The sequence below is a fragment of the Ascidiella aspersa genome, chromosome 3, assembly GCF_963924565.1.
Source record: "Ascidiella aspersa chromosome 3, kaAscAspe10.2, whole genome shotgun sequence".
NCBI lineage: Eukaryota > Metazoa > Chordata > Ascidiacea > Phlebobranchia > Ascidiidae > Ascidiella > Ascidiella aspersa.
The window spans coordinates 17334910-17464363 of record NC_139449.1 but is presented as its reverse complement, the minus strand read 5'-3'; the positions used below and the strand labels follow the sequence as shown (position 1 = coordinate 17464363).

Here is a 129454-nt window from a genome sequence, read left to right as displayed (position 1 = left end):
GGTGGGTCAAGTAATATTATGTTTATTATTAATAATAACTTGACCCACCCTCAACCAAACGATAACCCGCACCCTAACCCAAACAATATGTGTTGTGGTATGCGGCATTTAAAAAAAAATTTTTTTTATTAATTTTTAGTACAATAGTGAAAGAGCGCCTTAAATCTAAACTAGGAAAGTAACCAACCTATATACAGCTGGAACAATTTTTTTTTTCGTTAACTGGTGTGGCTAATTTAATTGATAGCTCATTTACCCCCTAAAACGAGGAAATTTACCCCAGGTTAAGAAAGGCTGGGCGCTGGTCTAGAATCCTACCACAGTTCTAAAATCAACGCACAAAATTTGAGTTAGGGTGCGGGTTAGCGTTCGGGTGTGGGTGGGTCAAGTATTATTATATTCTTTGTTTAATAATAATACTTGACCCACCTTAACCCAAACGCTAACCCGCACCCTAACCCAAATGGTGTTTCGTTGTGGTAGGATTCTAGACCAGCGCAGAAAGGCTGCTTTAGATAATATTAGACCAACATCAAGGTGCACCATAGTTGTTAAGCAATAGTTATGCAGTTCTGGCAGCAGTAATGTTTTATACTTTGCAGCAAAATTCATGCTTATTATATAATATTTGTGACCAAGTACTAATTACTAATGTTTACATTATATTTTAACAATTATGTACAAAGTTGGTAAAGAGTTTACAGTGTTGCATAGACTTACCATCTAGTTTGCATTCTATGGCAGGTGCACATTCCAAATTTTGTTAAAGCAATTTGTGTGCACACACACTCCAATTACTAAACAGCACTAAATTACAGAAAAAGGTTACATTTAGTAGGATTCTGAACTCAGCTATACATATAGCCTTAACTGAATACCTAAAATTTGTCTTTGTATATGATAGAGGCTCAACATATGGACAAACTTTTTTTGCACCATTTTTTCAATATGTATGTTTTTGCTTATTTTTTGTGTTATAATTTCTGTTTGAAAGTTTTTGTCAAGTAATTCCTGCTTGATTAAATAAATATCTCTTAATTTTAAACCTAAAAGTTCAAAATGTCTAGGTGTTCTACTTTGAACATCTCTATGTGATGTTTAAAAATTTTGAAAATATTTGTGCAGTTCAGCCTTAATTTGCAATCTTTGAAAGTTACATAATTTATAAAAAAATATTAGGTAGACCATGGTATGTAACTAAAGTTTTACCACAAAACAGATTATGCCCAAAAAACCTGGAAAACATTAGCTTTGCACGTTTTTTATATGGTCGATATTTCTGACAACTGAATTACGCAAAAAATGTTAAATATTATCTTATTGTTAATGGTCTACCTTTGAAACTATTTTTATAACTTATAAGATAAATGTAAGTAAAAAGTTTATTCTTTTTTGACACTGTCTTGTAGCTAATGTATTATGGATACTTTTGCTTTGTCAGCTTACAGATTTCTGAATATGTGCCATAGGGTTTTAAACAGAACATTGCTAAGACAAGCTATAAGCTTGAAGAGTCACACGTCTAAAATCTGTTCGTCAGAATATTCTTCTGTAGATGAAAATGTGGTTTCAAACTCTTCAAATACTATTCCAAAGACCCAAGTTTGTTACAACAGTGTGGAAATGGCACAGTTTTGTAAGTTTGATGAAACACTCAAAAAACAACTTGAGGAAAGACATTATACCAATCTTCCAACAAAATCGGACAGTTTTGCAGATTATGTAAACAATTCAAAAGCACTTCAAACTCTTCTGATGTTTGGTGTTAAGCTGTTTTCAATTGAAAAGACTGACAAAGCGGCATTAAATTTTATGACAAAGCTTGATGTGAACAAAGATATTATTTCTAAGTTACAGTTCCTTAAAAAACACGGTTTAACTGCGAAGGAATTTGGACCAGCTATAACAGAAAATCCTTATATCCTTGATCCTTGCAAAAACCTACAAGATTTGGAAGAAACGTGAGTATTGTGTTTTAATGGGTATAATTGTGAATTGTACACTTACCTAATATACAAACTTTTTTCCAGGGTAACTTACTTAAAGACAAAGAAGTTTAATTCTGAACAAATATCTTCTTTACTTGTTCGATTTCCAATTATTTTTAATATTCCTATTGTTAAACTTGATGGAATTCTTGGTTTTTATCAGAGAATGCCAACAAATTATGACCACATATCTATTGTATTCAGTGGGTCGGAAACAAGAGAAATAGTGATCCGGTAAAAGGTTCTAAAATAGGGCAAATCATTGAAATGCATTGTTTATTTTGATCTTTAAAGTATACTATGGATGAGTTTAATTCGTTTCTATAGATGTCCAAAACTGATGGCAGCAGATTTGGAAGCAATATTTATTCGTGTAAAACTTATGGAATTATCATTTGGATTTTCTGTTCAACAAATTAGAAAAATTATCCAGCAAAGACCTCAAATTTTACTGCAAGGTAAATTTTTGTTCACATACAAACAGTGTGATTCAACAATTTACTAACCGATGTATGTTGTGTTATAATATGTACTAACCAGATTTAAAGAAATTGGAACAGTATTATCATTTTTTTGTTGCGGAATTGAAGTTGAATTATGAACAAATATGCAATAATCCATTTATGTTTGAAGTAAGGTTAAAGGTAAGTTACAAAAAGGAATATCTTCCAGAATTGTTTATTTTAATTGATTAACTTTTTTCAGTTGGCAGAATCAAGACATGCTTACCTTCAGTCTATCGGGAGAGCTCAATATTGTGAAAACGAGCAGGGTTACTTGTCTTTATTTGATGTTTTTACTTCTGCCCATAATGAGTTTTGCAAAATATGTGATGCTGGCTCACTGAAAGAGTATGAACATTTCCTTAAAACGTTATAGTTGTTTTAATAAAAAAATGTGTATTGCCAAAAAATGTTTAGTTAGGGCAGTTGTTCCCAACTTTTTTGTTCACATGACCCCCTTTCCTGTTTCAAAAAACCTATGCAACCACTCAATTTTGGTGTATGACAAAACCAGAGTAAACTAGACAGGATTGTTTATTTGTTATGGGGTATATTTTTTAAGGTGAGTTATGCAGGGGTGGTTTAGCAGTGTAAGTGGGCTGTTATAAACTGGGTTATTTATCAAGTTAAGTTTTTAGTATTTCATATTTGACCTTGGTTTGTTGGTTTACGCTACATATTTTGTGATTTATGTTGCCATGACATTTTTCTGCATGCAAAAACAGATATGGGCAGAAAATTTCATATCTTACCTTTACCTATGACTACATTAATGTAAAGGGCAGATTTGCCAATGAATAAAGTTTCAGTGTCTGCATTTTGGTAAAGACTATGCAAAATTATTTTTTTTTACAAACAAAAAATAAAAAAAAAATAATAATTTCGACGGACGATTAATTATTTCATATCAACAAAAAAACATTTTTGCACCTGCATTATTTAAAAAAAAAAAACCTTGCACCCCCTTAAAAGATAGCTCCTCAAATCGCTGAATAACTTCATTTAAAAAAATATTGTTTTACCCTATCCCAACCATAAAAACTAACTCCAAGTATTCTCCTCCAAAAACAAATAAACACCGGCATTTACAAGTAATGTGCGATGGGCCAAGTGAGAAGGAGCCCACAACATAACGATTTTTTTCACTTTATATAACCACGCAAAATTTAGATGGATTCCGCAAACTATCGCGCTTACCCATGACTTTACTAATGCTAAGGTTTTCGGGCGTTGATGGTCTAAATCAGGGATGAATAACCTTTCAGCAGAATGGCCCGAATTGCCACTTTAAAACTTTCGATGGGCTGCAAAATCCATTATATTTAAGGGGTGACGTCATAAAACAACTTAACTTATAAACACCCGCTCTTGCAGAGTAAACTCGTGCGCAAATATATAAGTTATTTTCCGCCCTATCGTGCGAAGCGCAAAACATTGAGTTTACCCGCCGTCAAGATCAATGTAACTCCATACTATGTATAGGCGTATAATGACCCCATGCACGGTGACAGCATAGACCTGTCTGGTAGATATAGGCTACAACAGGGTGCAATTGGTTAATAATTTTCCAGAAGAAAACTGACATTTAATCGACCAAAGCAGGGGTTCTTAACCATAGGGTACGTGTACCCTTTGGTGGTACGACCAGGGGCGCCCGCAGATTATTTTCCAGTGGGGGAGCAATCAGGAGCGTAACCAGAAAATCAAAAAGGAGGTCCTGAATTTTCAACTTAGGGAATTCCCCTATTTTTCATCTGACGTTAATTAATAACAACGTCATAAAACAGTAACAGTATGACGTCATAGAACGGTGATTGCAAGACATGAAAAACTCAGAAACAGCCAAATACGTCGAGCAAAAGCGAGCACGTGCGTCGTCGATTATCCTGTCAGGCGCCAGCTGCGAAACCACAGTGTGCAATCGTTAACTTCAGGCAAAAAACAAACCAACACCGTAAATTATGTGTGATTAATTGTGGTAGAATCATACATAATTCGACTATCAGCAGCGCAGTTTTCAAGTTCCATGAACGGAACTAGTGCTAAATTACAAGCACGCCGGTTTGAGAACCACTTACCTAAACAAATAACGAGAGAAAAAACTATCCAGCCTTTACGGTCGACCAAACTAAAGATGAAAAACAGCGTTTTGCGCTCGATTTTGGTTTCGCATTAGATTAAGACGCGTGACCCAATTACTTAAAAGCACGCCGCTTCGAACAGTTTGATAAACCATGACAAAAACGAACAAAAAACGATAATATAACTTACAGAAAGAGGGGTAAGAATTCCCGCCAGCCTGGATAAGCCACTGGAGGCAATGGCTAGTGTATAATATTTTTAACCTTCATAAGTAATACATATTACACTTATAAATAATACTAATAATCTCATTTTGGAAATTCCAGGTTGCCCCCCCCCCCCGTGCGGGCGCCCATGGGTACGACACGCAGTGTGAAATTATGCACTATTTAGATTAGGCATATATATATTTGTGAAGAATTCGCAATCTACAAAAAGCAGCAATAAAAAAGCCATTAATAAAGTCACTGATTGTTTTTGTGTGGTAAGTATTGTTGAACTTACAAGACTGTTTTTAATTCATGCATTACACGTAAGTTATAAATACACTGGGTTTAATTCCTATTGTTACAGTTTTATTTTTTCCGTCGGCCATTGGGGACAGGGGGTACGAGAAAATTTCATGGAAGCTCAAAGGGTACGAGGGCAAAAAAGGTTAAGAACCACTGAACTAAAGGCTGGTTCACACTAGACGCATCTAAAGTTAACGGAAAACGTTTTTTTAAAAACGCTTTCGGTTGCGGAAAGTTAAATTATTTCAACTTTGACGCTAGACGTTAGCGTGTATAGTGTGAACCAGCCTTTACAGTAGCAAGGAGATTCGTTTCTATGGCCAGATTAGAAAATTAATTAAGATGATGTATAGAAATAATGCTTTACGGATTGTTAGGTTTAGAGATATCGGTAAGAAGCTTATCAAGGAAACCCGGGGTAGCTAATTGCCTCCTTTATTCTTGCTAATGAAAAAAAACCTTCCGATTGTAAAAACGTCTGACTGTTTAATATGTTTTGCCTATGTCTTCCCAAGTCAAATCGTAGGACAAACTGTGTATATGTCGTTCATGGGCGCCCGCAAGGGGGGCACTTACATTTTATTATAAGTGTAAATATAGTTTTTTATAAGTGTAAAATAGTATTATTTATAAGTGTAATAGGCTATGTATTACTTATGAAGGTTAAAAATATTATACATTATCCATTGCACCCAGTGGGGCGGGAGTTCTCACTCCCTTTTTGTAGGTGGTATTATCGTTTTTTGTTCGTTTTTGTCATGGTTTAACAAACTGTTCGAAGCGGCGTGCGTTTTAAGTAATAGGGTCACGCGTCCTAAACTAATGCGAAACCAAAAAAGCAAAACGCCGTTTTTCGTCTTTTGTTTGGTAGGTTGACTGATTAGCAAGTGTGTATTTGACAATTCTCAAGGCTAAGTCAAACCTTCTTTTTTTTTCTCGCTAAAAAATGAGTTTTACGCAGTATGTTCCTCGCTGTTTGGTCTCTGCGCTAATATCCGATGTTGGTGTGACATCGACATTTGTTTAACTGAAGCAGATTCTTAAAATGAGGTATGGTGACTGTCGTGCGCGTTTTTTCTCCATTTTGAAGTAATGATGGTTAACCCAAAATTATGCTCTTTAAGCATACTACGTGCTAAGTGTGCAATGGACACAACTTATTTCCCCTCAACCGCAGCTGGTAATTTACCTGACACCCTGAAAAAACATCTTCGTTTAGTATTGCAGGTGGTGAAAGACGTGCTTCTAATTTAGCGCTCGTTCCGTTCATGGAGCTTGAAAACTGCGCTGCTGATAGTCGAATTATGTGTGATTCTACCACAATTAATCACACATATTTCACGGTCTTGGTTTGTGTTTTTGCCTGAAGTTAACGATTGCACACCGTGATTTCGCAGCTGGCGCCTGACAGGATCGTCAACGACGCACGTGCTCGCTTTTGCTGGACGTATTTGGCTGTTTCTGATTAGTTTTTTTCATCACGTCTTGCAATCACCATTTTATGATGTCATACTGTCACTGTTTTATAAAGTCATTATTCATTAACGTCAGACGAAAAATAGGGGAATTCACTAAGGGTCGAATTCATAAACTCGGATCAGGATTGATCCATGATCCTGGATCAATTGATCCGAGATTTACAATTCTGAGCTGGGTTCATTTCACAAAGTCGGATCAACTGATCCTGGATCAGTTTCGCGATTCGTGATGCATTTTCGCTACAGCGATGTTTTTTGTAACTTAAATTCCACGGTCGGGTAGTTTCAAAAAGTAGTTGCCGAGGTTATATTGACAGCTAAAAGTCGTCTGCACTCGGCAATACAAAGATAAAGTAATTTAGTAGGCTTTTAAAATGAATAAAAACATACAATTTTGGCAAAAAATGTTTAATCAGCCTAATTAAGCAAGGTGGGTATGTGAATACCATAGAAAATAAAAAGACAGACGCGGTCTCTAGCGTCCGTAAAAACGTGGCATGGTTTCGGTTTGAATTGTCAAAATTATATAATTGCATAACAACACGGTAAAAGCGAGATGCCAAGCATTTGCAGCAGCTGTGGAAGAACCTAAAGGCAAGTGGGGCCTCAACAATCCAACAAGCGGAAATGTTTCTGGGAAGTATTTATTGGAGCTGTGTGATGAAACAACAAAACAGCTGTAAATAATATATTTTTAATTCACAACAAAGACCAATTATTGGTTGACAAAATAAATAACAGAAGACAACAACATAAATGGAAAAAAGGGCAGCACGAGTGGTAAAGACAATAACACGAATGAAAAGACAAAGACATGAAATGAAAATATTACTGATTCGCAAATCCTTATCTGAATACTAGTTATAGCATTTTTTTCTTTTCTACTCTTGCTGTTTTTAAAAAAAAAACGGTTTATGTAAAAGAGTTTTGCACAATCTGCTGGCGATAACGATCTCCAGCAATGTGCCCGCCCTCTCCTTCTCCTTCAACAACGACTGTAATTTCTTCCTCAGTGGATGGTGGACGTGGTGGTAATTCCTCTTGCATGTCATCTTTAAGATTAAAAGCCAGATTTTGAAGGCATATCCTTGGGATTATAACTGGTAATGAGTTTGCCAGTTGTAGACGCAAAATAATTCGAAGGCAACAAAACCTTCGTTTTAGTACACCGAAACTCCACGCGATTTTGTAGATCGTCTAGTCTCCTTTTAGGTAGTGAATTATTTTTTAGACTTTGTTCACATAATTGTAACACGTTAATTACGGAGATGATCGACATTTGTATTATACTCTTTTCAGCATATACTGTATTTTTACAATGACTCTCAGAACAGCGTTCATCGCAACCGCCAAGGTTAAAGTTATGGTATCCGGCTTTATAATATTATATTTTAATTAAAAAAATCTTACCAAATCGTAACACAAGCCCCGCAGGATGAAAAGTAGATGTATAGCGTGGTATTTATTATAAAATTTATAATTATTATTAAAAAAATTCAACAAAAATGCCTTTTCTAAATGGCTGATCCAAATATTTTCTCGGATCAAAATCATAGATCAAAATGACGCATTCTCGGATCAAGTTTGATCCGACTTTGTGAAATTTAAAAGTTGATCCCGGATCAAGGTAAACTGATCCATGATCCGAGTTTATGAATTCCATCCTAAGTTGAAAATTCAGGACCCCCTTTTTGATATTTTTGTTACGTCCCTGATTTCCCCCCCTGAAAAATTTTCTGCGGGCGCCCCTGATGTCGTATGAACTTTGCTAGTAGGCTACACTCGCTACAGAAGAATAACAGAATCAAGATTTTTGAAATACATTTGGGGAAATACCCATTTAGTTAACTCAAAAATGTAAACTGGTCGAGCAGTTAAATTTATTTAGTCGATTTTCAAGCAAAATGACGACTATATTTCAAGTAAAACTTAACTCACTTTCACGTCAGCTGCTGTTTGCAGTTAAGTTGGTAGACAAAATAACTGTCGTACCGGTACATGCTAAAAGAAATACTTTTTCGACCTCTGCCCCTACGTCAGAATATATTTCCCGCAACAACATTATGCCCCCAAGAAGAGCATTACTGTACGTCCCAGGCCATGATAAGAGAAAACTAGCAAAGGTTTCTTCGATGAAAGTAGATTGTGTAGCACTTGACTGTGAAGATGGGGTTGCAGATAGCAAGTAAGTGTTTTGTAGAAGTAATGATTTAATAGAACTACTACAAAATTCAGTGCTTGCATCTCCAGCTTAACCACACCAAAACTCAAGAGCTTTCTTTTATCCAAAATTAATGGTACAACACCACGAGAGCCTTCTCTTTTATATAAAAATGATTATACCCGATTGAGATAACTTGTTTCTATTACAAAGTTGAACAATTGTTTTCCCCAAAATTTAGGTAGTTTCATAAAGTTTATATTCAAATAACTAGGCTGTACTGCACTGAATAAATCCAGCACCTATTTTGAACTCTAGTAATTATACGGACATAATAATTAAAAAAATATTAATAAACCAAGGCACACTTTCAGATTTTTATTGGAACACTGTAATGTAGGTTAAGCACACTGAACCAAAGTGCTATCTAAATTTTCTGATGACAACACAAACCAATTCTTATCAAAAACATTTTTTTTCTAGATTGTACATGGTGAATTGATGGCTTAGTGACCCCCAAAAATGTTTTGTCATAGACCATGTCAAAGATAAATATTTGTTTACCGTATAACACAAAACTACAAGGGTCATTCTCACTATAACCATAACAAGTTTATGCCAGAGGAAAGACTTTAAAAGTAGCAGCCCGACCAGTAATTTTATAACAAGAGTACAAAAAATTATCCCATAGATCAGGGGCGGGCAACGTGCGGCCTGCGGGCCGCATGGGCCCTTTGCCATTTTTTCTGCAGCCCTTCGCCTTCTTCCAGCTATTTTTCCCTAAATAAGGCTATGAGTGCGCACCAATGTTGGAACTTTTGCCCTTACAGTTTCCTGTTTAAAAGTCCAATGTAAACCATAGCCTACACCGCTACACTAATGCAGTTGTTGAAGTCGAATGGGAAGCATCTATTACAAAACAATCTTTATTCATAAAGTTTTACTTGCGTCACGTTGGTATGATAAAGAATTGTTTTGCAACAATTACACTTGTCTGATACGACTTTTGCCGCGCATATTGACGGAGATGTTTAACAGCTGGTTTTGAATTATTGTTGTTAAATAGTTTGCGTCTATGCACATCTGGCCTGGAACCAAACATTGATAAGTTGGTTCAAAATATCCAGCATCAGTCTTCTCACTAACTTCTATTTGAACATCCACATGTGTGTCTGCTATGATATTTCATATTCGCTTGTACTTGTGTTTTTCTAGTAAAAGCTGAAAATATCAATTAGTGTTTATTTGATGTGCGGCCCGCCTGTAAGCATTAAATTTCCTAACTGGCCCTTGTGTTAAAAAGGTTGCCCGCCCCTGCCATAGATGCATGGTGCAATGTTTTGATTTAATGGGAGCCTACTTGAAGTGGTTTTACACATTGTCAATGTATCTGTAAACATAAATTTGAAGTTGGCCAGCCAATCATTACTATCGACTGAATAATAAAAAATGGCCTGTAATCAAAATCACTAACCAAAACATGGATTTTCACACCTAACATTACCAGTTTTAATATGCAGATTGTACGAATTATTTTAGAAAAGAGGAAGCAAGAAGAACAATTGCTGACGAGTATCAAAAAATCAAACAGAAGTTCTGTGGAGAATTGTGTGTCCGGATTAATTCCCCAAGTAGTTGTTTTATAAAAAAAGACCTTGAAATTATTTCACAAATGTCATGTTTTCCCACAACAATCATTGTACCTAAAATCAATCAAGTTGATGAAATAAAATGGGTATTTCATATTTGTTTGTTTTATATATACCAATTGCTGTGTTTCTATTATATTTAAGGTGTGTGACATCATAAATAGCATTACCACATCCAAAACATTTTGTCATATTATTTTGATGACAGAAAGTGGAATTGGTTTGTTAAACCTCAAGGTACTAAGATTACATTGATGGCATTTACTTCTAATACACACAGTAATAATAATATTAACAGGATATCATTGAAGCGGGAATTGCTGTATGTGCAACAAAAAATCCAAAATGTCATTTAAGTGGTGTTATTTTTGGATCTGATGACTTCTGTGCAGACTTGCAGATTCAAAGGTCAGCTGACGCACATGAACTGGTTTATGCAAGACAAAAAATTGTAGCATCTGCAAAGGCCTTTGGTTTGCAGGCTATTGATATGGTATATATAGACTTTAAAGGTACAGAGATAATGTTTTGACATTCACACTTGTAATATATATTTGGAGCTTTTGATGTTGTGTGTAGATGATGTTGGTTTAGAAAAGCAATCACAGGTTGGTGCAGAATTCGGTTTTACTGGAAAACAAGTGATTCATCCTAACCAAATTCCAATCGTTCAAAAATGTTTTAGTCCAAGTCCAGAACAAGTTGAATGGGCCAACAGTTTAATAGAGGAGTTTAACAAAGCCCAAGTGGTAAGTATTTTATTTCCAGGAAACAAAGTCCAATTTGTTAAAAGCTGTTTTTCTTTACAGGGAGCATTTACATACCGTGGCCAAATGATTGATATGCCAACAGTATTGCAAGCAAAACACATAAAAAAAATGAATGAAAATATTACCAATTAATATCTTCACCTTTTTGTTATTTATTGCCATTACATTGCGCCAAGATTATTTTTTAACATATTTAAAACTTTTTAATGGATCCTCTTGCATTTTCTTGTATTTTGGGTTTGGTTGGCCCAATTTTTTTACCCCGCCGCGTTTATGCTTCTGCCTTGTAACATGAGATGGAGGGTTGCTACGCTTAGCAGATGTTGTTCGTGCTCCAGAATACATGCTTTTTAATGTTTGAGGAACTGTATAAAAGTAATAATTAAGGACATTCATTTTCATTTACAAGTTTACAAATTAAAAAGGATACTTTTTCTTACTTAAATATTCTGGTACGTTCTTCATGTGCTTTTTAACCTTCATTGGATGTGAAATTGCATCATGCCTTAAAACTTGAAGGTCAAGTGGATTTTCTTCAAAGTAAGTTTTAAGTTTTTCTGAATTTAACATTTCTCTACGAACTTCTTTGACCCGTGCCTCACGTATAGCTGTTTTTGTGACAGCACGAATTGCATCCTTTATAAAAAAAATTATGGTAGTTGAACTTAAACGAGTTGCAAAATTATTTTTGAATTTCAGATTTAAATACAACAAATTATAGAAGATGCTGTTCTCAGTCTGCTTATAAAAAGATTACTCCCAATAGGACAGTAATTTTAAGCATAAATTTGTTAAAACATAGACGTAAGAGACATGGACTGATTAGGCGCTATTTTGGCAACAGACTATTTCACCTTACTTATGTATGCCCAATTAAATAGGTTAGGGATGTTCAAAGTAGAATATCAGAATCCTTGGATTCGAATCCAATTCTGACGTTTATTTCGGGTAATTGGAATATAATTTAATGTTTTACCGCCGATTGTCGCGCCTAATTGTACAAACGCGTGTGGTAAGTTGGCCTGTCGCTGCGCCGACCAATTTATAGTGATTGCTTCGTAACCAGGTAGTGCAGTGTCAGCGTTTTTTCGGGCGACCAATTACTTCGCGTGTCGCGATAACGTTCGTCTAATAATTAGGTGTCAATCAAGCGTTATTGGGCGAGCGACTAACGTGTAATTTCAGGTGGGTAGTTCCCAATTTCCCTAAATGCGTTAAGTTGCAAACGTAACATTACGTTGTAAAAGGTGTGGATGTCGACCAAATGCGCTATAGGGTTACTTAAGGTCAACTTTAGGCCAATATTCAGCCAGGTTATACAGTAATGCACAGCGTAATTGTCAAGTATTCGTTATGACAATAGTTATTCTTTGCAGTACATTATTTGACTGCATAACAGATCATTTTAGTCAAAAAAGAAGCACAAAAACCCAACAATGCTTTAAAAACAGGACCGAATTGCTAAACAGTTCTGTGTTCGGTGTTGCATTGTACTCACTATTGGCAAACATATAAGTTTTGGCAGCAACCTGGACAGTGGACATATTACAGTTTACACAACTGCTTCAAATGACAGTTGTTAAGAATGTTAAACATATAGGAGAATATTTTATTATAATGTACACATGTTAGCAAAAAATCCCTTCCCCAAACAAAATCAAGGTTAAATAATTTAATAAAATTATACTAGGATTCAATATTCTGGATTCGTTATTCTAGATTCGAAACCTATTATTCTAGAATACCTTGGTATTCTACTTTGAACATCCCTATATATTGTATATAAAAGCACAAGACAATCCAAGAGAATCATAAAGCACTGGAGAAATATTAATATTCATATCTTTATAATCCGTGGTTTACCCAGTATTCGTTTTTTTTTATTAAAAATACTACTATCTTATATAACTTGAGGAACAAGTAGGGCAGAAGTAAAAAGGCTATGTAATTTACTTTGCAACGGTAGCGAAAACCTTCAATTTCTTCCATTTTAAATTGGTAAGGCTTCAGAGGTTGAGTTGCATTATTGGCTGATAAATGCTTCTGGGCATTATTCAGTAAATCCATCTCCTCTGGGGTGACGAAAGACAGTGCAGTTCCCATCTTGTCCCCTCTGGCTGTTCTTTAAACAAAACAAAAAACAGTTTGATGTTACACAATTTATTTTATAGTATTTAAAAAAATGTTTGTATACCTGCCAACTCTATGTATATAAGCTTGCACTGATGTTGGAAAATCAAAGTTGACAACATTAGAAACATTTTGAAAATCGATTCCTCTTGATACTCCATATTCCTTGGTTTTTATTTTACGTTTTTTTCTGTTATTAGACCAAAACATTAAAACTAACATATCTGTTGCAATAATTAATATAAATTAATTTACTTATGTTTGCCGGATTTTAAAACCTTTTGAACCTCATTCTTTGTAGTGGTGCTTACTTCATGCAGAGAGCTTTCATCTGTTGCTATTAATATATCGTACATACCCTAAAAAAAAATAGTACTCTAAATCCAGGGTCTGCAAATAGTGGTTCAAAACCCAAATAATAACTAATTAATGTACTATCATGTTTATTGTGTGTTGTATTTATATCATTCTAACTACCTGTTACAGTATAAACCATTTTTTCAATTAAAAGTAATGTTTCTTAATTTTTTCAAAAGGTTGAAAATATAGGGGCGGCCATTAATTTCTTAAAATTTTCAAAGGGCGGCACTGTGTAAAAAAGGTGGAAAACCCCTGCGGTAAGAGAACAATATTTAGTCCTTTTCTGTGTGGTCATAATGACATAGCAAATAAAAGTGCAATTTCTGTACAAAATTACAAGTTTAGGCAACAAAAGTTCTTTTTAGTAAATACAATTAAATGTATGTGTAACTAAACTAACCAGAGCATTGTGAGTAAGATTGATCTAATAAATTAAGGCTTTATTTTAAAACCTTTAGCTTTAGGTTGAGTCATAAGTACATTTATTTGAAAACAACTCGTGAATAATTAGGGTTGCACAACCTTAGTTACTACTATTTTTTATATTGCGCCAAAATGTTTTTCCAAACCCCTTCTCTAAATAAACATTTTTTCCAAAGGTTTGTATCTATTTACCTGGTTAAATTGTTCAACAACATGACATCGGGAACTCACTGGAAGTTCGGAATTAAGGACACAGCAAAATATTGAAAATTGCTCCAAAAATAGTTTCAGCCTTAAGAAATTGAAAGGAGTTTACTAAAAATTATGCAAAAAACAGATTATCACAGGACTAATTACCTGTAACTGCGATTAACTGTGTTAACGAAAAGTAAGGATTTTCCTCTAATCAACTTTAATTTTAGAAGTGCATATATTAAAAGGTATTTATCATCTTCATTTTCACTGAAAACATGGTATTGGATTAACTTGTCCACAGCAGGAAGTTGAGACTCGTTAAGATTTAATGTGACAGGATTGTGAAGTATCAATTTCTTTAATGATTCCACTTCCTTAATATTGAAATTTTGGATTTATATTTACAGAAACATAAAACACTAAAGCCAGTGTGCAATTTCATTAAAGGTAAATAGGTAGTAAAATTCTGATTCTCTATGAAACATTTGTCAAATTATCCAGTCATAATATTCTTCACTTTTGGGTCTAGCAATTTCTGTTTTTATATATTTGGTTGATATACCTCTGTAAATGTTGCGGATGTGATAAAAGCCTGATAACTGGTGGGAAAATAGGGGTTTAGTGCTTTTAAATCCTCTTCATACCCAAACGAAAACAACAAGTCAGCCTCATCCAACACAAGCCATTGTAGAGTAGATGAAACATCAAGATTTCCTGCTTTAATCTGAGCTAAGACTCGGCTTGGTGTCCCAATAATAATATCAGGTTTCACAGCCAATAAAGGTCTAAACAATCATATTAATTAGAAAAAATGACCCACAATTTACAAAACTGTCAAGCACTATACCGGAGAAGGTCTGGATTGGCTTCATGGGAAACATCGATACAAGTCACACTTTGAGAACAAAATGCTATTAAATCTGATACCATGTTGTAAGCTTGTTGTGATAGCTCTCTTGAAGGTACTAACACCAGAGCAGCTATTTGTTGTTCTGAAGTGTAAATGCATAAGTGCCATTTTAAATACTTAAACATAGATTTCTGTTTGTTTGATTTAATTTACATGGACAAAATTTGGGCGCTGGTCTAGAACTTTACCACATTTTTTCCCAGGGTTTATATGGCTAACAATATGGGTTAGGGTGCGATTTACTATTAGGTTTGGGAGGGTAAGTATTATTTTTAAATTTACTCTTACATATTCATGCCTTCCTTGAAATTTCAACTTTGACAACTTGTTTCGTTACTGTTAAAATAAATGTGGTAGGATTCTAGACCAGCGCTAAAATTTGACATGTTATAAAAAAATTAAATGGGATTGTTTACCACATTTACACTATTCTGACGGTTAATGCCAATAATTGATATTTACCCGTTTATCTGTGGAGGAATTTTAGTTATGTTATTTATGATTTGCATGAAGTAAAATACTAAGCAATATGTGATAAACAATCCAGAATAGTTGCTTGTGGCAAATTGGTGTTTTTTATTGGTATTCAGTGGTCAAAGTATATTGAAATACCTTCATCAGAACCACGTTTCCTTTTTTTCTGAACTAAAACATGTTGAATAATTGGAATAGAATATGCAGCAGTTTTTCCAGAACCAGTACGCGCTCTTGACAAAACATCTTTTCCTTCAAGGGCCAATGGAATAGCTTTTTCTTGGATAGCACTGGGCTCTGACCAGCCAAGTTTTGCAATTGCCTAAAAAAATGCTCTAATCACAAACCAGTCTGCTTTCTGTGGCAGAGATTCAAAGAACACAACAAACAACAAAAAAATATTTGTTAAAAAAAAAGTAAAAACACGAATATTAACAAACCTTCAGAAGACGATCATCAAGTCCCATTTCATGGAATTGGACGCTTCGTTCTGTATTTTCTTCTTCCATTTTTACGCAAAATATGTTACGTTACTACAATAAAGGGGAATGAATACAAACGCAACAAAGTAAAAAACAGCATGGAATAATTAACTTGTTAATCCGTTACCTCAGAAACACATTAAGTCGCGCTAGATTTAAACAGGTTTTGATTTTTTTAGTAATAATAACCTTTATAAAAATATTTTTATCCCAAATAAATATGCTTTTACTCTGTTTTTATACATTGATATTAAAAATAACTTTGTTTAACATCATAAATTCACTATACTGTCCTATGTATTTGGATAAATTAAAGCAAAATAAAAACCCCGGGGGATTTACATTGAGTACTTTAAACTTGAGTTTAAAATTTGGCGTGATTCGCTTTTACAATAATTTACGAGTACTATCCACACGACAGGCATCGGTCCTTGGGTTACACATCCGTAACCGCAATTACCTAAACCAGTATTTCTTAAGCTGATTTCTTACAAAACCTTCGGAAGAGTTTGATGGAGTTGCGACGCTCCTGTAGTGACTATATGTGTCTATGTAGACCAGTGGTCCTCGACCGCCGGTCCGCCAAATGTCTCAATTGCAAAATGCAAGACGTTGAAGGCTGCTCGTCCATCAAATTTAGAACTTCGCCAGTTCTGTAATTTGCAGCATTGCGACGTAACATAGAGTTAATAGTCTACTTTAAACTTTATCGTACGTCACAATGCTACAAGTGTTGTGCCCAATTGTTTAAAAGAGGGCTACAACTCGTTTGAGTATTAAACTTTAAGACCAGTTGTACGTGAAAAACTTCAATAAAACCACGTATTATATCAAAAAGAAAGCAGCAAATTGCTCATTACATTGAGGTTACGTAATTGCATTTTGGGTTTGAGTTCATTTTTTTTTAATTTTACCGGTCCATAAGCTAAACAGGTTGAGAACCACTAATCTAGACTCTAGCCTAGCGGTAGGCCTACATATATGCCAAACCATATTACTGTTTATATGCCAAACCATATTACACTTTCATGTGCCTGCTTTCAGGGGCGCCCGCAGAAAATTTTCCAGGGGGGAGCAATCAGGGGCATATCCAGAGAATAAAATACTGAATTTTTAACTTAGGGAAGTCCCCTAATTTTCGTCTGACGTTAATGAACAATGACGTCATAAAACAGCGACGGTGTGACGTCATAGAATGGTGATTACAAGACGTCATAAAAAAATTAATCACAAACAGCCAAATAACGTCCAGCAAAAGCGAATTTTAGACGCAAAACGAACACGTACGTCGTGGACAATCCTGCAAGGCGCCAGCTGCCAAACCACAGTGTGCAATCGTTAACTTCAGGCGATAAAAAAAAACCAAGACCGTGAAATATGTGTAAAACATTGTGATAGAATCGAACGCAATTCGACTATCAGCAGAGCAGTTTACTAAATTCCATGAACGGAACTAGCGCTAAAATTACAAGTACGCATTTCGCCACCTGCAATACTAAACAAAGAACGTTTTTCCCGGGTGTTATTATGCCACGATTAGCGCAACATCTGCGCCGAGCTGTGTGCCAAGTCAGTTTAATTACAAGCTGCGGTTGAGGAAAAATAAGTTGTGTCAGTTGCACACTTAACACGTGGTCTTAGTTTGTGCGACTAAGAAACCAAGCTAAAAGCGAAACTGATAGTTAACACTTCTAGGTATCGAAGTATAATCGAAAATAGCGATCACAGTATTGTGTTTGTGACAGTTCGATGTATTTCTAATGACCCCTATAAGTGGATTGCCGAATATTCATCTTATTTTAGTTACGTAAATGGGTGAAATACAGGCTGTAGAGTCGGACCCAGATTAGGGACTCGACAAAATCGCACATTTGGCCGAACTCGTGTTGTTTTACACCGACTCCGCAGTCCTGGTTGCCAGTGCAAAACCAAATATAGAAAAAAAATAATGTTTTGCATGCGAGTTGTTAATATTTGACATTGTTCATAAAATGCCACATTGCATACGAAAGGTTGCCGACCCCTGACCTAAGCGAATAACGAAAACTATCCGGCGTTTACGGTAGAGTTGACCAAACAAAATACGAAAAACGGCGATTTGCGCTCGATTTTGATTTCGCATTAGCTTAAGACGCGTAACCTAATTACTTGTAAAGCACGCCGCTTCTAGCAGTTTGTTTAACCGTGACAAAAACGAACAAAAAACGATAATATCACTAAGAACCCCCACCCCCCTGGATACGCCACTGGGGATAACAAATAATATTTTTAACCTTTATAATTAATACATATTACACTTACAAATAATACTTATATTCGCATTTTGAAATTCCAGGGGGGCAAGTGCCTTATTTGTCTCACGCCAAAGTGAATCAAAGGTGCGAAATGTGATTGTTGAATTATAATCAATTGTCTTAATAATGGGTTTAAATTAATGCACCAGTAAATATTTGTTAGCATTTGATTGCCGCATTTAAGTTTTTATACGAAACGGTATTATTGTGCGACGCCCTTGGAAATTGAAACGACCACCAAAGGCGTCGCCACGTACAGTTTGAGAACCTCTGACCTAAACGCTATATCCTACCTTAGTATCATGACTAGTTGACCACGCATTACCACATAGAGTTTTTGTGCGTTGTACGCTTATAAGTTCAATCCAAGCTAGTTATTTCTTACACAAAATAGAGAAACGTAATTGTTATGTGCATTTTTCTATATTGCTTGCACTTTTTAGGATTTACTAAATCAGAAAACACAACTATTTTTCAGGGAACCTTGAGATTAAATTAAAATCAGAGTTAAAATCACCTATGCGGCCAAATACAACCAACCTCTTAAAAAGCCGAATTTAAACTACGCTCTGTAACCGTAACGATTAAGGGTTCTAGTTAGAGGTAGTAGGAATGATAAAGCCCATATAGAAGTACGTAACATTTTTTTGTTAGTTTTCAATACCTTTTATTTATTTTTAGCAGAACAAAGTTATATTTTTACTACGCTCGTTTCAAATAAAACACAACCTTCGTGCAATTGTAATAAAAGTAGCACTCAACTCTTTGAGAAAACAAGCTCATTTGTATATTGACATTACTTTGTGGAAGTGGTTATGGTGTTCTCGTTCGTCATATACGCAGTGTTGTAAACAAGTCATTTTGAAATGACTTAAGTCCAAGTCAAGTCTTTTCGAATAAATAACAAGTCAAGTCCCAGTTCATGTCATCAGTTGCGCAAGTCAAGTCATAATTAGAGCAAGTCAACTTCAAGTCACGTCCTTGTCATAAAAATAAAGCGTTAAACTATTAGAATTTTTAAACTCGCGTGATTATGAACAATAACTGAACAAAAAACTAACGAAAACGGAACATAGCAAGCAATTTGTTTTTTGTGCAAAAATTTGGACAAATAGCTCAATTTTATAAAAAAATACTTAAAGAAATTCTTTATTTCAACCCAAGTCATTTGTTCAAAAGACTTAAGTCAAGTCAAGTCATTTAAAAACATTGACTTAAGTGCACTTAAGTCAAGTCATTGACTTAAGTCATTACAACACTGCCCATAATATTAACCAGTATTTTGTTATCATATCTATGCGACGATTAATTCAGGGCATATAAAATTAATAAGTTATAATGTCCCAACATAAAACACTCTGCGCATTGTTTCTCACAGCCATATTCGCTGCCAGTCGCTTTTGTCAGTAAAGCATTCTGCAGTTTATATTAGTTACTGACACATATTCTCAAACTAGTGCGGTACGAAAAGTGATTCCTTAGCCAGTCTAATGCCAAGACAAATAATCAAAAAAGCTAGACTGACAACACTATACATGCGATTAAAATTGCTTTGCTTTCGTCAAATGGTTTTTGATAAACTTTATCTGCCAAATCAGATATCCGCATATGCAACGGCAACAACATTTTTTTATTTAATATCGATTAAACAACATCACATATTTTATGATATAAACATAATAAGTTGTTCGATGGCTCTTTTGTTCTACAGGGTTCTATAGTAAAAGAATACATGTTTTGCTAACAAAGTGAATTACTAAAATATTTTTTTGCGATAAGTCAAATAATATTGTGTTTTGTTATTTTTCATCGTTTTGTAGAAAATATTCAACACATTTCTAAACGTATCACATAAAATAATATGTTTTAATATCAATAGTACAACATTTTGATGTTTACGAACAAGTCTTAATAGTAACATGCATGATATAGGAATTTGAATTTGACACAATTGAACGTACACTGTTAAAAAAACTTTAACAACGAAAATTACAAGGTACCGTAAGCTTAACGTTTCCTTATTTGCCGGCGTTTACTGTTTTTTGTTGCTCTGCTGAACACTTAGCGATCGACTGTTAAGTTCTGCTCCCTTAATTTGACACCTTCTTCGTAGAACACCTGTTCAATATAAGAGTTTTGTTCTGAAAATTATTAGGGAGCTATCACAGAATGTTAAACTGCTGCTAAAATAACGCATTTTGACCTTGTTAAGGTAGGAGTAGGCCTAAGTTACAGTTTCATACGTTTCAATAATGTCAGCTATCGCCTATTTAGCAATACGAAAACTGAATAGGAGGTCAAACATAATTGACAAAAACAATACAAGACATTAACTAATTTACCCCTTTGCACCCTGCGATTGCGGTCGGGAACGTTGCTCATCTAAAGAAATGTGAGAAAACATTTATTAACAAAGTACTCTAAAAAATTCTCATTATCCTGTAAAGTTAGGTGAAATATATAACTTAAAACAGGAAAGATAACAAGATATACTTAATTTGCCGCCGGTTAATATGTACCTCTCCAATAACTTCGTCTCTGAGTTCTTCTACAGTTAAGTATTTGTTGTACTTGTTTTCCAAGTCGTAAACGTATTTGTCAAGACGTTTTTGGATGTTTACCATATTTTCATCGTATGGCGTATCAAGGGTATCTGTAAAAGAAAGCAGTTATTCATATAGATATAGTGGTAAACTTAATTAACTCAAAAGAAGAAAACCTCTGCTATTTAATACTTTGGAAAAAAGGACATTTATAAAAAAAAAAAAAAAAAACTTTGGACATTTATAAAAAATAGTGTTTCCAGATTCCCTATTCTTCATAGGTTTCTACAGCCTTATTAACATGATAAAATTAAACCTTAAGTACAGTATGTCCTTCTTACATGGTAGTGGCGGGAGGGGGGCATCTTCACCACTGAACGGAGCTGGTTTGACTTTTTTATCTGTAATAAATATGAAATATGGTATGTGTATTTTGCTCTTGATATATGCAACGTTAATATGTGTAAATATACAAACATATAATCACCACTATAGAAACTATGGTAGGCCTATACCAAAATTGTTTTTGGTGTTTTCGTAATAATTCTGTCAAATTTTTCAGTCTTAAAAGCGAACCTTTTAGTGAAGCGCGACCATACCTTATTGGCTTTTATTCTATAAAAAAAATTTGAATTAACATACATGTCAATAATAAAATACTTAAAAAAAAATATATATTTTTTGGAAACTTTAATTTTATTGTATTTGGTTATTTCGTGCTTTTTTTTCTTAGGGCATTAAGGCCCGTTTACACTACAGCTGCACTGAGCGGAGCTGAGCTGCACTGGGCGTGAAATTATTTTCACTACAGCTGCAGTGAGCTGCGCTGGGCGTAAAAATCGCCCCAAAACGTAACGTGTTTCAATAGCTTCACTGCGGGCTTGAGTTTAGCAAAGCGTGAAAATCGCTCCAAGGCGTAACTTTAAGCTAGCTGCAGCTGCTGCACGGGGCTTGAGTTTAGCAAAGCGTGAAACGCTCGCCACAATATAATTTAAATGCAAATTACGCTTTGCTCAGCTCAGTGCAGCTGTAGTGTAAACGGGCCTTAACTTGCACCTAATTATAGTCTACGTATTGTTGTCGTTTGAGATAAACACTAGTTGAATATATTTTTTAAAATTTCAACAACGTTTGTATGGAACTGCAAGCACGATTCACCGAACCTGTCTTAGATTTGAAAATGGAGAGCCCGGTCCACTTTGCAAATCGCTTAAACATAAAGTCGATAATCTCGTGTTCGTTCTTGCCCCTGTTAACTTCCACCAAAGTGAGGCCGTACGATTCATTGACGATGGCGATAAGTACATTTAGGATGATGAAGGAAGAAGTAAAGCAGAATATGAAGTAGAACGTTGGGCCAAATACCTTATACAGGTTGCGAAGGTCTTTGTATATTGGCCTTCCTGTGTTAAAAGCGTTAAGGAAATAAATGGCCTGTCATCCCAGTAGTGATTTTGTTGAGTGATATGTAACACATATTTGACATGCAAAATAGTCATAGCATATTTAAACTTAGACCTATTCCAAGTATGTTGTTATAAATATGTATGATTTTACCCATCATGGTTGAAAACATCGTTTCCACAGTCGTCATTAAAGTTTTAAAGTCCTCAAGATACGGGCAGAATATAAGGTATCTGTGATAATAAAAAAAACACTTCAAAACAAAAAACAAATACCGAAATAATAGTGTGAAATAACCGAAATAATAGTGTAAATGATAAAACTGTCTATATGTAGTGAAACTATTCATTTTGCTTCAAGCATTTGAACGTCAATGTCACTCAACCAACCCTATGTGTATGAAGGCGATAAAGAAGACAAGTGCTATGACGAAAAATCCTGGCCACTGTTTGGCGCTGTTCTTCATAACTGCCGCCAACATTCCAGTCTTCTTGTTGAAACGTAGGAGCTTGAGGAAGCGTATGATCCCGAAAAAGGCAGAAAGAGCGAGGATGTTAGCAACTATTGAGTCCACCGTCATCACCTGCTGGAAGTTGACGAACTTTCCTATCCGGACATTAAAAAGCGAGATTATAAGGGTTTTCCTGTTATTGGGTTCCATTTGTTATCTTCTCTAGGAAACTTAGTAAAAGGAGCCTTAAAACATAAGAGGTAACAGCACACTATTTAACAATCAGTATTAGTAGAATTATAAGAGTGGTTGATTACCAATAGTTGTACACTACACTAGACCTAAAATTCAGGAGTTTTTTAAATTTACGAAATGTTGACCTACTGCAAACAAAAACTACTCTCTTACGTTTATTTTCATGAAACGCGCTGATCGTGATATTTGTAAGGATCACACGAAATGCGTAGAAGCCTGTCACCGTCCAATCCATGAACATAATCGCAAGGTCGAACCATCCCCAAGGATCGGAAAAGTACGAGCGGCCTTTGCGGATGATGTTTCGCGCATTGTTGTAAGAAAAGCGAAGCAAATGCAACACGAAAATAATCTGTAAAACATCAAATAAGTCACCTTTTTTAAAGCATATGCAACTAATTCTTCATTTAAACATACCTTATCTTTTGCTAACAAAGAACAACAATGATTTCACACCGAAATAAAACTCCTTAAATTGGTTCGCGAATAAATACTAAAATTATTGCCGTTACCCATTCTTCAATAAAAGAGAAAAATAAATTTTTCAGTTCTATGGATTAGCGTTAACAAATTTAAGGGGTGTATCTACAGAAGCAGAGCTATATATGAACTGTTAAAAACTTCGGACTAGTTGCCCTTTGGAAAAAAACGATAAGATTGCCATTGCATTTAATAGTTAATGACCATTGTATTATCCACCAAGAAAATTTTGCGACGTCGTTGCGATTTAAGTCTACCTAATCCGTCAACAATTACCAAGTCCCTATGGTGCTGAATTTCATTATCTTTAATTAAACTTTTATCTTTCAATATATTATTTAATTAAACCTTTATATTTTCAATATATTTTCAATATACCTTCTATCTTTCAATATACGTTAAAATACTTCTCTTACCTGTGCCACCACCATTACAGTGCCGTACGCTCCAATATACTGGTAGAGACGGAAGGACACGATCGAGCTGAACGTGACAACTGCGCCAACTGGCGGAAATTCACTGACAAGTTGAACACATGTGAAGAGGTTCACGTTTGGATTGTAAATAGTAAACTCGGTGAAGACGGCCCGGGTTTGGTGATCGATCCACGCGTCACGGTACAAAGAGTCGGCGATCAGCTTCCCTGACTAAAAAAAGCGTCAGAACTAAAGGAATATTTGTCAGCAAATTTTACTCTCAAAAATCTCGATTCATTTAATTTGCGTCTAAATAAACATGCGCAATTCACAAGTTCATATTAAACCAAGCTTTTTCAACCTTTAATCCAGGATTTATAGTGCAATATTGAGAGACGAACCGAATTAACAGTCTGTAAGATTCAAGCTTACGACAACTGGTACTAAGTTTCCTTAGCGTCGCCGAAGTATGCCAGTGAACTAATTTATTTGTAAAAATGACTTATTCTAAGTTTGCTCACTTCGTAGTTGACGCCCAACTCAGCTGAGTATCCTCCACCTGGGTAAGCGGTAAGTGCTCCGATGAACGGGACGCCCTTGAGCTCCTTCCAGTTCTTGTGCTTCCATGCCAACACAACAGGATCGTCCAGATCCAGCTCCTCTTCCTGTTCCTCTTCACTAACTTCCGTGACGTTCTTCCTCCATCCTGACAAGTAATCGCGCCTCTCCTCATCTTCGAAGGTAAAGTGACCACGGCAGACGGTTTGAGTTGTGCCGACGATTGGGCAACTGCCTATCGAAAAAAAAATCGATTTGTGGGAGTTATGTTTTTGCAAGCATATTTAGCTGATAAACCTGCTTTCGAAATTTGTTTATTACCAAGCGTAAGTATTGTGAATTACAGATTACCGCGATTTGTTTGTCTAAGAGGCCAACGATTACAGTATACTTATAATAATATAGCTCTTCTAAAAAGCCGTCACTTGACCGCCAGTTAGTCGGATGTGGGGTTTTGATATTCGTTAAAAAATGATGATGAACATGCGAAAATTCCGTAGTATCGTTCCTTAAATGCTCATTGAACGACAGAAAAACGTGGTAAATAATCGTTTAATCGACCGTGCTCGAATCCACCTCCTAACAAGAAACATTAAGTTGGGATTAATGAACTATAAGCATTTACCAACATATTTGCTGCTTTAGGGGGATACAAAGTTTGGGGATGTATGTATAATGAGACACCATTTTGCGTTCGATAAAAGGTCCGTGTTAAGATTAACAGTGAGCTTGCTAAACCGCATTTTTATGTAAGTACTTTATGACCTATTTAATTGTGTGATCATTCTATGACTTGCGGTCAAAGGTCACTGAGCACATGGTGCCCTGACATTGTAGTTGTCCTTACGGCAGTTGGTGTTACTACCTTGTCGCGGTAGGAGCTCATTTTGTTAGTTACTTGTAAGTGTTTGGCAATGATGTTTAACTTACTGATTGTGTTTCTGTTTTATTAACATTGTTTTGTATTAATTCTATTTGAATAAGGAATCCACTTGTTTAAGCCTTTTCGTGTTTTAATAAACTCCTGTACGTGTACACTGATAAAGACTTCAGTATCGGATAGGATCCATTAGTTTTCATGGTAGCAGAGGATGGTTACAGGAAACCAGTTGAAAACACGAAAGATGGCAACAAGTGCAAAGAGATCTCCACCAAAATTTAAAGACGACTTGCCTTATTCTGCATGGAAGAACAAGGTAAAAATGTGGCAGCTTGTCACAGGCGTCGTCAAGAAAGAACAAGCAATTATTGTTCTACTGGAGGGCCTAGATGGCAACTCGAAGGCGGAAAAGGCTGTTTCGCAATAAACGCGCGAGGAACTACACGTAGAGAATGGAATGTCCACGTTGATTGGAAAACTCGATGCAGCGTTCAAGACGGAGTCTGTAGATGATGCTTACTTTACATACACCAAGTTTACAAGGTTTGTTATAAGTACTGATATGACGATGATAGACTACATTTTAGAGTTTGAACATTTATCGCATAAGATGACATTTCACGAGATGGAATTGCCAGATGGACAATTGGCTTTGACTTTTGCAAGTGACCTTCGGTTTGAATCGATGAAATCTGCATTAAAACGCATATTTACAGAAAGCCCGATTGTTAAAAACTGTCGCAATATATTGACATTAGAGAAGATTCTTACGTAACCAGTAATTCAAGATATCGTAAAGGCTTCGATAAAAGAAAGTTCAATCCTATCGATAAGTTTGGAAAAATATCTAGATGCGTCATATGCGATTCTAAAATGCATTGGGCGGCGACTTGTCCTCACAAAAGGTATAATACGTCTGTATCTTCTAATGATGTTTGAGATGATGAAGTCAACATTGTGCTATTTTCAAGTGTGACCAACAGTTGCGTAGCTGAAACCTACAAGTCAGCAGTTTAGACACTGCTTGTTCGAAAACTGTCTGTGGTGAACGGTGGCTGCGAAATTATTTATTCAATTTACATTTCAAGTTTAAACGTGACGTTAGAATCACTCCTTCGCGTACGGCTTTTAAGTTTGGTGACGGAAAGAGAGTCATTTCCAAATCCCAAGCCCTAATTCCTGCTTGTGTTGGTGGAAAATTGTGCAGCATTGACGTTTCTGTCGTCAAGAACGACTTGCCTCTGTTACTTAGCAGGTCGTCACTCCAGAAAGCAGGTGCTGTACCTGATCTTGCTCGTGGTCGAGCAATAATGTTCAACAAAGACGTTGAACTGTTTTAGTCGTCGAGTGGTCACTACTGTGTTGGTGTTATCCCGAGAAGACACAACCCTGGTGACAATCACTTCCATGATCGGAAGACCTGGAGAAGCCCTGGAAATTTGGCCAGATCGTCGTGCCCAGTAAGAGCGGCTCCTAAGGTCAGCGAACCTAGTAAAGCGCACACTAAACGAGTTGCGCGTGTAATCAGTAAAATCACAGATGCAGCGCAGTACGAAGACTGTGGTGAATGTCCACATCTCGCCAATGATGAGCGGAATCGATATTACTTCAACGCGTGTAAAGAATGCAAGAAGGTAAAAGGAAGGAAATACATCCAATGGTTGGATCCTTCGCCCAGATGATAAGTACAGTGGTCGTCGAGCGACAGATGAGTTCGTTAACATATCATCAGGTTCTTACTTTTCGTCCGGTCAACTTGAGGTTGATCGGCTGCTGTGATGGTATACGGCCAAAGTTAGGAGCCAAGTTACATTGCTGTACTGACGGCCCTATTGTGCGTGTCACACCAACGCAGTAAATGAGTTGGTGTTGGGACGGACTGTTATGTTTCTATTCTTGCGTTTGCTATACATTGCCGAGTGTTCGTTAATCTTTCTATTCGTTGCGATTCACTTTTTTAAGAAAAAAAATAACAGTGAGTTTGTTAAGATTAACAGTGAGCTTGCTAAACCGCATTTTTATATAAGTACTTTATGACCTATTTAATTGTGTGATCATTCTATGACTTGCGGTCAAAAGTCACTGAGCACATGGTGCCCTGACATTGTAGTTGTCCTTACGGCAGTTGGTGTTACTACCTTGTCGCGGTAGGAGCTCATTTTGTTAGTTACTTGTAAGTGTTTGGCGATGATGTTTAACTTACTGATTCTGTTTCTGTTTTATTAACATTGTTTTGTATTAATTCTATTTGAATAAGGAATCCACTAGTTTAAGCCTTTTCGTGTTTTAATAAATTCCTGTACGTGTACACTGATAAAGACTTCAGTATCGGATAGGATCCATTAGTTTTCAGTCCGCATTCAGTTTCTTATAAGACTACTAAAATCGTTATGTGTGATGTCATCTCTGAAAATTTCCGTGTGCTCCTAAATAAAATCCTGAATTCCTAGCAAATACGAGTAAAATACATACACTCAGAGCTAAATACAAATCGCGAAAAGCAAAACGCTCCTTAACTGTAACTTTCTTTATTTCGAGTGCCATTAGTCAATTCATGAGTGAAGTATTTATCGTAAGCCTTTGGTACTAATCGAATGCATACTTACGAGACGTTATACGCAGTTGTCGAAGACGTGCAGGACCGACCCGATATGATTGCTCATCGGTGAGAAAATTTCTCTCACGCCACGTTTTGCGCTGACCGTTGTACCAGCTTCCAGAGTATAAGTTGGGAAGAACCACTTGATCCACGAAGCGCCAGAAGTAGTCAACCGTTGTAACCTGAATTCACAGCAGTGAATATACCCAGGAAAGATAATGCTTATTAACTACTTTTTGCAGGTCTGACTCGGATTCTATTACTTTCTTTAGAGTCCAGTCATTCTGTATGAAAAGCTGTGATAGTCTCATTGCATTTTTTCTCAAATTTCTTATAGTAAGCTTGTATGACACAGTAAGCTGAGTAAAAATAAGCTCTTCGCTTTACTGGTTTACCACCTCTTTATTAGGTCGAATATATCATACTGAATATATGGATTAATATCACTGGACCATCCAAAATTCGTACATGTGTATGTCTGTTGTGATGTCTTGCCGTCAATAGTCGCAAATTAGACGTGTTTTTTGGTTTGGATGTCGCAGTCAATGCAGAGACAACAAAAACAATTAATGTATATTGACGTTATTCCAGGGCATTTTACCCAGATATAGTCTATGATTTAATTTCATAAATAAAGTGTTATTATCTAAACCAAGTGGTTTTCAAACTTTTTTCCCTAGCAGACATATGTTTCTTGAAACACTCCTTTAATGTTTAAAACAAGAAACTTCAGTAAACATGGTTCAAAAGCCAAATAGGTTTAGTTCCAATAAGGTACTTACTGTAAAACAAACTGCCAAAAGGTTTAATATCAGGTCAAAAGATTTAGTATCATAACTGAGAAGCATATACTCCGACTAACATAGTTTATCAGCCAATAAAATGATATATGTTGTGCGGAACCCTTAAATGTTTACCACGGACACAAGTTTGAGAACCATTGTTCTAAATTGGAATGTACCCAAACATCTATTTTAGCCCAACAATTAGGTGTTCACCTAATATCTATCCAACTGATTCTCATAATCATAAAGACTTTCAACTGACCTTATCCAGTCCGCATGAAGAGGAAATAAAGGTTTTCTTAAGCTGCTCGTTAATCAGTTGTCCAACAGCATCCCTAGTACCATGGCAGAGAAACAACAGTACCATGATGTAGAAGGTGTACGAGATCACCTCCCAGATGATCATCGACATCTTCTTCTCCTTCTCCCGTAATTTTCTCGCTTTCCGCAATTTTCTTTTGCTCGGAGGCTTTGGTGAAGCCAAGGAATGCAGCTCTTTTTCTTGCATCTCCGATTCTGTTATTCAGAAAAAAAGATATTTTTTTTAAATACATTTTATTAAATCGCATCTTTAGAAGATTTAAATATTACACAAGAACGTTCGAACAACCTATGTTGTCGGCGCAGAGATCAACAAATTTCTTTTCCGCCTCTCTGATCTCCTGAGGATCAACGCTGTCAAGTGCGTTATGATCGGGCTTCTTCACAATGGCAGCGACAAACATGGCAAGGAATATAACCTGTCGAGATGGAAACAGTTTGTTAAACGACCAAACTAAAAGCAGTGATGTAGTTTTTGCTTGAATTATTGTCAGAGCAGGAATTTTGATCGTTCATTCTATAGTTTACATTCAAACTGTTACAAATATATCGGGTCGAAGTCAAAAAATAATTTTATCTAAGCTGATAAAGTGTTCTAACTACCTTGATAGGTTGAACGATCAACACAGACTGCCAAAAAGATAACATCATACTTCCTAGCCATTGGTTTGCTTTTTCTCTTCCCCATTCAAAGCTAGAAAAAAATCATGATTTAGAATTAGATCATTTAGTACAGATCTCTGACCCATCAGTGATTTCCAAGCTATTTGAAAGATATTGCGAAAAAAAATTTGCGGCCCCTTGCAATAAAAAAATAATTTAACGGAATAACGTCACTACATCAATATAGATTAATCTTTCACTTTATTTTCTTCATTCCATTTACCTATTTTGAAAGGAATAAAAATTTGCATTCGTGGACACCCAAAAACTGCTTTACGTACCCAAAATTGGTCCGGGGACCCCACTTTAGGAATTACCGCTTTAAACAAAATTCATAAAGCTATTAAAAAGGAAAAAGTGCTATGGGGGGCTTGAAATATTTCCATAGCTCTCGAACCTGTAAAGAATGACGAAAAACCCGGATACGAGAACAGCGATCCAGGTGATGACCCACGCGATGTGTACACACCAGTGAGGCCACTGGGCAACCCTGTTTCTCGCCAATTCACTGGCCACGTTCGGTTGTGCGTTAATAGTACCGTCAGGTTTAATGGTGTACACCGCATCGCAACCGCGTAAGTCTGACGGGTTTGGCAGGGAAGAGGCATTAGTGTGTCGCTTGGCTAAAAGAGAAAGAAGTGATAAAATAAAGGGATTCTTTAACATGATCGCATAAAACACCATAATGTATAACTTCATTAGCTTGTGGCTAGCAAGTTCTATTTAGGGATAATCCCTGTGTTAAGCAATATTTTTGATACATACAATGTTCAATAAAATACGATCGCTAACTTTTTTTGAAGTGAAATTTGCAAATATTTTAAGGAAATTAATCAACCGATATTAATTTTTTATCCATAATCGAAATTTAATTGTTTACATAGTTTAAAGTGGTAAAAGTGTAGTTTGAAAATGTCCAATTTTCAAAACTTAATTTAAAAAAGTATTTATGGTGTAAAGTCGCAAAATCTGGATTTTAAGAGGGTGCGATGAGACGCACCGCGCCTTGGAGCTGATACGAATTTCTCAAAATGGGCCACTATAGAAGGTAATTATGGCTCGCGAGGGTAATGCCAAGGCCGTTTAAGTACTTCGTCTCCTAGTTTTATGTTAGTTCCAATTGCATTTAAAGTAAAATACAGTCGCATTCAAGTAAAGTAAGCGAGGCAGTTTTACCAAAGATGCAACTTTTTAAACGACAATCAATTCTCCATTTTCACGTTGGCCATCGTCCTTTGGTGTTAATAATTAATCAATTTAATGGGAATAACACCTAGTCGATTGTTTTTTGTGTAGTGACCCTACGTTATAACTGTAGTTTTTTGTGAGACCTTTGGGCCATAAATGTTGCATATTGTCATATTGTCAACACTTTCTACAGAAACCCTTATTTGCTTGTGATCACCAATTTTGAACGTGTAAAAAATAAAGTTATTTTACTTTTCTTGTTGAAATTGCGCACAGCTTCCGCGATCTGTTGCTTCTCTTCTTTGTCCATCTTTTCCTGTTCCTTGGTCTTTGCCTTTTTAAACAACGTCATAGTAAGCGTGGTAACTGGTACCACTAGCAAGGTACTGCAGAAACTTGTCCAAACTTGAAGAGGAGATATTCTGCAAATGCGATATTAAAATTGAGGTAAATACAATATAGTGTTGTATTGAGCTGTTTGTGGATGCTCACTGAGTATTTATTTGTCACGTATTATTTACTCCAGTTTCATAGACACACACTTACGCGAATGGACCCACTTTGATCTCTGTGGTGCCTGTCTTATCTGAGCTTGTACCGCTCCCGAAGAACATTGCGTTGGCGATCATGGTCATGAAGAGGAGGCACATGCAGCACGACAAACGTTGCATCCGCGTAAAATTGCTCTTGGTCGGTCGGTAAAACAACTGCACGAAACAAAAAGTGAATAACTATATCATTATATTTACAAACAGAGAACTTGCGTCAATATAATAATATGACCCCTGTAAAACCCAGTATTTAGACCTATTATGGGGAATCCCGAAAGAGTTCATATTCAACCCAAAAACAATGATATCTAACAGGTTGCTTACTGAAATCCAAAGATGGTCTTCTGTAAACTTTTGCGTGGTAGTGGATACGAAGAGTCGGTGAAAAGCCGACATGTTCTCAGCGGTCGCAACAGGTAAAGTCCGGTCAACCTTCCCATCATCGTGGTCTACTGCCAGCCACTGGTCGCAGATGAAGAAGAACCTAAGTGAGAGGTTGCGTTAGATTTTTAATTACATCAATGTTTTTCACGAAACTCAATTTTTTATTCAGATAAAAAAGAGAACATAGTTGCAACATATAGCATTGAACTTCACACTACCTACATTAATTTTACAGAAGTGCAATATACCTAAATTACATTTTTGACTAATTTTATAAATACCAGGTAACATGGGCGTCTGCTAAGGGGGTAAAATATCAAAGTTTATCCAATTATTTTTATGTCCATAAAATAATAGAGCTAAAAATAAGTAAAAAGAAAAAGGCAATAGCCCACGAGAAAAGATTTGACTTCTGGAGAAAAACACATCTGTAACGAAGTATTGCTACCACCTCTTCACATTATGATGGGACTGAAAAAAATCTGAGGTCATTTATGGAATCACAAACCCTTAATTAACCCAAAACACCCAAAAAGCAAAATTGATGCATACTTGTTTAAAATTATGCTTGATTCCCAACAGTTTTAGTAAAGTAGGTAAATTGTCACACTAATTGCGCAAAATCCTTTGTACAATTTATACCTGCGTCCGTATGTGCTTAAATAAACAAACCAATATAATATTTGTGAAATGCTTTTTTACCTATTTCCAAGTCTGACGTTTTGCACAACAATTTGGTCTAGGTACCAGCTTCTGTTCTCGCCTTTGCCTGTGTTATCGTGCCACACGTGAATATGAGTGAGAGGACCAAGGTCCTTGGGTTCACGCAACAGAAAATGCACGACGCTGCTGCGACCGAATGGCATCTTAAAAAACATAAAGCTTATGTTAATTTAGCCATTTCACGTAAAGCGTTATAACCTGGGGTTAAGCGATATGAATATACCTGGTCTTCCTTGATTATAAGACGACGAACTTTGCTTTTACCCTTTTCGCCAAAAATAACACAGGAGACCTTAGAGTGGGTAGCTGCTGTCCGTCCATGACCTGTAAAGACCGTCACCTGATACAGGCATTTGTCCTCCTTGCGGTTATCTATCGTCGACTTCAAGCTCCACTGCATAAAACTTAGTTTAATATTTATTTAAAATATAGAATCAATATTAATCCATATTTTATTGATATGTGTCGCTAATATCTTAATCAATAACCCTGACTTTATTTGAATAATTTCATAAAGTTGAGAACATTTAAAATAGTTCGCCGTGTAACACATTACAATCCTTATGATTTTGGGCCGCTGGCATATTCTTATAGATTAAACTGATAAAACCGATGCCAGGAGTAAATGATGAAGTCATCGGGAGACTTGTTTAAAAACTAATAAATAAAATAATGAATTCATGACTGAGATTCTATTTTTTATACTATATTGAGAATCGTTAGACCCGTGTTTAGACAAACATTTGTAATTCGCAACAATATGCATAGTAATTTAATATATATTCAACATGACAAAAAAATTTGTTTGATTTAACCTTGTGGGCGTCTTTGATGTCCATCCGACTGGCCCAGATTAACATAATAATGTAAATCAACACGAAGCATATAACGGTCGAGAAAACAGCAGGATTATCAGCTATGTCGATTTTGGCCCATACAGTGGCGAAGTTGATAGTGTTGGGAGGCACAAAAAACTCTGCGCTGAATATGGAGGTCGGCGAGAGCTTGGTGCACACGCATTGCGTCACTTCCGGGGTACTACGGTCATCCACCTGGGACAGACACAAACAGGATTCGGTTTTATTCGACGCTTCTTGGCTGAATAATCTAAAATTCATTCGTTTTAATAGTGAATTAGTGTTTAGGTCTAATGCTTTGAATATTTCTTTATCAATTGATGTGCTTACAATAAGGTCGCTCGTGAAATTTTATATTTATCACTACAATTTTATTGTTTTGTAACTGTGCAAAGCTAAATGATTTATCAAAGAAAATCGCTTAATCTAACTTTCGCGGCTTTTTAATGCTGTTTTCGGTAACAAGATTGCAAATAGTGGTAAATCTCGCTTAAACAACAGATGACTGCAGTGCTTTAAGTATATTCAACAACCGATGGTCATTGTGTTGATTAAAATTGTATAACTTCAGTAATAAGCAGCGACTTACTCTACATCCGTCCCCGGTCCACGCCTTTTTCTCCTGATCGAACCTCCTACATCCAGGTGACGCAATAAGAAGGTGATAAGTGGTGGAGTTCTCCATCCCCAGCGATCTCCTTCTGCGCACTTTTCCTTTCGATGTTCCCAGCGGTTGCGTTACATTCACTAAAAGAAATGAGCTTATAAAGAACATGGATGTAAATGATGCTTTTTCAATTTGAATAACAGTGGTTCCTATTCGGTCAAACTTGCATCAGTTTTGTGTCTTTATTAATTTAGAATAATTTCCTTAACGTCACGTTTCACGTTTAATTATATCGTTTTTAAAATCACTAACGAATATCCTTGACTCCGATGAAATAAACGCCAACTTTGTTAACGTCCTTCTCTGGGATGAAGATCTTGTATCGCTCTTCGTCGCCATCCACGTCGAAGATGCTCTTGGGAAGATGAAACTTAAAGTTGAAGTTTTCCTCGGTTGGTTTTGAAGCGTGTTGAATATACACATCAAACTCGGCCCTGACAGTAGAACAATTTGCGAATCTTAAAAAATTTAGCAATTGCAGCAAAACAGATTCTCACCGGATAAGTTTCTATTTTGAAAGTGGGTAATCTATATATACGTTTTCATTGAGGCTTATGTGTAAGAGAGGCGGTGAAACAAAAATTTCGAGTTATATGCTTGCTTTAGTTTTTAAACGATAGATTACCAAAATATTATGTACTCATTCAAGAGATGCAAAAAAGAATTCGGTTTGATACAAAGTAAACGTAACTTGGTAATTTTTTTTTCTGGCTGCCATTTTTAACAACGATCTGTTTTTCTCGCGGATGGCGCATATTTACAGTATGTCAACGCAGGAATGAAGTTCGATTGTCAGATTTACCTTTCGTCTTCTGGTTCAAGCAGTATGAGAATTGCATTTTTGGATGAGGTCACCTCAAATTTACTAATGGAGAGCCCTGTGTCGTTGATGCCTCGCTGTACAGTAACCATGTCCCTGTGTATGTCAAACTTAGTCGGGACCGAAACGCCAACACCAGGGCCTTCACCGTCTGTACAAACGTAATGTACAGCTGTTTGCTGTTCGAAATATTGTTATTGGAAATTGGTAGACTATTAATTGTAGACCATTAAATCGTGTAGTAAAGTAACTACATTCTGCAAAAGAGTAGTATACCAAGCTACGTAACCTAACCCACATTAATCTGTCTATACCTGTATTGTTGGAACCCATTTGTGTGCCATCTGTGGTTCCTATTTTTAACATCGTCACTGGCGCGTCAATGAACGCTGCATCTTCACCGAAACCGAACGGGTTGTCCTTGAATGCCATCACCTGATTATTTTAAAAATACTTTAAAACAAACCTACTAGATCTAAAAACATTTGGTTCAGAATGTTAATCTTACATTTTCAGCAATTTTAAATGCTGCTATCCTTCGACATTATTTATTTTTTTCAATACTTTTGTAAGTGGGTACAGCTTGTTATTGATTTTAAAACATCACCTCAATATCAACAGGTTCGGTTAAGTTGGTTGCGTTATTGCCAAATAAACTTGCTATGTCGGGTAATTTTAGAGATGTCCCTGATCCTGTTGTAAGGTCTCGGTTGGCAAGTTGCGATGGTGAAGTTTTTTCAACCTAACCAAGCAAAAAAATTTAATAAAAAGTGCCTGTAATAAAAGTGATGGTTGATATAACACTTTAAAAAAAAAAATAAAAAAAAATAAAAAAAAAAATAATAAAGTAAAAAAATAACCGTAATTGCCACGGTGTTATGCTGATTAATTTTAGAAAAACGTCAAGGGATTTAAAATTGCTTTTGAAACAAAACATTTTTATTTAAAATTGTTTACTTTCATTTCGAGCTGTTCGGAGTTAACATCCGCTGACGGCTCGCCTTCCATTTGCTTGTTAAGCAGAGCTTTCGCAGTATTTGCAATTGCATTTACAGTGTTGTTGACCACCTCCTGGGACTGAGCAAGGAAAGAAACAACCCGGGCATTAATATTGTAAACAAAGAATTTAAATATTTAATATACCGTCATGAGGGGCTACTTTGAACAGCACTCTAACTTTAAACACTAATTTAAAAAATTCATTGCACCATACATTAAGGTCTGTAAAATACACAATATAAATCGGTTTTCCCTGAAAATTTCATTAAATACACTTTAATACCCGCTCTTTCCGAATATTTTAAAACAATATTTCTATGTTGACAGTAAGGACTGTTCTTTACTAAAACTGCACCACGTGACTTTTATCAACATTTGGTACTTTGTAAGTAGTCTGGAAACTTCTAGTTGGATCTCGGAAAGTAAAAGAGGTTTTGATCTATTTTTTTCAGTAAAATGCTAAGAATTGTACTAGCACACGAAAGATAATTCAAAACTGGGTTTATGTTGAGAATACCGTTCATTATCTATAAATTACTAAAGTGGGTCATCTTTTTATTTTGGTGTGTCTAACTTTGAACAGTGTTCAAAGTAGCCCCACCTACTTTTTTGGCGACATCAATACGTTTTTAGTGCTGTTCAAAGTAGTCTATACGTGTTGTTGCTGCATTAAAGTATCATTGATAAATAATGTCTTACTTTAGAATCGTCATACCTTAGTGGTACTTTCGTTGACCATGCAAATGATATGCATACTAAAGTTAAATTTTTTTTTCAGCATAAAAATACATCCATTAATTCATCATATGCACTGTAAAACATAGTTCGTGCATACAAACGATCACTTGGATCACGAAACTATGCACTATGCAGCCTATTCGAGTCAAACATTGTCAACAGCGATGAGGCCGGTTCAGAAAAAGTCTATGTCTTTAGAGAAAGCAAGCAAAATGCACAACATTCCTTTGGGAACGTTGAGCAACAAACACACTGGTACTATCGGCCATCTAACAGTTTTTAGCGAAGTGGAAGAAGATGCGTTCGTTGAACACATCCAAATCGTTGGAAAATGGGGTTTAGGACATGAGAATTATAGAGGGTCAAATTTCCCTTGAAAGGTGATAGAAATGGAAGGTGCCAAGGTTTCTACCTTAGCAAAGTATGGTAAAGGTTGGCGATGGCCATACTGTGTCGACGAGGTTGACTATGAGTGGGATAAAGAAGCACAACATAGTAGATACCAGCATTACCAAACGAGGATTTTTCGGGCTTCCTAAAATGAGTGGGGCCGTAAATATTGTGTTTGCATAAGCAATTGTTTTAGCTGTTCGTTGTTCTTTTAGATGTATTGTATTGTTATTGAACTTTGGTTAAATAAAAAGATTTCTTTTTCTATGAACGCGGTGTCTTTTTCTGTGTGTGAGGGGGGGATTTGATTTTTTAGAAAGTGCGGCCCTTCTTACTTAAAAGTACCCTTTTTTGGCAATTATTTCACTAAACCTGTTTTAAATACCCAAGTTTTTTTTACTAATAATGCTATGTGAAGTGTTAACTTTGAACAGAACTGGTCAATTAAGCCCTAAAGTGCTCCGGTTCGACCATCGCTATTTCAAAACCGGTTCATAAAGTTCCGGTTCAGATACAATATAATTTGCGTTAAATCTCAAAATGTGGGTCGATAAATGTAGAGAATAATATTTGAATTGTAAGTCATTTAATCTAAGTTACGTGACTGATTAAAAAAACAGCAACTGAATATTGAAATATCTAAAAAATAAAAAATAAACGATTTTTTCATTCAATATTCATATTTTTTTCATAAAATTTCGAGCATGGCGCAACTTGACTCTGTAAAATAGAAGTTGTGACGTCATGCAGGAGTGAACCGCTTTTATTTACAGGTTCGGGTTCGGTTAAGGTTCAGGTACTTTCAAATTACTCGGTTCAGTTCCGGTTCAGCTCCTTATAATCTTATAAAAACCGGTTCAGGTTCGGTTACGGTTCGGAAAAAATTGACCCAAAACCGGTTCATAAAGTTCCGGTTCGGTTCCGGTTCGACTCCCTGTTTTAAACAAGAAAAAACTACTATTTGAAACAGCTATACACAGCCCCAATTTTGACCAAATTTCAGATAATTAGTATAAAAAGAAAAAAAATACAGAAAAATAACTTCAAAAAGTGTTCAAAGTAGCCCCCCTGGTAACACTCTTAAATGCACCAGCAAAATAATTCAAATTTGCTTTATAATGGAAGGCCTTATGGTCATTCAGGTTAAGTCTGAACGCGTTTCGAGATTTATAAGACACTACTGTGTATACGTTTAGCGTACAACAAAACACTTAGGTATCCGACGTGATAAGGTAGAGGTGTCACTTACGTGATGTTAACCAGCAAAGGTTGATAATTACTATTACGGATATCCGACAATATTGGATCGGGGCTATAGCATGTTGTACTGTCGGTACTTGCCCGATACTAGTTTTGTCTCGGAACCCATCCAATTCGTATTAATTTAAGCATTCCACTATTCCAGCCATGGTTTGTGATCTAACAGAGCGATTTCGACGTAAAAGGGTTTATTTTTTGCATATTAACAATAATGGCAATGTCGTACAAGCTTTATAGCAATTTGTTGCACAACAAGTAAAAAGCAACGGGGCATGCTTGCTTGCTGACCATAGATCGAATCGGATCGGCGGTATCGTCTAACTATCGGTATCGGAATGAAATATGAAGGACCGGACAGCCCTACTTACGGTACTATAGAATTTTACTTCAATTATAAACGTTGTTAGTTTCATGTATTTTGTTTTTAGTTTGACTTGAAGAAACACAGCTATGCGTTAAAAGGTATCCAAACGACATTTCCGTTGTTTGTCGTTGGTTAAATTTTACCGATTACAAAAGGACACCATGTGCTAACCCCGAGGGCGCTCCGTCTAACACGACGTTTTTCCTTCTTCAGTTTTCTCTTGTTGTAATACTCGTACTCGTCTGGAGAAAGGTCACGTATATCCAACACCTTGTAGTCGATCTCGCTTCGTTCCATCATCTGGGATTTTAGGTCTCCCATATCCGTCTCGGATGACTGTTTAGCCGCGATAGCATTTAAAAGATATTTATCAAATCAGATAGCTCGTAAGGTAAATTATCTTAGGATGAAACTTGTATTAAATTAGTGAAGGAATTATATTGTGTATATTGCACTATATTGATTGACTATATCGCATTCCAGTTAGCGCCATAGGAATGGGCTTATGTGTTACTAAAAATCGCAGAAATAATGACGCTTGAGTGGAACCGTATTTATGGGACGCAACACATATTTTTCGAGACTTCCCCAAAAGCAGGTGCTACATTGCCAACTACGCAGTGGTTCAACACGTAATGCCATTTTCTGATTTGCTTCTATGATTGTAATATTTTACTATAAACATTATTTCTAAATGGGTTATTTAATATGCTATATCACCTTTGCCACGCTTCCCAAGGATCCTACGATGTCAGACGCTGCGGATGTTACATCTTCCTTACTCGACTCGGTCGAAAACTGGGAGAGCGAACCTGCCATCTTGTTTACAGTGTTCGACGCTTGTTTCTGCCCAAAAGTTGGGTGATGTTATGTTTCAGGCAAATTGACAATAAATTTAGGCAACGACCCTATTTTAAGAACGAACGTTGTTTCGTTAAAATAAATTATCACTGTTAACTTTGCGCATTCCAGTGGAAATGTTTCATGCCTAATTTAGTTGTGTAAGCCAGTGGTCGGCAAACTGTTGGCCGCGTGATAGCCATACGTTATTTTAAAGTAAACGTTTCGCCAACTGAAACCAAATAGACGCAATTATTTTTTTTTTGATGATCTTGGTTTATTGCATAATACCACACCCAATTGTTCGTGAACAACACGTTTTTTAATCACTTGAACTATGACGTTACATGTCAACTGTAATAATTCTTATGTACTTGTTGTTAAAAATTCTTGGGCACTGCAAAAGACTTCAGTATCGAAACGGATCCACTAGTTTTCTATCACCTAAGCCAGGGGTGGACATTTTAAGTGCCAAAACAAAACACAGAAAGGTCTCAGCGGGCACTTAGATTTTTGCTGACAAATATTTTGTTAAAATCTATATTTTTCAAGCAGTCTAATATAACTCTGTTAATCAAGGGCGAGCCTTGTTTTTCTTTTTTAATTGAAAATGGATCCAACTATACATTCAAGAAAAAGGCGAAAGCATTCGGGAGAAGCGCAAAAATATGCGTTTTTCTATACATGAATAAAATTTGCGCGTCGCGTGAAAATAAAATTACCTAGATCAAATTACTTTCTTACAATTTAAAGTTCAATCGATCTTACTTGAGCGCTGCCGTCAACTTCGTCAGTTTTCCGTGTGATAGCGCTCATGGCACTAGTCATCTGTTGCAAGTTATCAATTGAAGTCATTCCACTGGTGGCATCCGAAAGGGCATTCACAATGTCGCCTCGAAGCTGCGGAAGTTCACGAGGCAATAATATCGTAAAAAAATATTTCATTAAGAAACATCAGGTATATGCCTAAACGTCAATATAATGATACACTTTTATTCCCTACACAGCAAATGCTAAGTAATTAAATCATTTCAACCTGAAAAAAGCGAATAGGTTGCCGAAACGTTGATTAACAATTCCAATTACATGATGAGCTGTGCTTGATTATTATTGTTATTATCATTATTATGATTATTGTCATTGGTAGCAACAGTTTACATTATAAACCTATATAGCAGACCTGGGCAGCATACGGCCCGCGGCTTATTTTTCTGAAGATACTGTTACGTGTTTATCAACACTTAAACACCCAAATTAATTAATTGCCATAAGCCAAATCTTAGAGTTCATTAAGTTATTTTACGATGTGATAAATAGGGTTTTAGATTACACGTTTCAGCTTTCGTTTGCCAAATATGTTCTTCAGTTACATATCATATTTGATGATGCAAAGTTTTCCGTATTGTTGTGTGTAAAATTCCTGTGTTTTCCTGCTTCAGTTCGCCTCGTTTCAAACTTGACATGTAACCTTTAATCTCGTAATCTATAACTGTCAGTCTTGCAGGCAGTGTTCTCACGTTCTGCAACACAAGCCACTTGTTTTGCTGGCGTCTGACTCCCGCTGCAAATTGGCCTTAGAATGGCCGCTGTAATGCCTAAGCCATGTTTTAGAGTGCCGGCCAGTCTTATTGGCCAAATATAACGTAACTTTCGTGTACTTTTTTTTCCTACGTATTGGCTATATACATGTCGTTTCTTAGCGGCTTTGAGCTTTTTTCTAGAGAAGTCTTTTGCGAAGTCGCTGCAATAGGCGGTGGCTGCCTGTCTCACATTAACTTGAAAATAACGTTCACTAATGCTATTTAATAACGTTTTAATTCGTTGTAACAATATACTTTTGAATTTTAGTTGGGTTATGACAGGTAGCATATCTGACCAGAAGCCTTTGCAAACAACAAGAACTCACGCGGTTGCGACCCCTTAAACAGATACCCAAGCTAAGCAAAAACAAGTGGGAGTTTTTACATGATTGGGTATATCGTAAACACTTTTTTCAGGGACGGGTTTAGTCATGACCCCACCAGTTTCGATTTTTAACGGTTTTAAATATTAACACAGAAATTGTTAAATCGAATCTCTTCTGTCTTTCGTGTAAGTTCCACGCGATCTTTACAGACAAATAGCGTCCTCTGCAATTATTGTCATCAAACAATGCAACGACCTACGACCAGTCTTCAAAGCGTGCATCCAGTGTTTGTAAATTACTTTTAATATGAGTTTGCGCCAAGTGCAACTCAAATATAATACCACCGACAAGGCACACGGTATCTGTTTTAGGGAACCCTTAAAGTTTCTAAATTCTACACAAATAGCCTACTACCATGTTTTCAAAATGCCTTTCTTAAAGATGCGATAGTTCGCTTATCTGTACAACAACAAAAAATACTTACTTGTTTTTTATCGTTTTTATCGATCCGCGCCGACCCGTTTCTCGACCCATTTCCGAGGTAAGCGACTGTTGTAGGTGTAGCTAATGTCGTGATGGGGGCTGCTGTGGTCGTGAAGGCCAAGGTACTCGTAAAGTTTACAGAGTAGTTGCTCATCACAGCGTCAATCTCATCGTCGTCCACATTAATAATTGAGGCTGGGTAAAGAAAAAAAAACAGCGATAAATAGAAACACTTCAAAACACGGAAACAACACCTCACACCCTAATTTAGTAACATATCAACATCTAAAACATCCTGGTATCATATATAGCAAACGCACAATACTTCTAATAAAGTAAAGTAGAAATAAGGAACACACAACACAAATTAAACACGTTTGTTACAACGGTATTGCTTAGTTAGAGCGGTAAGCCAAAACAGTTATGTATTAGCATTACATATTGACTGCACAAGTTGAGCGGCTGCCTTGCTGTTTCCAGTGTCTGATAGAATAGCAAGCTTGCTTGCGTTTCCACTCGTTATGCCCGACAACGTTGCACCCATGCTGTTGGAGTTGGGCGGCACAACCTTTAGAAATACAAAAACACTCGTAGTTATTAAAAATATTATAAAATTTTAATACGTTCCTTCAGCAGGATAATAGCGTTAACATATTTACCAATTAAACAAATATATTGAAAATCTCAGTAAAGTTCAGTTTTTTTGTCCACCAATTGTGGATTGTTGTTTCAACCATTTTGCTTTTTAGATCCGTTTGGTCATGCTATTGCATTTTTGTTTTATATGGTCTTTTTTATTTACGTTTGTTTGTTTATCGCGATTCCATGCATATTTTAAATTTTACAGAAAATATTGTTGCTACTGTGGCAATATATTAATTTATTTAAATCGGTGTTTTTTATTCTGTGAATAATTAACCCCGAAGGGCAATATCAAAAAATAAATTAAAATTCAGGCAATTTTGACAAAGAAACGGGATACTACAGAGAATAAAGATATATTATACACAATGCAATAAATTGTGTCGGAAAAGGAAAATCCTTTTGTTCCTCTCGGGAAAAGGCTAAAGTGGGTAAAAAACAGACGAATATATCATGCTTTTTATTTGGTTTTTAAAGTTTGAGTTTTATGTGTTTATACAGCACATGAGTCGACAAAACAATGTTTCGCAAGAATAAATTTGACCTTGTACCCTATTTTAAACATAATAAACATACGCTGAAGTTCGTCCGTGTTTTTTTCTGTCTTGCTTGGAAAACAACTTATATCTTTCACAAAGTGATTAAGTAACGTGTATGTATACTTGTATAGCCTACATTTTTGGTACTGAAAGCTGAAAGTCGCTTGCACCGCCCTAAAAAACATTCAACTTAAAATAGAGTAGTCAAAGAGATTATTCCTAGTTTCTGAGATCACCTGCAGGTATATAACGTTAGAATGAGCGCACTCCCCAAACATGTCACAAACTTGAACGATGACCGTGACGGCGTAATCATCGGCGGAATCACCCAAAGCCATCGAGATGCCTGTAAAAAGTAAAAAAAAAATTAACATTAATACGTATGTTAGACAACACGCAAAATGCAAAAGATATGGTTACAAAATGAACGGGTAAATAATATCAGTAATGATCGAGTAGCCACTTTTCGCAACGCCCAACTTGCCAATGGCCTGATGTTAAGACTGAACCAAGTCATTTGCTATTTGGCATGTAGGATTTAGGCACTGCACTTAGGCACAATGCTTCTTTTTTGGATATTTTTTCGCCATAGCAAGTTGTTACACATTACCGACTATTATCAATAGAAAAGCGAACCTGGGGTAGTAAGCACATTTCCAAAATAAAGCAACAAACGCTCAGTTCGATTTGACTGTGGTAGAGTCGTGAATTTGTAAGTGAGAGTGCTTTTCGGCTGGCGCTCGCCTTCTTTCGGGTACGACTTTAGTTTTCCTTCGTCTTTCCAGTTGCGACATTCAAACACGATCTGTTGAAGCAAATACATTCCTAATACTTTGTGGCAATTCATATTTCTCAAGGACGATCTTTAAAGAAAGTTGCAGTAGAGTTTTGCTTTAATGAAAAACAGCAGCTTGTCATTTTACCTCGTCTACAACAGCTCCTCCTCTGTAGAAAAGTCGTTGAAAGTGGTCTACATGAGGCTCATACTTTAGTTCTCGCTTTGCTGACTCCTTGTTTTCATCAAACAGTTCACATTCTGATGTCATACGATTGAAGGATACCGAAAGGCACATGAAGACTCTATAAAGTTATGCCGGATAGTACAACTGCTATTCGAAATTAGTTGGCGTCCCCTGGTAAAAAAATGGTCCACAAAAAAGTCCTAAACCCTCACACCTTGTGCCTTGCTTACCTTCTATGACACGGGTTCTTAACATGAGTTGGGCCACAGTGCATTTGGATAAAGTATTTTGGACAAAAAGTTGGTGAAAATTTTAGTTTTATTCTTTAATTCTTTAGTTCGTTTTACAGTACATTCTCAAGCTTCGCACTAACAGTTGCGTTATATGTGGGTTATTAAAAAATGTTCTTCTTTTTACATTTTTAAGGTACGGTACTCTTGATTTCTTACACATTACATTCAATTTAAGCAGAACTTTAAGAAGTGAGCCACGGAATACTTTCAAAACAAAAGTGGGCCTCGAAAGGTTGTATTTTTAAAAATATTTGATGTTTTAAAGGCAAATTAGTAAAAACTCCAAGCAACGGAAAATCACCTACTTTAACAAGTTATAGATAATCTTTTTAAGCAAGTAACAAAGTAGCCTATACCTAATTAAATTATAATACTTTCTTAAATCCATCTGTAAGGTCGCCGTCAATCGCGCTTGTGACTTTGGTACTACGTTTTTCAGTTACCCGGTCATCTGCAATTTGTTACACGCAGAAATCATAAATGATAAAAAAATAGTTATGCAGGCTATCCTTGACACCTGGTCATTGTCTGATATAACAAGAAAAAAAAATGTAGCCTTAAACATTGTATAAATTAGCTCATTAGGTCATAAACTTCATACTGAAGTTAACCCCTTTTAATACAGGTTCAGGTTCGGTTACATTCATTTGAATTCCGCTTCTACTTATTAACATATTGTGCAATCAACAAACATGATTACTGCAGTAGAAACAGTTATCTTATGTTAAAATTATTTACGTGATGGAACTAATGTTTGCACAATATTGATATTGTGTGTATGTAAATAAGTCAAGTAATAAAAATGCCTATAATTTATTATTGTATTCACAACTATGGCGTAACAATCGAAAAAACAATAGCTGCCAAGCCTCAGCAAAAAAGGAAATGTTTTTGGCAATTCTTTGAATAAAATTAAACGAGAGTTATGGAAGAGTTTAGTTCCAGGCTAAGAGAAGACGCTCAGGCCCTATTTGAAAATCGGCTGCCTGACCTGTGTCGCCGTTTCCACTCTATTCTCAACAGCGATCAGTTCTCGGACGCCAGCATACTCCAAGTAAAGGAGCACTTACGCAAAAGCTGCAGGAGACTCAAGTTGGATGTGGAAAGCAATGAAGACAAAATTGATCTGAGTTCGCTGCCTCAGGTGTCACAACGAACAGCTCAAGAAGAAAACGCCAGTAGCGGCGACGATCACTACTTCACACCTGTTAACTCGGATTCCGAGTTGGAGGTAGGTCTTTCGGGGCTTCCAGTTTGATAAACTTTTAAGTTAGTCTATAGAATATTACCTACCCTTAAAAGACACCCTTAAAAGACAAAAGTCTTACAAAACAATTTATACAGCAAAAAATAAAAAATAATCGAATTCGAATTAAGATATACTGACGATACCTTAGTTGGCGAAATATATATATATCTTTTTAAGATCTGGTTAATGTGTCTGACCTGAATTGCTAGCTTTGCTAGATTATTTTGCTGTTACTCATCAGGAATTAAGGTCGACATTTATCTTGCAAGGGTCAAGGTGATTTCTATTATTCACATATTCAGTGCAACATAAAACAATTTATAGGCATGGTAAATCGTCAAAAGTAAAAAGTCAGTCCAAACACATACTGAATTGTTAAAAATTGTCCTTTTTGGGTTATATATTGTCCTATTTTGGCGTAGGATTTAAGCCGAAAAAAAATTTGGCGTGAATCTTTGGCGGCTACAAATGATGGATTGCAGTCAGGATCCTGGCGTGAAAAACGTTCAAAACAGACTAGCCTACTTGTGTTTGTTATCGGCTTTCCAATACTTGCTTCGCCGTTTGTATACTGCCATCAACGTTAATTTTTTATCAAACGAAAACCTTCACCCTCTGTCTTAAACCTCAGGTCAAAGAACCGAAAAGCAAAAAGCAAAAGCTCGAAAAGCAGCGCCGAAAGCGAAACTTACCAAAAGAGGAGGACAGTGACAAGAGCGACAGTGACGAAGAGTCGACCCCGGAGGCGGTCCTAGAATGCAACCCACTCATCTGTGGTATGATAGAGGTGCTCAAACCGGAGCTGCGCGCTGTTACTGAGTGCTGCAACACAGTGCGTGCCTGGGTCCAGCTGCAGATACCGGCCATGCAGGACGGCAACAATTTCGGCGTAGAGGTGCAGGGAGACATGATCGAGGAAGTGAGACGGGTCGAGGGAGAGAGTTCCGCATTTTTGCAGGTTTCTGAAGATGATTGGTGTAGTACAGTGCAACATGTCGTTATTTGTTAGGATCAAATCCAGGTGTTGTCATAAACCAGTAGATAAAGGCACCCAAATATATTGGTCAAGTGGTAAGCCCCCAATAACTCTTTTGTGTACAATAACTTTCAGTGGTCTGCATTACCACGGCGCATTACATTGTCCAGAATACAAACTCACAAACTTTCCGCCTGATTGGCAGTCATACAGTGCTTACAAATCAACTTTTTGTTTTCGTGGGCTAAGTCAATTTATCATAATATCTTGTTGCAGGCACTTTCGCTTTACTACCTGACCAGGGCTGATCTGGCAAGTAAGTTCGTCAAAAGCCCTGGTGTCGGCGATTTCGTGCGAGCACTCGAGGAACTGGACGGAAAAGAAGTGGTCAGTTTACGCTTGGTAGCCAGGGAGGTGCGCAACTCGTGTGTTGGATTGCTCGATAGTTTGTCGAAGAACATGGACAAGATTGTTTGTCCGCGTTCGTCCAATGATAATATGCTGGTTTGCTGAGCACCAAAAATACCTCGTTTCAAAAGAATGTGTTGTGTTGAATTTATTGTGTGTTAGGTATAGGAGGGATGTACAATAAAACCCTGCTCGATAAAACTATACAGACAGGTGCGTACGACTTTAGGTTTTAATACGAAACATTTGAAACCAGAATCTGTTCTAAATATCTGCATTATAAACAGTGAAAGTGTAATATTATATGCTATACCTAAAACATAAAAATATGTATTTTTAAGTATCTAACCTGGTCAAACAGCAATACTGCGCGCATTTTTCCATTGTAGTGTCATTAAGTCTTTGCTTTGGTCTGATTCCAGCCAGGCGCTGACTTCGGTAAGGAATGAAATCGTGACAGTTTCCTGAAGTGCATGAAAAATAACATTAAAATCTTGGCTAGCATTAAATCATTCGCATAATTTGCGCATATTGAGTTCAACAAGCAAAACCAAAAAAAAGCCAGAAGGATAATATTTTCGTTGGCGACAATCACGCTAATTTAATAACAAGTCTCTCATTCACATGAGATTTAAATCAACTTTATAAGACAATAGGTGCAATGTTCAAAAAAAGTTTTAAAACTGAAATTTCATTATTTAAATTCTAAGCTTGGACCGATGTTTACTGAACGACGGACGTACGTATAGCTTTTGTTTAGCAATGTAAGGTATTTCATCGTTATTTGCCAATAGTTCTCATTTCTTACCTACTGATGCAGCAGTTGTACATTCGCCACCGTATGGCGGAAGGTTGGTGATAAATCGAAACTCAGAGAAGCTGTAAACCCGGTCGTCGAAGCCGTCCATTGAAATGTTGATTCGCATGACGTATTCGCGCCCACCCACGAGCGCGTTCTGATTCAAAACTACAACCGTTTTGTTCGCACCGGTGGTCGAGTTGTTCTCCCAGTCAAACTACGAAAATTGTCAATGTAACGATACTACGACATTTTTTTGTGCTGTCGTGGGTGACACTTTTAATCAGACCGAACAACTTACTATTTCAACGTAAGTGACTTTTCCAGGTCCCCGCTTTCCTGAAGCTGAAAAGTAAAAACACATAAGACCTTATACAAGTCAACAAATTTAAAAAATCTTCGAAAATTTCAACAGTGCTACAAATACTATAAAATAGTGCATTGTATACATGGAAAAAAGAGGTGCATGAACGCACACTTAATAAAATAAATCTGATGGTAAAAATTGTTATTCGCACAATTTCGCATGTTTATTGAGATTTAGAGAAAAATATAGATGTTACAGACATGCCTTTAATTTAGAAGTCAGGTTGGTACAAATGGAGGAATGGTATTTCCACTTGAAACATTAGTAGGCTTATAAATTTTTTACTCAATCACAATCTATACTGAAATAAATATAAAAATGCTACTGAAAACGATTAAATTTCGCATTAACTGCATTTTAGTACACCGAAAGCCATCACGGTGTACTAAAGATACGTAAGCCGTAATCGTTGGTCAAAAAGCAGCTTCAGAAAGGCTAGATCACAGTTGTTGAACACATATGTGTGTGTATCTTTCATTAACTGCATTTTGATACTGGCTTTATGTTTGTTGTATAATGGAAAAGTTTGCTATCACACCAGTGGTAGAGTTGTTACTTGTTCCGTTCTTCTCCTCAGATATAAGTTCAAACAAACTCCACTTATATTCAGGATAACGTCGTGCCTTGCAGTTGTAACACACAGCCTGTAACGCCAGGACCTGGGTCGGGTTCATTTTCTCCTTACAGTTCTCACCGCATCTGATCAAAATGCGAAAATACGGTTTTAAACATTCATAAATTTGTCTATAAAAATAATTCCAAAACCTATTGATTGGATAATGCTGAAATGATGGTACTAATTAAGCTAAAGACGACAGCACTAAGCGCGAAAGAAATCTATGTAACTACATATACGCCTATATGATTAGCAAAACTATAAACACTGTTCTCGCGATTATAATACACCACTTGAAATATCTATACGGTGTCAGTTGGATATACCACCATTAAAATTTCATTCACGATAAACTGTATGTATCTCTTTGGGCTTTGCGTAATTTGTACAACCGATTTAAAACAAACAAAAAGCGTAGTGTACTATTAACAAAAAACTCACTTGATTTGAAAATCTGGAGGATCGCCCTCCTTAACAATGACTTGTTGCTTGAAAGAACTTTTCCTGTCACCTTTTCTGACAACAACCCTGAACTGGTACTCCACATATAATTCCATGAGACTCGTGTTAAGACTAAATACTCCTGGACCAGAGAAAGTTAGTTGACTCATATCCTGATAGCAGCTTCCTGATTCCAGGAGAAAGAATCTGAGAAATAAAAATTACCTAAAGTTAGTGTTTATTGTGAAACCGCCTATAACTCTTACGCCAGTTTATTAATAGGCTACCTGGTTTCTCGTATGTGGTAAATTAGGATGAATATTAATAAGTTAAATGGCTTAAAACAAAGTTTCAAAGGCTTGAAACGAAGTTTTCTTTATAAATATTGTTTCCTAACAAATAGTGCTTGGATTTGAACACTTTTTAAGTTTTACTTAGACAAGCGATTAAATTAATTGTAGATATCCTGACTTGGTGTCCGTGTAGTTCTGGCAGAACCAGTCGAACGTGAGATCTTTCCGTCGATTTCCAACAACGTCAGGGTCGATAGACTCAGACGCTGCGTCCCACGTCACTATACGCTTTGCTCCAACGGTACGCATCGAACCGCCCCTGGAACATAATGCATTCCACGTTAACGTATTATGTTTAAAAAAAGTAGCCCACAACGATGATTTTTACATAAGAAGGGATAGGATCCAAATCCATAAAAATATAATCGGCTCACAATGCCCTCGTCCTCTCCACGGTGGAATACGTTTAAATTCCATTTTCTATTCTAATCTTAATCAATAAAAAACACTATGCAGATAAACTCTAGAAACTATTTGCAAACCGGCAAGGGTTTTTAAAAATCACTGTTTTTTACTTACTTAATTCGAGCAACTAGAGGCGACGCTTCAACCTGCACGTATATGGCATCTACATCGGTAAGGTCCTGCTCGTCATCTAAGACAGTAATTGCCACAGATACTCGGTACAAGCCCAGTGGAAATGTGAGGGCGGGAACCATAATCTCAGAACCAAGGGCAGTCAAAGGAAAGCTACTTGTGGGGGTGATTCCATCCTCTGCAAATCAAATTTAGACCAGGTTTTTGTATTACTAAATTTGTCTTATTCGACTAAAAATCAACCACCCTTTTCTTCGTTTTCAGGTACGTTAACTAAGAATGCAAAATCATGGCGGGCATTTCAGTGCTATAGTAGGGTATAGGTTTTAATAAAGTAATTACAACAATATATACGTTATGTAATTGAAGGACATTTACCCGCAAAACTGACTGCGCCCCAAATGAACTGGACACCTGGGAACTTGTTACACACGATATTCGGAGTGGCCGACATCAGCATCTTGTGAGAGCGAAAGATCCTCTTTGGGTCATTTTTATTCTACAAGCAAGAAACAGCATACAAAACAGCAATTTACCGAAATCACTCGACAATGTTACAATAACATATAATCAAGTTTTTTTTGTTTTTTTCTTATAATTTTACCTTTCCCTCTTCTTCTATAATGATTCCAGGAAATATACAACCTCTTCGGTTGATAGCGACATTAACTGTTGAAACTTCGTAAGAGTCCAAGTAAGTAACATTTACAACCACCTTGAATATCGTTTCCATGTCGTAGTCGTGACTATATGCACGGAAATCAAGAAAAATGCATTTTTGGGGATTAATGAAGCAAATATTTTAAACACTATGGTAAATTAGTTAAATCATAAAAAGTTGAGGTTACTTTAAGTTTAAGTGATACTAAATAGCATATAGTTTATGCGCAAAACTTAATAGTTAAATTCCATTTGGTTAAAACTTATTAATTTAATGTTTGTGTATTATTAGTATTGCAAGTTTATTTTGACTAATTTTATACAAATATCACGCTTCATTTATTATATTAAAACTTCTGCTTAACGATAAATGAGTTTTAATATATGCTTTATGAAAACTAAATCGGAGGTCGTTACCTGATTTTAATTTTATTCTGGTTGTTGTTTGGGTCAGCGTTGATCACTGTACAATTGACATCCGCACTATTTTTGCAAAAATGAGAACAGTTGCTGTCCAGAATAGAATGGTATGCCGTACCGCCGTCACCAAAGTCCCAAGCCACACAACCGCCCTTTCCAAGGTACACAAACTGTAATAATACATAACTTATAGGTCCATGTGGCTAATTTTAAAAGCGTAAGAAATCTTACTGTCAGTGTAAGTTCAACTGTTTCGTTCATCACAGCGACGTTGTTGTGAGTGATCGACCTGATTTGGAATCCTGATACTTCCTGCCAGAACTTTCGCTCGTAGTGGTCATAAGTCTGTACAAAATACATCTCACTATGTTACAACGATAAAAGCAAGATCAAAAGGTGAAAACATTTGGTCCGGGTTTACCATAACAACTACAATGTTTAAATCCATATTTACCCTACTAATGGCGAGTGGTGGAGCTGTGTTGCGATCTTCGGCGAACAAAAGGCAAGCTGAGGTGGTTCGGTGAAGTGACACGGACACACATTCGAAAGAACGTTCATCGCAACAAAGTTGGAGACATTGCTTGGCGGTCGAGTTGAAAATTGTTCTCAGGGGCAGAGTTTGTGAGAGATGAGTGTTGGGAAAGTGGTGATAGTCCTCGGAACATGGGGCTATGTTACAAGTGGAAAACTCATGTTAGACAACGATTAACATCGCGTGCAGTTTGCAGAATTTTACTTACATTTAGTTAGGAAGTCAAGGGTGCCTTTGAAACTGTAAGTATCTTCGTTAAACGCTTGCACAGCGGCTCTGTATGGAGTACTTGGACTTAAACCCTTGACTGTGTGGTAATGGAAGTCATTTACCCTTTGTCGAATCTAGAAATACCCCAGTGTTAAATGGGCATTTCATTAATGGTGATTAACTTTTTAGTGCGTTAATTTAACGTTGCAGACAGTATAACATATACAGACGAATATACAAGCTTTACGAAAGTGACACCTTACCAGAACTGTGAGGTTGTTGGCTGCTGTGAGTTCAGTTGGTCCTTCAACGTCATCATCAGCAAGTTCGGCATCTTCTACCTCTTGTACCTCCGCACTAAGGTTCCGTACTCCGTATATCTAATAGCATTAGGATAAATATATTAAAATATTTTACACCTGTGCCTTCAAAGTAACCTTTTTTAGGGTACTGTTTGGTAACCTTTTTGATTAACAGTTTGAAGAGCAGGGCTTACACAGTATGTACCTCAAGTTTGTAGAACTCAGCCGCCTCGACCGGTCGCCAATCCAGTTCAGCTTCCGTGTCCATGTAGTATTGTGTCAGAAGTGTGACGTTTTGAGGTAGCGGCAGTTCTGTTTAAAAACACACTCTTAGCACGAAATGGGGGTAATACAAGGTTTTAAAGCAATGAGTGAATTCTAACAATTTAGGTAAATATTTTAAGCGTATGGTAGAGCGACATACTTGTGAACTTGTTGAGGAGGACCGTGTAGCTCTCTGTGTCTTTGTTAACCGCCTTTAGCGCCACCAAGTAGTATGATGCAGGGCGAAGATCCCTCACAAACACAGATGTGGTGGATATGCGGAAGTGCTTTTTCTTAATGTGCAGAAATATCCTTGAAAAAATGGTATAATGTTAAATTAGTGTTTAACGGTTTGTTTATAAATACAAAAAACTAAATACAGTTAAATGCAAGACGATTACACAAAAATTAAAAAATCGTTTTACTCGTAATCGTCATCCTCCCTGGTTTCAACCCCCACAATCACGATGTATTCCTTTGCTAAAGGTACCGGATCCCAGGACACTATCAATGAAGTAGCGGTGACGTCATCATCGGAAATTGTAAAGTTCTCCGGAGTTTTTAGTTCTGTAAGTATAGCAGCAATATAAGGCTTCACATTAATAAAAGCGGCGGAGTTTATTTCGGCGTTTATACGTTTTCTGACAAAATAATTTATATTTTGCACCTTATGCAACTACTATTTATAACGAAATTTTATGTTTATTAAACAAATTAGGTTAACGCTCATCATTGCATAAATATCGAGTTGCGGTCGCCCTGCTACCATTGTTTAAAAACGATAAGCTTCACTGAACATTGACTAACATCCTATTTGCAAAAAATAACCCAACTTACTTGTAAAATTTTGTACGGAGACAGGGTCGCTGAAAGTTTTGTGTTTTAAGTTGTGGGCAGTCACAGTTACATTATAAAGTTCACCCGAACTTAGCCCATTTATAACAGCCACAGTTCTGAAAAAAACAAGAGTTCCTAAACTCATGTTATGTAAAACACCAGTTTAAATTGAAGAATGTTCCACTCGGGTAAAAAAGAGACTGTTAAAATAGGGTTGTTGGTGCCTGAATAAGCAGTTGTTAAACAGAAAATATGTTGATAAAACGTATAGTAAGAAAAAACATTGCATTTTAACGTTGTATCCTAGTAGTGCTGCTTTGCATAATGCATATCTTTCATCATGCATAAATAGTACCGGAACTAGCAATACTACAAAGAACTAAGGGCAGCTTTTATTTTAAAGAAGATTTAGAATGACTTTAAGAAAGTGTGTTATACTTTGACATAATTATTTAAGTATAACCCGAGAAACCAGTACAGGGCCAACTTGGTATACTTGTAGTTTGTGCAACGGTCTGTAGGTATAGATTCTACTTGTAAAATGCCTAGGCTAGAAACAGTTGCATTCTTAAAGGCATCCAAGTCCACTTGGCGCTAGCTTATAGTCACAAACAAAGCTTTAAATGCGAAAGTATATGACAATCAGGGCTAACCGATAAACAAGGAACATAAAATAAGACCTATAAGCTAAAATATCTAAATCAAACAGGTAGCGTCGAAAAAAATAACTGCACCTTGAAATAAGCCTGCATAACAGAATAAGGCCTTCATCGGAATAAGCCTAGATGCCTTATAAACCCGTATAGGTAGAGGGTATTGTGACGGGATCAAGTCTTATTCCGATATAGGCTACGCCTTATTCCGTTATGTATGAATTGCCGTGAGGGGCGACTATTAAACAGGTATTAGCCCCACTTTAATCTAATCCCGGAAAGTGTTGTTTTCCAACGATGATGTTATTTTTTGTTCGGTTTGACGGAGTCCAATAAACCAGTGGTTCTTAAACTTATATACATGTCGCCCCTTACAGCAATCTATCATCATCGCCATTACAATTCAAAAATATGAAAAATAACGAAATTTAGTTGTAATACATTCAACTGGTACAATAATGAAGTAAATGTTTTTTCTTCAATGGTGGATAGGCTTGTTAACCTACCGCTATCAACTTAGTATTGCAAGTCATATATAAATTCGTTGCAGATTGTACGCGGGCCACACACAACAAGCAGGGCGAATCCAGATTTTTTTAGGGCATTTTTAAAAATGATTTTTAAATTACTTTATTGAAGATTAGTTACAGACAAAAGTGTACAAATATGTTTTCTAAATATTTTTTTTACATAAGGCCTTAACGTTCCGTTCTTTAAAAAAGGAACGTTCTAAAAGTATCTGTTTTCGCGAAACTACATAAAAAATATCTTGCGCAACACCATGTTGTCCATTTAAAAAAAAAATAAGCTCTACATTGATAAAAAATTAGCTCTACATTGTAACTTACTGTTTTACTCGAATTATCCAAGCGGTTGCATTGGTGCGGTTTCCTATAATAACTTGGTAGTCATCTGCAGTAGGTACACGGAGCCAACGAACATTGAAACTTGATGACGTCACAGAGGCAGGAACAATCGTGACGTTTCTCGGGGGCAAAAGTTCTAAACAAAAATACACCAAGGATAGTTTAGGTTAAAAGGGTCACCAAACTTTTTGGGCCGGATATAACATTTTCTGTTGACTTATTGACTTAACTTACACTAAACATAGAAAACATATGTAAAAATAGATGTCTTTTTTATGTGTCTTTTTGTTTATCCAACAAATGTTACCGATCCGAATAGTTGCGGGCCAGAAGATTATTCTCCATAATTTGGTGACTGCTGGTATGGATAACGGTTTAAATTAAAAAAATACAAGAAGAAATGACTTCGTCATATTCAATAATCTGTTTGAGGTATAACGACAAATAAAATCTTTCACGACCACTTAATTTGGTGTTTTCGGCGTAGATATCGGTTTATATAAAACAAATTCAGCTTGCAAGATAAATAGTGCTGAACCACAGGATTTCTGAACATATTTCATTGGTAGACCATTTTAACTAATGTTATGCGTATCACGATTAATACATGAGTTTAAAAAATAAATAAAATCTATGTATGTCAAAGAAGACGTAGCTAATTAATATATCTACAAACATAATGTACTGCTACATAGAAAAACACTTTCAATAAAAAATTATATTTTAATTGACGTAAAATTCTCATAAATTGATATAGTTTGTATTTTTACTTGTAAACTGATAGATGTCGCGTTGTACACCGGTTGTCCTAACGTTCTCCGCTATTACGGTGACGTGGTATTTAGTACCGAAGTTGAGTTTGGTCAGGGTTACTTCGGTGGCTCCGTTCCTCACCTGGTATTTTTCGCGTTGATCCTTCGTAGGCGGTCTACAAAGAAGTTCGAATAACAAAACAATATTTTCTATTTACGTTCAGTACCACGAACATAATGAATATTAACTGTTCCACTATACGGGGCCATCTCACTAACCACGGCTTAAATACAATCTGCTTCAAATATATTTAACAACGGAGTAAGTTAGCTAAAAAACAATCCGCTGATATTATTATTAACCAGTATAATTTTATTCTATGAAGTGCTGACAACGATACATAATATCACAAATCACCATGTTGTATAATAAAGACCAAAATCCATACGACCGATTTGTGAAACATTTATAAGTTCACAATAAAGTAGGATTTAAACTTAAGGATGCTATACCTTCGGTGCGTATTTACACTTATACCAAATATGGAGCTTTGCTTACGAAATGAGTATGACGTATTTAGTTGCAAAATGCACTCGGCTCCACTTTAAATGGAAGCGATCATGCTTGACGCTGGATTGCACAATGCGCAGATTCTCCACAGGAGACAACTCTGCAACGACAAAGATAAGTGGAAATAAATAGGGTGATTTTTTAAACTGAAAATATCAAATAATATATCGTTTATATGAATTTACTTTTGAGCTTTAAAAGTACACTTAGCTCTTAAGATATCACCATTGGTTGGCCAAAGAAGGTGAACTTTCAACTGTATTCAGATACCGTATTGCGTATAGTATATGATGTTTTAAGATGGTGCCACAATTCAAATGACAACATGCGCTATTAGTCTACAAAAAACAACAAAAATGTTGCTTTCAATGTTCCGTGAAAACTCTTACTGTGTTCCTCTTTAACAAATTATTAAATGTTCGTGACTTTATAACTTTTTTACTAAAGCGCATAACAACGAATTTCTTCCAATCCTGTCATATTTACAATTGTACGTATCACCTAAAAAACATGTCTTTAATGACTTTTCCGGGCTCTAAAAACAAATGAAAAATAAGAAATCCAGGATTTCCCTAAACTGGGTAATGCTATTTCGTTTTTAAAACTTATGCTATAAACCTTTCATTCGGCCTCTATAGCTTATTTTTCTAAGTCAGGCCTGCATAACTCAAAATGGTCTAGGGCCACTACAAGCTTGAAAAATAAATTCACGGGCAACACACTAAGGTTGATATAGCGATTGTAACGTGCATTCCATATCGCCGGGTTAAGAAGAATAGAAAAATACCTGCTCTTGTTGTTTTTTTGTTATCAGTCATTAGGTTTTACAAATCTCGTGGCGAATGAAAATTTTAGGGATGACGCTACAAAGTTACATAAAACAATTAGTCTTACAAACATGTGTTGTTCTCAAGCTAACTGGTATGCAATTTTTTTACATTGGGGGGAGGGGACAAATCCAGATTAGGAGGTGTTGATACAAGTTTTATCGTTCCTTAAATTATACTGTGTAAACCATACTACTAGTTACTGTTTTTGTTTTAATAAGGCACCTGTTAGCGTACCAATATAACTCGCCATTCAAGCATTCTAAATCTGTCCCCAGGTGTGTTGTAACAAGTGATAGGGCGTGGGGCGTTACGAAAATCACTTCAGGCAAGGGGGGCATTAGTACAAAACAGTTTGGGAGACACTGCTCTAAATAATGGCATTTCAATTCTAACTTCACAGAAATTGCACTTTGTATAGTTATTATTCACATAAGAATTAAAAAAAATGCTTTTGTATTTAAATACGAAAGGTTGGCAAGCAATATAGTTTTAGGGTAGCATGACCTCGTGCTCAATCACTGTGGTCCATATGTTGGGCAGGCCTAGCCTATAGACCTTATTACACACATTCTAGACTTGACTAGCTGAGTGATTAGTATTACTTGTTATATGCCAAACTGAAGCCTTCTTGCTGGTTACGTGATCGTTACCCGCCATTACCGATATGGTGTAATTCGTGTTTGGTTGCATTCCACGTACAGACATCTGAAAAAGAAAACAATCATAAGCACCCGGCTCTTAGTAGCATTTTGTAAAGGTTTCGAAAATCTTTATATATTTTCAGCACAATGACGAAAGTAGTGGTTTATTGCACCATGTTATAAATAATAAAGATCAATTTGAAATATTTACAAATTGATACCAATTTTACTATCGGCCTTGATATTTCTTTTACATCTAACAATGATTTCCAGCCATTAAAATAATACAATTGTAAACAGTTAATCTGACAAAAATGCTCACCTCAATTTTGGTCGTGTTACCGATCCCGGAAGGTATGGAGAGTGACGGAAGCCAGCTTTTTGTCTCGGGCATGATGCGAACCTGGTAGTAGGTCGCCTTGGCAACGCTCACCCAACGCACGAGAAACGTGTCATTGGTGACATCCTTTGTGTCCACCGACTGCGGCGTTTCCAAGTCTGTGTGAGTTATCTTGTAATTTTAATAACGACAAAAAGCAGAGCTATGTAGTTCTTCTTGTTTATATACACAGTAGTCGACAAGCAGACAGTTCAATCGCTTTATATTCAATAAAGATACAAAAGATACACCCTGTTATATTATAGTCTACAGCAGTGCTTCCCAACCAGTGGGTCGAAGCTATTTCGGGTGGGTCGCTAAGCATTTCTAAATTTAACAGTTTTCTATTAGATCGGGAAATTTTTGCATTATCATTACGTAACATTTATGCAACATAGTAACAAATACGTAACAATTAGATGTGTTGAGTCGCATTAACTATTTCAGTACGTACGTTAGTTGTAAATGCAGGTATTATGTAAATGTTAATCTTATTTCCTCATTAATTTGTTTTTTATTCGTTTGGTCATTTTATATTGTGGTCATTTTATATTTTTATATATAATAAAACAAAAGTGGGTCTCGGACTATAAAAGGTTGGGAAGCACTGGTCCACAGTAAATATAAGAATTATTAAATATGTTAATGATTATCCAAAAGGTGCATTTATACAAGTATTAAATGATTCTACAACTCACTAGTTCTTACCCGTGAACTTGTGAATGACCACTGACGCGCTGTCCGTATTCTCGTTAATCGCCCGAACGGTTACGCGATAATTTACCGCCGACTCGAGCGCGCTTAAAATGACGTCACCAGAAGTGACGTTGACGTGATACTCATTTTTCATATTCGCGAAGGAGCGCGACTTTTCAACCTCCACGAATCCGGAACTGCTCTTCTTTTTTCTCAAGCTTCTGTAGTCAATGTAGCTGATCGCGTTGCTGTTCGCGATCGGACTTTCTTCACTTCGTTTGACGCGCTTTTTACGGCTGTGTGTTTCTCTATTTAAAGTCGGTTCATTAGAAAATAAACACTAAAGAGGTAATATGCACGATTTTTCTGTCGTTGTATGCAGAAAGGTTTTGTGTTGCTGTTTCTTCATGTTTTAATGTTTTATGAGTAGTAAGATAGATGGATTTACATTTATTTTAGAACAATGGTAAATACATGCAAAAAATTGAATAAAAACAGAAAGGGTCCGTAGCTCCCAGGGGGCGGCGAAAGACTGTTAAGTCATCTAGTCAGCTGCCCGCTGGTTGTGATTCGATTCGAGTTGGGCATATTTACACGAAAACAAAGGTGAAACAAGATGCATAACAAAGAGGTTATATAATATACTAAGTCCCCTATATATATGTATCGTTAAAAATATGAACAAGTTCCGTATTTCGCAATCCTGTACGCACCCAGGTGACGTTTCGCTTCGTTTCTGTCGTGTTTTCGACTTTCCAACTTCAATGACGTCTGTAAGAAGTGAGGCCGGGATCGACTCAGCTGATCCTGGCTGGGATTCGTTGTAAAGTGGAATCACCACAAGGCTGTTATAACATCACACAGTAAAAAACACTTTTACTGAGAATAATGTTAACTATACACATAACTTCAATGAGAATTTTAATGTGAATACTTAGTAAGACCTATAAGTTTTAAATTTTTCATTAACTTTACTTTTTCTTACTTATATAAATCAGCGTCTTCGACCAGTTGCCATCGAATGCGAAGCTTTTTTTCACTGTCCACAACAGACTTGAAGGAAACTTGCTGCGGAGATCTTAATTCTAAAAAATAGGGAAAAAGCAATCGCTAAAAAATTTAAAATATTAGGAAATTTTCTTTCTTTGTATTACACTTACTTGTGTATTGGACTTTCTCCAACACTTTGCTCGTAGTGTGCAAATTAGCGGAACGCAGCCAGATACGGTAGGGAGTGTTGGCTGCAAGGGGACCGAGCGCTTTCTCGGGTTTGTCTGAACTTTCGCGAAAGGTTTCGGGAACCTTTGGATAGCGCACGTAGGCTATGCTGCATAGTTGAAAAATTAAACAGTATTGGAGTTAAATAACAACGTTTTTACTTAGCTGTGTCTACTCACAAACATAAACATGACAACTGTCAGAATGGTCTATTTTTGTACTTAAGCTGTATGAAGTGTTTCAACAAGTCATAAGGTATTTACAATAGCTTATTGTTTCGTCAACGTTTTTAAATACAGTTAAAATTACATTTAAATTTAATTGATATTTAAATATTTTTTCTTAATAAATCTTATTAGTTTATTTAACTTCTTTTTCTCAAATTTCTTCTTGAAAGATTTACAAATAACGTTTACCATATTAACCTCAGTGTTGGAAACAATTCATTTTGAAATGAATTGAGTCCCAGTTAAGTCATTTGTAAAATAGCTTAAGCCCAAGGCAAGTCTTTATAAATAAATAACAAGTCAAGTCCAGTCCCAGTCCAAGTCATCAGTTGCGCAAGTCAAGTCCCAGTCAAGTCATAATTAGAGCAACGCAACATATAGCAAGCAATTTGTTTTATGTGCAAACATTTAAATAATTAGCTCAATTTTATAAAAAAAATTCTTAAAGAAAACACCTCATTTCAACCCAAGTGAGTTGTCCAAATGACTTAAGTCAAGTGTAGTCATTTGTCCGAAATAGAAAGAAATGTTGTTAAACCTACTCGAAAGTTTTTCTTGCTTCCACATCTGACCAAGTGAGGTAAATGAAAGAGTCGGTAACTCGAGCAACTGTAAAGTTTTCGGGGACCGGAAGTTCTGAAACAAATTACACGACTTTACTAATATTACTATAACCGTTTACAGGCAGTGAGCACATGATTGCTTACCTGTGTACTTGGCGAATTTTACCGGAACGCTTCTGGTATATTTGTTCTGTGCAGTGATGTACATCGAGTAAAGCGTGTTAGGAAGCAGGTGGTTGAGGAATATCATTGGTGTCGACACATTTTTTGAATGTGGGTTTTGACCTGCGGTTGTGGTTAAAGGCAATTTAACTGTGGGCGTTTTTACAACCTCTTTATTTTCAATATGAAACGATAGGGGTGGGTAAAGTATGAAGTCACGTGAGTTTCCTTCATTACTTCGGTGTTTATCCTGAGTCACATTTTTTTCGTTGAGGGTCTGGATTCACCGTTCCTTATGTTCACAAATTTAAAAGTAGGATATGTCTACTCTAGATTAAAAAAATACGTTATATATTCCTGTATATGACACATAATAAAAAGTATTAGGCTCTACTCCCATTTGGCTCCAGAGCATATACAACTCACTGCGCAAAAAAGACAAGTCGTATGGTATGCAATTGATTGTCCTTTATTGATACATATACCGTAATGTTCACCTGGATACATTAAAAAAAATTGTGACAGTAACCTAAGTATAATTCAAAGTACGTATAAAGTTGGTACCAGCCTGTGGAGGTTTTAAAATATGGCGTCGAATTGCAAAACTCGTTTAATAGTTAACGAGGTGATGCTCGTAATAGACAATAAATTATTAATGTGCTAATTTTATCAACCCGAATTGCGCGAGTCTGGGAAACACGAGAACGAGCAGAAACGAACTAAATTAAAGCTCGTGTTTATGAACAGCATACAAACTGTGTAATGCCAATGTATATGCAAAAGCTGAAAATGTTACCTTAAGTTCCCAACCCTATACAATAAGGTAAACAACTTACGCTTCCCTCTATTGCTGCCCGCTGTATAGGTGACATTGTAGTACATGGCTTGGTTGACTGACGACCATTGCACCAGGATCGTGTTAGTTGTTACGTTCTCAGCATTAAAAGCAGAAGGTCGAGGCAGAAGGGTGAACGTCGAAGTGCTAGTTGGGAAGCTTTCTGTGTCACTGTTGCACGCTTTTAAATAAAGAATGTTTGCGATTTTCGTAAAAGTAAGATAACCAAACACAACCAAAACTTAATACAATATTTAAGGAACACTGTTCGCCTATTACGTTTGATTTAAAGGAGTTGATTAAGTAAAAATAAATATAAGCAGGAAATATTCTTACCAGTTAACATAAAAGTGTAATTCGTTGAGGGGTTCAGTGGCCCGGCTTTCACAAAAAGACCCGTTACGTTGATGGTATGCACGTACTTTTGTTGGATGGAAGCTGCAGAAAAGTAACGCACACATGTTATTAAACCACTATCGTCTGCCTAACCCAATACCACATTTTGCAGGGGTTCTCAACCTGTGTTCACACACCACTATATTGGTACAGTAATTTAACGATAAAGCAACTAGCAAACCTATAAATACAAACATGCAAGCATTTCACGAGAAATTCCGGTATAACTAAAGTAAATTAAGGATACGCGGTAAGAAAAGGTTGAGAACACATGCTATATTCACTTGGGATAAGGTAACAGGATAATGTAATTTCAATTGCTTTAAATTAAAGCCAAGGCAGGACATACCCATCTTTAACTTCGATGCACGTTCAACAACAGGTGTAGTAAAAATATCCAGGCGATAGTAATTGGCACCTAGAACCTGATTCCAAGTCAGATAGACAGAGAAAGGTTCAATCCGTTTGGGATCGATTGTGTATTTGGCCGGTGTCGTTAGCTCTGCGTCACAAGAAATCGGTTGACTGAGAATTACAATGTGTCCAAAGCAAAACAAACGGGTTGGCAAACATTAAGCACAAGATAATTATTATCAATGGTATCTAGACAGGTGTTAGCTTCGATTTCACTTTAAAAGTCTGAGCACAGCAAGTGTCGCTGCACTTATCTTATCTTTTACAGTGTTAACCGTTAAGTATCAACAAACCCTGTGCTGCTATTTTGTTATACTCCCTTGAAAAAAATAGATCCGTTCCTTCCGTTAGGTAAAAAAACATTGTCAAATGCAAATATAATAGCAACTAAGCCTCTCAAAATTTGGTTTAGAAGTTAGTATTGAAAAATCCCGAATAAATTGTAATTACACGAATAGCTGTAAACGCAAACTTGTGATCTATGTTGAAAAAGGCTTACTGGTGTATTGTAGTATCCGACTAGGGTTGCTTCTGGTCTCGTTTGCTCCAGATACAACAATGATTTCGTACTTAACGCCCGGCCTCATGTTTGTAAGAGTGACAACATTTGACGTCACAAATCCTTGGCCTTTCACTTTACTTGGGAGGTGTGTTGCGCCTGTATTATAATAAGAGGACTACATTCAACAAAGCGTTGTGCAATGTATGGTTTACCTGTTGGCCCATATAGTGGATTTGGATTAGGATCCGTTATTCATACTGCTAATAAAACGCTTATGTAGCATATGAGTTCATTATTGAGACTGTTTCGGAGCAACGTGTTCCCTACACAACAGTTTAGTACTGAGCAACAAAAATAACATGAAACACAATTTACTAAAACTTAATACTTTTCACCTTGTAGCAAGGCGTCTTCAACGCTATCGAAGGCCTGCTCGCACTTTAGGCTCAGAGTTTGTACTTTTGGGTAGGAATACAACCAGTAGTTTCTGTACTTTTGATACTTGTTCGGAAGAACATTCGTGATAATGGGCCTTTTCACTACACCTGTAAAAAAAGACGCGTTATGAGACTGTTCATATCTCTTCTAATCCAAGTAATCATAAGTATGTTTGTTTCGAATAGAAATATGTCTGTTACGAATAGATAAAATATATTCGAAGGGCGAAGTATTTAGTGCTGTAGACGACTCATCGTTCTATAGGCATACAGTATTCTATATTTATTTAACTGTTACGTACAACAGGTATGGAGGTAAAATGGGTTTATCGTCGTTTATATAAAAACGAAATACCATTTGTCATAGTGGTGCGATCCACTCCACTACAGTCGTACACCAGTAACTGGTAGATTTTCGCATGTGGCACAGGTGACCACGTGACTGTCATTGATGAGTGACTGACGTTGTTATAGGAAGCTGTTAGGTTGTGAGGTTTTGACAGTCCTGCCGGGGAACAAAATCAAACATTATATGTTACATTACACAAAAATAAACCCGGTACTTCAAACGCAACTTTTTGGCCTTTTGGTCGATGTTTAAAAGACATTCAGGTATTACATCGGCATAAAAAACGTAAAAACAGTCTATTTTAAGTAACATTGAATTAAGATTGATTCCACCATTACTTGTAAACTGCTCAACGGTTGCCGGCAAACTGGCGGTGTCGAAAATCCTGTGATTCTTTGCCACCGCTGTAATAAGGTACGAAGTTCCAGGGGTCAGGTTCTCGATCCTCGTGTACTGCCGCTTTTCGATATCCCCGATACCCGACACGCCGACGGTATTGGGTTCGATTTGGATCTCGTACCACTCGGCGCCCCCAACAGGGTCCCAGCGAACCACTAGCGACCTATCCTGTACGTACTCTTTGTCGACGTTTAATGCTGTCATCTTCTTCAGTCCTGGAATAAATTTTCGAAAACGACTTTTATACAACCTCATTTGATATGAGAACTAAAACTCAGGGCGCGTATTTCCACTTTATTACGGGAAAACTTGAGTTGAATAAACACATTCTTAAGAGTTCGCAATTAACAACAAATTCGCAGATGATAAATTTAATTTTGAAACATTCAACTCATATTAGTATGAATATATTTAAATATATTACCTAAAGTATCAAAAACAAAACAATAGAGGGGATGGAATAACTGTACGGTAAATATGTACGATAAACGGTATAAGGGGCATGTACGGCAAAGGTAAAGTGTTGGTATCTTTCTTCTTAATTTATACTTTTTTGCATATATATATATAAATTAATGTATATCACAGAAATTGAATAACTTGCTTGTATATACGATCTCCATCCCTGGTAAACTGTCAGTTTCATCGTTTTGCGCGATAATTTCCAATTTGTACTTTGAGGCTGACGACAAATCATCAAGCTTATAACTGGTCTTCACCACCTTATAGTCCTAAAAGGGAGTGTAAGAATTCCACAAGTTACCATTTGAATTTTTTGATTTAGGTGAATGCAAATCAGTGCGAATCAGATATATTGCAATCATACACGGCGACATTTCTCCCCTATGCTTCGTTTTCATAGCCAAATGAAGGATGAAACGAAGCCCACAGACTGGCCATAGCCTGTCGTATATACAAGGGGTCACCAAACATTTCTTCACAGAGAACACCATGTTTTAAAATTCGAAACTGATAATATGTAAACAATTACGTAACAGTATGTGAACCATGGTACATAATTTGGTGACCTCATAGTTTGTGACATTAGTACAAACTGACATGCAAGTAAAAACAGAAAGTTAATAAACTTGCGTCAAAGCAGGTTTATACACGTTAAAAAAAAATGAGTACACACTGACAGGATGAATGGATTCATAAAATCGTATAAACGAATATTAGTCGAATACATTCCAAACGTTTGTTAGTTTATTGAAATGGACGGTATTTCATTTGGTGAAATACACGGGTAAGTGTTAGCGGTACGATGGGGTTGTATACACACCATATACCGCTTTCTTCCATCGGGGCCCTTGGGTAACTGTAATTGTTAGATAAAATCGATGATTGAAAATACAATGTACCAGTAGGCCTACGAAAAACGTAGTAATTATAATTTAAAATTAAATAATTATCGGTTTGCTCAAATCTGAATACTTTTTGTGTAATCAATAGCTTTTGCAAACATTTAAAAAAATCCATTATTTGTTTATTATTACGTTGTACTAAAAACTTAAAACAGAATACTAGAACAAAAGTTACAATAACTAATAAGACCTAAAGTAAAAATCGATTGCAACTTATCATTGACGTCGTTGTATACATCAACTAATTTTGTTTAACAACAAACCTTGACAATTTGGTCATCGTGGTAATTTCGTAAGACAATCCGATACCTAAGAGCGCCCTTCACCGGACTCCATTGCGCGAACACGCTGTGATCAGTTACATTCGAAATACGAATGTTAGCCGTAATGGGGAGTTCTGGGCGATAAAAGTATTTTATTATGATTTAGTAACGAAAAAAGTTTTTTTATTGTAATGGACGATTTATTTTAAGTGATGTTCATTTTAAATCGAAAATGTAGTTGGTGTCGACAAAATGGGCAATATTCATCACAAAACGATTAATGGAAGTGTGAAATACCTAATTATACTGTGAAAGGTCGAGTCTCTATTTATTTCACTGTTTTATATCGTGGTTTAATAATTAATCAACTGGCACGTTTTCAAAAAAACAGGAAAATTCGTTCTACTGACAGTAGGAGATAAAATCTGCTAAAGTTTGTCCTATAGAGTTACTTGAATACAGTGAAGTCTGGAGCATTTTGCTTGACGAAAGTATGTTGTAAGCTTGAAGCTGGATGAGATACTTGGTAGCTGGAAGTAAGTCCAGAAAATACTGCGAGGTAGTCGACGTGTTGAAACTTCCTACTTTCTACAAAGGTAACATATAGAGTATAGATAGGCTGACCGTACCATGTTTTTTTATTTAAAATCGGTACGCTTTCTAATGGTCACCCGATCCAGCATTTTCGTGGTCAATTAAGTATGATATCAGCAAAATTAGTCATAGCGTGAGGTCACAAAACATTCAACTTAAAGCGGCATTTGTTTCCTGTAAAATCTCGCGCGATGGTGCAATTGAAAAAAGGACTAAAGTATGCCGATTGTTTACAACGAAATAAGTAGTCAAATAATTTCCGCGAGAAAGTTTGCCTTCAAAAACTTATATTTAAAAACATTCAAAAACAGTTCGCAAACAGCTAAACAAGGCTTTCTCGTTTATCTTGACTTAATTTCACTGCAAAAAGTACCGCCTTCACTATCAAGACAACTATGGAAACATACATAAGACGCATAAAGTAACCAAATCTACAGCAGAATTATCTTTTGTTTTAAGTAGTATAGAACTATGTTGAACACCTATCGTCAGAGACTATAACAACCTCCTACTAACATACCACTGGGCAAATTATACGCTATAGTGACGTCACAATTACATTCACATTTAACGCAAGGAAATAAACTCGCACTTCAGACCTGACTGCATTCCATAATTTGAAAAATCCGAAAATTTACGCCAAAAGTTTTTTCGGTTGAAATCCTTAGTCAAAGTAAGACGATATATACGCCAAAAATGACAATTCAGGCGACATATAACGCCAAATGATGTCACTGGCGTGATTTTGGGCGAGCATTCAACGCCACACATCTCTGGCGGAAAGGCAGTGGAATGCAATCAGGACTTCAGGTATTACTTTCATCAAGTTGGCAAAACAAACCAATACCAGCAAACTTACATCTGTTAAAGTGTGTAAATGTTGGCTGACTAAAAAGCGTAATATTTTTGTTAACTATATATTCGGTATGTCGGGACAAAGCTTAAAAACCAGGACTGTCTTCCCAAAGCGGGACGTATGGTAATCCTACTTATGGAACTACTTGGAGTCTACCAAATAATATTCAAAATTATACTTCGCTTAGGCCTTAGATTATAAGATTTCACCTAAAGCAGTTTGAGACAACGCGAGTTAACTTACCACGGTATCACTAGACGATTTGAACTCATGTAAGCTAACCACAACGTAAGTTGAATGCTTTGGTTTTTCCCACGACACTCGAAGGTAACTGGAACTAGCATTGCTCACGAGAAAGTCACCAGGAGAAGCTAGTCCTAAAACGAATTTTTTTGAGAAAAATACACACAACAAAGCACGTTTAATGCTGGTTTTTGGTTGAGTAAATACTATATTGTAGGCGTATTTTAAACAATGGCCTCTATTGTCCAGCTCAGTAGGTACAGCGACAGCCCGTGTGGTTTAGCTTATGTTGCGAGTTCGAATTTCATCGCGGACGCTTTAGTTTCGCCTTGCTTTGCTTAAAACATAGGTAGACTTTGTTGCCTCGCTAATATTAGTGTAACAGTCACTTACGAGTAACAAATTGTTTTGATGCAGAGATGCCCATGTTTTGTTTGTTTATTGCGGTCACTGTGACTTGGTATGCACTCCCTGGGTCCAATCCTCGCAAAACAGTCCACTCTTCTTCAATTTCGCCCAGTCCGAAATACATCGCGTTAAAAGGCGTAATTTCAACCTGATAATAGCAAACCATTCACCCTTAGAAGTACTCAGAGATTACTCATAAACGCATCAAACAATTTCTTGCCAATATATTCAAACTATGTGATCGCTACTTATACGTATTAGCAAAACGTTTATATATATATAAAATATATTTTGGTCAGAAAAACTAATTAGTAAAAAATACAAAACATGTCGGTAACTTGAGATGGCAAGGCATTGCTATACCTTATATTGTAGTCCTTTTGGAGATGGGTCCCAGCTTACATATGCCCCAGAAAATGTAATATTGCCATGAGGCACAGTTAGTTTGTGGATCGGTCCCGGAACTGCAACATATGTAAAAAGTTGAACGAAAAACACCAATAATAAATATTGTAGTAATTTATTTTTTAACTGCAATTCTCTATCGGGTCAAACCGACCAAGGAAGATAAACATGCGGACCGAAGTAATTACAGGTGATTGATAAATCTATCAGCATTTTGTCCACTGAAATAGTAGGAAGGACTAAAAATATAATGAGTCAAAAAATGCCTTACCGTCACTGCTTCCTTCACATTTCCATTGACCAAGCCCTGAATATAACACACGACAGTTGCTTAGTAAACGATATGTCACATACTATTCGTATTCTTTAATTTATTAAAAGCATAAAGATGGGTGTAATCAAAACTAAAATGTATCATATTGATTAAGTTTTTGAGCATATTGGTTGGAGGTTTAAATCAGACACACTGCACACTACCAGGATGTTGAAAATGAATAAAGAATTATTAAAAACGTACAAAAATGTTACCTACTTCTATTATGGGTTTTTGATATTCCTATCATACGTTTACATTTTAAAGAATGGGAAATTTTGAAATGGTTTCAAACCTTACTTTAACAACGTAAAGCAAACAAAAACTTTATGCTTCTTGCGAATTTGATTTTGCTTTTTAATGTGTTTTAGAATTAGACAACTTTGGTGGGATTTTTTCAGGCTAAATAGACGTGTTTTATTCTTTGATATACCTTTACTCGGTTTTGGTTTCACATTTGTAAAGCAGTTAGACATGTCACACTACGTGTCTAAATGTTTTACGTTATGACGTAATTTTGTGACGGTATGTCCCCCCTAAAAAGTCCTAGATCCGAACAAGTTACCCACCAGTACGAAATGTGATCTCCTTTGGTTCGCTACATCCGTTGTTCGTTCTGCTTATCACGTTCACCACGTAAAGCGTGTCGACGTCGAGGTCACGCAAGGTTACCTGGGCCTGAGTGACGTTGCCTTCTCCGCGAATACAAGAGGATTTGGGATTTTTTACCTCAACGGTATACCTTCATTGGTAAAACACTCAGTAAAGTTTTAAGTATGCCTTTGGTAAGCATGGAATAGGATATAGGTTGCATAAAAATACGAATGGTTTAAGCTGCTTTCTCTAGTTTTCCAACATAACAAATCATGCAACTTTCGTTTATTTACCATTGTGCATCAGGTGTATCTTTCCACCGCAAGAGGGCGGCCGTTCCGCGGATATTTTTAGCTTTTCCCTCCGTAATTTCCATTAGAGCTAATGCAAATAGTTGTACATTTAATAGCAAAAAATAAATCGACAGCATACAGGCTCCAGTGCAGTGGTTCTGAACGTGGGCTCCGCGATGCGGTTTTATGGGGACCGCGAAGAAACGCAAATTAAATAATACTCTTAATCAAAGATAATTGACGCTTACAAACGCACCATGCGTGAATTGTTCTGTCACATTCGATTATATTTCGGTGTTTAATTCTTAAAAAAGAAATTTTTGATACTTTTCCGATTGTCAGGATTTAAAAAGTGCGAACGTTTGCTAAAACAACAGTTTGGACTCTCAGTTAACGATTGCCTTCAAAAGACAATTTAATTGAAGAACTGTCCTGTACTAAATCTGGGAATAAATTATTGCTTTAAAAATACCCTTTTTGTTCATGAATCAACTAAAAAGTTGTTAACGGGCCGCTTCGCAAAATTTAGAAAAGGTTGAGTACCACTGCTCTAGTGAATTACTTCACCGTACAGTGTAAACCCTAATTTACACTCTACGTATAAATAAACATGCAAAAATCCCGTAGTCCACAGTACACATACACGTACTGGATTTCGTACATTTAAATAAGCAAATTAGATGTAACTGTATTATGAGATTCTGCCGCGTGTCATACTAAATAAATGACAGGTATAGTAGTTTTAAAACGATCTTGTAATGTATGATTGTAAAAAAAGTTTTCTTTTAAAAAAAGGAAAGCTTACGCATCGGACAACTTCCGGGCGCTCTCCTGTTTCTTTTCCCATCATAATCGGTTTCCCACAAATCGTCGTCCAGGAAAGGGTCGTACTCTAAATTAAGTTCGACTGCGTTTGAATCTGTCAGTAAATCACCGCAACAAACGGTTGGCACCAAACAGAGCGACAGTAGCCGCAACGCAAGGCTTGGGTGCATCGCACTCGTAGAATTTATGCAACTGCACCAAACAAGGAACTGCGCAAAAAGCACAAATTGCAATAGCGAACAATCCCAAAGTCAGCTACGCCGGGTTTAGTCAAGGAAAAAAAAACTTGAAAATGACTTTAGTCAAACGTTTTGTTTATTGAATTACGAAAGTTTTAGGCTATCTGTAAAATATTTCACCGAAACAAAATTGTGCAACTTTGAATTAAATACGGATCATGTTTATTGGTTACGGCTACGCAATAATAACTATTTAATTTTATTACGAGAAAACTGACTCGTCTTGCTTGCAATTCACGACAAACTCTCATTCGAATACCGACGGATGCACTGACATTTTTACAAGTGAACAAAAAAATGTTGGTGAAATTAAATTGAAGTGACGCCAAAGCGAACGTGCTTCATTCGGTCGCAATAATAAATTATTAAAATTTTGCAGGAACGATGCGAAATAATTTGGCGATTATTGAGGGGAGAAGGACAGGAATTATTTCCGCGACGTTTTCACACGCGTATTGGCGATTAATTATTAAATGCACGCCAGTCGGACGGGTTTACAACGCGACATACACAACACGCCACGTGTTGTCGATGAAACAAGCTTGTTCAAACAACCAAGCAACACCATACGAATTCTTGAAATTATTTTAACTTTATAAAAGTAAAATAGAAGGAAATTAACTGCGATTCAGAAAATCTTAGCAAACTGCATACACTTTATAAAAAGGTCGTTACAACAAGTTTTTAGTTCACATTTTAAATTATATATCGATGTAATCACCTAAAGGTTGTAGACTTTTTTTAAACGACGTTATGCCAAACAAATTGGTCGGAAAAAAATCGAATAAATAAAGGATTGTTGTTTTTAGCGAGCGGTGTCAAAAATTTAAAGAACAACAATGTTTAATCGTAAATCAGAAAACTAAATAGTCTTAAGGTATTTAAAATATATATTAACGTTTTACATACTTAGGTATCATCTTGAACGTTTCGAATAACTCTTTATTCATTTTCAACATCGATGTTGAAAATGAATAAAGAGTTATTCCAAACGTTCAAGATGATACCAATTTCTGTATGGGCTTTGATATTCTTATTACGTCTTACTACAACCTCCAACCATTATGCTTCAACGTTTTGCATACTGAACCATGTTTTTATTACGAAAGAAAAATGAATGACACCGGAAAAAAACTAAACACAGCAACCAGAAATATTTTTGCGTAACACAAAAGTGCAACTATTGACAACAAAATAAAATTATTTCAAACAAATTTAATTATAAAATAAGAAAAAAAATAATTTTCGTTAAACACATTAGTATCACCAGATTTACAAAGTTAAGTACGTTTTCAAACATATGCGCATGAATAGAACGCTGAAAATGTCAGAAGTTGGTCATATTTTTTGTTGTACTGCTTTTTCGACAAAGTCGTATATGCTGGTTTAACGTACCAAGCTAACAAACAACAAAAATGCTAATCTCATTTGAGTCCATTATTGCTATCAAAAAGCGGGAATAAATCTCTCTGTATATTTTGTCGCGATTTGTTCGCCAGTAGGTCTGCTTGCGTTTCAGAACACTTAACGGGTAAAGGAAAAAACTATAGTAAAAAGCGTCACGCGACCCAAAAAGGAACACTCTTCACTCCACATAGTTAAAGTATGTCACATTTTGGACAGCGGGAAAAAAGGCGCCAAACAAGAAAAAACGTGATGAGGCTTTTCTGTTATAAAAACCGTCAGGGTGAAAATTTGATGTGTTGTCCTTAAACAATGAATGTTCATAGCGAAATTCCCATATCGTGCTGCGTACTACAAAATCGCTGTTAATGGTATGTTAGCTGACCAATGCTTTTACAATACCGTCGGTTTTAATACAATGGTATTATCGAAAATTCCTCAGCAGATATTACTCCTCTATAGGTCTTATTGCTAGTGCGTTCACGTAACAATCTTTTGACGTAATTGAACAATTTTATTTTCAGTCGTGTATGTAGCGAGTGATAAAAGATTTGACTAGAGTGTCAAAAAGCAGAAAAAAGTTTTACTTTCTACATTTCTTTTACCACAATTTCATCTTAATCCAACTTAATACCTTGTGATTTTCTACATAGGCTTCATCGTAGCGGTATCTTTAAAGTACTGAACGACAAATTTGTTTTATGTTGGTTGCGATTGGAAGCTTATGCTTTGGCATTGATCGACCGAGCGTCGCAGCGTGTTTAAGACTTAGGAATTGTTACGTCACACGATGCAGTGTGTAAAATGGAGTTCGGCAACCTTTCTTTAGACTCGTGTCAATGCTAAGCCTAAAACGTCTCGGCGGGCCCATATTAAATTTTAACTGTCAATTTAAAATGGGTCTAATTAAAATAAGAAAAAGCAGTTTAACTCTATTTAGAAGTGCGACTTCGTCAAATTCCAGGGCGTTTTGACGCCCTGCCAGAAATCCAGGGCGTCCAAAAACGCTCTGCACACCCACGTTCGGCGCCTATGATCATACAGTAATGTTAAGGTTGTTTCAGCTTTTCTGAAGTTGAAATTTCACTCAAATTGAAGGAATGATAAATTCGGTTGATTACATTGAAACAATTCGACGAACAGTCACTTGACATGCAAAGGACATTCCCCCAGGGAAAAACATTCCAGCAAGATTTTGCGTCACACTATACGTTCAAGTAAGTGAAAAAATCTTTCCAAAAAGATAAGGTAAATGTTTGGATTGGCTAGGAACCTCGCCAGACCTGAACCCTGTCTAAAAACGTTGGTCAATTTTGAAATCCTGTTCGGAAAAACACAATTTTACTACAAAAACATAATTCGTAGAGGCCATTACTCAAGTTTGGTATTAGTTCAAAAAAATTGTAAAATGTGTGTCTAATCGAAACAGGAAACTTTCGCAGCTTCACATTCAAAATCCCTGTATTCTTATGAGCCTGCAAGAGGTTTCATTATTCAAACCATTGGCTATACCCACGTTGGTTCAGCAACCTTACACAACTATGGTAGATGGTATAATGGGATTAAACATAATGTGTAGCAATGATTTAGAGACCACAGCTTGATGAATTTCTACATTTAGATTACTTACGCAAAACTGGGGTTATTTTTTTTTTACAAATCCGCAGTTATCGCAATGGCTTTACTTTACAACGTCATTAGGCTGAGGAATGACAAGGGAAAACACCGTTAAAAAAAATTATATCACAATTAACAAAAAATATAAATTACATGTCTCCGCGTTACTAACAACATAAGGTGACAGACTTAACACTCATCAGCAAAACTAAAATCTCATTAACATTGAGATATATTGAGATATAAAAGTGGTTGAATCATACCACAAAAAGGCTGCAAAATACAATAGTAAATAAATATAGTGTTATAATGTTTTTACTACTAAAAACAATTTATAAAATCGAAGCCACTTCTGTCTCTAAAGTTGTTCGATGTCACGCACATCGACTTTCAAGAGTAACAACGTCTAATTTAACCCTTAGCAGGTGAGTTAAGATTTAAATTGGAACGTTTTAATTTGTCGAAGTCTGTGTGCTCCCATGTCCAGCCCTGATAATCGTTTGTGACGTCACAGGGAAGTAGAAGTATTTGGTGTTTGTTGTCCATATGATCGACGGTGGCACACAAGCCAGTGATGGCGTGGTATAGCTGCTTCGTGGCTGACTAAAAGCAACAAAACTTTGATTGAGTAATCACGACAATTTAGGTATCTGGGGTTTGATTTCACAATACAAGTGCTAGTCACTGCAATTTTCAACAATCGTTGTCAATCACGGTAAAGCATCACTATGTGTAGCACAGATACTTTAGCTGCATAGCAGCCATATAACACAAATTATCATTCACAAAACAAAATTTATTAACGAGAAAAGGCATATATTTGTATCAACGCAGCTCCATAAAATCCGGATCGTAAATCTACACGTTCTTTAATCTTTATACATGAAAATAGTAGAATTTTCGTTAAGGTATGTGTTAGGAATTTCTGATACTTGACATTTTATTTCGATGCCGATACCCGATATATTGGGCAAACAGTATCGTGATTCGATCCGATACCAAATAAGGTCCTTACTATGCTCAAAGCAACATTGAAAAAATTTAAATGCTCAGTAGTAATTTTTAAAGATTATTAACCCAAAATTTGATTTGCGTTAAGAGGTTTAGTTACCACTACCTATTAAGTTGTGACAAATTTACTTTTAAATGTAAAATCGTTGCTTTTTTATTAAAAAATATGGCTGAAATTCCCATATTAATTTGGTATCGGATCGGCGCCGATACCACCCTAATATCTGACGAGTACCGATACAACCACTTGGCATCGTGTATCGGCTACGATCCGATATTATCGGACATCCCTGGTGTATGTATTACAAATAACCTAACCTTGTACTTCCACAGCTGATTGCCATATTGACCGTGACATTCCCACAGCACCAAAGGTCGATTAAGTCCCTGGCCATCTAAACATATCTTGCGAGCCGAGTCCATATCCCCACCAGGTCGGATGTCTTCCTTCCAAGTCAATATTAGCTCCTGAAAAGGTGACAAAGTAAATATTGTTAAAGACCTACGGCTGGTATAACAAATAGCTATGTCCATGACGTACTTATAACGTTCTGATGCTGGGCGAATGGTGTCACGATATTTTAATTTATTCGTTCCATTTAAATGACAAAAAAATCATATTGTTCTGCCACCAACGACTTGACTTTCGGGCAATGCGTTATAATAGGTAGGGTGATTATTTTTCACCTCAAAAAATTAAAATTTTGACATTAAAAAATTTTTTTGGACAAAAATGTTACCCAATAAAAATACGCTGATTAAAACAACACAATGTTGTATGAAGTATATACTGCTGAAGTGTCTTGGCGTCGTCAGTCACTTGATTTTGATGTTTTACTGACGACCGGTGAAACTAGGGTTGGGCATTTGACCAGTCAAATAAAATCCGGTTAACTGACCGGTCAAATACTATACACACTATCAAAATGCAATTTAGGTTGAAATTAACCATGATTTTAACTTTAAATAAATATATGAACGTTTGGGCTCAAGTACAATGGTTTGAAAACCAAAAACAAGTATTTTTTGACTATCAATAAGAATTTTGGCAAAATCATGCCCATCTTACAACCAATAATATATCAGTTACTGTAGTAATTTTTTCCCTTACTACAACAACCAAGTTAAGCCAACAAGTTTATTAACGAAATATAACAACAAGTAAATGCATCAAAAATAGTTATACTCCTCGTCACAACCTTTGTCACTATCTGAATTTTCTAAATCATCACCAGGGTCCACTGGAGACAAGGGATTTGGTTCTTCTAAATTTCTAAGTAGCCTCATATACGTGCATTTATTCTAAACAAAATAAATCTAATCAATGAAACATGCATACAGAGTGTGTAACAACTGGAGTCTAGCCTTTCTGAAGCTGCTTTTTGACCAACGATTACGGTTTACGTATAATTAGTACACCGAAAGCCATTACAGACTCACCAAATTTGTTGATCTATGATGTAAGCAGGGCAGGCTAGAAAAACAACTAGACTGCAGTAAGGTTCGAACTCACGACGTCCGGTCAAGCCGGGACCGCCACTCTACCAACTGAGCTACCCAGGCTCAGATAGGAGCGAGTCGAGAAACAACCATACGCCAATGCTTGCTCAATCTGTTAGTCCAAGCAACTTCATATTGAAGGGGATCCACAGTATCATATCATTTATTCAATGAAACATGCACACAGAGTGTGTTAACAACTGAGATCTAGCCCTTCTGAAGCTGTAGTTGTTTTTCTAGCCTGCCCTGCTTGCATCATAGATCAACAGATTCGGCGAGTCTGCAATGGCTTTCGGTGTACCAAAATAAATCTACTTCACTTTGTTATTAGCACAGAACATGTGTTTGCATCAGGTAAACCAACCCTACGATTTTATATTTAAATTCTTTAAAAAAGTTACAATCAAGATTATTAAAAAATCCAACCACAAAACAACCCTTAAAAAATTTACAACATTTGAAAAAAAAAGTCCAATATGTCCAATATGAATATTTGACCGGTTAAATAAAGTGCGGTCAATTGACCGTATTTGACCGGTCAATTGACAGGCTTGCCAACCCTAGGTGAAACACAAATCAGTTAGGTTTCGGGTTCAAATCTTTAATTGATTTTTTGGCATATCAAAAGGACAAACCACTAAAAATACCAACGAAAAACAAGACGCGGGATATTTTTGAAAATTGTTGACTAAACACCTTAGTTGAAATACAAAAATAACAAAGAGCTTACATATTATCGAAATAGCAAATCAAAAATCGCAAATCGCCACCGAAACAACACAGCAAATACTGTTCAATACATTTGTCCAAATCTAAGATTCACAACTGTTACACGTATTATTTTATCGTTTGTTTGTGTGTTGTTTTTTTTTCGATATTTTATTGTTTGCACGTCTGTTCTTTTCACTTTTCCTTTCACATACACGTAATTGTATCGCTTTTGCAGTTTTTGGTAATTTTGTAACGATTTTTGGGCAATTTGAAAACGATTTTACCCTGAAATAATTTTGACCTAACGTATAAATTATGACTTTGGTGTAAATTTTGAATACATTTGTTGTATGTTTAATTGTTTATACTCCTAGTAGTTGAGTCAGTTAAAAAATATTTAGATATTTTATTTCCGGTGATAAAAGGTAACACAGGTTTTAAAAAAGTTTTAAATATTATGGAAAAAATACCTGCCTTAATGAGCATTTTTTTATTAGTTTGGCTCCGAGAGCCACATGCGGCTCCTAATCGTCTTTTTACCGGCTCCCGCATTAAGGTTCAAAAAATAAAATGATTTATCCGAAGCATATTTGCGCACGAGTTCGCTCGACAACAGCAAGCGTTTTAGATTAATTGTTTAGTTGCGTAACTTTGTGACGTCATACCTGAAATTTTTTATGCCCCCTAAAAAACAATACTGTATCCACCTCTGCACATAACACAACGCGATGCCAAAACAACTTTCGAAGAAAGCTTACCTTCTTCAGCCAGAAAATAGGACGTTTTTGACTTTGAGTAAAAAGGAAGAGAAACATTTTGCCTTCTTTGACGTAGTTTGTCTAATTAAAATTTATAAATAAACTGCATGATCTTTTTGCAGCTCGATACTCACTGTTCAAATTTGGCTCAGATGCTTACAAAGGTTGAGATCCACTGGGATAGTGTACCACAAAAAAGAACCAATGAAATCGATCAGATAATTATAACAGATAGCAAACTGTAACATTTTAAAGTTGAAGTAGACAACAAATTAAATGAAGTCGGTGCAAACCTGTTCAGCCGAACCCTTCTTCCTGCACTTTTGCACAGAGAGTGGCCCTCCTTGCGGTTTGTACATGGCATCCATGCATAAGTTCATTCCCTTGTTTATCAACTGAAAGAAGTTTCGTGGCGTAACGCAAAGTAGTAGTTGATTTACAAAAAAATACCATTATCTAGCAATTATTTTTTCATAGGCTATTTGAGGTTATTTGTTTATTTTATCGAACAAATTAACAACTTTTAAACTAACTGTTTATGAAAATGAATGGAAAATTTTTACCAAATTTAATAAACCTTAGACCCCTCCTTTACAAAACAAATGGGCCTTAACCCAATTTTTTTAGACTTGTAGTGTATAATCCATACTTATTAATAATTACAATCAAGTAACACATAGTCATCAAATTAGGTGATTATGTCGTTTATTAGCGGTAATCGCATTCGTAAATTAAACCAGGTCGCGATGGATCTATAATATTCTTGTTTTTATTTGTCAAATTAATATAAACGCGTATTTCCGAATATCGTCTAATACAGTGGTCTCCAACCTGTGGGTCGCGACCTTCTGCTGTTTTAGTACGATTTATGTATAATATTTCACTTTATTTATAATAACGTCACAGTAATAAACGTGACTCAGTTGATAGCGGAGACTTGCTTCCTTCTACTTAAAACTGCTGTTTTTAGCTCGGTGCTAAATAATGTAACGTGACATTTCACAAAATTAGACTTCTTTGATTTAGCGCAGCGAAAGTCACATTTTTTAATTAGTCAAAAGGCTTTTTTTTCCACGAAATTGGGTAACGTGGTTTGCATATATAAGGAGTGGGCTTTATATTCTTCATTTAGTCAATAACAGAACAGATTCCTACCTTATGTCACAATTAATCGGTTGTGGTAAAATAATAAAAAATCGTATCTTTGTGATAATGAGGTGCAGCACAGCCACTGGATGTTTGCTGTTTGGTTTACTTAAACTGGGACGTTAGTTAGTAATAAAATATTCAGGCAGCGTTAATAAACCACCTGGGTTCGTTTGTTAAATTCAAATTCATATGTTAAATTAAACTTCCTAAAAGCAATCAATTTGATGCACACGTGTAGCCACAGTTTTTGTAGAATTATGTAATCTGAAAACAAACTGGGGTCGCAATTTAATTTCTGATTCCATTTTATTTAAATTGTGGTCGCGTATAGAAAAGGTTGGAGACCACTGGTCGAATAAACCACGTCGCTTTGGTTCTCTTCTAACTCACCGTTCCCCAAGCGGCCGGCTCGGGCATGACAGGCGGGTAGTGCTTGACGATGTCTGGCGCTACTTCTGTCATAAACCAGTAGAAGGACTTACACTGGAGATCTTCTCGAAGCTTCTTCTGCTTCTCTAGCGACCCGGCGTCGATGCCACGCACATATGGCCGCTTTTTGTAAAAGTACTCCTTGTATTCATCCATCCAAACCTCAGCTACTCGCTTAAAGTTCTGTGGTAGTCAGCATTGTTAGCACTTAAAAAACTGTGTGACACATATTTGTCACATAAAATTGGCTTGGGAGTAAACCTAAAATCAGGTCTCATCGTCAGATATGACTTTGGGACCAATACTACATAAAAACCATTAAGTTTTATTTTTACTACCAAGTTATTATTGGAAGCGTGGCACCACTGATACCGACTTCGCATATAGTGACTTAAGAGTGGTAAGACATATTTTAATACTCAGAGCCAGAGGGTATTTATACAAATGATAGTTGTTATAAATATATGCTGTCAAGTTTAGGTGCTACAAGACGAAATACGTTTAACTTTAAAATAAGCAAAAAAAAGAAAAAAAGAAAATACGTTTATGGTAAGCAGTGCACCACTATGCTTTTAGCATCTGAAGTGGTTTGCTGAAAAAGAACAACGCTGATAAACTATTCCTAACTAAACAATACGGCACTTAATCATGACATATTTTTCATTCAAAGTTTCGTCTGTCCAGGCATAAACACTGAATAATAGGCAATAATCCACTTTCTCACCCGATTGATGTTTGTTCCTTTAGGTAAAGAATAAGGCATGAACTTGCGATAGATATGGCCTACCCTTGAACAAGGAGCATCCAGTATCTTGCCGCCACACATCCAGACCTTAAATAAGGGTTAAAACAGCCAGAAAACTTAGTTAGGTTAACTGCATTTTGGTAGAAACTTTACGAACAATTACCTTAAACGACAGTTCATATTGCTCTCCACCCCATATTTCCAGTCCAGGATCATAAAGGCCAATTTCTTGAAAATAAATCCTGTTTACTGCAAACAAACCCCCTGCCATGATTGGATCTCTGTTTAGAAACAACACTTCAAAGTTAGTTAGTTACTTTTTTCATTTCAAAAAGATTATAAGAGCCTACGTCATACAAATCTTTTTAATATTTAGATTTAGTATTTAAAACCCATATTGACATTGTAACCTTGTAACACTTTTCTGAAATTCAACATATTTAAGTTTCATGACATTCCATTATGACCTTATTTTGGTATGCTAAGTTTAACATTTTCTGTGCCCTATTAAAAATGTTATATGTATGCTTAATATTCAGAAAACACTGTCCTAGGGATGCATACTCAAATGGGTCACTTGGATCTTTAGGTTTCATTTCATCTGGAATAGGAATTCTTTTATAGTAGAGCTCCCAGTCAAAAGCCCCCCTCATAGCATCACCAGGTTGGGTCAGGTAGTGAAAGTCATCCTTGTCTATGATGTCAATCATGGGACAGGTGACCACTTTGCGATCTTTTGCAATAGGATCTAAACAATATAGTCTTTTAGTTTTTGTTTATGTTGGGTTTGACTTATGTTGATGACAAAATAATAATTATTACCCAACAATGGTGGAAGCCAGTTGTGGGTAACCTCTACATGTGAGTCAAGGATTACAACAACTTGTCCACTAGCTTGGTTCACTCCAGCCAACCTCGCTCTGATAAGGCCTTCACGTTTTTCAGTACGAATTAATTTAACCTTTGCATACTTGGCAAGTTCTTTATCCAGTTTTTCTTTTAAGTGTACTGAAAAAAAACAAAAAAACATGAATGAGTAATTTATATCTGTAATACAAACCTAATATGAAAAAAGCATACATAAAAATGACACTGATTGCATGTTTTTATATCTAGATTATTTGAATAAACAATAATTTACTAAAGAGTTTTTTTAAGTTATGAACTATTTTACTCAATGTTTATTGTATGGTATTAATATGCTCTTGGCTTCACAAACCTTCTAAAAACAATTTTAAGAGTATTTCTGGTGAAAGATGATGCATGTCATATCACCAGTAACAATTATGCTTTCAAGTTACTTATGATAGGTTTGCCTCTAAATTAAAAAAAATTATGAGTGTTGACATTCAAAAAAGTTTCCCATTATCAGGAGATAAAGTATATATTTTGACATATATATATAGGATAAAAGTTGTCATGTTTTTTGATATTAATTACAATTCTTCTCTATACTGAACTAAAAAAATTGGAAACTGTGTTTATGTTAAAAAGCCTTTCATTCAAATGCTTTTAGAGGTAATTAACAGTAATATTAACAAAAAGTCACAATAAATGTAAATGCACTTCAATAAAGCATTTAAATGACTCACACATAGAGCTAAAGTCATCCACAAGAATGATTTCATGCAGCAAAGGTGTTGGTGTCCTATTAATAATACTGTGGACAGTCCTGAACAATGTGGACCATCCCTCATTATGGAAAGGAATGATGATAGATGTATTTGGCAACTTTGACAGGTACAACTTGCGTTGACAACTGTTCCAGCATTTATGCAAGATAAAGTTAGGTTAACTTAAAATTTAGTTTTAGGTTTATCTATTGTTGAAGTATCCATTACTGCAAATAAGTTAGTTCTGGTGTTTTCTAGTTAACAAGTTTACTAAAATCAAGCAACTTGTAATACTGTTAAGCCATCAATATGAATAATGTTTATAAACAATAAAATCACAACTTAAATACATTTAATATACATTGCAAAATACAACAACATACTTTGGGTGACGTATATCCGGTAACGATCTGTTTAGAGATATTCTATTGCTTATTAAAATGTTAAATCCATTATCAGCATATGCTCCATGTCCCCTTTCACTTTCTTGTAAATGGACAGCAACACCTTGCTCACCAGGACCTATTTATAAATTATTGTTGCATTCATATGTAACACATAATACTTCATAAAGTATAAATGTACAAAATTAATATGAGTAAAGTTCTGTTAACTACATACCAGTCCTTTTTCGATCTTCTAGTATGAGCTTCCTGTCATGCCAATTGATTATCTCTCGTTGATTTTGACTGTCGGCCACAAAATCATCCTTAAAATAACATCTTAGATATAATAAATTGTAAATATCAAACTAAAACTTTGTAAGCTAAAAGTTCTATTTATAATGCAACATTGGGAATTACTATAGACCACTGAAATGTATGTATAATTATTTTGCAACTCAAATAAATAACTTTCAATACTAAAATTAAAACAACAGTACTTACTGGTTGAAAATTTGGAATGATATTGTTGTGCTCAAAGAGTTGGTTGGAATTAAGATCTTTTTCGACTAATGACGTACTTGATGAGAAGTCCATCAATTTTAATATTAACAGTAAAAAGAGACAACTCAGTAACAACAGAACTACACATTTTCTTAACTTAATTCGCATATCTTAACTTATATTTATGCGCAAACTTCGCTGAACTTTGGTTTAAAATAATTAACAAATTAACCTCATACACAACAACATCAATTTATATGAGATTGAATAAATTGATACAAATGGGGGAATTCACAATCAGACAATGAATTTACAGTAAAATATGTAGAATGCAAAAATTCCCCTAAAACTACCTAAATATCGACATTTAAAATAATTAAATTAAATTTTATTTACAGTATGAAAACAATTAGGGTAAACACCGCACGGTTAATTCCCATTTTAGAAAATCGTAAGAAAATTGCCCACGTTATTGTTTTGCAAGACGTTTGCAACAAAATGAATAGTAGTTTCCCAAAGAGGACGAAAGTTGGATGGGTGGAGGTAGAAGAGCATTATTTTGTTATCACTAAACCAAAAAATAACATTAGTCGCAAGTAAGTAGGTTAATTAATAAACTAAATAGAAGCTGTAACCCAAAATGTGAACCTACACAAACCTCGCTGTATTTCGCTTTGTAAGGACGAGTTAACCATAAGTACTTTACTTAACCTTAAGTACTAAAAAAAATTTGAATCAATTGACTTGAATGCAATGTTACTTTCTACTGTGGCAATAATTAGGTTTGTTGTAAAAAATATTTTAATCAAAGTTCCTGCAAAGCAGCCAGTATTATGTTTACAATGAGTATATCGTTCCAGCTTCACACAACCTAAAATACATCATATACAAAAGTTTAGTGTTCTGGCTTATATGACTCATATATTTCTTTAATTGCTGGAATTGTGAATTCAAGATACTTTACCTGGTTGTTTTCAGAGCCATGCATATCTCTGCAATTTTACACCGCCATATATAGAAATTAGTTACAACTTATGTGGTTGTGTTTTTTGGTTCTGCACGGCCTCTAGACATTAAAATAATAATTTTAGCCTGTAATTCCACACTTCCTGTGAATCAAATAAGTTTGTTATTAAATTATTTTTTGACAAGTTATATTATTTCAGTCCAAGAGCTCATTTTATATTTGGTAATTTATATTTCATAAAACAAACTAATTTATGGAACTTTCTTTTCTTGAAAATAGCTTGATTTGGAGGTCATTGCAACATGGCTTTAATACAACCCTATTTAAAATTGTTTATAAAATCTCAAATCACCCTTAAACAGTTATTACTGCTAACTATATGGATTCACCTATGTGTTTGTTAGTGCTCCTACTGTTCAGCATCGTATAACTTGTTTAAAATAATATAAAGACCAACTTGAAAAATGGATGGTTCTAGTGAACAGTATTTTTGTAGTGGCCATGCCAGCCTTCAATTATTTCTTAGTAAAAGTAGGCATTTTTTACAGTTCTGTGTTTTTTATGTCATTGTAAAATATTTACACTTACTTTTAGTGACAATGGAGACAGCAATGCCAAAGACATCTCTGGTATTACTGATGGCTATCATAGCTTTATACAGGACAAAATTTTCCATGGAGAAATTTGTTTAAAGCAAGATGGTGGTAAGCATGGATGTTTGTCAGTGGAAACACTGTATTTTATAGAAACATGTTTCTTAAGTATTGTTACATGTTTCATAAAACCTACACTATGATGCTATCATTACTACCAATCTTATAAAATTTGTTTGTAAATATATATGTGATGAAACTATAACAAGGACGAGTATATATGTCACTAATTCTTTCATTTATTCTTTATGGCAGATGTTAGGTTAAATGATCATATAAAGGAATCAATTATTGCAATAAATCCACAAACTATGGAAATATGTGGGTTTCAAATAGGTTATCCTGTAATTGTAAGATGTTCTAGCAAATCAAACAGGCTTATATTGAACTCCTATCGATCGTGGCCTTCAAATAAAATACCTTTAGGTACGTATAATGCTTCTAGTTGTTTGCTATTCTACAAGTCTGTACTAAATAATCCAGTTGTACACCAAAAAAAAACTAAATAATCCAGTTGTACACCAAAAAAAAAGTTACTATACAACCTAAATAAGACCAGTAATATCCACAAAACCACATAAAAACTAAAAAAGAACTACAAAAAAAGATAGAATTTTTAGCGCAGCCACAATGGCTCTTTGTGTTGTAAACTATTTAAAAAGGTCACAACTGTTTTTTTTCTATTTTAGTAATGGTATTCTGTGTTTAAACATAATTGTTTTACTTCATTTTTAAGGTAAAGTTGGCATGTCTAAACACCAGCTATCGCTAATTAACATAGAGATGGGGGAATCTATTTGTGTAATGGAAGTAGGCAACAAGCCTATATTTGCCAATCTAGTTCAACTTCGGCCTCTTTGTATACATGAAGAGGTGATATCTTTTCAAGCATCAGCTCATTTCAACAAATATATAGCCACTGTTTTAGGTAAAAATCATAACATGTATTGTATTTTTTTAGTTATTGAATGTTGATAAGGCATTTCTTTCTGCAGAAAACGTATTTGTTATGATAGATCAGCAAGTATCAGTGTTATATTTTGGTAAGCCATTTTTGTTTAAAATTGTTCAAATTGAAACGATAAAACAGCTTGATTCTGAATATTCCACAACAACAAATGGTACATTTGCCATTGAAAAAGACACTTTGCCACAAGTTTCTGATAAATTGGGCTCATTGGATTTATCTTTATCAGAAAATGATTTTGATATTTGTTCTCTAACATCTACACCTTTGCGAAATAACTCAACAAAATCTTGTAATGAAAATGCTTCTTACGGTGACAGAAAGAACTCTTACAGTGACAGAAATAACCTTGTCTATGTTCTTTCTGACAAAACAAAATATGAAATAATTTTTGATCAACAAACTGCAGGACATAAACCTGACAATACCGAGAATCCAAGATATAGTTTTAATTCTGTTGGTGGAATCAGAAATCAAATACAAACAATAAAAGACTTAATTGTGATGCCTTTACAAAATCCACACCTTTTTATTAAAAGTGGTAAGTACTAGTTTTATAACTTTATGTTTGACCCATGAGCAGCCGTAATGTAGCAGTTAATTGTTCCCTCGTAATATTTTTAATGACAGGAATACAACCTATACATGGCATTATATTACATGGTTTACCTGGCACTGGAAAAAGTTTACTTGCTGAAGCTGTTGCAAGTGAAGCAAACACAAGCCTAATTTTGATCCAAGTGTCTGAAATTTTGAGCAGGTTAATATTTTATATTATTTAAATGGTTTAAATAATACAATGGTTCTTAACCTTTGAGTAGTTACGTTTAAAGAAATAAATTTTGTGGGAAAATTTTGACAATGAAATGATAAAAGTAAATGCCTTCCAATTGCTTTAATTACTTTAAAGGCAACCTATTAGAACCGGTGTTGTTTATCATTTTGATAAGGTATAGTTTAATTCCAACAAGTTCTCTTTACACATTTACAACTAATAATGACTAAATCCAAATAAATTTTTCCAAATCTCATTCAACTCTGTTTTTTAAAGCTTTATGTTTCAAACAATTTTTTAAAATAACAACATGCAGGTTTCTTGGTGAAAGTGAAAAACAGCTCAATAAGCTATTCTGCAAAGCAAAACAAAAGTCACCATGCATTGTCATAATGGATGAGATTGATGCTTTATGTCCAAAGCGTGAAAATTCTCGAACTGATGCTGAACGGAGATTGGTAGCTTCGCTGGTCAACATACTTGATAGTAAGTTTATTGTTACTAAAATAATATGTATATATATTTTACAAAGATATATATACTCAATAATTACAGCTGACCTTAAGTCATATGCATTAAAAGTGTCAAGTGAAGTGTTAAGTCATTAGTTTCCCCACTCAATTCCCAGTTACAGACATTGCTATTGCATATTAAGTTAAAGTTAAGCTGTTTGCATCAAAAAGCAAGATTTAAACTGTTAAAACATGTTGTAAATGTTTGCATTTTAAAAGGGCGAACTATCGAACAAAAGAAAACTATCAACGAAGAAAATTTTGCCAACTTATATTTCGATAAATGATATAATGCTATGCACATTCAAATTACACCATAAACTAGATTAACGATTAAATTTAAAGCTTCCCTAAAGAATTGTTATTACATCTTTTCATTGTGGTCATGGATGATGCTGTGGTAACTCGAATTTAAAATCAAATCAATGCATGTTTTTCTTTTATCGTAGGCTATTTAGAATTATAACCTATTTTAAATGCAAAAAAATCCTAGGTTTGTCCCTGATTAACAGTTGTTAAGAATATGCTTAAAACTATACATTTTAACAAAATCATATAAAATTTATTACGGCCCACCAAGACCTTTCTGAGTTTGAGTCAGGCCTGCTACTAGGAAAAGGTTGCTGACTGGCATATCATGAAAGGGACATAGGCTTTTTTTTAGCTTGGTTAGATAGAGATCAAACCTGCAAATGTTCTTAAGTCATTCATTTTTTCCCATCCTTTTATTGTAAATATACTTCATCAATGATTAAACATCCATGAAAAACAACATCCACGAATTACTATGTTGTGCTCTTTGTTTCCAGATTTAAACAAAACCAGGGACAATTCCCATGTCGTCGTAATAGCAACAACAAATAGATTAGATTCTGTAGATCCTGCATTAAGGAGAGCTGGAAGATTTGACCGGGAGATTGAAATCCCAGTTCCCGATGCATCAGATCGAGCAGAGGTGTTGTTACCAAGATTATACCGGGACACGTGCATCCAGCTTCAATGAACCAATGAATATTGTTTATTTCTTAGATATTAGCAAAACTGCTCACGAAGTATGTTCACAAAGTATCAGCCAACGATGTTGAGCGATTGGCCATGTCAGCTCATGGTTATGTTGGAGCTGATCTAGCAGCTGTTTGTGTAGAAGCAGGGATGAACTCCGTTAAGAGATACACTTCTGGTCAAAGTGAGTGCTACTAAGCAAAACAACTTTGCCTACTTATAACATCTTTTGAAAAAACAGTTTTTAAAGTGTTTGGACACCATTTCTAAGATTATTTCCATGGATTGATTTTTTTTAAGGTGCTTCCAGACGTCTTAGTTAAAACTTGATGAATTTGTTTGTATTTTAAAAGGTGGTTCATTTATACATATGGTGACAAAGTGTTTACAATTTTATCACAGATCAAAGTGAAATTGCGCAACTCATACCACAAGACATCGAGGCTGGTTTAAAGTTGATTTCACCAAGTGCTATGAGAGAACTAATCGTTCAAGTTCCGAAGGTATTAGTTTATTTTTGTCTTCTTACGTTAACCAGGATTCCCTTCCAGACTAATTTAGCCTAAAAAACTCACGATTTCCATATGTTATTTCAATATGTATGTGGAGCCACTAAGCTGGTTGCGGTTTACTTTTATTATTATCCATCTTTACAAGAGGCCCCATATAAACTCTGTCAGATTGCTGATTTATTACAGCAATGCATTTTATTTTACTAAAAGTTTTTTTTTTTTGTAACTTTGCAATTTATATGTTTTATTTAATAATTTACAGGATAGCCCGTTACGCTGTTTAACTAAATATGTCATGGTGGAAAAAACAGCAAACTAGATGTAATTGAAGCGTTCAGAATTATTTGTTTTAAGAATAGTAGGCCTAATTTGCTTTATCGTTAAGATGATTACCTATTATGTTTTGACAAATTTAACTTTCAAGGTGGAAACGCTGCATTAGATCGCAAATCATGTCGGAAATTTCTACAGTAATTTGATATCACATGAGCACCGATACTTGACTTCGTGTATCGGCTCTGATCCGATATTATGATATTATCGAACATCCTTATACACATTACTATGATACAATCTTATTACAAGGAATCGGAACTGATGCCATTTAGGAAGATCGGATTGATCCCATTAGGGTTGCTTAAGTAGAATATCGACGTTTTCACAGAAAAACTCCAGCCTAAAACGCGTTGGCCTCGGATAAATACGAAAGTTTTTTGTGTTTCTAGGATACAGCTTCACAGCAAAGGGGAAGCGGCGGATTCATATGGCTTCTTTAATTAATTAATCAGTGTTAAATTAAATATATTAAATTGACTATTTTTTTTAAACTAATGCGGATTTTTTTAGCCCGTTCTACCAATAAAAGGTATTTATTGAATTTGGTTCCACAATAAATAAGTTTTTTCAAATTATCGTTCCGTTGCATTAACCGCACCAAGTATATTTTCTTCTGCTTGGTGTTGTACGGCTACATGAGGGGTGTGCAACCATTTAAGTTAACAAGTCAAGTATGTGATTTGAACGGCTGTATAAAACTATAGTCGTCAGAGTATTCGTATGGCGGGCTTAAAACTAAAGCCTCTCGCGTGCCACACATTTTCGCTCTGCCGGCCTCAGAAATTTAACAAATTAAACTTCTAGATATTTGTTGATGTTTAAAAGAAAAAACAATATTTATTTGTTGGATATGCTCATTAGTTTACCGTCGAGCTAAGACAGAGAAGCACCATTGTGATATGCATTTAGGTCACCTGTGTATAAAAATTTGTAAAAGCTATCACAAAACAACAACTGGTTCTGCTCGTTTGCATGGCTTGTTGGTCCAAGTTTTAGTCTTAAAGTATTTATCGTGTACGATTCGCTCACAGGTTTATTGGTCTGATATTGGCGGAAATGAATCGGTGAAAAAGAAGCTCAAACAGGCCATCGAGTGGCCGCTAAAGAACCCTGCCGCCTTTGCGCGACTCGGCATTGACCCACCTCGCGGCCTGCTCATGTACGGTCCTCCAGGATGTTCCAAAACACTCACCGCTAAGGCGTTAGCCACAGAAAGCGGTCTAAACTTCATTTCTATTAAGGTACCCTAACTTAAGTGACTTATTACCGAAAAAAATTGCACGTTTCAACAAAATTTCCAGTTTAACTTAAAACTATTATTAAATAAAAATAAAAATTGTCATTTTGTGGTGAGCTGTACGGATTTATATTCCTGTTTTTTAATTTATGGACTGTATCTGCCTCATTTATTTTATATCTACCAAAAGAAACATAGTCGTTTTGTCAAAAGGTGTTTGAAATGCCGACAACGCTTATTTTACTTTTATTTATTATTGGAAAAAAAGAATAGTATAGCCTACCAATGTTTGCCAGTATATTCTAGGTTTGTATGTAGGGCCCTGAACTGTTCAGCAAATTCGTTGGTGACTCGGAACGCTCGATTCGCCGCATTTTCTCCAAGGCAAGGTCGGCGGCTCCTTCAATTATTTTTTTCGACGAGCTTGACGCTTTGGCCATCGAACGAGGAAGGTGAGTTGTGAATTAACGCTCTGGCCACTACGTGGAGCCACTGAGCTGATTGCGGTTTACTTTTAGTATCTATCTTTACAACAAATACCCTCGTTACGATGTTTAACTAAATAAGTCATGGTGACAAAAAACAATATTTTAAAATTTTCTTTCTGTTGAAGCAAAACCACAAGTGAAAACTAACTTTGAAAATAATTAATCAAAACAAACTGCGCCGAGCACTTATTTCTATCAGCAGTGGAATAACAGAAACCTGCAAATGCAACAAAAAGTTAGGAAAAAGTTTGAACATAATTCCAATACTATTTGGGGCCTGCAAATATTATCACCTATATAATGTGGTCTGTTGAAGGGCGACATATCGTTGCTGTGGAACTTGCCGAACGGCAAAACGATTTTCCGAAAACATTTAGGGTGTCACAGGTTCAATTGTTTTTACTCATAATAGCATTGTTTATCGGTGTAATTCTTACTGAAGTCTCCCCTTTAGCCACATCAATATAACGGAAAACAAACTTTAGCAATATTTGTATGTGGCCGTATTTGTCCAATTCTAAATAGAGGAATCAGATGGCACTGTATAAAGACAAGTTGTATTGGATTCTCGACAAGCTTTCGCACAACCGGGCTTCATCAGGTCAAAGTGTAAATGAAAACAATTAAAATGCACGTAAAAGCACAAGCGCAAGTAAAAGCTTTTACGTGCATTTTAATTGTTTTCATTTAAACTTTAGCAAGGTGCCTTGCAAGCCCCTTTTCTTAAAACCGGAAGAAGTCTCTTCAAAACAGTACACACGCCGAATGAAAGACCGCCACGGGTTCGAAATCATCGCGTCTCAAACGGAAAACCACTAAGGCCCCTCCGCCCAGCTCTCAAATCCTCGCGATGACAAAGGCTTCTAACAACAGCGTTTTTTATGAATCTGTGTGCGCCGAATATTAATCCCCAGCACTTGGCGCCTAAATCCACTTTAGGATTTCCGCTGAAATCCGGTGCTCGACTTCGTGCGACTGTTCAACAGTTTTCGCTGTAACACAGGGCTCGAGTTTAATGCTTTTAACTGACACTCTTCACTATCCCTTGTCAGGTTTGGTTGACCTCGGGTATTAGGTCTATGTAATTTCCATGTTTGCCAGCGTAGTCATATTTATATATAAATTAGTCAATCGTTTTGCATGGCCTTTAGAATTTTTTTTGCAACTTATATTAAATATGTTGCATTGCCGGCAACAGTCATGCCTCGCATAATTAAAATTGTCAAGTGATAAAAATAATTTAATAATAGCGTCTCTTTTTTTCGATTTTTTAGAGCCATACATAATATTGTGATACTCCGTTTTTTTTTAATTTCGCCTTATGGCCATGAAATATTAAAAAATAAAATAAAATTCTCTGGTAATTTGGCATTTATTTCTTTTTATTGAATCACGCTTACAGAAGCCGAAAATGCATTTACCTGATCAAGAATATAAAATAAACAAAACACATTTAATAAATCGTAGATGTGTACACACACGCATTACTGATGACACAAGTTTTCTTAACTTATTCTTTGAAGTCATCGCCGCTCGACCAACGAATATAAGATATACAATTATACATGTCTTGTAAACCTTCGAAACGAGATTGTCATTTCGCCCTCTGCCCCCCAGAAACATGATTGGGTGAGGTTTTAAAGTCAGGCAGGCACTTGTTAAGCGGCATTCGCGTGTACAAGTGGCCATCGGACGTCCGTAATCGCCTTCATCTGGCTCGCGTCCCGCGTCGTCCTATCCACACTTCCGTTGGCCAGCTGAAAACTCTTCCATTAATCCACGTCAAAACTCCGCCAACCCTAGGTCACCAAATACGGTCCTGCCTTGTGTAGGGTTTTAGTTGGCTATACAGGATGTATGTATTTTAAAAGAAGGTCCCCGAAATCAAAAGTACGTGAGAAAACATTGTGTAGATTTGGAAAACCTATAATCTGTATTTTATTTACACATTTTAATTACTTTAACACGTTGTCTGAAGTGTACTCAGTATAACAAAAAAAAACGTGCTACCAATATAGTAACACACTTGGTCCGTACAAAGGAGTCACTACATTTCGATGAACAAAACTACGGAGTTTCCGCTGAAATCAAACGCGTTCACTTCTAATCCTTCTGTTCCTTTGTCGGAACTTTTGCCGCGTGGCCCAGTTTCATGGCGCCCCATCACACAATGGCTGTGCGTGGGGCACTCGAGGCCAGAAAATGGACCGCGTTCCATTGAGGGGTCTTCGAGTGGCCTATAGCGCTCCGGCAACTGCTGCCACTTGAACATTTCCGAGAGGCCAGAACGCAGACTGTTGAGAGCCGCTGAACGGCCTATCGTAAGCGACGCTTGACAATCGAAGCCTCTCCGGCCCGAGTGTGTCCGGCAAACCTGGGCGACTTTAACGAGTTCCCGGCTGATGTCAGCGGAAACTACGCTCCTCCGATTACTGAAACATTTCATTCCAGGCGATTCTGGAGGTAAACAACCGGCAGGTTAATTTTTTTTTCATTTTTGACACTCTTTTTGGGGTAAGGGTTTGTAGTTTGATGAAGTGTATCGTAAAAATACGTGGGTCGCGGTTGCCGCTTTTATGTCCGAAAATTTTATGTCCGAAAAAGTAAAAAAAAATAAGGTGGGCACAGTAAGGAGGGGATTGACCAGTTGTGCTCCAACCTTTCGGGTTGTGCCAACATAACAAAAGAATTCCCGATTGTTTCCCACAATCGACGCCTAGCCACTAGCAATCCATCATCATTCTACCCGCATTTGTCGCAACTCGGTAGCTCTTTTCCGCTGCTAATGAGCCAATCTCTTCCATAGTATAGCCAATGGTTCATCGTTGGCTCACCGCCACTTAACGCGAGCTATGAAGTGATTGTTTCTCATGACACACCCTCTTAAATATACACAGCCGCTAGCTTGGTTATTGGCCATCTTCTGTCTACTGTGCTTGTCACCAAGATTTTGGTTTGACTTTATGCCATAACGTTTATTGCAATAAAACAAAAACAATTGTGACAGATATATTTTAACAACACTTGTCGGCACTGCGCTGTTTAATGTTTTTAAACACAAGCAAATAACAACGGTAAGTCAAGTTAAAAAGCAATGCGCACATGATGTATTTTGTGATGTTTTGAGCTGATCAGTCATCTTTACTATTTTATTTTCCTGCAGTGGCAACGCTGTGGCGGACCGAGTGCTAGCGGCTATGCTCACAGAAATGGACGGAGTCGAACAGCGCAGTGACGTCATCGTTGTAGCGGCCACCAACCGACCGGACATGATTGACAAGGTAAGCGCTATACTTGAGCTGTGTATCACAAGTCGAATCCCACGTGATCGAATACACTTAAGTTGCGGTGACGGGCGCATCGAAGTAAGTCGGATCTGCATTTTCGACGCTTAAATGACGCTTCGCTTCAAAGCGCAACTTGTGTGGCTGCTCAAGTTTCTACGGTCGGCCGTACTTACTTATTTCGGCCAAATTTGCTTGTTGTTCGTCTCGGTGGCGGAAGGCGTAGCAGTTCGAGTGTCTGCAAAACCAGAACTCAAATCCGATACGATTTAATTAAAGGTCTTGCCAAAAAGTTAATGCTCAATCCTTGAAACCTCTCCTATAGCGATTCTGCCGTTGCACTAACTTACTTGACAACCGGTCAATTCAAGCTTTGTAATAAAATGGACAGTTTTAACTGCATAGCTGTGTGGTGTTGGTTGACACTTAATACTGATTGGCACCTTATACCACTGTTTCAAGTGATAGTGTTTGTGCCCCGTGTAGTTAGGCACACATTTGTTAGTAGTTGCACATCTAATACTAGCTTAAACCGAAGCCAATGTGAGTATGTTTGTTTTCGGTTTTACCGCTTCACATGCGCATGCAAACGACTATGGTTTATCTTAATCGCTTGCCCTTTCGACGCGAATCTTGCGGGCACGGAATTAATTAAGCGTGGTTTGTTATCTCCCACTGCGGCAGTCAATGAAATTGTCACAGTTAAAGTCGAGCATGCTTTGTGTGATCCGATTACTATAATAAAATGTGTAAGGATGTTAAACAACATGTTTAATACGTGGATGTTGCTACTGCGAATAACCAACGCGGAAATCCGGGGAAAATAATAGGTAAACGATCCATTTCAGTTGGCTGCATGGAAACTATACATTTCGTCTGACTTAGACTAACAGAAGGCAATTATTTTGGAGAATGTTAAGGGATTGTTATCGCTTATCGGAAGTAGATTCGTGACGGTAAGATTTGACGTTGTTGTGCGTCAAGCCGTATCCTTATCTCAATTTACTTCAACGGGTACCGTAACATCAGATTTTTATACTTCTATATCATTTCCTAGTCGACATTGTGCTGATTGGATGGATAGTTCGTATTGACGTAATATTTATCTTTTGAAACAAGTACTGTATCATCCAACCTTTTCATGTTCTTTTAAAGAACCTGTAATGTTCTTCTAAAACTTTCGAAATAATTGGTAAAATAAAATACGTTGAATATTTTTTTAAGTAAGGGGGGCAAACGTTAAAGTCTTTTTGTGTTTTTTTTACCATTGTTCCTTCCTTTTCGGTTGTAAATTATATGTTTTCCATTACAGTTAAAGTTTAGCAATCGGAGATATTTCTATATGATCTAATTTTGTGTGTTTTGCGTGTAATGTACTATGTACCGAAATATTTTTACCTTTATTCTGTAGTACGAAACCCTAAAACATGCGTGTCAAGGATGGTAAATTGTCGATTTAACATTTCGCAGTGTCATTTTATTGGGGTCCCGTAAGTGTTTCAGTGCTGTCCAGGGTTTCACTGTCAACGCACCTCCTATAGCTTCTCACCGAACCGAGCTGCGAAAACAACAGCTTGGCGTTAATGGCGACGTCGCCCATTACCAGCGCGTCCGTTTCCCGGGGAAAGCGGCAGGCTAATTGCCGTGAGCTAATCCCGACTTGCCGCCCGCTAGCGCTATTTTTACGCCGGACAACATCGGCCAGAGATTTGATTGACGGAAGTCGAAGTAAAGGTTGCGGGCCGTAGCGCAGCTGCGCCTGGCGTGGGGTTCTCTGCCGCAGTCCTGTTTCGACTGAAGTTCACAGCTTGGCTCTGATATCATGACGCGTCCAGCTTCCTGTTCTTTAAAGCCTTTACAAGGGGTTGGGAACCGCGCGTCCGCTGCTTCTTGGCATCGCTATCTAAATGTGCACGGATAACACGTGTAACCTTTTGACTGTGCCTGACAAGCATGGCATCAAAGCCACATTACACAAGCCGTTGTGGCATTTTAAAAATCGATTTGCTCATGTCGTTGAACTATGTGTCGGTGCAGATAACTTAACGTTAAGGTTAATCTCAAAATTTGTTTCAAACAGTTCGAATCCTACACAGTTTAGCTCTCTGTTTGACTAAATCGCTTAACGATCGTTTGACGTATAAACCGTTGCGACTGCTGCCTTTGATCTCGTACATCCAATAAGTGTTTCGACTAAAGACTAATCGGCGTTAACACACCGGATTTTCCAGTTGGAATATGTCGGTAGCCACTTCAAAGAATATATACAATTTTCAGGGTTATTGTGTAGCGTAAAATGGTTTTACAGCAGAAAAGTGTAAAAGTTTTACACGAGAAACAAAATGTGTTATTTTACGATACTTCTAAAATCACGCAATGTATTATGGATAGTTGCTTGAATAATGCAGCACCTTCTTGTGCTTAATTAAAAACTGTACTTAATTGGTACTTCGTTTCCAAAAATGTGAAAAAAGCGCACACATATCACATGTTCGCCACCATATGAAACAATTATATTCTTCTTGCTTCGCACCCGTGCCGTTGTTTTGCCACGGATTAATAGACTTTGCGTATAAGGGCTACGCTTACCCCTGCCGTTGTGCACAGACCGCAGCGAACTACTTTTTTGATTTGGACGACCCCTGACGCAATACAGGAGCATCTTGGTGTGATACAGGTGCTCACAACAGATGTCGCATCGCTCTTCGGTGTTTAATGTTGGTGTACAGATTCGTTTGCTTATCCTAATTAATCCGCAATATTACATGGAGATACGATGAAGCAGACATTAACGGCGGCGCTTTGAAATGATCGCGACGCTTTTCTGTTTGTATTTAAGGAGCAAATATTGCTCTATTATTTGGGATATATCAGCTGAGTCAACTCAATAGCTAAACATCCGGACATGTTTTACTTTTCGAAAGACAACACATTTTATTAAACGCTTCACTATAAATACTACTGTGATTACAGTTTTGTTAGAAATAATATTTTGCCTACAAAACGTCGTCGGTCTCTCAATATTATTTTTCGCAAATACAACCTTGTTATGTTAAAGTGTTGCAAAAAAAGTGCTGACATTTTCGTTTATTTTTTTAGTTGTATGAATCTCTCTGCTTAGGTTTTATAATTTTTGTTCCATACTTATTGTAAAACTTTTATTTCGTGTCCGATGCTGCCGTGAAAAGCCACTGCTTATACCTGCATCGCAAGCTCTCGTTCCGAAACCTAGCTACGCACTTTCGATCACTCAACTTGGAGGCGATTGTCTAAAGACAGTGCTTTTCAACCCGTGGGATGGTACGCGGAATGACTAACGTCGTGCGGATAAACGTGCGGATAAAAATGGTGCATACTTATTTATTATTATGTGTAATACAGTAACCAAATAAGCTGGTGCGCCCACTTATGCATTACAGGTAGCCTACAGTAATAGAGTCTCTAAGTGGTTCATTGCACCTTAAGCTATCTATTTTATATTGGCCAAGGCTTAGGTACACTGTTTTAATATTCAAAACCGTTCATTGTTATTTCACAAATAAAACTAAAGGATGCGAACACGCACGATGAATACGGTCGCCCTTAAACTAAAGGATGCGAACAAGTAAAAAAGTGCGGATAGAGATTTTAAAGGTTGAAAAGCACTGCCTTAAGATATTTCTCGAATTGTTGTGACTGTAAGGGCGACCGTATTCATCGTGCGTCGCGAGGCAGTGTGTGTGTGTTGCGTAAATCCGGGTCGCTGAACCGCGACGACCAAGAGATGGGTGGGGTGGGGGTGGGTGGAAAGAAGCTGCAGCACCGCTCGAACTTCGCGCCTTTTGTCGCCAGTAGAAGCTACTTGAGTGTCACGCGAACTAGCTCAGTGCGTGCTGATATTTTGCAATCTCCTTGTTTCTTGCATCCCAACACGCAAAGCAGTTTGTTATTCGACCCGCCGGGTTTTCGTGTTTGGTGCAACTTATGGTTTGGCGGCCAAAGGCCGTGTTTTCGAATCTACATTATTCGCCATCCACGCAAATTTATCGATTGCGAGCAAAGCGAAACATATCTAAATGCTTCAGTGGCTGCGATTCCCTGAACGATTGAGAGGTGATGTGTGCGTGTGTAAACGACATTGCCAGGTGCCGGTGTTTGGCGTCGCTGTCACGCTGCGTTGTCAGCCAAGCGCGGGGAAGAGGGCCTTTTTCACTCCTGGTCGCTTATCGCAGCCAGGTTTCGCTCCCCAAAGGGCATAGGCCGGAAACGGTGCGTTCAAAGTTAAAGGTCTTTCATCGCGCGCTTCAAAGCAGCTCGAGCAGCGCTTTGATATCTTTGACGAGTGCGGCGTGCCTCAGCTGTCCCGGTGCTGGCGCCATGGCATACTAAGCACGAAGACAAAGTTGGTGATTAGCGAGGTAGGCGGTGATCTCTCGTGCGACCCGCAAGAATCCGGACCTCGGCCATTACCGGGCATCCACGGCGTGCAAATTACAGTCTTTTCATGTCGGAGAAGGTATACGCGCGGGTGGTATGATGCGGATTAGAGACCAGCGCTTCCGCGCGTTTCTTTTAAGTGCCGTTACTTCCGCCTATTGGCTTGTCCCGCTTACGCCAAAGCTAGAATTGAAGTTACGGGATTTGACCAGTTTGCGGTTTGCTGATACGTTAAGCAAGGATTTAGTGCGACAAGGGAGCCTTATTTCTCCAGTATAAGGGCATAACATGTTATCAGCATGAACTGAGCAGGAACGAATCCAATTAAGGCTCGAACTAGACCTATCAGAGCTCTAACATCAAACCACGCGGTTACAGCAGTTGATTAGCGGGGTGGCCGACTTGCGTTCCAGCACCAAACGTCACAAAACGCTTCTATTTTTAGCCAAGAAACGGCGGCTCGGCTTGCAAGTGTTTGTTGACGGTTCGATCTCTTCTTTCCCAAGCGAGGATTTATTGCGCGGCGCCTTGTTTGTTGGCTCACAACAGACGCCCCGGCTTTAGGGGTGATGTTTTTATGTCAATGCACCCTGGGCTCTGTCTTCGGGGATAAACCTGAGGGTCCTAGCATATCCACTTAAACCCCCGTTTTGTGGTGCCAGGGGTGCCTGGCCTAGCGTAAAGTTTCACACACTTCTCGTTTTTGTTCGCGATCTGTCATTTTGTCTCCGAATTGGCGTCTTAGAGACGACTGAGTTGCTAACAGTTAAGCCAAATGCTGCCACACACTGGGTGGCGGTATTGCGCTCATTTGCTAAATACGCTTAGTCTTAACTTGTTCTGTTGCCTAAACAAATTAAGTTCTGCTTGATTCCAGAATTGCTCGAATGTATGCATACAATTTTTTCGCTTGTAGCGTTGTTTCTTTTATCGGTGTTACACGTTACCAGTTTGTTCGATCACTGAAATGGCTGTCGCTGTCGCGAAACACAAACAATATACTCATCGTTTGAGGTTTAACTATAAAGTATTTCACAAAGCCAGTGTCTTGCAGGCGGGGCGTAAATCCCCGTAATTGGCCGTCGATGTTTAACTCGCATCCTGCAATGAAAGCAACTTGTGCCAATCTTCAGACAATTGTTTGAAAGTTTGATTTGATTTGGTAAATATATTTTATGCAACATTTGTATATCCTAGAAAGAAGTTGTAAGGTAAGTTTGATATTTAACCAACCATACTTTCGAGGAACGTTTGAGTTTAGTATTTAAATGAACTCTGGATTGCCTCTTGTGATTAAGTTCAACATAGATCGTATAACTGTTTTGAATATATTTTTACTGGATTACTTGGGCTTGTTTTAAAATATAAGCAGTGCCATTAGGCTAAATAAACAACTTGTTTTTTGTTCAAACCGTGGCCCTTTATGCATCAAGGGTTTAGTTTAAAGAATTGTCGTCGACATTTATTTATAAGTCACTCTCATAGTTTACATGCTTTCTATTTTCACGATTTACCTTCTGCTCATTTTAACTTATATCTTTGTAAACTCAAGGTTTAACCCAACGTACATTTTACGTGCACAAGTGCGATCGATAAAATACCGTGTCGAGCAAAGCAGGAGAGGGGATGCGCGCAAGGGAGTGCGTAATAGGTTTAAATTTAGCCATAATACGCTCGGCCCGGTGTCGCGTCCTGAGCAATAAACGCCCATCAAAAGGCCATCGCACATCGGCGCCAATGTCTACACTATTCCGCCCTTCTGTTGATCTCCGCCGCAAAATCAATTTTCCCTTTTTCATGTGCGTTTTACGTGAATTATTACATCCGCAATATAACCTTGAGAAAGACAGACGCCGGCATGTTGCCGCGAAACACATTTGGCCTTTCATATGCTGTCGCTCGCCCTTTCGGAAATCCAATTTGTTAACGGCGCACGGTAACCATGCGGTTTTGTTGGGGACCTAGAACGTGATTGCATCGTTGTTGATATCTACAAATCTCGTGCACTCGGCCGATAGCCACTGGCAACTTAATATATGATTTTAAAGCTGCGTTTAGTTTAACCTATTTCAATGTAACGAAATACATGTTTTTAAATTGTTGTTCAGAGTACTTGTCATGTATTTCGCGGCTTAGCCTTTAGATGGTTGCCATTTTTAACATGATTTGGAATGTAAATTTATACTTCCAGGCTGCTTGGGTTAGTTAGTCAGCCATAGGCAGAATGTGGCGTGTTGATTGGCCTCTAGAAACACAACTGCCTTTGTCGCTACGCGCATCGACCAAGTGGTATTTACGTTGCATAAGGATCGCACCCTTTTGCCAACATTGTACTGCGGATGTAATGATTCACGAGTCGTGTAAATATATAAACTTTGGGAGAGTTATTGAAAACTATGCGTTGACCCGAAAACGATAGCGCACACAAGCGATTTTGTACAATGCCTATACGTCTCCCATCCTTGCTGTACAATGTGGCGATTTAAACGCCCAGACGCTGATGTGGTGTTGCGAAACGCGGGAAGCATGGGAGTTATGCGGTAGGAGCAGTGGCCGGATTAAAAACGCCCGTGAGCGCTACGCTGGCCAAGCGATTAGAATGTAATCACATGCTACACGCTGCCACGCCGAAGTCGTCCCTCCAGTGCGCCGATGTATAAGGGCCGAGGAATGCTGAAAGCGGACATGAGCAGCGCAACGATTAGGCCGCACATCCTTAATACGTGACGTGAAATCGACGTGAGTTCAGTGAAGGGTGTGGCACGGAGGCGTCTCGGGTCTGTGACTTGCGCCCTGCGGAATGTCGTCCGATGCACTTTGTTCACCTTGTCACCAATGCGATTAGGATATCACGACTTAAAGTTCTCGGCACAAAATTTGTTAACGCACACTTTTAAGGGAAATTTACGCCAAAAGCAAAACATATATGTTATAAGTTTTTACCTTTACTTTAAAACGCGATATATATTACTCATCGTTTAGTGACATCTATTAACTAGTTATAATGCTTTCGTAATTTATCCATACTCCTTTATCGACTTGCTTGCTATGCAAAGTAAAAATTATGAACAACAAAATGAAATAGACATTAAAATCTCGGTGTCGTTTTTTTCATACTCTCTTTACCGACTCATTAGTTGTTGGTAGATACGCTGTAATTCTGTCGGGCTGCTAGACATAGCCTTGACTGAAATTGTAAGTCTTATATCTCCATAGCGAGGTTCCTAAACTCTGTGCAGAAACCATACACAATTATAGGCGTTTAGTGTCAAGGTTAATTGGTGCGGTGCACGTGAACATGCAAACTTCGCTAAACCTTAAACAACAGCTAGATAACATGCTTGGACTCTGTAAATCGTCACCGCTAATAGTATTCATATTGTGACAAGAAAAACACGAGACAATGCCCCTCCAAAATAACTATATTTTTTCCCTATTTACCTTAAATAAATGCAAAAGAGTTTCGAGCTTTTGGCGAATCTTATATACCTTCAATATTATATGAATTTGTGGTTTGTTTTAATAGGGGTGGAAAAGTTTAAAGAAAGACTGACTTAGTGACTTAGTATATGGCCGCTCTACGCTGACAACGCCCTGGTTAGAGTTTTGGCCACATACGGCCTTTTAATTTTTCTTTGTTTAATATAGGTTTAGGTGAGTTGTTGTAAGTTGGGTTTTACTGAATTAATTTCATACTCATCATTTTCAAAGATGTTGTTTTTATCGAAGCGGTTTGCATTGGCTTGCCTTGTGTTCCACGGAGTGCTTTCGCACCTTGTTAATTGCAAAATCCGTATGGTGGAGCTAAAGAACTCAACTTAATTTAACAGCAACGTCGCTTTCGCACATACAATAACTTGGTATAATTTCGGCCAAAATATTAACATGTGTAAATTGCTTTAATTTTTCTTTTAATTTATGTAATTTTAATTCATGACAAACATAGTTTTAGGTGTGTTCAGAGCAACCACTCATCAATACATTCCTTAAGTAATAGTAAAATATTGATCCAAATAGGTCAGTAGTCACGGTTTACGCGATTCAAATTCCGTTGAACTTATTTTTATATAGATTGAATTTAAACAGATCGTAATATATCAACTATTTGGTTATCCAACCTAATTTTTGAGCAGAGAATTACGCACACTGCTAAACGACTGTAACCAAATTTAATTATCAAATTGTGGCCAGAAATAGGGTGAATTGACGGTTTTAGGGACTGTCAATTAAGACTATTTTATTTTGCATCTAGAATGTTTGTAGTTTGTATAATTGTTAGACTGACTTTTTATTTGTGTTTAACTAGCAAGGCAACTCGACTATGTTCAACCTAAAGTAAGGCTAACATTCTACAGTTTGACAGTTTCTGTCCCAAGGGGGCCATATTTACTTGGCACGTTTCTACTTTGTTGTTGTTTACTTTCCAATTTCCTAAGCGGCGCAGCCTAATCGAGCCTTAGTTATCCGCCAACTTGTATGTAGCTCACGGATGGAGCAGTTACGGCAAGCTACTATTTTGACGTTGTCGAACTCCGTTCATAGATCGCTACGAAATTTCATGGGTCCTTTGTATCACAAATAGTCGGGTCGATATCAGGCGATACACCAACAGCACCCCAGCCAGCAACCAGGGTTGCCAGATGGCCGAAATAGAAAGGGCAAAACTTACCTGAAAAAAGCCAAATCCACAACAAACTCTAACAAGCCTATGTTTTTCCTGAAAAGACTAACCTAATAAATGGTCATGCTGGTACATTGAATTTCTCTTTTTGTAGCAATTTTTTTTCATTTTGGAAATTTTTCTTCTATTTGGAAATTTTTCTTGGCAATTTTCCCCTTTTTGTGATTTTTTTCTTGGTAGCGATAGTTTGATCTCTTCTCAAAATAAAACTTATGAAATTTTTGAATGAAACCAAAAAATCCGAAAAAAGCCAAATTTCATTAAAATAAAAAAATACAAAACAAAGAGGTTCAAAAAAATCCGAAATATTGAAATTTGACTTTAAAAAGTCCAAAGACTGGCAACCCGGCCACCAACCTGTGCTCGTGCGCATTAATGAATTACTCGTAGGAGGAATAATAAAAGACAATCCCCTTATGACAAGCGCACCTGGTGCACCGACACGAAGACAATAGGCTCCTTCCCGTTGCGTTGGTCGACCAATATATAAGGGAACGGATGGATGCCGCCGTTGGCGAATTACTCGCCGCGAGCGGAAGTATCGCGACCGCGAGATCCGGAATGGGGCGCGCGCGGCTTCCCGCCGAGTCCAATTGTGTCCGTCAGCTAAACAATGGTTACTCGAAATTTAATAAGACGTGGCGCGCGAAGCCTGTATACACCGAGCGCTCGTGCTCGAGCAGCGACCTACGAGCCAAGCCGGTCTCTGTGTTGTTGATGTTGATTCAAAAGCGCTGCTGTGTTACGACGATATTAAGTTTGGTTTGGGTGACAAAAGAAAACCTGCTGCTTGCCAGTCTTTAACGACCTCACGACACGCAGTTTTTAAGCCCCGTTTTCGCTGTTATACGCTTTTGAGTATTTTTTTTACCACTTGCATTGCAGTAAATTTTTGACCCCAATAAGGTAGAGCGATTTTTAACGTTAAACGTACTATCACTGTCTTGGCAAATGCAAACTTCTGCATAAGTCAATCTAAAATAATAAAAGTTTAAACTGTTAAGTTACAAAATTTCGATTAAAGGTGTAATAGGTTCGACATTATCCTAAACCTTAGCGCTGCATTACAAAAAGGGGAGGTTCAATAAGAACAAAATAGGTTACCGGTTTCGTAAACCGACAATTTTCTATTATTTTTTTTAAGTAGTTTCCTGGTAGATATCTGTTATGACTCATCAGGGTAGATTCGTTGTAACATCTACGGTAAAGGTTCTCGTTTTTCCTACAAGCGGTGTATGCGATAATCTTATTATCTTTCTTTTATAATTTCCCTTGGACAACATTGGGTTACCGGCCCTTTACTCGTTGTAATATATTTGCTTTATTTGTGACAAGGTTGGATAGTTATCTTTTCAACCGAAGTATTAAATTGTGTTCAACTGGAAAACGGTTAATGTGTGGGTTGGTTTTTTAAATGACTACCTCAGTATTTTCAAATGTCGAATAAAACAGTTCATTAAAAGCAAACGGTGCTGTCGCGCGTTTGTTATATTATACCAACCAAATAATCACAGGGAAATATTTGTAATTATTGGCCAAATAATACGGGAAACTTGGCACATCTTGCGTCGTTAATTCTAAGACTGACAACCTCAAGTCGACATACATACACACAGCAGCCAGCCCATAGAAGTAGGTGAGATTTGCCTTGTTCGTTCGCCCTAGGGCGTGGAAATGACTTGTGTTGTGCACGGCCACGTCCGTTCTCTGTTTACCGTTAACCTTCGCCGTGTGAGTGTGTACACGCCAAAGGCGAATTGCGTTAAAACGGAAACGCTCGTATTGACCCGCGCGGGTTTTATTTGTGTGCAGAGATTAAATAGGCGGGCCTATTGGCTGTCACAAAGCAGCATTCTCGGCTTGTCGCTTTGCCTTCTGTTTGTTTCTTGCGCGGCCGCTGCTTTATAATGGCGGGTCGTCGACCCTCTACCTTTATTATGCGACAATTTTGGGCAATACATTCGCTCGGGTAAGAGTTTAAACTTATCGAGTAAACATCTTAATGCGCACAAGACAAACATCGTAAACTGTTACGTTTTAAGATGTAACCTCTAAAACACAAATCATCTGCTTAGCACAGTATAAGCTGATCAGCCGTAGAATATATCAAAAACAGGGAATTCAGAAATTTCTAGATTGTTGATCCCCAAACCATTCAAATCATAACATTGTAAGCTCATTGTTTTACATGGAATACTTTTTCTTTTCTGTGAATGAAACATTGTGAGCTACATTCACACATATTTTGTATAAAATTGTACCCTAACTATTACTAGCTATAGACATGTAGAAGTATATCATTTTGAAAGTTGTTGCTATATACCAGGCATAAACAGCGCTGTTTCGATTCAAAGTTAAACAACGCAAAATAGAAAGATCCAGTGTTTCGTGACTCTCGAACACCTTAACTTTCCCATTTTTGCGCTGACCTTTAACGCACGAGTCTTGGCATGCAACTCACAGGAACAACGTGGTCGGCGCAATATATGCGCAACAGAATGCTTACCATTCTTGTGGCATTTTATTTCCTCCGAATCTCAACAATTGTCGCCTCAACGTTAGTGAACTTGCTGTGCGGTCATGCGTTTTAATGATGTTGTTGATGTCTCTGTTTCTTATTTACTGCTGTTTTTTGTCGTATCATTTGTTTTTCGATAGCTTTGCGAGCGACATATGGGAATTAGATATATATTTTTTGGTGATTGAAAAAGTGATCGCTTTGAAAACCGTACGAAAAACTTCATATCTAATTAATACCATATTACAAACATTTGATGTTTAGGTTCGATATGTTAACCTATAGTATATGTAGCCTAATAGTATTTAGGCACCATTAACGTTTTTCGTCAAAATTTTCTCTCTAAAATGAAACTTTGAATAAATATATTAAATTACCTTATTTTTTTTTATTTTAATCAGCACTAATGACACCTGAAAGGAAACCGAGGCAAAAGTTAGACCTAGATTCGCCCAATTCTAGCGCACTATCGTGATGGTATTTGATTCTATCGTGTGTACGACATGCCAATCGAATTTTGCCCGCCTCCATTTCACGTTACGGCTGGTAAGTGGCTGCAAGTGATTTACCCCTCATATCTTGATTTTTCAGGCCCTCATGCGTCCTGGCAGAATCGACCGGATCCTCCACGTTCCCCTGCCTGACGTCATGACCAGGCGCGAAATCTTCCGAATCCGATTTCAAAAGATGCCAATCGCTTGTGATGTCAGCATTGACGAGCTCGTCCACGCCACTGATATGTATTCGGGCGCGGAGGTAAGTACACAACACCAATTATGGCATTGATGCACGCTATTGCCGGGATATGACAACTGCGTCACGTTTTCTTGCCCATTTAGTTTAAAACAGTTATTTTCTTATTTTCTATATATTCTCTTTAACTTCTATTCCCTGTGCCCTACACATAATTAGGCAATCAGTGCGATTAAAAAGTCACACCAAAACATAAACCTCTAGAGCAGTGGTTCTCAAACTGGGGTCCGCGAGACAATTTTCTGGAACCGCGAAGCACCTAACAAAAAATCAAAACGACTCTCCTAAAGAAGAAAACCTCTTGTGCCAAAAAAATTCAGGAAACTTACTTTTCCAAAGCAAGCTGATTAGTTGTTCATTCACGTTATTGTACACTTCGAGTTGAATTGTCCATTGTGACGTCATAGTATTGCATTGTTCTAATGAGAGTTACGTTTTTACAGCTTGCTGAGCTGTACGGCCACGGTTTTAAAACTGTTCGTGATTGCTTCACACAAAAAAAGTGATTCGTTAGAGGTTAACATAGCCGAGCTGATAACAAAGAACAAGTGCAACCGTCCCATTGATACCATTAAAAACAAATGTTATTTTGTGTATAGGGACCGTGAGCAATTTAAAATTGCTGAGGGACCGTTGCGCAATTTTTCTAAAAAAGTAAAAAAAAAGGTAAAACAGTTGGGAATGGCAGACCACAATGTTTGTTGCGTGTGACAAAAATACGCTAAACATTTTTTTAACATAGACCACACATTTTATCTCGATGTAATTCCCTGGCCCTTGGTGGATTGTAGTCCGCCTCCCATTGTTGTTGGTCTTCGCTTCTTTATCTGTCGTTGTGACCCCGGCTTTGACCTTTGACCCCTTCTGAAGCTTACGTGGGCTGGAGGTCAAATGATCGGAAGCAAGGGCAGAACGGCTCCTTGGGTTTGCTTGGGCTGACGCGCCGATCCGATGATGTCATGGAAGTCACGTTGGCACACTGAATTGTGTCAAATTACGTTTCAAAAGACAACTCATACAACCTAAACTAAAAAACGTGGCAGTCGATTTTGCGGAATTGGTAGTGGTTAAAGCAAAACGAACATCAAAGGGAAGTTTACCGCGCTAGGATTTTAAAATTGTTATTGCCTGATTTAATATTTGTGTGGGGCGAAATGCAGTGCCCAAACCAACGGAATTAGTTACATATTATAAAATGTATAAATAATCAAACAACTACGTCGTACAAAATTACATAAGAAACAGATTTTTGCCACCTTTTTCAACTGCAACCAGTAGGTCACTTAAAGGCAATCGCTTGATTGCTGCCAAGATTGTGTTCATTATAGTCCTATTGTAAAATAATTTGAACTGTGTACAGATTACTTTTCACACAATCGTAAATGCACCATGAAATTTTATAGGGCCGACGAAAGCAATCCGACTGAAAAAAAATCCTTAAACAGCGATGCCAGATCGGCCCAAATTTCAGATTACTGAGGCAGCCAATTTGACTTGACGCGCGTCATCCCGGCAGTTAACCTTTCGTTACGCGAGCAAGCCACTTCGGAAGCAGCCTCTCCACGTCTAAGCTCCCCAAAGCGTTCGTTGACGTCTTCCAGCTACGATCATCTACCGTGACAGCGCACTGGCCGTGTTACCTTCTTTGTGCCGCAACAAAAAGAAGCGAAGCACCTGTCCCAGACAGGAATGCCGCTTTTACATTTCACACCAGAACACATATCCTGTATTTACTTCCTCGTTTGCTGTGACGACAGAAACCCTGATCATGAGTAAATGACAACTCCGAGACGGACACCCGTAGTGCTGTTAATATCGTTGTTAAATCACGATTTGCTTCTACATTCCACTGGACGCGACAAACAGAGTGGTGCGATTTAAAATAAACCTCCTATAAGATATGTATCTTTGGCCCGATGTGCGTTGCGCGCGCAAACTTCGCGACCGAATTGTAGCAACAAGAGTATAAAAACCTGACCGGGCATAGCCGCGCACTGTTGTAACCCGATCAGGGCATATATCGCGAAATCGACCTCCGACCGGTTGTTTCTTTAACCTTTGATCGTTGCCGAAGGTCGCACGTTTAATTGCCGCGCGGCACCGCTCGGCTCTAACTTACATTACCGCCCGACAGCCTTTAAGTCGGAAGCGCGGCGATGAGATTTGCGAAGGTATCCGGGTTTTGCGAGATCGTATGGCGAGATTGCGTTCCCTGCAAGTCGTGCTGACGTCATACGGATCGCCACGGAGACGTAGGCCACTCGGATTGAACTTCTAGTTTACACTGGTGATATTTGTTTTCCTATCCACTTGACAGGCATACAGCTGTCGGATTCTAATGATGGTTGATTTGGGGATGAGTTGGCGGAAACGGGGATTTTAGCTATTTATAAGGAAATCTCACTGTTGATTATTTCGGCAATTTTTTTTCAAATATCATCTTTTTAGTCATGGTTTTTGTGATATAAAGCAACAGATGTTTAACTTGCCGAAAAAGGATAAATCACATAGGAATATTCATGTGATATTTTGATTAACTTAGCGTTAACATATATTTTGCGTATTAGATCTCCTATAGCCATTTTAGGGACTACGAAATTTCACTTTTGTACGTAAAATATGAAAATAAAACATTCACTAAACTATACTTTACGTTTAAAATCATTTCCTTTTAACTCCGCCGAATACATAGCTTATTTATTTAACGTTTTATTAGTTATTGAGTATATGTTGGTATTTAAAGCTGAACCCCTTATTGTCATATGTCGCAAGAAGCTTTACATTTTTACAGTCCACTGTTGTTTTGACAATGCAAGCTTGTTACTTTTTCGTTCACGATGAACACGTTCCATGGCACTGCTTTGACCTCAACAGGGCAAATAAACATCAGTTACTTAATATATACAGTAAGTTGTATAAACCACTTATTGAACCATTTCGTTGCTATATAGATATACTGTTCGGGCGTCTTCAATTAAAAAAATGAGGAAGGACCCAGGTTTCTAATAAACTATTTAAGTTCAGTGTTTGTTGTGGGTTTAAGTTGTTAATTGTCTAGGATAAATTCGAACACCAAAGTATGACTGATATATTTCCCAGCTGAAACACTTAGGAAGTAAGGAATCTCCCGCAGACAATAAAATGTAAACGAAAGATTCTTGTTTCGTATCTGATGATCTAAGACTGTTTATAAAAACAGATGAAACATAAAAAATGATATTATTTCCATTGTTTAAATCTCTTTGGAATAGTTAACACGGAATCTGTATATAGAACCAGTATGCAGTAGAATTATTAGTAATTCAAGCCGCGTACGTCGCACGTTTCCCGAATCATACTCTTTTGTTTGAACACAGTGCCGAATATCCGTGTAAAGCTGGCCAACGCAAAGCCCATTCACAACTTTTGATAGACAGAGCCTTATTCATAAAAAAAGATGCAGCCACTTGATTATTGGGGAGTTGAGTGACAGCAGCCACCCGGCGGACAATCGTGTATATCGCCTTACTTGTGCTCTTCGCGGGGGTCCACCCTCTCCTAATGAGGTCCCGGGGGCACGCATCGGCGCCTTTCAGAGCACTCGTCATCCGGATGTTGGTGTTTGTTTGTCGGTTTTGGCGCTTGTTTTGTTTTGTCACGCATCGAAGAATCGAAACCCGTCCCGACCCCACTTGCTTTTAATCTTAAGGCGGGGTGAGTGGAAGTCTGACGCTTTCGCGTGATTACGGGTTTGGCTAAAACGCGATACTCTTCTTGTCCTGTAAAGTGCAGTTGTCAAGTTCATTTCTATTCTTGATTGACAAAACCTGCAGAGATGTCACTTCTACATGTCTATAAGGCAATGAACTTCTCGTAGGTTACAAATAGGGATTTATAGAAGTAACATTATATATATACCATTTTCATTCGGCTTTATTTCGCCTTACCTTCGCGAATGGATGCTTTTTCTTCAAACGTAGCGCAACAAGCTGTCCGGAAATTTTCACACGGACACGTAGACCGTAATAAAATTCCATCGCAGCTCGTCGCAGTGATATTCAAGCAGGGGGCTTCGCTTCGTTTGCGTCATAGCCGGTGTTAAAAGGGGTAAAATTTGCACCCGTGTCAAAATGTAAAGCTATTTTCGTTTACATTGCCACAGGAATTCTTCGGTTTGCTGCACAATGATCGATGAATCATGTCGCCCCAATCGATTTGCTGGCTGTTTGTTCGCACAAAACGACCGGACATGCTGTCTGTAATGACTTCGAGTTGGTCTCGTTCTGTTGCTTCGTTTACGTTTGCGACGTGAATTTAAAACCTCAGTTTGCCTCTAAGACTGTTTACGTAATTCTGCCATTGTCAGATCGATTTGTAACATTTTATATTTTTTTTCTGAAGAATTACTTTTGCGTTTACAATAGCTTATCTTCCTTAAGCTCCGACCAACGGCTTTCGCAGTGTTTTGTAAATGGCGTAGCTGTACAATCTTACCCCCCAGACCTGTCGACAAACCTGATGTGTATCTGTTTACTGGTAAATCAGTATAACATATTTTTGTGGTCACGTGATGCGTATAAGGCCTTAGTCTTGTCGTTGGTGGTCGACTCAAGACGGTTGGCTTTTAAGAAGCTGTCGTTTGGTCTTACCGCTAATGCATAATTCCCGGCAGGCGGATTTGTCAATTTCCGATCGTGTGATTTGAACTGTCAGGCGGGCGCGTCGCCACATTCTTGCCCGTCATCGCCATCCGTGTTCGTGTAATGTAGTAGCCCATTTATTCAGGAGTTGTAAGCATCCGGCGTAATCCTAGTTCTTTCCTGAATACCTCGTGGGAGATGGCCGAATGCCGTTGGCGAACTAGCACTTAGCGAATCCGTGGATTACCAAGGAGCTTTCAATCCACTACTGAACGCATCAAACGCCGGTTCAGCCACTACCACTACATACACTCTTTTTCGGCTCGTTTACTGGCATCTGGCAGCACACTTAAGCGTGGTCGTCGCATCCTTGCGAGCCTGTTGGTGCCGCTCAGTCTGCAGCGGCTCTCGGCGTTTCACCGCATCACTACCGGCCGCTTACCACAAGCATTAATATGAGTTCTGGCACTGCCGTTGGTTGACGAAGCTTGGTGATGTGACAGCACTACTCTACTCGAGATACTGTCACTAAAAACGCCAACTCCGTCCAGTCGGTAAAATATGTTAAGAGTGGCTGCTTTTTGTGTGGTACATTCCTGGCTACTCGTTTACATATACAGCTGTACTTAAAGAGACCAAAGCCGGCGTCTTATTGAGTTATGTTTTTTTTAAATGTGTCAGCTTCAAACGATGTGTCTCGAGACGATGTGTCTCGGTGTATAAAAATAGTACCTACTTTATATAATTTACTACGTCTGGTTTTTAAAGAAACTGCTAATATGTAATAATTACATTGTTCTCGACACCATACATTCCAAATTGCTGCAAAATACTCCGGACGTTTACCAATTTAGTACACCTTGGTTTCGGTGATGACAAAACGGTGCAAAGTGCTTGCATATGGTTGTGTACACAGGCCGCCAAACCCGCACAGGCGTCGTGGGTATCCACAAGCGCTGGCGGAGACGCTATGATGTGGCGTGAACCCGGCGCGGGGTCACACCATCATCTGCGCCGTCTTGGGCGCTTGTTTTTGGAGGATTTGCCAAGTTGCTTCACAGGCGTAATGCGCTTCCGGCTTTGCGTGTTCGATTACGGCCCGCCTTACGGCGAAATAGTTCGGCGTTTTTTTCCTGATGACTGTGATTTAACGATGGATGTTGCTGAATTCCCCAGCTGCCCATATTGCCACCGCCCGGGCGCGCGAGTCAAGAAGGCTTTAAGAAAAAATCCGTAATTTGTTTTCAAATCGGACTGGGCTGGCGGCGCAAACGCAGCTGTAAATTTATCTCAAGCCCACCGTCGCAGCTGCCCAGTCTCGTCGGGAAACGGGTTTATCCCGTTACACCAATTACGCTGACTTTCCTTTCGCCCGACACTTTGAAATGGGCTTTGTGAATCCAGAGGCGAAAGGCGGGATTTGATTTCGGGCGGATTTCGATTTACATTTCCCGTACATATGACCCTCGCAACTCGAGTTTGCCAAGCTTTATATAGAGGACGCACCTGTACCTGAGAGTAACGTATTTTGGCTTGGCAATTTTGCGTAATTTTTCCACCGGCTGTTCCAACCTCACGTGATGTCACCTATGTCAAGGGCTCTTGCTAAACGAATCGCGTTTCGGAACCCAAGCGGGTGTTGACGTAGTCCATTTAGCAGCTGCCGACGATTTGTTGCGGTATAAGTATTTTATCTGAAGTATTGGTTGTAAATCTACCAACAGGGCCAGCGGTTGGTGAGTCGGGTAAATCATAGCCTCCACCCGTGGCAGAAATGTGGGTCGATGCTTTTGTTCTTCTCCGTTCTTGTTCACTCTTCCGCGTTTCTTACCGAGTCGTCGTCACGCTATGCGCGACCATTTCTATCGGGCCGACATTTTGTTGCAGTGACGCGCGACCCTTGCGACGTGCCTCATCCACAGGGTCTGCCTACGGTTTTACGCCCCCCTAATTCCGTGTTTGATATCCAACACCTGCCCACTGCAAAATTGTGCGCTGACAAAAATGTGACGTCACCCCCTTCCTTTTCACAAAAAAACATACTTCCTGCCGTGTTATTGCTTTCGGTTCATCCGTCTTACCCGGGAGACCGTAAACAGGAACGACCGGATGCCATTCACATTCAAGTGGCGTCACAAAGCGTGTTTGCGTTTCGTTTCATCCGTCAAAGGGAAGAAGAAAGTCTAGCCTCAGTGTTAATAGACTGCGCCTATGTGAGTGATATATTGTGGGGCGTGTTGCGTCAAATAGCGCACTCCCGCCTAAGTGCAGGAAAGACCCGCCTACTAATGAATGGATGCTGAATAAAAGATGTAAACAAAGGTTCTAACTGTCACATATTCTAATAAAAGTTTGTGTACCTCTCTATTTATATAATTGAAACACTTCTGAATGTTGGGAAGCTCCCGTTGACAATAAAATGTAAAATAAAGATGCTTGCTTTCGAAGGGGATGACATTTAGACTGTTTATAAAATAGGTATAAAACCTAAAATCTGATGAGCTTACTAATACGATGAAATATATATTTCGGTTGAATTTTCAAACATGATTTTACGTTTTATACCTCTTTCAAAAATAGTTTAAATATCATGCCTATTTAGGTAGTTCGGCCTTTGTAAGAATGTGTTGTGGGATATTTTAGGCATAAAAAAAAAAAAAAAAGGTTGTTCTTCACGTTATTTATTGTTGCTTGCCTGTGCTGTGATGTCCTATTTTCGGGCTAGTACAACTGTAACGAATTGGTGCTTTTTTGATTTGATAACGTTTAAGAAAATCGATATCCCCGATTATTTGCATACTGTAGGACACAGTGTTATGCCATAGTTACCAATAAACTAGAATTTATATTATGTTTGTTGTTGGAATTTAGACCGTGATCAAAGACTATTTTACTGAGATATGATAATGCACATAAAGGGTTGTTTCTTTTAAATTAAAAAGAAACGTCTACGTTTAAATTTATGTGCTTAAATGTATCAAACAAAACACGCCTGAAACCATTTTTAACTATGCAAAAGACCCTAAACTTTACGAACCCTTCACTTCCTACCAATAAACTTGACGCGCTCTTTTTGATTCAGATCTGCTCCGTTTGCCGCGAAGCGGCGCTAGAGGCACTTGTCGACGACCAAGAAGCTTCACTGGTTTGTAAACGGCATTTCGTCAAGGCAATCTCGCTTGTTCACCCACAGACTACCAGTGAACGTGCCAGGATGTATGAAGAATATGGAAGGACGCTCCAAACTCGGATCAAATAATTTACCTGGTTGGGCGAGGTTTATTAGTTGACATGAACGCGTGTTTTCGTGTACAAAATAAAAAACCGTCTTGTATCTCGAATCCAGTTATTTTCTTATCGCAGTAACAATGTTTTAGTTCTTTTCATTGCGCTTAATATAAAGCGACCCGTCTTCATTTAAAAGTTATCCTTAGATTTGCAAATTTGTCGAGACAATGTCAGTTGTCCGCGGCTGGATTATGTTGATTGTATTAGCCTAGCTTAGCGGGTCGTAATGCAAAACGCTTAACAGTAGCAGCAGATAATGTTGACTTGCTAAAGCTTGCCAAATGCACAAACCGCAGAATGTCTATCGGGACAAATTGTAATAATCTCGCTAGAAAACAGCCACAAGGTCCCGCTATATCACTTGTAAAAATCGTGTCACATAAGAAATTCAAAAGAAAAGAAAATCGTTTGCTATTTTTGCTAACGAATTAAAGGAGTGCGATGATACCACCCGCCGTTGTTGCAGAGTACGCTATTCAGTAGAATCACCAGCACTTAACCGTAAGGTCTCGGCGAGGTTAATTAGGCTTTTGCCTCGCTCCCTCGCTTCAGCGCTAATGTAATTACGCCCTTCCCTTCACGCGTTCGTTTCCGTCCCCAGTTGGACACGCACCGCTTGGCCCCAAGTCGCTCGGCGTTAATTTGGCTCCCCTTTGCTTGCGTTCGGCGCTTTGTTGTGCCCAGTTTTTACGACCCTTCCCTTCAACTTCACGCGCATACCGCTGTATGGTGTCCATTCCGGAAGCTGAACCGCGTACATAATTCGATGACTAAGTTGTTAATTCTGCTTCGCTTAAAACCAGGCTTTAAATGAAAAGGCAGTGGGGAGTGTAAATCTTTGTGCAAAAACGGCATATTGGAATAATTGAATTACATTATAGCGCGGAAGACTTTATATCTGCAAGTTTGATTTCTTATGGTGAAAAATCTACCTAATAAGTTATTAGTTTGTTTTCTACCATTCCGCCTCAACTCGCCGATTTAGAATCCGCTAAAACGCCTTTTGGATTTTTGAACCATTGTCTGGCGTTTATTGTAATTATGGTATATCCTTCTTTCTTTTGACTGATATAATAATTAGGAAGCGTAAAAAAGGGTTATCAAATCAGCCTTCCGCTTCCCAAGTTTTGACGACTAGGTGGGGTTTTACTATAATTCGTAGATTTACTGTACGTACAGTTTTTGTTCTTTGTCGACCCAATATTTGTCTGCAAAGATGGCTGACATGCGGCGATTTGGTGGAAGATTCAGCGGTCAGCTATAACACTTCCTATTTCCCATAAAAATAAAACACCATTCGTAAAAACTGATTAAAAAAATGTTGCCTATGGCATTAATGTTTTGCAACTGTCCAGTCGTGAATATTACTTGAACTTGACCATTTTAAGACTTTTAGATGTCCCCAGTACAGAAACTTACTTTGTATTCTATTCAACCAATTGGTAACACAGGGATTTATTGTATTGTTTATATGATGTTAGGCCTCTCTAAAATTTACTTTCTACATGTTATAGTGCAAAGGTTTGGTGAAATATACAAAAACTGCTAGCGTTGGTGTCCGCATCGTTTTTTTCTTTCTCTTTGTAAGTTCATCAGATATGGCTGAACAGTGAATGTGCAAACATATGATTTCGTTTCGATATAACGTGTGATTTAGTTTCTATATCACGCTACACGCCAATCTACCAGCGGGCTAAAAAATCCTCTTTTCACATGACCTTGTGACATTTTGAGTGGCGTCGCCCCCTGTGTGGTGTTAGTATTTCCTACTTGTAGAGGGAGGCCGCGAGTTTGGCGTGCCTTTACCCTCCACGAGACAATGGGCTGCTTTGCTCGTTGCACCAATTGCACTCGCGCGGTAAAAGGCCCAGGCACTCCCGTTTCCTTGCGACTTAGGGTGTCGCGTGTCGCTTTCAAAAATACAGTTACAAAATGAAGCGTATCGCGCGGTGCTTTGAGAAGAGCTGCGCTTTTATGGGCAGTTTGCACAGGCCAAGATTTGATAAGGGTCGGTTTGCTTGGAAATGGGAAAATTTACGAAGCCACGCTAACTTTACTTAGTCCTTAACAGAGAATGGCACAGCTTTGACAAATGAATAACGACCCAGTTGCAAAACAATACCCCTGTTACATTATTCCTCTCGTTAAACAACTCTCATAAACCAGCTAGTGTTAAATCGCGTTTTGTCACCCGATTTTATGAAGGACATGTCAGTTGCTTTTCATAGGCCACAGTTTTTTCAATACATACGATTGATGTGTACTATAATATATTAAGGATTTCTATGTTGTAACAAATTTTATATTATTATGGCGGTTTTAATATATTACTCCCGTTTGTTTCGGAGGTTACTAGTCAATCGGAAAATGAAATATGTTATATTCGCTTAATTCATAAACGTTATAGGCCAGGGTTAGCAAACCAGTAAGTGACCAAAGGTTACACTTCTTCAAAATATTTTATGAACCGCAAAGAGCCACACTATACACTTGAACAGAAGTGAATATCATTCCATTTATTTTTTACACAAAAAACGCGATTCCTTAGCGAGATTCAAGCTCAATTTTTACACCAACAATAATGAGACGACATACTGCCAAATTGTTGTATATCATGGAGGAATTGATAAAAAAATGTTTCAACGCGGCTGTTGATGGTTCTCATATGAAATCACTGGGTTCCTAGAACGTAATACAATATACGATATCGATCCTTGTAAATCAGTGATTTGAGCAAGGTGTCGCCCTATACTGCACTGAACATGAGTAAAGGGCCTTATATCAGCCCCTGGTTGGCCAAACCGGTCATAAGTTATAATAATACTTTTAAAATAAATTGTTTCACTGTTTAACGTTAGGCACACCCCGGGTTATATTAGGAAGGAGAATATAGACAAAGACTAAACCAAACAGGTTGTTGTTAAGAGAGTACGCAAAATAAGTATTGTCGATGCGCCGTACTAGTAAACGATATATTTTTGACCATGTTAAAACGAGTAATTTACCTATTTTATTAATGTAATATAAAATAAAAGCAAAAATCCCGTGTTAAAGTTTTTTCGCGTAAATTTATTTTCTTAACACTAATCCAATTTTCTTCTCGGTCTTTGTGTTAGTTAAACGATAGTTTTACTAACTTATCCGTAGGTTACAATTTTTTTAACTATTTGTCTGATTTCTGGGCAGCTATGTAGCTGTAGGGTTAATTGCCCTCACAAAGTATTGAATAAACCCCCTGAAAAATAGTTTGCTAAAATATTGAATAAAATCATTAGCTATGTGACAGTGCAAACTGAACATGTAATACGCGCGAAGAGTTAGCTAAAAAACGCCTACAATTCAGAATAAATGTAAAGCACAAAAAATATAGCTCGGGGGCACGGTCTGGTGCCGAACCCATGTGTATAAATTAGATTTCCGTTAACTCAACCAGATTTGTAACTAAATATAGCACAAATCGGTCGTAAAAGTGGCAATTATAAATAGAAAAGGCAAAAACACCGAAAAATGAATAAAAACTAGCAGCTCAAAAACTTGCAAATCTAAAATCATAAACCAAATTTTCAGTAACTTATCTCTACACATGTGTAGTTTAGGGGTGACACAGTATAAAATTAAAATTTATACTAAGCGAAGCGTGGAACCATTAATATTACTATACGAAAGGTTAAATATTGTAGTAGAGCTCGAGTTTCCCTAAGAATTGGCCCCTAGCGGGGCGCGCCCCTTATTAAAAACCTGTGCTTAGTGCTAAGATAGTCATATATCTTTATTATGGACAAATGTATTAAATAGGTTTGGTTGTTTTTTGATGATTTGCAATTAGCCTATTTCCTATTTTTAAATATGCCAAGCCTGTGTTGTTTTTTTGCCATTTTTTCACCCTGTGTTTCAAATAAACTGTTTACTGTGTAATTTTATGGGGTAGTTGGCGTCTAGCACACCAAAAAGTGTTCCTTGCCAGGTAGACTAACGACGCCAAGACACTAATTCAGACATTTTTGCAACATTGTCTGGTTTAAATCAAGGTAGCCTTATTAAGTCAAAATTTAAGTCTGAGTCCAAAATTGTTACTTTTCTGTTAAAAATCTTTCACTTTTTAGGACAAAAAATAATCGCCCTAATTTAACCACGTTTTGATATTGATGGATGTCAAAAAGATGGATTTTTCATTCAGCCCAACTTTGGTTCTTCGCTTCTGAGTGCGCCGCACTGCCATCGTGTTGTTTTAATCCAGGAAAGTTTTACGTCACAATGACCCATTGTTGTCGTTTGTTCCAGCGCGAATTGTTTCCGATCTTTTGGTGGCGTCTCCGGGTATCGTTAAAAATAGCGACACGCGTGGTTAATTACAAATAGGTGCAGTGCTACGCCGCAGTTTTTTACGACCGTCCTATCGAAATGAAGGCATTTTTGGAACCAGCATTGAGCGGCCCGCGAGCCTCGACGCACTATTCACAATCCCAACGACAAACCGGCACAGTAAAAACATGAGATTTGTTAGTTGTTTCTACGTCGACCTCGCTTCGGATACGCTTGTACAAACAGCTTTTCCGATGAACGCGATCACCTTGATTCGGAACTGTGCTGAAACGGCCTGTTTTAAATCAATTGACACGAGTAGAGAGTCGTATTTTCCCTGCATGAATCGTTGTAAGTTTCTATCAGGTCGGCCGGATTTCGTTCACGATTAAGCCCGCGTAAGCCGAGCGATAATCCCGAAACGGTTTGACGACGGAAATATGTCGAAATATACTGATAAAGCGACGCGTGTGGCCATACCAAGGCAGCGCATTGTCCCGCCACGAACGTCCGTGAAACGTAGCCGACGCGAAACCACCTCTTACTATTAGTAAGCACATCACAAAGCCTTTTATCCAGGCCATTAGACGACGTTAGCCACTCTGTCGTTTAGCTGCAACGCCATTAATAAAGGTATTTGGCACCATCCATCTGCAGGAGTACGACTTTTGCCTGATATCACAGTCACTTCTGATTCGTCCCTTCCATATTTAGCTTGCATAAAAAGGTCATAATAAAGAGGTACGTAAGCACATGTAACACGAATTATACGTACCAGCATCTATAAAGAAAGTTGTCGCCGTTTTCAGACCGATACCTTAAACAACCCACGTAACTATGCAACAGCTTTTAAAAAAGACTTTTTTCAACAACGCAAGTTTCAATAGGTTCTGTCGCAAAATTTCCAACGCACGTCTGGTATGATTCGCAAATCCAATTATGAAATAACTCTTTAGGTGGGATACCGTTCTACAAATTAAGCAAATTTTCTACTCCTCGATGTCGGTTTTAATTTTCAAACAAATACCCCCTTGTTTACCCAAATATCATTTCGCTGATGGGAGTGTACCGGCTGCTAGACTGGTGGTCATCCGTGGTTTGAGCTGTGTACGAGCAGACCATAAAGCCGGGTTTGTAGGCTCCGTTTCCACTGTAGCGCTCGCCCGGGTTTCAAGTGTTTGCTTTGGAACGAAGTTTCCCCGCGGCGCGAGGTGCACGCACACACACGCTGCCATCGGCTTCCTAGTCGCGGCCATGCTGTTGGCCATGTTTACTGCCTTTCCGTTTTTCAGGCTCGATTCGCCCAAGCTTCGGTCGCTTTTGCGAGATAGCCTAAGTAGGAGGTTAGTCTGCATTTTTTGGCGGCGTTGCTCGATTTTTCTTTTTGTTTTCAAATCCTTGTAAGCAGTGTCGACGCGTTATGACAATAACCTTTTGCACCCCTGTTTGCGTGCTCGCGATTTCCTGCGTCGCAGAAGTCCGTTATTAAACAGCTGAGGCGCGCAATGTGGCACACGTGGGCATTACGGAGAAGATTTATTAGAACCGTAGAGCGCGTTACTTGTGAGGCTTATTACGTTTTCTTTTGTGAACTATGTTTACTCAATGAGTTCCTGGGACAGGCGATTATTTTAGCATTGGCTGTGAGTGATATACGATATGCAGGTCTCTTTGGGAAACCAGTTTGTGTGTCTATCTAAGAGTGTAGTATTTTAGCAGGACTTGTTTGTATAGCGGTTTATAATCGAGCATAACCCGTATTGTTGCGGTGTTATGCTATGTTTAAAATTATCCCAGGTAGAACGGTGTGTGATTTATGCTGTCGGCTAGTGTCTTTGTCTATAAGATTTCAATGCAACAAAAATAATTTGTAAGCATCAGTTTATAATCTATGTGTTCATTTTTGGTCTATAGCAATTAAAAATAGGTATTGTGCCTAGTTGATGTATTTTATTTATTATAAGAAAATCTTGACATGAATATGTCGTTAGGCAAAACTACTTTTTTATATGAACGCTAAATTAAGAACGTTAAAAATACGATTTTTGGCATTTGTCTATACTTGAAATAAACAGTGACAAATATTAACGCGGCGAGATACAACAATTGTAGAAATAAATGGGCGATATCTCGATATTATTCCAATATTTTTTGTCTCTTGTGACGGATATAGCCGGATGCGAACTGTCACCAAGATCATACATAATGCACACTTCCGATCCTTTTACGGCCGCGCTATGTTTGGTTGGCGTCCGTTCTTCTTTTGCCCTCGTATGCATAATGTATGTGTACGACTGAACGTGTCAAGTGACGGGTATTCTTGTGTGTATAGTGTATATGCAAGCGACCGAAAGGGACAGGCTGCCTTATGTGGTCTCATGCTTAGCTGAATCGTGGCGGGCATGTATATTATTGGCTCTACCCCTTCTCTAGCATTCGTCAACTAAGAACCGATCGCCGGCCTTTTTTCTTTCTCGCATTGCGATCCAAAAGATTATCATTTTGGCGGGTAGGATGCTTTGCTGTTGATTTCCCATTCTCCAAGGAGTAGACTGGACAACTCTATCGTAAAGAAATACATAGTCACTGCAGCAAGGTTGGCTATGAAGTGTTTTGAACTTTCATCACTCCTTAATACTTACAATATACTTTTAATTAAACAATATTTCGAAAATATTTTAAATTTGTCCTGGTCTGTGCGTGAATCATAATTAAGCTATTTTAGCGACAAGAATCATTCCTTGGGGCAGCGTGTCATTGAATGTTTAAGCTTGGTTGTCAATTCAATGGGACTTGTCCTGGCATTTTTTATTGGTTCTAGGCTTGCGCTTTTCGAGGGTTTGCCTGCGATACTGTGCAACAAATACTTTGAACGACATTCCACCCAGTCCTTTCAAAAAAAAAAAATCAAACGTTGAAGCTAATTCTACAGTATCCTGCGACTTATTCCTCACAACATTTTTATTATTTAACGCTTTTGTTCATTTAATTACCGCGATTGATAACCAATAGCATAAATGTAGGACACCACGTCGTAAGCGAGAGGACAAGAACATCTTTTACTACTTGGCATGTAAACTGAAGTTTAATAAACAGCTCATCTGATATATAATATTTTTATCGTAGTTTTAGTGCTTTGATAATTTGGTTACATGAAGTATGCAATTGATTTCTGGTAAGATAACCAAAAAATAGAGATTTTATAATGTACGATAAAATTAGACATGTCTTCACAAAACTATACAGACTACTATTAAAAAGACGATTTGAACAACTTATTATTTTTATCATAAGGTTCCATAAGTTAAACTTTTTGGCACTTTCAAAGTGGGCTCATCGACATCGCAATTATAATTTCCCGCCACCGTGAAACAGTTCTGATGACACGTGACAAAAGGCACACCACACCAGGAGCAACCGAATCGGATACCGCTTCGCTTTTTGCTGCCCTATGTCGATAGTGGTTGTGCCCTTGTAGACAAACAGGACACACAGGCCCAAAGTTCGTGTCCCGCTTGTCTATACCTTACCTTAAGCCATCTAGGTGGTGCAGGGGGTTGTTGTATACGAGATGCGTGGGTCTGGTTTGTTGTTTCGTCGTTGTGTTTCGGACGTGCTCAGCTTTTTGTTTGCGTGACTTTACCATTCTTTGATCGTCCAAGTAAGGCGATCCGCGGCGCGGTTGCTGGATGGATCGCTCTCAGGTTACTATGTGGACTTTACTAGAACAAATAGCGTCTGTTGCATGGTAGCTTACTCTCTGTTTAAGTTTAAACCGAATGCCCATAATAAAATTAGCAGTAGAAAATCTCTTAAGGCTTTCGGACGACTGGACTCACAGACCACGTACGACGATACGTGCTCGTCGCGTTTTAGGGTGCGTGACTTGCGGTAGCAGTGGCCAAGCAGGTACTGCAAATAAAATTAGTTCGCCAGGTAAGTTTTAAATTTAGTAGGGATTTGCAATTATCATTTTTTTTTAGTAAATAGTAAGCAGTAGTAAGCATTTTACTTTTTAGTAAGCATTTTAGCAAATATAGTTGACAAACGCAAATTATTTAACTGTGCACTCGTTAAATATTTATCTGCACTTGGTTTCTCGTTTCGTTGGCCTGAATGTTTTAAACAACTTTTCAAGAAAACTGCGTTAAATTAGTGATGTAACTCCTAACACTATTTTTTTTAATTGGTGTGTAATTTAGTTCTTCTAGGTCGCGCAGCAAAATCGGTGGTTATTTAATATTGAAAAACCGGGTTTGACAATACATGGGGTTAAAAACTTTACGCGATTTGTATTTAAAGCGTTTTTGAGTGTGGTCCGCCTAAACTTCAGCAAACGACAATTCCACGTGATCCACCTGACATGCCACACCCAATGCAACAAAAACTAATGGATTGACGTGTCACCTTCGCGAGAGCACTTCTTCCAGCTAATGGTCCCTATTCTTCGCGGGCGAAGTAACCGACACCCGTCTTGTTGTTCTTTCTCGCCTGTTCCTGGGTTAATTGGCGATTTGTCTTGCTTCATTGACGCTCCCAGTATCATCGTGGTGAAGGTTTACTCGAACTCGCTTCGCTAGTTCTTCTGTTGCAGGAAGTAAGAGAGTTAGTTATATGCATATAGAAAGTGTTAGCTAGACAACTTAAATTCTTTAAGGTCTAATCAAACATTGCCTATCGCGCATGTTGTGTAAAAAGGCGTAATATGTTGGCACAGAAACATGTTTCGAATGTCGTAAATATTGTCGAGTGATTAATTTCTGTGAGGTAAAACTTTTCGATAGTATTTCCGTTATATAAATAGAGAAGAGATTTAGAAACATTTATGTTTTTCCAAAATAAAACCAATCTGACTTTCGCAAAAAAATATGTTTTATGTCGTTTGTTCACGAACTTGTTTTCCTACAGAAAAACCTTCTATGTAGAAAACAATTTTCAAACTAAAAACAAACTGTAAAATTTCAGTTATTTTAAACTTTCAAATAATGATTTATTGTATACCCTTCATTTGAATGTTGCGACGTAAAAGTAGGTGTCCATATCATTAAGATATAATAAAATCAACACGAACACCAAAATTTGTCAGTGCGCCTAATACTTTTACTCGGCCACGCTTTTGAACGCTGATCGCCACTGTCCATATCGAATTGCATCTTCTTTCCCGAAAGTAACGGCAGTCCCGCTCAAGCCTTGCGCTGGGCCTCGACCTGCCAAGCCCAATTAAAACTGCTTGCCCGAGCCACCAACGCTCAGCTGGGCCGAGAAAGCGGAAACCGTTAAGGTCTGCAGCCGGCAGAACAACTTAGATGATGACCTTTCATTTACTTGCAAGCCGTTGCGATCCCAGCGAAAAGTCGCCTCGCTGTTTGTGCGATGCAACTGCAGTGGCATGAGTGGCTGGCAGCTGCAGCCAGTTTTGCTTGCTCATATTGTGGCTCGTCGCATTCGCCAAGCCTTTAGCGTTTTATCAGACATCGAGCGCTCGCGGCTGTTTTTTCGCGCTATCGCTGGTTGCAAACATTTAAGCTGTGTTCCGGTTTAAACGGCTTAATAATTATGCACTGGTTTGTTTTAATGTAGTCAAGGTTTCACGTTTTCGTAAACATGTGATATGTTTACTGTTTTACTACATGACGCAATTGTGGTTAACAAAGCTTAACTGAATATAAAAGCAATTTCAGAATCTGACTGTTAGACAGCAGCTATGCGTAGATTTGCTGATACGCATTCTTCCCTTCATCAAATTAAAATAAACCCCTCGTTATGATCGTCACAACAAGGTTAATTCAGTGTAATATGGTAAAGTTCTGACGACAATTTTAAAGGGAATTTCTGGCGGACACGCTCGATGGAATCCATATCCGTTCGGGCGATAAAAGCTGTTGCAGAACGCCGAAAGCGGTCGTGGGAAAGTACAAGGTTTGGCATGTTTACTCCCGCACCCGGCCGCAGCACCGGATATGTCATGCTCGATTTCGACTCGAGAAGTAAATACGTGCGTGGTGTCGCCTTGCTCATCAAGGCTCGCATTCGCGCAGCGGTATACGGCAAGCAGGCAAACAAATGCGAGCAATGTAACCGCGGCGCGTTTCATCTCTTCATAGACAACTTGTAACTATTACCACCTCCCATGTTTTCAACTCACAACCGGGCACCTCGATAAGCTGCACAAATATCGCTAGTCTCTATAAGGTGCGTAATACCTGGCACGTAAATCAAGTTTCTTTGAAACGTGGCATTGTAAGTTAGCATATAGTAATTGTGCTGACTTTGGTTTGTTATGTTGTTTTTGAATCGCGAGAATAGCTGATTGTAATTATTTTATTTTAAGAAGTGAGCGATTTGAATTGGGCCTCTCTATCATAGGTTAATCAAGCTCTCGTGGAGCTGCGTTACCGCTATAACACACTTAGCTTATCTCGACCCGCCTATTGGAGATGCTCTTCAAGCTTCCAAAGTATCCGTAGTATGTTAGCGCTGTGGCGCCAAAGCAAAGTCGTTTGTCGCTGAGGGACGACGTTACGATAAGGCAGGGATGACGGACCACTACTACATAACCGGTAAATGTCCTGTACGCCTTTTTGTGGTCAATTTAAAATATTGACATGACTAACGTTTAGAGCAGATGACGTTTTCGGGCGATCTTCCGTTTACTTTGCGAATTTTAATCCGGCTCATTTAGATATTTTTCCTTGAACGACGATTTGATTTTAATCGAGTGTAAGGGTCAATTGCACCTAAACACGCTTGATAGATATAAGTGCTACTTAAAACATGCAGCGAAAAAAACTGGCTGCGTGTTAAAAAATTTAATAAGCCTATATCCCTAAAAAAATAGTCGTTATTGCCATACAGATGTTGGACAATTTTACATAACTGGGAAAACCTTAGCTTCTGATGGACGTTGTCAAAAGTAGGTGGCTTGTTATTTTTGTCGACGTCCGAGCTTGGAAATTTGTTTTCCTGAAAGCTTATGAGCGACGCAGAGCTAATGGATTCAGTCGGTAATTGCCCAAACTCATTGGGTCGACAAAAAGGGCGAGCTGCGACTGGCATGAGTTTTTAGCACGCGAGCCAGGCTAATATTCCATACTATCTGTTTATGTTGTTTAACAATTTACGCGAATGGTGTGATTTGAAATAGCAGTTACTTTGAATCCACGGCAGCTGTGTCACTCACGGCACTAACAAGGGCTCCGAACACAAGATATATTTTCCACAGTTCCCACTTTGCGATGGGAATGATGAAGCAGAAAAATAGTTAGCATTCATGCTGAGACTAGGTGACAAATTGCCAGAACATTTTATTATATTTTAATACGAGAGTTTAATCGTTGTATATACTTACAATTTAACTTGAATTGGTATGGCGATGTCATCATAAGGTCATATGTCCCTTAGTTTGAGAGTGACAGTTTGAGTTTTGCATTACCTGAATTAGAAATTCTAGAAATGTCCTGTTTTACAGTGACAATGGTAACTCTTAAAGACACCCCAAACTTTTGTTAATACAGGTGTACTATATTTTCCATCTGTTTAGTGATAAATTTATAAATATGTGTTTAAATTTCCATTATAGTGAATTATTTTTTTCGACCTGTTGCGCCCTGCGAGTTTCATCTAGTAACTGGCCGTTGTAAAAGGCGTGGATTGGGGGAGGTTCGCAGAAGTTTGCTTAATATCGCCTGACGATGCGATATTGTCAGCTGTATACACGACCGGCACATGTTCATTTTCCGGCGTCGTGTTTTTGTTGGCACTGTTAATGGAGCTGGCTGAATAGTTGACCGGTGTGACAACATCCGATCGGGCTCGGCACGAATGTGAGAAGGCATTTGTTGTCAGCGCAAATATTATTAATTCGAATTCGGATATCGCTGTTTCCGTGTTTGTAAAGGTCGGGCGTCGAAATTCATGTTGTCACCGCAAGCATCTGGCACTCCACCGAGCACAAAGCGGGCGTGAGCTGTGTTTTACCTTTTACGCTCGGCGCCTATAAGTTTGTGGTAAGACGAGCAACAGCGTTTTGAGCGAGGTTGCAAAAACGTTTTGTTCGGTTCGCAAACATCACACACCACCCCCACTATTATTTTATTAGATTGACGTGAACAGAACATAGCCGGACATTGTACTGCTCATCTATGAGGTCCTGTGTGTACACAAGGCCAACATTGCGGACTCGACGATAGTGCCAAGTCGGTAATGGTCGTTATTCGCCCGAGTCACCGTTGGGATTAGAATGACGTCGAATTATTGCATACCGGACGTTCGGTGCTTAATTTTGGCATTGCTCGTCGCTCCATCTCTCTTGTGTTACTTCGCGTTGGTGCTTGAATAAAAGCATGTGGAGTTTAGACAACAAACCTATATCTATCTCTACGTGAACATTATTTGCGCGAATTGAGCGCGGCTTAATTCGAGATGCTTGTTAACATTAGGGGTAGGGTTCCTCTTTTTCCCGGATTTTTTCACTCCCGGGAAACGGGATTGAAAAATGAAACTTCCCGGGAATCCCGGGATCCCGACGAAAAAATTATACATAAAATTACGTCATTATGACGTTTAAAATTATTTATTTTAGCTAAACTTTTAATTAAGCTCATTTATGGGCGTTCTTTCACTTAAGTACGTGGAAAGTTATGCAAAAAATAAAACAAAAAATACCGCATGGGTAAGGGTTGGTCAAGTATTATTATGTTTATTATTAATAATAACGCTTGACCAACCCTCACCCAAACGCTAACCCGCACCCTAACCCAAATAATATGCATTGTGGTATGCGGTATTTGAAGACCGTTTTATTTTAAATTAATCTATGCGTTCATAACTGAAAAAGCGCCCATTTATGTTCTGTAGTATTGCTTCTGCAATCGTACAAGACCTTCTCGTATTAAAGTCAGGACCCTTATTTGTTTTTATTTAAACAAAAAGCGCATGCATTTTTATTGGTAGAATAAATTTAATTAAGTTTTTCCGCTCTTAAGCGCGAATAAAGAAACTCAAGCAACGACTTTAACATGGTTGGTACTACTTTTTTCTTTATGTTACTCAAAAACTACAATCTTTTTTTAAGTTTTGCTAGGTTGCCGAATACCCAGGAGTATAAAAAAAATTTCCCGTGATTCGGGATTGTTAATTCGCGGGAAATCCCGGGAATTTCCCGTCGAAACATTCCCGGAGCGGAACCCTAATTAGGGGGTCCTACGGATATCTTAGACCCGACAACAACCACGACGGTTATCCCGAACCAGCTTCTACTTGATACCAACAGCACAAATATATCCGCAATGGAAAACGTGCAAATAATTGTTTGTATGCTTTTAGTTTAATTTGAGTGTCTTTTATTCATTTACATCGTTTCGTCTTCAAGATTTCGGCTTACCTCTTCCCCAACAAAGTTAATTTGGCTCTGGCAATTGCGTATCCCCTGGGAACTATAGCCAATAGGAATCGGAAGCAAAGGCATTTAGAACATGGCGGTGTTATCTGACGGTGCTTGTGCTTCTTCGCCACTTCGACCTTCAAGCAACCGACTGTTGTAGTGGCACAACGATTGACGCAGCGGCGGTTGCGATAGATGCCTACCGCGATAGCGGCATTTGGAGTGTAGTGGCGCCGTTCCCATGCATACAGCCCTTCCTTGTCGCCTATATAAGGAAAGCCGTTCACGATAGACCAAACCGGTGCCAAGTTTAAAATATACATTCTATGAGCGAACGACAAATACGCTGATGATATTTTAAGATGTCGATACGCTTTGTTTTGGTCTTATATACAGGGATCACAATTTTTTTTTCACAAAAGGCCGGATAACTGTAAGGCCTGGTCACCACGGGTCAAATAACTGTTGGGTTTACGATCGCGGACCGGATATAAAATTTCGTTTTAAACTTTATTAATTTAATTAACGTTAAATCAAGGAAAATAAATATCTATGCAGCAAAAGCTGTAGTGATCCTTTTTTTTGTTTTCAATTGCATTCGACAACATTCCAACTGAACGTCATCTTCATTTAGAAAATATGCCGCGGGCCAAATTTACACCAGGAAAGTATGCGCCCGGCCATGATTTGCATCCGTAAAGAGCCTTTTGCCGTTTTTATCGTTGATAATTTTAACACATGGCGCTTAGACGGGATTTTAATGAGTGGAGTAGTGCAGTCACCAGTCACGTTTATCGCTCCCCTCGCCGACAAAAGTGCTTAAGATTGCCTCTTTGCAGATCGAAGTTTGATTGCACCCAGAAGCGGTCCTTGTTTCGCAATTAACTTGTAAGCGAGACAGCTGCCTATCACAAACGATGGCTAAACAGCGGAATCAACACTTACGTACCACCGTGTTTGCATGACTGGTCCGCGTGTTACAGTGCCTGGTGATGTTTGTTTGGAAAGCCTCCGCTTAAGAGCCATCACGCAACGTCTTGAGCCAGCATTATTCCTTTCAGTGGCGATCTACTTGCCTCGGCCGCGCGACCCTCGTCACAGTTTAGTAACGAGTCGTGCCGATTGTTCGTTGTCGCCTTTGTCCTCGCCTGGCCACTTTATCCGGAAGTAAACCAACCTGCAGTGTAACCTTGTGTGGCGTTAAGCCGGTGAAAAGGCTCGCCGTCGCTCGTTTAAGTATATAGCTTTGTGGGCCGAACAAACGCCGCAGTTTGGCGCGCGGTGTTCGCTTGCGTTCACTTGTTTACAATTCAACCACGCCGTGTATAGTAAAATGGTGTTTGCTTTCACTTGAGTCTTCTGTCTGCTACTTTGTCGGCCGTAAAACAACGGCCATTGCCTGTTTACTGTTGGTCCGTTTTTGATGCAATTCTACGGTATTGGCTGTGTGGCATTTGTCAACTTCTCACAATCGGTCGCTTTTTCTGCAAACCAATTAGGTGGAATCGCATATTTTATTATAGCACAAGTTTAATTATTTCTGAAAAGCATCTTTTCGAATCTGTAGATCTGGAACAGCGTCGTGGGGAGCCACTTGTCGCCGAATCCACGTCAAGCCGCTCGTGTCCGCGTCGGCCGAGGCGTTATTGTTTTTTCCGCATTCACAAACAGAATCGCGTGACAGCGGAACGTTGGCGCTTTGTTTCCTCAGCCGAGTCGTAAAACGCGCCTCTTGTGAGAAGTTTTCCCCGCCTGTTTTGCAGAGGCTCACGGATTTTAACCCGCCGGCGAATTTTCGCATACTTTTGCTGACGACCGTGATATTGGCGGCTTTATCGCGTTATTCCTGAGCAATTTTTCAATCTTTCAAAGTTACGAGAAGGCGCGGTTGTGAGCAGCACCTGTTCGCTTTGCCGAACAAGCAAACGTAAGTTGCTTGGTCATGAATCTTCTGTGCACTTTGTTTGACCAGGGACCCAATCGTTTTATGACGTGCTTGTCTGTTGATCTAATTTTATTAGGGCCCGTCGACGACCGGTATAACGACACTTGGGAATTCTTGGCAGCGAAAGAAGACACAAAGTTCGTAGCTTTCTCGCAAAGTGTACACAGGACGCAGTCGTTTCGCACACTAACCTTAATGAATATGCTTTTTATCCCGTTGTGTGATCGCAAATTAATATGCGTTCATCGCGAAGGCAAGCGATAAAACTTATTTCGTCGCGCCCTGTAAACCGACAAGCCGCTTTTCTTCCTTCAAGGTCAGATCTCAGTAGACGCACGTCGGAAGTTTTAATATTTAACA

At 37.6% G+C, this 129454-nt stretch overlaps 7 protein-coding genes across 8 annotated transcripts; 4 read left to right on the top strand and 3 right to left on the bottom strand.

The window, feature by feature from the left end:
- Positions 1–1445: 1445 nt before the first annotated feature.
- On the top strand, positions 1446–3310 carry LOC146160474 (transcription termination factor 3, mitochondrial-like). Its single transcript, XM_083385393.1, has 5 exons — positions 1446–1961; positions 2031–2222; positions 2316–2446; positions 2529–2632; positions 2694–3310. Exons 1-5 carry the CDS (start codon positions 1459–1461, stop codon positions 2865–2867), a joined length of 1104 nt encoding a protein of 367 aa, XP_083241519.1. The 5' UTR covers positions 1446–1458; the 3' UTR covers positions 2868–3310.
- Positions 3311–8359: 5049 nt separating this feature from the next.
- Positions 8360–11990, top strand: LOC146160473 (citramalyl-CoA lyase, mitochondrial-like). 2 transcript variants are annotated; one of them, XM_083386108.1, is made up of 6 exons: positions 8360–8748; positions 10264–10459; positions 10518–10610; positions 10672–10885; positions 10953–11122; positions 11183–11988. In XM_083386108.1, the coding sequence occupies exons 1-6, from the start codon at positions 8468–8470 to the stop codon at positions 11273–11275; spliced, it is 1047 nt and encodes a 348-aa protein (XP_083242234.1). In that variant the 5' UTR covers positions 8360–8467; the 3' UTR covers positions 11276–11988. The 2 variants fall into 2 exon arrangements, with proteins under 2 accessions (XP_083242234.1, XP_083242233.1); XM_083386107.1 differs by having other exon boundaries at positions 10953–11990.
- LOC146160472 (putative ATP-dependent RNA helicase DDX56) lies at positions 11116–16208 on the bottom strand. Its single transcript, XM_083386106.1, has 11 exons — positions 16076–16208; positions 15774–15957; positions 15099–15243; positions 14814–15036; positions 14414–14625; positions 14249–14348; positions 13529–13632; positions 13338–13463; positions 13097–13265; positions 11584–11779; positions 11116–11508 (listed from the first exon to the last, which is right to left on the bottom strand). Exons 1-11 carry the CDS (start codon positions 16142–16144, stop codon positions 11321–11323), a joined length of 1716 nt encoding a protein of 571 aa, XP_083242232.1. The 5' UTR covers positions 16145–16208; the 3' UTR covers positions 11116–11320.
- Positions 16209–20472: 4264 nt separating this feature from the next.
- On the bottom strand, positions 20473–71696 carry LOC146160470 (uncharacterized). The gene is made up of 78 exons (XM_083384949.1): positions 71687–71696; positions 70375–70488; positions 69570–69657; positions 69252–69424; positions 67557–67690; positions 66316–66451; positions 65864–65997; positions 64841–64967; positions 64176–64451; positions 63844–63993; positions 63447–63596; positions 63049–63207; positions 62485–62637; positions 62076–62177; positions 61741–61920; positions 60887–61027; positions 60722–60815; positions 59895–60061; positions 59720–59819; positions 59457–59579; positions 58747–59030; positions 57982–58157; positions 57621–57723; positions 56177–56288; positions 55636–55793; positions 54848–55001; positions 53347–53462; positions 52935–53076; positions 52670–52821; positions 52451–52557; positions 52207–52323; positions 51942–52077; positions 51653–51870; positions 51430–51543; positions 51196–51368; positions 50723–50864; positions 50497–50617; positions 50101–50296; positions 49700–49840; positions 49229–49435; positions 48728–48870; positions 48106–48149; positions 47814–48021; positions 47355–47469; positions 44041–44197; positions 43754–43922; positions 43354–43463; positions 42375–42504; positions 41938–42131; positions 40316–40447; positions 39428–39553; positions 38879–39043; positions 35914–36033; positions 35564–35698; positions 35271–35391; positions 34939–35098; positions 34389–34570; positions 34059–34216; positions 33428–33664; positions 32836–33006; positions 32592–32755; positions 31830–31989; positions 31501–31661; positions 31207–31376; positions 30164–30389; positions 29707–29797; positions 29393–29522; positions 29045–29298; positions 28005–28179; positions 24482–24753; positions 23961–24191; positions 23218–23416; positions 22748–22964; positions 22512–22591; positions 22118–22357; positions 21296–21355; positions 20931–21064; positions 20473–20529 (listed from the first exon to the last, which is right to left on the bottom strand). The coding sequence occupies exons 1-78, from the start codon at positions 71694–71696 to the stop codon at positions 20473–20475; spliced, it is 11778 nt and encodes a 3925-aa protein (XP_083241075.1).
- On the top strand, positions 45298–47110 carry LOC146160471 (proteasome activator complex subunit 3-like). Its single transcript, XM_083383535.1, has 3 exons — positions 45298–45603; positions 46253–46579; positions 46874–47110. The coding sequence occupies exons 1-3, from the start codon at positions 45298–45300 to the stop codon at positions 47108–47110; spliced, it is 870 nt and encodes a 289-aa protein (XP_083239661.1).
- Positions 71697–73756: 2060 nt separating the features above from the next.
- On the bottom strand, positions 73757–82651 carry LOC146160469 (polypeptide N-acetylgalactosaminyltransferase 10-like). The gene is made up of 12 exons (XM_083383785.1): positions 82458–82651; positions 82192–82279; positions 81954–82092; positions 81550–81716; positions 80780–80965; positions 80522–80705; positions 80121–80238; positions 79937–80044; positions 79174–79395; positions 77928–78029; positions 74984–75133; positions 73757–74257 (listed from the first exon to the last, which is right to left on the bottom strand). The coding sequence occupies exons 1-12, from the start codon at positions 82623–82625 to the stop codon at positions 74066–74068; spliced, it is 1824 nt and encodes a 607-aa protein (XP_083239911.1). The 5' UTR covers positions 82626–82651; the 3' UTR covers positions 73757–74065.
- A 304-nt stretch (positions 82652–82955) lies between these two features.
- LOC146160468 (ATPase family gene 2 protein homolog A-like) lies at positions 82956–113809 on the top strand. The gene is made up of 16 exons (XM_083383914.1): positions 82956–83053; positions 84019–84128; positions 84333–84503; positions 84814–85005; positions 85073–85198; positions 85235–85585; positions 85675–85804; positions 86136–86305; positions 87141–87286; positions 87361–87517; positions 87736–87836; positions 89213–89422; positions 89737–89870; positions 93070–93187; positions 105397–105561; positions 113260–113809. Exons 1-16 carry the CDS (start codon positions 82956–82958, stop codon positions 113434–113436), a joined length of 2556 nt encoding a protein of 851 aa, XP_083240040.1. The 3' UTR covers positions 113437–113809.
- The last annotated feature ends 15645 nt before the right edge of the window (positions 113810–129454 follow it).

Bases quoted from the DNA above. Each gene is read 5' to 3' on its own strand.
- LOC146160474 (XM_083385393.1), top strand. From the start codon at position 1,459: ATGTGCCATAGGGTTTTAAACAGAACATTGCTAAGACAAGCTATAAGC. The intron at 1,962-2,030 runs GTGAGTATTGTG...ACTTTTTTCCAG, and splicing joins CTACAAGATTTGGAAGAAAC to GGTAACTTACTTAAAGACAA. The intron at 2,633-2,693 runs GTAAGTTACAAA...AACTTTTTTCAG, and splicing joins TGTTTGAAGTAAGGTTAAAG to TTGGCAGAATCAAGACATGC.
- LOC146160473 (XM_083386107.1), top strand. From the start codon at position 8,468: ATGACGACTATATTTCAAGTAAAACTTAACTCACTTTCACGTCAGCTG. The intron at 8,749-10,263 runs GTAAGTGTTTTG...GAATTATTTTAG, and splicing joins GATGGGGTTGCAGATAGCAA to AAAAGAGGAAGCAAGAAGAA. The intron at 10,886-10,952 runs GTACAGAGATAA...TGTTGTGTGTAG, and splicing joins GGTATATATAGACTTTAAAG to ATGATGTTGGTTTAGAAAAG.
- LOC146160472 (XM_083386106.1), bottom strand. From the start codon at position 16,144: ATGGAAGAAGAAAATACAGAACGAAGCGTCCAATTCCATGAAATGGGA. The intron at 13,633-14,248 runs GTAAATAGATAC...ATTTTTTTTTAG, and splicing joins TTGTTGAACAATTTAACCAG to GGTATGTACGATATATTAAT. The intron at 11,780-13,096 runs GTAAATTACATA...TTTTTTATAAAG, and splicing joins GTTTTCGCTACCGTTGCAAA to GATGCAATTCGTGCTGTCAC.
- LOC146160471 (XM_083383535.1), top strand. From the start codon at position 45,298: ATGGAAGAGTTTAGTTCCAGGCTAAGAGAAGACGCTCAGGCCCTATTT. The intron at 45,604-46,252 runs GTAGGTCTTTCG...CTTAAACCTCAG, and splicing joins ACTCGGATTCCGAGTTGGAG to GTCAAAGAACCGAAAAGCAA. The intron at 46,580-46,873 runs GTTTCTGAAGAT...ATCTTGTTGCAG, and splicing joins AGAGTTCCGCATTTTTGCAG to GCACTTTCGCTTTACTACCT.
- LOC146160470 (XM_083384949.1), bottom strand. The intron at 59,031-59,456 runs GTCACCTGGGTG...AGAAACACACAG, and splicing joins CGACAGAAACGAAGCGAAAC to CCGTAAAAAGCGCGTCAAAC. The intron at 29,299-29,392 runs GTTGTTCGAACG...TCTGAATAACAG, and splicing joins TCTCTGCGCCGACAACATAG to AATCGGAGATGCAAGAAAAA.
- LOC146160469 (XM_083383785.1), bottom strand. From the start codon at position 82,625: ATGCGAATTAAGTTAAGAAAATGTGTAGTTCTGTTGTTACTGAGTTGT. The intron at 82,280-82,457 runs GTAAGTACTGTT...TGTTATTTTAAG, and splicing joins TCATTCCAAATTTTCAACCA to GATGATTTTGTGGCCGACAG. The intron at 80,966-81,549 runs GTGAGTCATTTA...GTTTTTTTTCAG, and splicing joins GGATGACTTTAGCTCTATGT to TACACTTAAAAGAAAAACTG.
- LOC146160468 (XM_083383914.1), top strand. From the start codon at position 82,956: ATGAATAGTAGTTTCCCAAAGAGGACGAAAGTTGGATGGGTGGAGGTA. The intron at 84,129-84,332 runs GTAAGCATGGAT...TCTTTATGGCAG, and splicing joins TTGTTTAAAGCAAGATGGTG to ATGTTAGGTTAAATGATCAT. The intron at 85,199-85,234 runs GTACATTTGCCA...CTTTGCCACAAG, and splicing joins ATATTCCACAACAACAAATG to TTTCTGATAAATTGGGCTCA.